Consider the following 129,594-nt stretch of genomic DNA (forward strand, 5'->3'; position numbering starts at 1 on the left):
CAATAGTGGGATTTCTGAGTCATATGGTAGCTCTATTTTTAGTTTTTTAAGGAACCTCCATACCATTTTCCATAGTGGCTGTATCCATTTACATTCCCACCAACAGTGCAAGAGGGTTCCCTTTTCTCCACGTCCTCTCCAGCATTTATTGTTTGTAGATTTTTTTGATGATGGCCATTCTGACGGGTGTGAGGTGATATCTAATTGTAGTTTTGATTTTCATTTCTCTAATGATTAGTGATGTTGAGCATCCTTCCATGTGTTTGTTGGCTGCCTGGTTTTGATACACTAATTGCCAGTAATACTATGGAAAGTATGATGTTCATGCTGGCACCTAGGGGGCAATTTTTATTTTTTTATTTTTTATTTTTTTGCAGTACGCGGGCCTCTCACTGTTGTGGCCTCTCCCGTTGCGGAGCACAGGCACCGGACGCGCAGGCTCAGCGGCCATGGCTCACGGGCCCAGTCACTCCGCGGCATGTGGGATCTTCCCGGACCGGGGCACGAACCCATGTCCCCTGCATCGGCAGGCGGACTCTCAACCACCGCGCCACCAGGGAAGCCCATGGGGGTCAATTTTTTAAGCGTGAAATTATCGCATCACACTGCATTTGAAAGAAAATTAGTTCCTGCTTCATTTTCGATGCCCCTATTCACTCAATGTATTAAGGCCAACAGCCTTCACCGTTTTCGTATTTAAATGGCATATGCGGAATGTCACTTACCCGTATGGTTCCTGGGCTCACATTTCAATGACCTAATGCAGTTTGGAATGCTAGCTTCTTAAAATCTCCATAACACATTACCCTTAACTATAGGTATGATATTATTCAAAGTCATACTACTAAGAAGTCTTCCATTCAACCCAAACTTTATAGAACACTATTGGCAGCAATCTGCCTTGTGAAGGATTTGCAGGTGCCTAAAAGTGAATTATAATGCTCTGCAACTTGCCATTTCTTAGGAATATGGCAGGTGGAGGACACAGCTGCGGTAATTGGAAGTATTAGCTGGATCTCTGGGCCCCTCCCCCCACACTCATTTTATGGTTGATGATGATCTTAGGATTACAGTTTCAGTAGATACTTGTAAAAAGACTGAGTAATTCACCTGTGGATGACATAACTGAGTTACATTCTTTTGTGAAGTTCACCATATTTCTCCCATTGTCTTGCATAACTTTCTTATATATAGGTATTTGCCCCCCAAATTAATTCTTCAATTGATATGTGGCACTCTCTCTTTTAAATTTGCCTTACTGGCTGTATTTTTTTTTTCTTTCTTCCATCATATATGCTCTCTATGACAGGAAAAACACAAAGGAATGCAACTGGACATGACATTAAGCTCCAGGAGAGCCCGAACCGTGTCCATCACCACATCCCTAGCAGTACATACTGTATCTATCACACGGGAGGTGCTCAATGAACTTGTGAATGTATGAATGAATGAATGAATGTCTAGCACACAGGAAGTGCTCATTGAACTTGTGAATGTATGAATGAATGAATGAAGGAACAAACCAATAAACAAAAGAACTGATGCTATAGGCCATGGAGGAACAAAAGAAAACAGGAGAGAATATTATTCTGAAATAAAAAGGCTTGGAAGAAGACCACATGGTGTATTGGAGGAACAGGTTCCTAACCTATTTTACACTGAAGACAACCTGGATTTCTCGTGCGGAGAAACTGAAATAATGTACATAAAAACAGTATAGAACTCCTCAGAGAGTGTCTTGAATATGAAGACAATGAATTGTGAATAAAATAACCTGAATCTGATAATTAAGCTGCAGCACGGAATCACAGCATCATGGAGTCAACCCCAGAGCAGAAGCACCATTGATATTTATTGAGGGAATTTGTGGCCCTGGTTCAGACCTCAGAAAATGGAGATGGGTGAAGGGAATCTGCAAGGAAAGCAGTTCATTGCAAAGAACCTACAAGTACAGAAGCACTTTTTTTCTTGACTTCATGATTAGATGTTAAACTGATAATACAAAAACTAACATGTATCCAGGTTACAAAGAGTTTATCACTTGTCAAAGTCACCAAGGTTAAGGTGTACACCCTGACGAAATGAGTAGAGGTCAGCCTCCCTTTGTTTTGTGGATCCTTTCCAAGAATTAGTCTAGACTAACTGCCATGTCCCGTGCAATTACGGATCAAATCAGAGACTTGAGAAATGGCAAGTGGCCAGACAGGGTACAAAGCAAATAAACGGAGTACATGTGACCTTTTTCCCAATCAGATGCATTCCCATATTTCACTCTTAAAAAATTCTGATATGTAGGCATTCTCATTATTTAGTGAGATTTTAGAAAAGACCTTTTAACATATAACACATTCTATGGTTTTAATATACACCAGCTTCTCCAGGAATGCATTTACTATGTAAATTAAGGCACAGCTGTAAGTTTTTGTTCAAAACTTTACCAAGAGTTTTTCACCATTTCAGAAAACCCATGACATTAGTGTTTATGATACTGCCAGTACAACGCACATTGATCTGCACTTGTAGCTAGTAATTCTACATAAAGGCGTAAGCATCTGATGACTTTATCTTCCGGGATAGTCATACCCAAGCTTTTTTGGTGAAATACATTCTATTTTATTAAAAACTGCTTTCCTTTTTTCCTATTTATATTACAGTTCAAGTACTATATTCGTTGTTTAAAAGTATATATGCCTATAAATCATATTAACTTTGAACATCATTTCAGAATAGCCAAAATAAAATATTTGTTATGAAAGAGGGCGTGAGTCCGGGAGGGTTGAGAGAACCACTGGTCCCATCCACCCTCGCTATGCAGTGAAACTGAGGCTCAGAGAGATGCAGTAACTTGCTTAAGGCCACCAAGCAAGCTCTTGACCAAGTCAGAACTGGAGTTACCTGGGCACTGGGTTCTCCTTCCAGCACGCGGCCCTGCCTCAAAGTGATGATTACATAAACGCAGAGGGAGAATTAAGTTCACGCGTCAGAATGCGTTGGTGACCATTAGACCCAAAGGGTGGAGACTGGGGAGGTCTCTCCCCGTCCCTGTGTCCCAGCACAAGAGGCAAGATGCTTTAGAGAAGACTTTTTTTGTTTTTTTTTGTGGGGTTTTTGGTTTGTTTGTTTTCACCTAAAAAGCCCCAGGTGCTGGTCCTGGTGCTGAAATTACACAAACTGAGCTGTGACCAGTTCAGCGCTTCTCTCTAAAAGGCACACAGCAAAAGCTGTCATTTGCAAAGCTTGTGTTTAAAACCAGCATTAAAGTGAAAAGAATTTTTAAAAAAAACCAAAAACAGAAAGAACAGTATTCATCTTGAGAAAGCAACATTCCATTATAATCTTGAATGTGAACTTTTTCAACAGTACTTCACAGTGAAGAAATCAAGGGATAGACATTCAATTTAAAATCCATAAATGGTACCCTTAGCTTCTAGCCTTGAGTTTAAGTGTTTTTAGTCAGATGGAGTTCTTACGCGGTCTGAGTTTGTAAACAACCAGGTGGAATAGGTAAAGGGTGTGTCCCAGGAAGCTTTTATGTTTCACATGTACATTAAAACTGCCCGAAATATTCCCGGGAGATAAACACAAGGTAATTAACATTTATCTCCAAACTGGCTTCTATCCAAATCACAGCTCAGCATTTATGAAGCAAGAGAATTCTCTCAAGTAAGTAGCTTCAACAAACAGTGCTCAACTCAGCCACACTGGGCACTTCACAGTAAGAAAAGAGAAGCAGGCCAATGAACTATATTCTCCTAAATCATCATCACCTACCTTTAGCCTGAAGTCACTGCTATGCTATAAGTTCCCCAACCTGAGACTAGGGTTGTCTTCCAAACACCCAAAGAAAATTAAAACACCCCAGATTGTTTTCCAGTTAAAGCTAAAACCAGCAATTATAATATTTATGATCAGTTTATAAAATGAAATGACTCTTCTTGTCTTTTGGACTCAGCACGGTAAAGATTTTCCACTTTAGTTCTTGTAGTTGCCATAAAAGAGCCTCGTATTTCAGGATGAGAATCCTGAACCTGTGTAATGGACTTTGCTTCAAATGAATATGATCCTAAATACCTAGGCAATTGTGTTTTTTTGTTGTTTTTTTGTTTTTTGCTGTACGTGGGCCTCTCACTGTTGTGGCCTCTCCCATTGCGGAGCACAGGCTCCGGACGCATAGGCCCAGCGGCCATGGTTCACGGGCCCAGCCGCTCCGCGGCATGTGGGATCCTCCCGGACCGGGGCACAAACCCGTGTCCCCCGCATCAGCAGGAGGACTCTCAACCACTGTGCCACCAGGGAAGCCCTAGGCAATTGTTTTTTATCAAATTAATGGAATCTGTATCTATAAAATAAAATAAAATGCTATATATCTGTACAAATGCGCTAAGCCAAAACATTTAACTCTCTGTGTGAAGTGATACACAGAATTGCCTTTTCACATTATTTTAGTGAGGTCTGAGGCAGACAGCAGGCAGGTGGAGGCACTGGGTAAGTTGGCCATTGCAGACATCCTGGGCAGAGGAACATGGCTGGTGGTTTTAAAACCCTAGGGAGAAAAGTAAACGGTTCATTATTATGGTCCATTTCTTTTGGGAAGACCTAAAAGAAAGGTGGATGGTTAATCTAAGTTTACATCAATCAAATCTCTCCATGAGAGCCTTTTCCGGTGTCACCCACGGCACCTGCTGTGGTACCATCCGCGAGAAGGCCCAGAAATAAAAGGTGTGAAGTGGAGGTGAGAAATGTTCTCCAAGGAGCAAAATATTCACTTTGCTGCACGATGCTGAGCTCTAAAAGCAACAATAAAAAGCAGAAACTTTGTTCCATCTAGACCATCCGACTTACTTGGCAATCCACACCTTATTGGAGAAGGACTCCGGCTTCGAGATATCTGGAAAATATAAAAGTGTAGTGCGAATTACACAGTAGATGGAGCTCAAAGAAAGAATCCTTTTGATGTTTTTTTCCTAAAACCAGCTAAAGAGTTTATCTGAAGCAGCTTAGAACTATGATGGTTTCCCCCTAAGGCTGAGCGCTGTGATTCCTTTTATACTTCCTGAAGTAAATGGACACTCAACTTAGCTTAAATTATATTATTAACTAAAAGCTGAGCTCCGTGGCCTAGTTGTTTATTGGTTTTCGTTGCTGTGGCTGTTTTTAGTGGTTTCTAAACACTTTGAGACTGGATGCTCACTGGCCATACTGAAGTCTATGCTTTCCAGAAAATACTTATTATTATTATTAATTAAAGCTAAAATGATCCAATACTCTCTGGCACATCCTTTATATGAATTATGTCATGTGTCCAAAATGCTGTCCTATTAAGGAGGGTCACTGGGAAGCCAGAAAAGAGCCATTTTTCAAACCTCACCTTTGCTTTCACTGAGGAAAACCTACCCCCATACCTACAAGCCTGTGATGGCTCGGAAATAACTGACCACAATTATCATTCTTGCTGTGAGCTTTCAAGCACTTTAGATAAATAGACATTAACAAAGATGGAAGCTGTTCTGGATATGAGGTCTCAAACAAGTCAACCAGATTAACCAAAAATGTTTGTACCGGGGGCTTCCCTGGTGGCTTAGTGGTTGAGAGTCCGCCTGCCGATGCAGGGGACACGGGTTCGTGCCCCGGTCCGGGAGGATCCCGCGTGCCGCGGAGCGGCTAGGACCGTGAGCCATGGCCGCTGAGTCTGCGCGTCCGGAGCCTGTGCTCCGCAACGGGAGAGGCCACAACAGTGAGAGGCCCGCGTACCGGAAAAAAAAAAAAAAGTTTGTACCGAGCTCGTCGTAAAGAGATGATGCTGGAAAGGGACAGGATTTGGGCAGCAGCTTCACCTTTGAGCATCTACTTTAGTCTATCAAAAGCTTAAGTTTGCTCTCCCTGGGCACAAAGTAGGAAAAAGAGAGGATGGGTTCAAACATATTCAGGTACTTATTCCAGAGGGACATTGCCCATTGCTAAGCTTTCCAGTGATGGTCCAGAGTTAAAACTTGCCACGGCTGTGAGTGCAACAGGTGTCTAATATGGCTCTTTCTTCTGACAGAACACTTCCTCTTAGAATGAGCATTGTGATTCTTCCAGGATAAAACTCATAATATGTCTTTTTCATTTATCAGCCCATTAAATGTACTGTCCTTTCGCTTTTTCCTACTGTGAATACCTATTTGGCAATAAGGATAATTAAGTTATATTAAAATCAGCAAGAGCTAAAGAACTGTGTCTGACACATGGCTTTCCATTCTCAGGCCATTTCTTTCATGGGGATAGTCGTCCCCAGTTTCCCAGCCCACAAAAATTCTGCCAGATCACATAACAACTCCACCGTGAACTAAAGCCAGAGGGAATCTCTACCTCCTCCGACAGCTGTAACATTCAGTTACTTTGTTGAAATCATACTGATCTTCCTATATTGAAACACATTCAGGGAGGAAACCATGTTTTAGTCATTTCTGTATCGCCCACACACACATACACACTAGCATCCATCCGATAACGGAAAAAATGTTTGATAAGAACGTTATCAGGCTTCCCTGGTGGCACAGTGGTTAAGAATCCGCCTGCCAATGCAGGGGACACGGATTCGAGCCCTGGTCCAGGAAGATCCCACATGCTACAGAGCAACTAAGCCCGTGTGCTACAACTACTGAGCCTGCACTCTAGAGTCCATGAGCCACAACTACTGAGCCCGTGTGCTACAACTACTGAAGCCCGCATGCCTAGAGCCCGTGCTCCACAACAAGGGAAGCCACTGCAATGAGAAGCCTGTGCACTGCAACGAAGAGTAGCCCCTGCTTGTCCCAACTAGAGAAAGCCCGCATGCAGCAACGAAGACACAATGCAGCCAAAAATAAATAAATTTATAAAAAAAAAATGTTATCAAACATAATGTTTTGTTGAGAGGGGTTTAGAAGTCTAGGGCTAGAGTTGCATCGCTAGAGATAATTTCAGAGAAGTTGCCTTCTCTACCACTCTCCCTAAAACAAGTTTGAACAAATATTTAAAGAATTTTTATTTGGAGGAGCAGCAAATTGTTAGCCTATCTGGTATCTTAACATGTCTTGGTCTAGATCTCTATTCAAAAGGCATTGACTAAATATTATGTGTTGAATGAATGAACAGTGGTGAATCATAATAATGTTAGTTTTTAGGGATATTATAACCACAGTTTTCAGAGATGTTTTTGCTGTTATTTTTTTCTTTGATATATGTGTTAGTAATCCTAAGAATGAATACACAGAGACTAATCTTAATTCTTCCTACTTTGAAGTTTGGAGGAAAATTAAGACCTGCAATGTCCTTTATACAGTATTAAAATCCAGACCATTTGAGCAATTTCTCCAAACTCATACAAGAAGTTCTAGAGATACCAGAGACTGATGTGTGCAGAGATCAGTTGACTAAGATGTCCTAGTCTCTGCTCAGGACACTCATAGCTAATAGCCCATTTTCATTTAAAGATAAAAATAAAACACGAAATAACTAAAGTCTATTATTCTTTCAACTAATGGAAAAAAACTACTTCTACTTCCTTCTTTCTAGACTGATAAATTCCTTAGCCAAGGTAGTATAAAAATCCATCTGGGGTGATTGTAGTAGGTTCTCTTTCTACCTACAAACTTATCCTCGCCTCTTTTATAGGTGACTGTGGACAAAAAAACCCGTCAACCATAAGATGATTTTGTGTAAAAATGATTAGACAGATACATACCGTGCTTAAACTAACACGGCTACGAGGGCAGATGGGACTTAAACTCCTGCTTCGACATCGACTTAGAGATCGCACTGAATTCCACTAGAAAAAGAGAAAGAGAAAAATAGTCAATAGTTTGTGAAAGCCCAGGTGGCTTAAAACAATACTCATATCCCATAGAACGAACAAGAGGTTTTCCTGATATGATTACACTTGCCCGTTACTGGTCGCCAGTATAAGTACACTCATTTGCTATAGCTGCCCAATATTTGACAGTAGCTCTAGGGTACTTCTCAAATAAAATCCCATTACAATGAACTTTGGGATATTCAAATTCATGATGCTAGGGGAACTTTGTTTTGATGAGTAAACTGTTAGAAATTACATTCAAGTTTGCAAGTGTTGGAGAACGTAAGCTCCATCTGGTCAGGAATTTGTGTTTGTTTTGTTCGTTGCTGAATCCCCAGCGCCTAAACACAGAGCTTGGGTCATAAATAACTATTGAATAAAATGAATTAATGAATAAGTGAGTGAATGAATCACTACTGTGGCCCACCTACTGTCCAACTAAGTTAATGAACAAAAAGAAAATTTTATTTCCTATAATGAGATTTTACTAGTCAAAGTCTTCTCATCAATTCCTGTCATTCAACCCTTTCCCAGGTTCTTGCTTTTAGGGCATTTTCTTTGTTTTAGGAGTCTAAGCTTGGGTGAATATTGGTGACACACTGGAGGGGAGAGAAGAAGGAAGTTAAAGGCAATTTGCTATTTGATGGAGAACATAAGAATAGTGGCTATTTCCTCTCCCTCCCCTCCAAATTGCACTGCAGACAGTTTACAAGAGTTCCTTAACAGAGGGTAATTGTTGTAAGGGCAAAGAAGCACGTTTTATGAGTTCATTCATTGTAGAGCACGTGCGATTGCCAAGTCAACGCAACCCAGTTTCTATGGGCTCAACTCTTACAGCACAGAATATTTTCATTGAGATACTTTATGCTACAGTGGGATGTTTAAGCTTAAGTTCTTTTAAATACACTACTCCGCTTCTCCACTTCATGTGTGAAAAGCTGCCATGAAGCACTTCCCCTATCCTCCAGGTCAAAGAGAACAGGAACTGAGACCACCCAGATGGTGGCTTTGCTCTGGACCTGGGAGCTCCTCTCCTGAATTCACTTAACTTCTAGGAAAGGCAGGGTAAAACTCCATAATGGGAACACAATATAGACTATCCAAGCACCCGTAGCAACCAGTTCCAACATCCTCTCCCCACCTTAACACACACACTTACACACTTGCATACCTAAGACTCCATTCTGAAGGCTGTCCAATTATTTAACATGTTCAAAACATTCTACAGCCAATGTATATAGGAAGCAACCCTCCAAAACTGATTGGCTCTTCTCTCCCCACCTCCTCCGCCCTCTTTTTCTCCATCCCTCCCCTCCCTACACATCGTACCAAGGAGAGAAAAACAGGACACATTCATCATATCCCAAAATACAGAACTATCAGTAAAAATCGGGCCAATTGTTTTCTGATAGTTAATCGATCACTTTTAAATGCTTAGAACTGTAGAGGGCCTCTAAAAGTTGAGCTCAAGGGGCTTTGCCCTTATAATAGCATAATATTTCTAAGACAGAGGAGGCAAATAGGACCAGTTCTATCTTGTAAATAAAGCAATAAACAAAGAAATGACTGCCAGGAAATGATGAAGAAGAATCAAAGAAAAGAATCTGTTCTTTCCCAGCCAGTCCCTTTCCTCTCCTTTGTACGAAATCTTATCAAATAACCCTTTATGAACTTCTTTTATAGAATCTCTGGGTTTATAAATGTTCTCGAACTTGTGAATCAAACACTTGGGCTGAATTGTCATTATGCAAGGGCACCATACAAAAGCCCCTCTCCTGGTGACAGCTTCTCCCTTCATAATGACACAGTCATTCTCCATGAGAGCAGGCCACACGTGATAGAAGACCAAGGGAGCCGTGAAATCGGAGTCATAGCTTCGACGGTACCTATTTTAAACACGCAAAAGAACAAGAAAGAGAAGATAAGCAGTTATGTAACCTAACTGGGAGGGAAGCGGACATCAGTGTAAATTCTCATCTTTTATTCTGCTCACACTTAGATAAATATGGATCCTGATTCTATTATTAAAGAGATAGTTGTGGGCTCCTAGAATAGGAACCACTGATAACAAGGACCCGACATGGGCTCACTAAAAACAAGTCATGTCATAGAGAACAGACTGGTGGTTGCCGTGGGGGAAGGGTTGTGGGAGGGATGGACTGGAAGGTTGGGGTTAGCGGATGCAAACTAGTATATTTATTTATTTTTTATTTTATTTTATTTATTTATTTATTTTTTGCGGTATGTGGGCCTCTTACTGTTGTGGCCTCTCCCGTTGCGGAGCACAGGCTCCGGACGCGCAGGCTCAGTGGCCATGGCTCACGGGCCCAGCCGCTCCACGGCATGTGGGATCCTCCCGGACCGGGGCACGAACCCGTGTCCCCTGCATCGGCAGGCGGACTCTCAACCACTGTGCCACCAGGGAAGCCCCAAACTAGTATATTTAGATGGATAAACAACAAGGTCCCACTGTAGAGCACAGAGAACTATACACAATATCCTATGATAAACCATAATGAAAAAGAATATTTTAAAAAGAATGTATATAGAGATATGCATATGTGTAACTGAATCACGTTGCTGTAGAGCAGAAATTAACACAGCATTGTAGAAGTGCAACGTGCTATCACTGCACAATGGAGCCACCCCAACACAATACTGTAAATCAATTATACTTCAATTTTTTTAAACTGACAAAAAAAAAAGTCATGTCAGACTAGTCTTGTTCCTTCTCAGGATTACAAGAATTGTAATTCAGGGAAATGCTAGAGACAGAGACCATCTAAGTCCCACAGGCAACCTATAGATTTCTCATGCTGGGGACTTCCCTGATGGCACAGTGGTTAAGAATCCGCCTGCCGGTGCAGGGAACACGGGTTCGAGCCCTGGTCCGGGAAGATCCCACATGCCGCGGAGCAACTAAGCCCGTGCGCCACAACTGCTGAGCCTGCACTCTAGAGTCCGTGAGCCACAATTACTAAGCCCGCGAGCCACAGCTACTGAGCCCGCGAGCCGCAACTACTGAAGCCCGCGTGCCTAGAGCCCATGCTCTGCAACAAGAGAAGCCACCGTAATGAGAAGCCCGTGCACTGCAACAAACATTAGCCCCCGCTCACTGCAACTAGAGAAAGCCCGCCCGCATGCAGCAGCGAAGACCCAAAGCAGGCAAAAATAAATAAATAAATAGATTTATTTTAAAAAGCAATTAAAAACAGAATTACCATATGATCCAGCAATTCCACTTCTAGGTATTTATCCAAAGAAAACTAAACACTAATTTGAAAAGATATATACACCCCCATGTTCATTGCTGCTTTATTTACAATAGCCAAGATGGACATCTAAGTGTTCATTGATGGATTAATGGTTTAAAAAGCTGTGGTATCTATACAATGGGATACTATTTTGCTATTTAAAGAAAAGAGAATGAAATCTTGTCAAGTGAGACAACATGGATGGACCTCGAGGGCATTATGAAATAAGTCAGGCAGAGAAAGACAAATGCCATACAATCTCACTTATATGTGGACTCCAAAGCAAACAAACAAACAAAAACCAAGCTCACAGATACAGAAAACAGATTAGTGATTGCTGGACATGGGGGCAAAACGGGTTAGGGAAGTCAAAAGGTACAAACTTCTGGTTACAAAAGAAATGTTATGCAGACGTATAAGTGTTAACAATATAGTTAATAATACTGTATTGCAAATTTGAAAGTTGCTTAGAGAATAGATCTTAAAAGTTCTCATTGGAAGAAAAAAAAGTTTTGTAACTATATACGGTGACTGATGGTGATAATCATTTCACAATATATACAAATGTAGAATCATTATTGTTGTAGACGTGAAACTAATACAATCTTATATGTCAGTTTTACCTCAATAAAAAAAATTTTAAACAATAAAAAGCAATATATGTCTGTATTTCTATAGCACTTTTTTTTAACATCTTTGTTGGAGTAAAACTGCTTTATAATGGTGTGTTAGTTTCTGCTTTATAACAAAGTGAATCAGCTATACATATATCCCCATACCTCCTCCCTAGCACTTTTATTTTAAAGAGTTCCAAACAGACTCCAGGTACTCATTAGTTCTCCCCAGGACCAATATGTTCAATGGAAATCATAACATCACCTCTGAAGCACATTTGACGTAGAAGGAAAATGACCCCAGAAGAGGGCCCTGCCCTGTAGTACACAGAAGTATATGGCTGGGCCTGAAAATCAGGTAATGTCTGTTGATTTCCCCACCCAGAGCTCTTTTCCCTAAATTGTTCCCAGAGAATACAGACAAGATAATTTATTTATAAAGAATCCCTTAGCTTCTGCTCCTATGTCTCTTACTTGCAATCATTAAAAACTTCTCCATCGGCCCCAACTGCAATGTCGAGGGGTGGGTCTAAAGTCTGCATTGCAAACGCAATGCAACATATCTCCTGGATGAAGTTACTGAGGAGGCGAAAATCAACTTCAGGAGGGAATGAAATCTTGGGATTGACATTCATGGCTCGGATCACATCCTGAAAAACAAAAAGATGGCATCACCTTGTTACCAACCTGTGAAATACACACTGAAAATCCTAAGGACGTTATGACTGCTGGGAGGGGGAAAGAGCATGTGAGTGAAAACAAGGTAAACTAGAAGAGAAGTGCATGTGCTGAAACAGAGAAGGAGGAAAGATGACAGAGAACAAATGACATACTAAAGGCCAAGAAAGTCTCCATAAACAAAAAACTAAAGCAAAAACCCTTAGTAGCTTTTATTTATTATTTCCTTATTTTTCTATTCTGAGCAAGTTATATAATCGCCAACACAGGACTCTGACTTGTTCATAAACTATAATAATAATTATAATAGCTTGCTCTTATTGAGAGTTTACTCTGTGCCAACTCTTGTGCTAAGCAAATTACCTGCTTCCTTTCATTTAATCCTCTCAAAAACTCTATGGGGTCATGACCATTGTTGCTCCCATTTTAAGATTAGAAAACTAAAGCACAGAGAGGTTAAATAAATGTGCAAGGTCACACAGCTAGTAAGTGGCAGAACCAGGATGCAAATCCATAGCTATCTTTCCCAAAATCATTGCTCCTAAGCACTATGGTATTCTATCTTCCAATCTTAAGAGCCTGTCTGAAGAATAAAACTAGAAAGCTCAAAATATTTTCCTCATAATATGTCTAAGAAAGAAAGAGCCAATAATGACTGGTTCTACAAAATATATTGGATACTCATTCCCGCTCTTCCATTACATAGATGCGACACTAAGCTGGATGGATTTCTGAGTTATTAGTATTCATTATAAACAGCAGCAGCAGCAAACCAGTCCCAATAAAAGACCCAACACTTACATTAACACTGCTTTGGGAATCATATAGATCAAGATGACAAACGATATAATCCAAGACATCATCCTCAAAGTCATTTGACCCTGCATAAGACGATGTCAGCGATTTCCTCACACGGATCTTAAAGTGTCTGAATGCCGTTTTAGCTACATGGAACGCCTCCTGCACATAAAAGTACAGCAAATTTATCTGGTGGGAGGGGGGAGGTAAAGAGGTCCAAAGCAAGGAATGAAGAAAGAATGCCCAACAAAAATTCAACATCATATTGGACTTCTGGTAACTAAATCCAGCGGTCAAAACTACTTTTAATCTGGGAGAAAATACATATCTAAATCTTGGAAAGTACATAAATACATATAAGACTACCCATATTCACTAATTTCAAGACAGTTGACCACTGTTCTGGTAATCCTGATTGCAAGGAGCAGGACGATGCAGGCATTCAAGGAAATAAAATCACCTGTGGTTACATAAATACTTGAAATATGCTAGTTGATGCTTTGATCCCACAGCAATATCATACTACTGGTCAAGAAATAAGAGAAAATTATCAATCTAGTGGTCACGTCATACATAGACACATATCAAGCGTCTGACATGTTTCCTGGCATATATTAATTCAACAAATATTTATTAAATGCTTGTAATATAGCAGGCACGGGGAAAACTCAGTTATGCATGAAAGATATAGCCTCTACAATTACAGAACTTTAACCAACTCAGTACATGATTCTTATATAAATTATATATAAATTAAATAATTCTTAATGATATAAATTCTTTTTTCTGTAAAAAGCCAGATAGTAAATATTTTAGGCTTTGCCGGTCACATAATTGTCTCTGTCATTTTTTTTTTTTTACAACGCTTTAAAATGTAAAACCATTCGTATATGTTAGCTCTTGGGTGGTATTTCTCTTAGAATTACAGATCAGGGCCAGATATGGCCCAGGGGTCACAGTTTGCTGACTCCCGATATAAATGAATAAATATAGGATAAAGTCCGGCAGATTCTGATAATTCCGCTCTCACACCAATATTTTGTTTTGTTTGTTAATATTTAGCTGTTCTCATTACAGACTCTTAGTATCTCCGTATGGTACCCACAGAATAAATGCATTTGCTTTGGATTTTGAGATTATATATGAGCACTTTTTAATCTTGCCATACTCAAGTAGTTAGCAGTTCTAGTGACTACTCTTAGTTAAATAAACAGAAGAGTGAACACAATCACAGCCTTTTGATTTTTCTAAGAAGAGAAGGTAGATCCAGCGCGAATCAACTTCGTATATACCCATCTGAGATAGTCCTACATTTATGGATGCTTCAACAAATGTCTGGTCAAAATAGATATTAACATATATGAATAGTTATTGAGTGTGAAAAATAATTCATCGCAAATATCTGTAATGGAAGGCAGGCAGGGAGGGAGGGAGGGAGGGAGGAGACAGATGGAAACCCACCCTCCTTCAGTGACCTCAGGCCCTACCAAGTCTTTTTTAAGCCGTCTTGTTCAGTTTACCCAAGCACTGCCTGGCCGCAGCGCCCTTGGACCGCGGAAGTGCAGCGGCGCGCGCGCGAGGCTCACGTACCACTGCCGCGATGTAGATGATCCGCTGCACCGTCTCGGCGTTGTGGATGCAGCGCCGCAGCAGGCACTGCGCATCCAGGCGGGTCTGGGAATAGACGTCGCTGAACCGGGACAGCAGGGCGGCCTTGCGCGCCACGCTGGACAGTTTGGCGCGACTCGGAGACGGGCTCCTGACCTTCGCGACCGCGGTGGAGGGGCTGGTGGACCGTCTGCGGCTGCGGCTGTGACTGCGGCTGCGGCTGTGACTGCGGCTGCGGCCGCGGCTGCGAGGGTCAGGGCTCGGAGACCGGATTCTGGCGGACCTGTTGGTGAACAGGAATCAGGCAGGGAAGCGCTCTGATTCCCTTCACTCTCTTGTTCCTAGACTCGGCTGCTTCTCTCCCCATAAACCAGAAGCCATGGGAACAGGGAGAGCAGCTCCCTGTGAGAGGCACTGTGTCACCATAAGGCCTCAAATAGGACCACAAACAAAAAACAATACTCTATATTTGCCTGGTGCATTAGAATTTATAACACACTTTCACTCACTCAGCACATCAATTTATCCTTCAAGCAGCCAGGTAAGGTTAGCATTGATTGTTGGCCCTTTTACAGATGAAGAAGTTGAGGCTCAGAAATGCTAAGAAGGCTATCCTAGAGTAACACAGCTAGCAAGAGCGAGAGTTAAATAAAAAGTCAGATTTTCAGTATTTCTTACCCCAACCTTGGGCCACTAACACATCACTGAGCTTTCTGGTATAAAATGAGATGAACACTGATTGAACAATGAGAAAGAAATTCTGTGTTCTCCTTCCATAGCAATGGAACCATTTGCAGTCATTTTCTCCTCCGCAGGTTCTCCATTTTCACCTACATAATTTGTGCCCTATTTCGGGATGGTGGGGAGGTTATCAAGTGAGCTAATACATGTGGAAGTACTTGGTGAATCGAAAAGCATTCCATCAGTGAAACGTATATTGCTACCAAGTACAAAGTAAATGATCAGACTAGCTAGTCCAAAGGGAATGGGCCACCAAAAAGAGAAGTTTTGTAGAAGGAACCGTGGGGCAAAAGGCAGTACAAAGCAGACTCTCCGAAGGTGGAAAGGGAAAAAAAGCCCTCATTTATAGTGTTCGCCAGTTTCCATGATGCAACAAATACTCTCACCATAGCCAGTTTCAAACTATCAACGTGACGTCACTGAAACCAGAGTTAGGTAGAAATGCACAAAGTCAGTTCCCAGAGCTAGTACAAGCTGGCACTTGCACAACACTGATGGAGTGACTCCCCAAAATGAAAGCCTAAGGTGACATTTAGGGGAATGGAGAACAGGGTTAGGGGTGGCTTTGATAGCCTGAATCTGGGCACACTGTGGGGCTGGGGGGGGGGGGAAGAGGGGAAGTGTTAGAAAGAACAAGGAAAATGCAGAAACTCCAAAGAGAGAAACAATCTACTTTGTCCTCACTTAACACTGTCTGAATGACCTGTCTTAACATTCTCTCCATCAGTAGAAGGGAATTTCACATTCCCTTACCTACTCATTCCATCAAACAAAGTGAGATGTAAAAAAGGCAATACCCTGTGAAATGACAGTTGGTCATCCTGGCGAGAGAACTCCTAGAACTCAGAGAACAGGACCCTCCCCCTATCATGGAACAGTCTTTCAACATGGGTACCGCCTTTTGCATTATAGGCGCTCAAATCTGGTAACAAGACAAAGAACCTTCCTTTGGCACGTCTTAGTTTCATTCCTTAAGCTTCAATGTCAGTCCGAAATTAGTTAGTGCCCAAGTATTGTCAATCCACGAGGTATTTTCTCTATGGAAGGGTGAAGTTAGAGAAAACAATCCCTCTACGGTTCAAAGTTTTCCATATTATTGGGGTTCACGCTCAGGATATCATTTTTTTTTCTTTTTTCTTTTTCTTTTTTCCTTTTCCAAGCCAGGCTTTTATCACTAACTCAACAAAAGGAGCTTAAATGAAAAGATCTGTGAGAATTTGTCAGACCTTCCTTGGAGTACAGATTTTTCAGCAGACAGAACAGCTATCTCGTCCTTCAGCGTTCGGAGCTGTTTCTCATAATCGCATATCGCTTCTGCCTTCCGCTGGTCTACGCTCCACCTGTCCGCGCCCATCTGCTCCGAGCCCTGGGGCTCCGAGCCCCGCAGCTCCTCTCTCCTACGCTCGGAGCCCCGCTTCTCTGAGCTCCTATGCTCTGAGTGTCTGTGGCGAGATTCCTCCTGGGCTTGAAGAGATGTAAGCCTGAACAGAAAAAAAGGTTTGAAAGAAAAGAGAGAAAGGGAGGGATGGAGGAAAGGTAATAAACGGCAATTGGCCTACTTAAGGAGGCTGCTTTATTTAGTGTGCAGTTATTGCCCTGGGAAACTCGGATGGAAATACATAGGATCAAACACAAATGAACAAAGAGCAGAATTGCCAGGGTCAGGGTGCCACTTCATGTCTGTAGCTTGCATGGAAAAAGGCTCCTGAAGAAAAGATAGGCATGCAAATCCTCTAGCCAAAGCAGAGTGGGCAGAGTCATGAAGTCTTTGCAGAGGCAAAGCAGAGACATACTATTCTACGTTGGACGGCTTCACTGCACAAAACTCTGGAAGCCTGTGATCTCCAAAACCTAGTCCAGAAGCTGGTCAAAGAGATAATCTATTCTCACTAGCTCTTCTATTCTCTGAACAGATGGAATGTGGGGGGAAACTGCAGTGGAAATTGAGTAACATCCACAACACTAAGCAGAAGTGTGGACCTATGAAAATAATGTACTACTATGGAAAGGAGTAAAGCTTTAGAAATAAAACTGGCATCCTCATTAATAAAAAGAAGTATGGCCATCATACAAGGGAGCAAAAGCCATAAGAAGAGAACATGCTGTGATGAAAATAACAATGGTGTAAGAAGAAAAGGGAAGGCGTAAGATTAAGAAGGATGTAGAAAAGCTAAAAACGCAATAGCAGAATTCAAAGCTGCCCTAGAGACAGTAAAGAACAGAACTGGTGCGATAGGGAATTGCTGAGTAATATGATCAAAGAATTTGAGAAGCTATATCAACTAGGAGATGAGATTAGTGCTCCAAGCTAAAATTTATGGATGTTCCTGAAGAAATCAGAACAATTGGAACATGTATGAAGGCAATAGAAAGGTATGTATGTTCGTATGTGTATATATATATGTATATATATATATACATATATATATATATATATATTTTTTTTTTTTTACTGCAACTCCCATTTGCTCTTTTTTGGGGAAAGAAAAATCAAAGTTAAGATTGAAAAAAGTATACCCTTAAAGGATCAGTGTTTATTTTCCCCTTCTAGAAATTTATCTTTAGAGGATAATCTGAAATTTAAACTAAGATTGGCCACAAAAAATTATTTCCAATGTTGAAAATTGGCATCAAAGTAAATATTCCCTGTTAGGGAAATACCCAAATGAGGAAATATGATGTACCTATTTAAGACTAAGCTCTGCTTTATTTTTTCTTAGTAATAGAAAAAAATAATGTTAAATGAAAAACCGGGGTCCACAGTTGTATACTTACATTTTGTTGTCTTAACTTTATTTTTAATGTACTAATTGACAGAAATAGAAAATGGTGACAGTAACTGGCTCTGGAATTATGAGGGCTAAGGTTCCTTTCTACCATGTTGTACTTTGAAGATTTTCTATAGTGGATAAGTACTGTTTTGTAGTAAGAAAAATATATAAAACATTAATAAAAACATTGCTGCCTTTCCTCTTTATGGACAGATTCTTTCGTATTGTAATGGAGCACCAAAAAAAGCTAAATTCAAAGGTTAATCAGCAGCCTGCAATAATCCTGTCATTTTTTTTTTTTTCTTACTGCTTTCTTAGCTGATTTATTTCCCCCTCTGCAGTCAGAAGGGATATGGCCGATCTGTTCTTGGTTTCTTTAAGAGTCTTTTCAGTTTCAGCCATACTGTAAGAGAAATCAGTAACTAAAGACAGATTTTCCAAAATTGGCAGACTTTCTAAATCAAGGCATAGGTTCTCTTGGGAACTTTTGCCGTATGATATAAATTCAATATAAACAACATCGAATTATAAGACATCTGCATTCAATTAGATGATATTACAAATATCATGGCACACTAGTATGCAAAAACATGCTAGCATCTTTCCTCGATGTCAAACACAAAGAAATTACAGAGCTACTACCTCAAAAGGCTAGGTAATAATTACTGTTATTAGAATGTAAAAGACAAACTTGTTCAGTTTCTCCTTCTCACCCTCCTAATTCATCTGCTCTAATTACACCGAATCCCCAGGTTGCCTCTCTATAAAATCTCCATTTTTCTGTAATATACTAATACCTATTCTTATTACTTTGCACTGTAGAGTTGCATTTGACTTAATTTTCCCAGATTTGCTAAATATAGAAAAATTATTTGCCCGCCTATAAAAAAGTCCTCCACAATTACACTCGACTACCAAGTACTTCGTGTCTTCCTGCCTCTGACTTCCACCACTAATTGAGCACAGTTTTCCTGAGTTTTCAACTAGCTTAGTCCTTGTTAGTTTCAAGGACTCTCTTCGTTGTAGACAAATCATAATAAATCGTACTATTTCTTTAGGAAATGAGAATGTGATGGATGCCACTGGATGAAGACCAATGGTTCTCAATGAGGTTGTCCTAGTACAGTGAGAGATTGCGGATTGGCAAAGGTTTTGGGACTTCTCTGACCTTGCATCCCTGGAACACCAAGTATCTTTCATCACAGTAGTTCTGTAGCTAAGAGATTGCAACTGTTATCCAAACTCACACCAGTCTTCCTTCCTACACTTGGATGGAAACATGGAAGGTCAAACACTGGCCTCCCCTATACAGTGAGGCAGACTGAGAAATAATGGGACAGCAGGATCCCTATCAATTCCGCACAGATCCGATGAGGCAATGCAGGAGGTGGTGTGCGTTTCCCCAAATTCCATCTCATCCCCTTCTCCTCTAACAAACGCCCACTCATCCAATGAGTGCCTCTCCAAAGGCCACACCTGACTCTCAAGAAAAGTTTGTCTTCCCATCTCCTGAGCTCCTCCAACACTTGTTCACATCTGTAATCTCATTACAAACACACTGTGAACTACTTGAAGGCAAAGATTTCATTTTATTCATCTCTTTATCCCCAGCTCCTAAAACAGTACCTGTCATATAGATTTTTTAAAAAAACGGAAAAACTGAATGAATGAATGCATGAATGAAATGTCTGAAGTCTAAAATAAAACCAGAGGAGCAATAAATTCATGATAGGGATGCTGACTATTGTAAGGAAATTGCTGTGATTTAATTTCAATGTGAATATGTTATAGATTTTTTAAAGTATATATGGGAAAATGAACATTTTTATCAAGAGAAAACTGTGGAAAATTAAAAGAAGAAAATAGACCAAGAAAGAAACAAGAGTGTGAACAGTAATCAGGTTTTTTTCTCTCGAGACATGGCATACATGTGTGAGCACATATATATACAAGCAAATATATATGCGAACTTTGCCCTCTTGGATGATATACAGAGAGAAGAAAGGAGATACCTTCATGTAACAAGCATTGTTTTAAGCAGGCTAACATATTTATTTTTTGTTATGGATTTATTCATTCATTGAGCAAGTTATAGAGAATTTACGATGCTAGATGCTGGAGATACAAGTGTCAGAATAGCGATACAGGACAGTAACCCTTTGGAGCTTCCAGTCTACTGGATCATAAATATTCACACAAATTTTTCAAAGTTCCAACTTGCAATAAGTGCTATTCTTAGATGATTGTGAAAGAGAATTAGAGGAGAGGGAGAGGAAAGACCATTCAATGTATAGTGGTCGCAGACTCTGAGAAAGTCACATTTAAGCTGAGACCTAAAGGACAAGAAAAAGCCAGCCATGCCAAGAGCCAGCAGACGACTTCCATTTCTCTGAAAAAGCACAGGCAAAGGCCTCGAGGTGAGGAAGTAGACAGAAGACTAGGTGAGGGGAACTTGGCATGAGATGAGGGTGGAGCAAGAGGTAGGGTCAGATCACGCAGGGCTGGGAGAGCCCTGGGAAGGAATTTAGAATTTTTTTCTAAGTACTAAAAGAAGCAACTAACAGCTTTTAAGCCAGGGGGTGACTTGCTACAATAAAAGTATATCTATATTTGCTGTGTGGAAAATGAGTTGTAGTACAGCAAGAATGGACCCAGGGAAGCCAGCTGGAAGGCAACTGGCTGAGGCAAAGGGTAACAGCGACTTGAATGAGGGCAGTGGTAGTAGAATAAAAAGGAGCATGTGTGGGAGACGTTTAGGAGGCAGATTCCACTGGATGTTCTAATAGATTGGATATAGGAAATGAGGACAGGTGCGATTTCTAACCAGAGTCCCAACATAAAATCCAGCAGTCTTCCCTTGTCTAGGGCTCGTCAAACCTGAGCAGACCTGTCCCCATTCAGCACTCTATTGGAATTTGCACCTTTGCAACTGAGTCACAGCTAAACTGGTCTCCACGGGGTTAGACATGGGAACCTCCTGGGGTGGGCCCCTCATTCTACATTAGGTAGCACCCTGGATTTAGAGACAGGTAGGCAGAGTAGTGGAGGAGAGAGCTGGCTACCATAGAATGTGGGGAACAGCCTCCATCATTTCTGATGCCTTAAAAAATGGAACATGAACCACACGTGGGTTAAAAAACAAAAAGAGGGAAAAGCAAAAGGGAAAAGCACCTTCCTGTGTGCAACTTTCAAATGGCGGAGGGCAGTGTGTATACAGATAGGGAAAGTATACATACAAATGATAAAGCAGGGACTTCCGTGATGGTGCAGTGGTTAAGAATCCGCCTGCCAGTGCAGGGGAAACAGGTTCGAGCCCTGGTCCGGGAAGATCGTACGTGCCGCGGAGCAACTAAGCCTGTGTGCCACAACTACTGAGCCCGTGCGCCACTACTGAAGCCCGCATGCCTAGACCCCGTGCTCCTCAACAAGAGAAGCCACCACAATGGAAAGCACGCACAATGCAATGAAGAGTAGCCCCCGCTTGCTGCAACTAGAGAAAGCCTGCATGCAGCAACGAAGACCCAACGCAGCCAAAAATAAATAAATAAATAAATAAATTAAAAAATGATAAAGCAAATAGGACAAGGGGCATGTGAAAGGGTATATGGGTGTTCTTAGTACTATTCTTGCAAATTTTCTGTATTTGAAATTATTTCCAAATAAAAAGCTTTTTTTTAAAAAAGCATGCAGGGCTTCCCTGGTGGCTCAGTGGTTGAGAGTCTGCCTGCCGATGCAGGGGACATGGGTTCGTGCCCCGGTCCGGGGAGATCCCACATGCCACGGAGCGGCTGGGCCCGTGAGCCATGGCCACTGAGCCTGTGCGTCCGGAGGCTGTGCTCCACAACGGGAGAGGTCACAACAGTGAGAGGCCCGCGTACCGCAAAAAAAAAAAAAAAAAAAAAAAAAAGCGTTTAGTCATCATTTTTGGTCCATGATGCCCCTGATGGGTAACTACACAGCCATAGTGACAAGAGAGGCAGGTAGGAATTCCTGGCTCCTACGGATTCTGACCGAAGACAAGAATCAGCAAAGTCGCGAAGCTTTGCCTCACAACCAGAGGCAAATGGAGGCAGCAGCAGGGGCCAGCGAATGCGTGAGGAAACTTAACCAGATGAGCCACAACTCAGCGCCCATCAGCACAAGACTCCAGTGCCCAGGTAGAACCAAGGCAGCAAGAACCCAGAGGGCAGTACAAGACAAAAAGCCCCTCTCCTCCATCACCAGGAGAGCACGGAAACAGCCCTTCACCCCTAGACGCCTGTCTAAGGAAGGAGGAGGACAATGAGACCCCTTGAAAGGGCAAACACAGCCCCAAACAGAGCTTGGAATTAACTGCATATTTACACAAAACGAACTACGATAAACCAGAAAAGAAGTGGCAGATTTAAGGTTCCTTCTTACCCTTCTCCAAATCAGTTGACGTTAGTTGAAATAAGTCATACGAATTCAGAGGAATTAGGCATCTTGCACAGTTCATTTGTAAATTTTGACTGCTGCAGCTGTAAAACTACACACTGACAGTGGTTCCAGTTGGAAAAATGAATGGGAGTGTGTAGAGGTAACCCTGTTACCGTGTGTGTGTGTGAGAAAGGAAAAATGTCTGGAGTAAAATATGCCAAAATGTTAACAGGCATGAACTAACAGTTGATTTTCATCTTTATACTTTTATTTGTTATATGCATTCTGACAAAGGAAATGTGTATTACTTTTATAATCGGACAAAATTAAATCAATCAATAGAGATGTTTTCCTTAGAAGGAAATCTAATCAGAGAACAAGGCAGAATGCCATACCCTATTCCATCACAAGCCTTAACTAGTGACAAAAGAATCCCTTGCCATCCTCTACATGTCAGCCATGGAGCAATGCTGTGGTAGGAGAAACACCTTACTGATGGATTTTTATTAGATATGTTAAAAGCAGCTGCATCACATCTGTCTATCTCCCTCAAGTACAACCCAAAGTTTGCAATTTTCTTTGCAGTGATTCCTTGAACTTGCTACCCTGGCTTTGCACACAGCATACATCTGAGATCTGTTACTGCCAGACATTGCTTAACTTTTTAAAAATACATTTTTATATCTAAAAGTTATTCCAAAATCTTGAATGGTTCTCAGCTAGGCGTGTATAACCTCTAACTGACAGATAGATGAAGGCTGCTTCATCTTACTTTTTCTCTCTTTCTCTTAATTTTTCTCTTTACCTGATCTTTCACTCTCTTTAACCCTTCCTCTTCTGCCTCTTTTCTTATTTTCCTCCCCAAAGTTAGATTTTCATGCAACAATCTTTCTCTTTCATACATATGGACTGATAGTGGGCCTATGGAAAAGGAGGAGCCCCAGGAATGAAGCCAAGGGGACCAGGGTCTTAGGGATCATAAAGTAATATAGGAATCCTGTCCCCAAATTCAAAGACACTGCCTCCCAACTCATACACACACACACACACACACACACACACACACATATACACACATCATATGACTTATTTGCAAATGTCTACATTTTACATGAGCCACTATTCTCCTTTCAAACTTAAAAATTAAGAACAGGCAATTCTTTTTGGAAGAAAATAACTTGCATTCCTCTTACTCGTCTTGAACCTGGTTGAGTTGATTACGAGTTGCATTCAAATCAGCATCTAATTGTTGTATGTCCCGATCCCGAGCGCCAAACTCTTTACGTCCGTCCTTATCAAACGTGTCCTGGAATGGTACACAAATCAAAACAGAGTCTGGATACATGAAATCGCATGGGCAGATTACAAAAACACTACGCTGGAAAAAAGAAGTCAAGTACAAAAGGGACGTAATGTATAGTTCCATCTTCATGAATTTCCCATGCAGGCAAAATTAATGGAGAGTGATAAAAATCAGAAGAGTGGTTGCCCTGAGGGTGGAAGGAGGGGACTGGGAAGTGGCATAAGGGACTGCTCTGAAGTGATGGAAATGTTCTCTATCTCGATAGTGGTGTGACTTACAAGAATATATCCATTTGTCAAAATTCACCAACCTATGGTTTTCACTACCGGTAAATGATACCTCAGATTTTAAAAAAGACAGTGAAATATCATCGTACACCTTTATACCCAAAATAACATCCACAGGGGGTAAAAATCTAAGAGGGATATGAAAATCCCCACATAAAAATTTGTTTAACAACAGCTGATGTCTCCAGAGCCCTTACTACATGTAAGTTGTTTCGCAGGTTTATCACGTTTAACTCTCACAGTGACCCTGTTAGGTCAGCAAAAGCATTGTTTCCATATAACAGATGAGGAAACTGAGACCTAACAGGTTGGACAACCTACACAGGACCATAGAAGATAGACTAGGATTCTGTCCAGTGATCTCTAAGCAGGAGTGCTTTGGCCACTACCTCATAAGGCCCTCTTGCTTAGAACGGCCTGCTCTAAATGGTTCAGTTTTTGAAAGGATTTTATGTAAATCCATATAAACATTTAAAATCAAGGTTACAAATGTTTTGCCTATCCAGACATAGTGATACCAGCGCCTTAAGCAAAGTATGCGTTGTCTTTCCAGTCTGGTCCTCAACTGTTAAAACACTGCCACTGTCGCATGGAAACCACCAATATCAACCACAAATGATGACACTCATGATCGATCTACCAGAATTGAGTTTTTTTCTTATCTTGGAAGTTTCCAAGTAGTTTTGTTTTACTCTTTCAGAATACTGAGCTTTCCCCCATCTAATGATCTCTTTCTCTTCTGACTCCACCCGGTGGTACCCTGTCTGGGTGGCTAACTTGTTGTTTAAAAGTTACTATTTAGTGCCTAATGTGGGCCCAGCAATGTCCCAGATGCAGACCATCACCAGGACCTTTTCACAGCTGAGGAAGCAGGGGCTTATTGAGTTGCCTGAAGCCATACCACCAGTAAGTAGGCAAGGCTGAGATTTTAATGCCGATCTGTCTTAGGAGAAAGCTTAATCCATTATGCCACGTATTACTGTATATAGAAACTCACCTTTTCAACCCATGTCTCAATTCACTAACTAGAGTTGAGCCCCTCACTAGGTAAAAACCATGTCTTACATATGTTTGAGTCCCCAGAGCCTGATCAGGTGCTGAACACCTAGGAGGATCCTTTAGCATCCCTACCTGTAGAGAGGGGACCTTGCTGTCAACAGGTTTTCCTAGGGAAGCGGCAGTAAAGGAGGCCTCCAGCCAAGGCAAAAGGCGCGATTTGATTGTTTCCACACCATCATAACGTCCTCCTAGAAGAATCCACAAATCAGGTCAGCGAGAGAAATCCAACCACAGCAACCCAGTCAGAGAGCACAGAGAAGGGACAAAGAAAAGAAAGCAAAGACGGGGATGCATGGGCCATTCTCACCTTCTTGGGCTGCTGTAGCGAAGATCCCAAAGAGTTGTCCCTGCACTTTGGCGACTTGTTCAATGAGTTCGAGGCAATGATTTAGATTTTGATCACATGAGTTCTTCTGCAAAGCCAGAACAGTAGACATCAGTGCAATTTCCTTATTCTGGGACCCACTGCAGGTGATCAAGCACTTCACTTTACACAGGGCCAGCTGGCTCTGGTGTGCTCCCAGGGCAGAGACTGCTGTGTGCTCACAAAACACACTTCCCTCTCCTCCTGGGCACCCACTAGACTGCTTTCCCCAGCTTCCCTAGCGGTCGGTGCAGCTGTGTAAACCAGTCCCTGTTAGGGATGGGAAGTCATGTGATTGTCCTCAATGATTGTCTTCTTCCTCTCTCCCCACGTCTACTAGCCAAATGCAGAGGACCCCAAGGGCATAAGGGATGGTGGACCACAGGATTTAGAAGGTTGCTAACTGAACACTTGAATTGAACTGTCACATCACTGAGAAAGTTTTTTGGTGGGCAATAAGCCACTGAAACTTGGGGGTTGTTTCTATAGCAATAACCCTGACTCCCTACTCAATGGAACCCTGAAAAAACTTCTTTTAAAAGTAAATAGTCCTTTTGTAACACAATTTAAATCACTGCCTCCTAATTTACCCACTTTACTGGTTCTTACCCTCTACTTAAGTTCAATACGTGCATAAAGGGCACTACTTGCTAACAATAAGAAGGTATTGCTGGTTTGAGGATACAATGGAGAATAAGACCAAAAAGATGGCCCAGGCCATACGGTGAGCCAGACAAGTGGGAGAGAGAGCAGAGTAGACAAGTTACCCTGCAGTGGAATGAAGTCTTACTATAGGGATGAGCACAAGGTCTATTCAAGAGCCCATTGTCTTAGAAAGTCAGGGAAGGCTTCCAAGACAAAGTGAAATCTAGGTGAGAAGAAATTAGGCAGACTTGCGGAAAGTCTGTCCCCAGAAAGAAGAAGCTAAGAGGTAGACCTCTCAGCTCTTTTTCTGCTTTTCTCATCTCCTTGGTGACCTTTCACCAATTCCTCGTTAGCCAAACCTCTCACTGATTCTAACTCCAAAGGAATGAACGCAACTACGAGCAACAAATTGTGTGGGTGTAAAAATGCATAGATTTATGTGTGACCTCAAGCCATAATAAGGCGCTAGCAGAGGGTACCTTCTGGGTACTACGAATCCCGAGGCAGGAAGTGGGAGCTAGAAACTGGAATGAAGGGGAAAGGTTCAGATGACCTCTAGGTAAAAGTTTGCGAGTAAAATGCAGATCTGTGTCAACAAGGGAAATGGTGCAGACAGGCAATAAGCTCTTGTGGACAGAGGATATGCCTGGCCTGTCCACTGTTGCATTCCCAGCCCTGCATTCTATTGTCTGTCTGTATTCAAACTCAATATGTATTGGGTTGATGAATGAAAATGAGGCGATTCACTCACTATGGCTTTATTACATACCCCCCCTAAATGCCAGGCACTGTTACTGCTTTACATACGTAAACTCAGTTAACCCCACTATAGTACCCTAGGAGATTTGGAGGGCCTTTGTCATCATCCCCATTTTCAGATGAGAAAACTGAGACCCAGAGAGGTTAAATAACATGGCCAAGCTTACTTTAGTAAAATGCCGGAACTGAGACAGGGTTTCAGAGCCCATGCTCTTAACTACTAAACTATAGTGACTTTTGGATCATGATTCGTGCCGGGAGGAAGAGGAGAAGGACTGGATGATGTGACAAAGTGTGAATGAGGAGGGCGCTCAGGGAGGCCTCTCTGAGGATGAGACACTGGAGCTAAGTTCCGGATGCAGAACACCAGGGAAAGAGCAGGCCGGGCTGTGGGAACAGCAAGGGCAAAGGCCCAACGGCAGGAAGGAGCCTGGCAAACTTGAACCAGAAGTAGGTACACGTGGCAGAGGACAGGTGGTCAGAGAGGTTGGCAGGACAGATCCTGGAGGGCCCAGGAGGCCTGGTAAGCAGTCCAGGTGGAATGGACTCGTTGTAACTGAGAGGAAGCTGCTGGTTTACCTTCCATGCCTGGTTAACGGTACCTGGGGACTAGCTCTGTTGTAGCATTGATTTCTGTTGTAGCCATTTCTTCTTCTGTCTCATCCTTCTATCCCCTTTTCCTTACAAGACTAAGTATTTTTGTTTGGGTTTGGTTTGGGTTGGGGTTCTTTTGTTTGTTTATTGTTTGGCCTCGCTGCACAGTTTGGGGGATCTTAGTTCCCCGACCAGGGATTGAACCTGGGCCCCCTGTAGTGGAAGTGTGCTGGACTGCCAGGGAATTCCCTGGTTTGGTTTTGACTGAGTTTTTTTTAAAGACTTTGTCTTTCTCATGTTTGTATCAATCATCACTAGTATCCATAGCAAATCGAAGGGCTCAAAATATTAGATGAATGAGTGAGCAAGTGAGTGACTTAGCATAATATTGACATGATCAGAACATATGGAATCCACAGTCTGAACAGCTCTCTCCATTCCTTCCTCATTGAACCAGCAGCTCCTTGCCCTTGCTGTTTTATCCCTGCACTTACCACAGTGAACTTCAATTCCCCACTTACAGCCATTTGCCCTCTGGCTAGATCATGCCATGTGCTAAGTGGACAGAGAAGGGGCTTGGGAGTCAAGCAGACCTGAGTACCTCAGCTCTGCTACCTGCCACAGTCCTGTGTGATCCTGCACAGGTTTTTTAACCTCTCTGATCCCATTTCCTATCCAGGAAAATGGGATAAAGCCTTGCGGAGTGTTAAGAGAATTAAATAAAAAAAAATGCACGTTCCGCACCTTAAAGGCAAAAGTTGTTCAACAGTTGGTACCTGCGAGTCACTACACAGAACTGAGTGGAGCAATGAACTGAGTAATAGGGCAGACCATGGTTCAGATCTAGTTCTCCACTTATTAGCTTTTTCTCCTAGAAAGGACCTTTTAAATATGAACTTCCATTTACTCGTATTTAGAAGGTGGTTGATCTCACCAGCTTACTTAGGTGCAGAGTAGAGGAGGTATGTAATAGTTAGCATTATGGTGGTATTATTACTATATGTTCCTGTGCTATGCCCAATGCCTGATACAAAGCAGGGGTTCAGTGTTTGTCAAATGAGTTTGTACACACGACTTAAATAACAGAAGAGAATATACCACGTCAGACAGTTCCTGATCCCAAGACATGTTACAACATGCTGCTGTTTCTAACACAAAGCATTGCACAAGACACTCAACCTGCAATAGAGTCACAGTATTCTACCAAACAATTACTCCCACAAGATAAATAGAGCAAGGATATGAACTAATTATATTGTCTCCTAATTCCAAAGCTCATTCATTCATAAATCACTGAGTTCCTTTCATTTGTAAGCTTTGGGCTGGCAGCTCAGGAAACAAAACTACATTAAAAAATAAAAAGTTGCCTGCTCTCAATGAGCTCACCAGCTGGTGAAGCCAGGATGGAGAATGGGAAACACACAGAAGATAAATAATTCCCTTAGGGCTTCCCTGGTGGCGCAGTGGTTGAGAGTCCGCCTGCCGATGCAGGGGACGCGGGTTCATGCCCCGGTCTGGGAGAATCCCACGTGCCGCGGAGTGACTGGGCCCGTGGGCCATGGCCGCTGAGCCTGCGTGTCTGGAGCCTGTGCTCCGCAACGGGAGAGGCCACAGCAGTGAGAGGCCCGCGTACCGCAAAAAAAAATAATAATAATTCCCTCAGTGTTTATTAAATGCTCTAGGAAGACAATGAGCTGTAGAGGGAGCAAGATACACTCTGGTGAGGGGTGAGGGTAAGAGGTTAGGACACTTCAAAACGAAAAACAACAGGTACCAAGGCAAGAAACAGTAAGGCATACTATACAGGAGAAGGGAATGCAGGGTCCAGCGACCAGGTAATGAAGGACTTTATTTGCCACATGAAGGGCTTTGGGCTTTACCCCATCACTGAAAAGTTTAATGGAGCAAGTGGAAGATTTGCTTTGATTTTACAAGAATTACTCTGGCAGGAACAGACCAGATAATTTGGATTAGAGAGCGAGTCCTGTGAGACGGTAGTAGCTGTCTGGCTGAGAGATGCTGAGAGCTGTGGCAATGACAAGGGTCCCCTAAGAGTCCTTCCCAGCCCCCAAATTACATCTGTATCAGGCAAGGTCCCACTGATTCTAGCATTACCTGAGGAGGAAGTCAGGATGTTTGGAAACAGGTAAGAGGTATGAGAGGGAAGATACTGTTTTCAGACAGTTTAAAGGGTTTGAAGGAGCTCCAGATAGAGAAGTCCAGTGAGAGTATGTAACCATTACTGAGCACCTACCCTTTGCCAGCCAGGCACTGTGCTAAGAGCTTTAAATACATGTTTAAACGTTTCATTTAATCCTCAAAGCAACCCTACAAATTGGACACCGTCCATCATCTCGAATTCACTAATGAGGAAGACAAAGCTCTTAAGTAATTTGGAAGACATGGTGGTTCAGCTGGAACCTAAACCCATCCTTGCAGCTTCTGGAACTGGAGCCGAGCTCTCTAACACGAAGCTTTACCAGAAGCCGTTGGAAAGTCATCTGGATCTCAGAAAAGAGGTGACGGTTAGAGGTGCGGCTCTGGAAGCCTCCAGCAGAGGAAGAATGGAAGCCACGTGCACAGAGGAGGGCCCATCGAGAGGGGAGAGTGGGGAGGGGGCTGAGGGCGGGGCAGAGGGCAATTTAACTGTTTCAGAAGTGGGCTGAGGAAGAGGGGCCAGTGAATGAAAAACAAAGCAAGAGCAGTAAGAAATAAGAGGACACCCAGAAAGAAGGATGAAGAACGAGGAAGCCAAAGAAGATGGTTTACTCTCTGCTTCACTCATGCATTTACGTTCTCAACAAATCTTTATGGAGGAGGCTACGGTGTGCTGGGTGCTAGGGACCCAAGACAGTCTCGTGCCCCCAAGGAACTTATAGTCTCAGATAAACATGTAAACGAATGCAAAATCGAGTACTGCCTGCTATAATAAAGGTAGGTCCAGAATTCAGAGGTGAGGCTCAAAGGAGGAAGTGGTAAGAAGCCAGGAAGATTCAGGAAAGCCTTCACCCGAGGAGCCTTGTGGGCTCCCACTCTTAAAAATTCTAACTGCTCTAGTGTGGGATCTGGGCATTAGAAAGCTTAAAAAGCTTTCTAGATGATTTGTAGGTGTAACCAAGACCACAACGTTAATGGGAAGTGATATTGATTTAGTGAGTCTCATTCAGCTCTCCCTAAAAAAATTAATGAAAAAGAAAACAGAGTATATCACAATTACTAAAGAGAAGAACTATTTATGAACCTCTACTTCATTTATATAAGGGTGTATGTGTGCTATGTCGTGATGTAAAATGCATTCATCTCTATGGGTAAGTTTTAAAAACACTGTCCCAGGGCATAGGGCTTTGCCTGCGTTGAGAACCACTGGTATGGGGAATGAGGAGCCCCCGCAAAACGATCCCCTGTACAGCTGTATAAAAATTGGACTGGAGGGCTTCCCTGGTGGCGCAGTGGTTGAGAGTCCGCCTGCTGATGCAGGGGACATGGGTTCGTGTCCCGGTCTGGGAAGATCCCACATGCCGCAGAGCGGCTGGGCCTGTGAGCCATGGCCGCTGAGCCTGCGCGTCCAGAGCCTGTGCTCTGCAATGGGAGAGGCCACAACAGTGAGAGGCCCGCGCACCGCAAAAAAAAAAAAAAAAAATTCAGTTCCTCAGTTTGCACTTGCCAGAGTTCAAGTGCCCAATGACCACCATATTGGACAGTGCAGGTATAGGTATAGATATAGATATAGATATAGATACAGAACACGTCTGTCATCATAGAAAGTTCTGTTGGACAGCTTTGCTCTAAGACTGCCAGTATTGCTGGAGTGGTTGAGCAAGGGAGAGGGTAAGAGATGACATCACAGAATTTAAAGGACCACAGTTGTATAGGAGCTTGATGGCCATTGTAGGAACTCTTTTTCTGAGACAGGAAGTTTGGAGAGTTTTACCAGAGGAGTAACCTGATCTGACTTGACATTTAGAAGAATCACTTTGGGTTATTTTTTTAATGATCCAAATAAAAGATGACCAAAGGTGGACAAGGGTGGCAGCAGCAGGGGTGGTGGAAAGTGATCAGGTTCTGCACGAATTTACAACTGGTACCCACCGATTCTGCTGGTGAGAAGAAAGTGGAGTATGTCATGATAAAGACTATTAAGTTAGGAAAGAAGTTGGTGTTTGGGGCATGGGAGAGGCTAGGGTCAGTCTCAGGCTGATTTGACTTTGAGATGACAATAGCACAACTGAAAATGTCCAATGTACAGTTGGAGAAGAGAGAGCTCAGATGAGAATAGGACCTGAATATAGATATGAGATGATCAGCATAGGAGTAAGAGATGAAGCAGGAATGGAGGTAGAAGAGAAGATTTCTAAAGTCTGGCCCTTGAAGAACAGTTACAAGGGGGGAGTGGGTGAGGCAAGGAGACAAATTATTAGAGCCTTAGAAGAATAGGGGTGTTGAGGGTCAAATGTGACAGAGACGCCAAAGAGTTGAGAAGAAATGATGTTGCCCAGGGAGTGGCCACAAAATTTGGAAAGCCATTTATCTCTTAGAGTGCAGTCTCTACTATTCATGTGTGTGTGTGTGTGTGTGTGTGTGTGTGTGTGTTTTAGGGGGCGGGGTGGGACAGGTGAAGAATCTAGATTAAAATGGTCTCAGTGAGAACAGAGGAATGGGATGCACCAGTGTCAGTGAGAAGGGAAAGTGCAATAAACTTTGGTATTTCTCAGTACTTACAGGTATTTTCAAAGCAATCATTTAATTTGGTGCAGCCACTACGAGTATCATTTGTGTTAAATATTGTCTAGTGACAAACTGAATACACTTTTTAATATTCCGAGTTAATTTAGACCACAAGCAAGAAAAACATTTTTTCTTGTAAGAGGGAGTTTTAAGAAGGGTGAATACATGTATAGGACTTGTTATTCTCAACCTTCTGAGACTAGGTAACAAGTAGCCACTTTTAAAGGTAGGTGCTAAGGGGAATCCAAGGCTTTGTGCTAGAGGTGAATTTTAGTTTTCCTGCAATCTCGGTGGAGAAGGAATAATCAGTGCTCGTTCTTTAAATGTGCGCGAAGGGGGTAAACCCTAGGAAGGAAGGCTAAGAAGAAACCTGTAACTGTGCTTTGAGCTCCCCTCCTCCCAGGAGCCCTGGTTACAGGGTGGATAGGAAAGCCCAGGGACTCATGACAGCAACCAGTTGCATTTTTCCTGGTAGAATTTCAGAAACAAGCTGATCTAGACTCAAAAATTTGAGATCTAAAAAGGAACCTTACCTATCATCTAATTCCAGTCTCCCATTTAGCAGGGGAGGTACTGAGACCCAGAGGTTAAATAAGTTGATTCAGCTAGTTCTATGCAGAGCCAGACCTAGAAGCTAGGGGGACTGATTCCGTGTCCCCGGCTCTCTCTGCCTCCCTGTTCTACTTGCTGTGTGAAAATAGGACTCCCCTTTTTAAGACAGACCAACCGAAGCAAAATTCAGCACTGGAGTTCTACTCTCTGGGTGGTGGAGATTAACTGGAACTGGAGTGGGAGTGGGGATTAAGGAGATTTGAAGAACCCTTCTGGGTTTGATGAGAGAATATGGGCTTACACATGCCTTGGCAACAGGCCTTCTGAAATCTGGCCTGGTGTTGAAACTGTGCCTTACTTGCCATGCTGACCAGAACACAAGTGAAACCCGCAACAGTAACAGCTGCCCGTTTCACTGATTTCTGGGTACTAACTCCTGGGTGTATTTTTATAAAAATCCATCCTGATACAACCACAAGTCATCCCCAGAGTGGGAGACTTGAGGAAAGGCAAGAGGAGGGATGTAGTAAAAATAATAATAATAATTCGAGTCGGGGGTATGAGGGTAGACCGCTGGCGGAGGGGATAGGTGGGAGAGTGGCAGTCTTGACCAGACCCCGGCGGCTCGCAGGGCTTTCGCGTTGCTAGGGCCGCCGGCGTCCTTGGCTACTGCTGGGTAAAATGCGTGCTCTCTTCCCAGACTCCGAGTCCCGCGCTCCGCACGGAGAAAGGGGAACCCGCACTTTCCTTCCTTCCCGGCGATGCGGGTCCGATGCTGGGCCCTAGTTAGGCATCACAACCGCGGGACTTGGCAAAGCGGCCACCCGGAGACCAGTGCTAAGAAGTCCCCGCCGAGGGTCGTGCGAGGAACTAGAGGGAGGGGCGAGCCCCGGGGGTCTCCCACCCTGACTCACGTTGTACTGCCTCAGCCAGGACTCTAGCTGGTTCTGCATCGATCTTAAAGATTCGTTGGAGACCAGTTTCCTCAGGTTATCCGCCATTGCTCGTTTTTCCGCTCGGCCCCGCTCTGGGAGATGGACTCGTGGACCGCGAGCCGATGTGGCGGGAAAAGTGTTATCTTCTGGAGGGGCTCAGAGCGCGGCTGGTGTTTCCATCCTCCCTCTCCGGTCGGACGGGGCAGGGTTCGGGAAGCCGGAGGGAGGTGCCCTGGGCCACAGCCGCCGCAGCTCATACGCCGCCCCGCGCGGTCTCCAGGCTCCCCTGCGGCTGCCCGGAGCCCCGGCCAGAACACCCGGGTGATTGTGAAACAAACCTTGACGTGAGCGCGCGGCTGTTAGGTACGCGCACCGCCCAGCCCCAGCCGCGCCCTCCGCCCGCCTGCAGCCCAGGCGCCCTCCCTCCGACCCCGGGGGTCCCGGGCACCCCGCGCGATGCCGCCGTTCCTCCCGATGCTGGTGGTGCTGCTGGTGGTCGAAAGCGAGGGTGCCCAAAGCCAGTGAGACTCCGGGTTGGGCCGGGGGCTGGAAGACGCTAAGACTACGGACGGCGGCTGCCCTACCCGCTGATGGGCTGAGACGCGCCCTTAGTGTAGGATGGGGGTCAGCTGGAGGCCTCTTGTCTAGAAAAGCAAAGGTCGTTTCTCCCTAGACGTCTTTGGTTAGGCTCTGAAGAAAGCACCTGTTTGGGTCCTTCCTTTATTCTTTCATTTCTCAAGGCTTTAATTCTTCATTTGTTAACACCTAGGGTTTTGTGGGTGCCCAGGTAAATAGATGTTAGCTCCAGGATGTTCACAAATTAATCAGGTTTAAACAAAATTTGGTCTATTTTTAGAATCACTAACACTCTAAAGCTTCATTTAATTATGAATTCTCTAATTGAGACTTTGTTCAAGTTCAGGGCCGGTTTGGCGCTATTTCAAAAGGGTGTATTAAGCCACAGTGACAGTTTGAACTACCTAAGAAATGAAACCGTTTCAACCATCATTAAGCACTTTAGAACCCTTATTTTCTATGCCATCAAATGATGTGCAGATTGCAAATCATCCTCATCTATTCATTAAAACAGTGTGGGTGGAGCAGGGCCTCAACTAGCTAGTTTAATTCAGTTCCTTTTCTTCAGGTATATGAGAATATATGAACATTGCACATGTCCACCTACCGTAAAATTCAGAATTTTTGCCCCCCCCTTTTTTCCTCTTAATTACAATGGTTTTAATGTCCTCTAATAAAAATGAAAGGCTCATTTCTGGAGCCTATGTTCTTACTATCTTCTATAGACCACAAAATAAGAACTATAAAAGTTCTCATCACAAGAAAAAAAAAACCAAACTTGTAACTATGTGTGGTGATGGATGTTAATTAGATTTATTGTGGTGATCGTTTCACAGAATATACAAATATTGAATCATACATAATGTATTCTTTTGATTATATCTCTACAAAAAGAAAAACTAAGGAATATAAAAAGAACACATTATTTTATCATGGTGCAATAACCATTACTAAACTAAAAAAAACACTATTCATTAGAGACTTTCTTCCTTTAAAAAATTATAAAGAAGGAGGAAGGGAATGGAGAAGAATCTCATAGATTTCTTAATTTAGGGCCAGTAACTGCACATTTTAATAGGCAATTGGAATCTTTGAACAGTCGGATTTACTTATTAATAAAAACCAAGTTGGAATATTTGCTTATATCAGATTGTGTTAAATCCTCTTCCTTGCTATGGACACTTTAATTAACTGCTAATCCTTGTTTATATCATCTTACAATAGTTCTTACTTCACAGGAATATTACAGACTAAATAAGATCATTCATGTGAAGTATACTTAGCACAGTGCTTGGCATATATTATAGCAAGTGCTTCCTAAATGCTATGATCACTGTTATGACGAATGTAGATCACAGTATTATATTAAACAGAGAAAACTAGGTTGGAAACAATGTAAATCAATGATAGCGTAATGACTGAGCAAACCATTCAATGAAATTTTCACACTAGAAATCTTGTTATTGAAGAATATCTAGTATCTAGGAATTCTTACTACATAATGTTAAGTGAAAAAAGCCAGACACTAAATTATATATATTGTGTTACATTATACAACGTGAAACCAAGGCATGACTACGGATGATTTTAATTTGCTCCTTTATACTTTTCTGATTTTCCAAATTTCTACCATGAACACAAACTGCTTTTATGAAAACTTACTCAGAACCAAAGTTACCCAAAAACTTTACCACCTTCAGAAAAATGTTAGTCAAAATATCAATATTTAAGCCAACTCAAAACAGAATATGCTTTGACCAAATGTTCATATTACTAATTTAATAGACTATTATAGAGTCTTAGGATAAAATGGGTCTTTGAAATCACTTTACAATATGCTACCTGATGTTATTTATCTCTACAGTACTGGAGCCCCATAGCTAGATTCAAGACCCTTCAGGCCTCCAGTCATTTCATACACTTCTTGGTTTCTGTAGAATTCTGGAGCATGGCTGCCCATAGCAGGAACTTGATGCTTACTAACAACAAGCATAGTTCTTAAGGACTCAAAACAAAGGAAATGCATACTTATTCATTATTTATCCCCCCAAAACTTCCAAAAGAGGATCTGAGATGGCTTACAGTAAAAGGCTTGTGGAAAATATCATTGTTAGATTTAGAAATTTGTGTGTGTGTGTGTGGTACGCGGGCCTCTCACTGTTGCGGCCTCTCCCATTGCGGAGCACAGGCTCTGGACGCGCAGGCTCAGTGGCCATGGCTCACGGGCCCAGCCGCTCCGCAGCATGTGGGATCTTCCCAGACCGGGGCACGAACCCGTGTCCCCTGCATAGGCAGGCGGACTCTCAACCACTGCGCCACCAGGGAAGCCCCCTAGAAATTTTTTTAATGGAAAAAATATGCCCCCAATTTAAGCTTATGTACTAAGATTGAGCCTTATTTTACATTTATTTCTGGCCTTTGTAGTAGTCAAGGCAAAAAGGAAAATGGGCGGTATGATTAGTACTATTTGATTTTAAAAGTATACGTACTAATTTTTTGAATGAAAACACATTTTTCTGGTACCAGTTCTAAAATATGTTTATTTTTTTCCAAAGAGTATAGAACAACATAGATGAAGCTGTCCTTAATAACCCCCCCTTTTTTTTAGAAAATATAGAAACAATCTTAATTTGATTGTTTCTTGCAGTCACCTTTGATCAATGCTAAGGGGGTAAAACTAGAACACATGCCATCAAAGAGAGGGCCAAGCAATTGTCACCCCATTTCTTAGCTCTCTGGTGATGTTACTTGATACAAGCTTAGAATTTCCATACGTGTAGGAATAAGGGGATATCCTCATAAGTGCCCTTAATGATGATCCCCTCCTCAGAGCTTTTTATGGGTGTAGGATGGTAATCAATTTAAGAGAGAGCTAGAGTCTGGAATGCAAACAGTCGATGTTGCTGATTAAAGAAGAATCCATATGCTTCAAACTACAAGTATGCACTCAACAAGTTTGAGATTCTGCTTTAAAAGTCTATTTTAGGGCTTCCCTGGTGGCGCAGTGGTTGAGAGTCCGCCTGCCGATGCAGGGGACACAGGTTCGTGCCCCGGTCCGGGAAGATCCCACATGCGGCGGAGTGGCTGGGCCCGTGAGTCATGGCTGCTGAGCCTGCGCGTCCGGAGCCTGTGCTCCGCAACGGGAGAGGCCACAACAGTGAGAAGCCCGCGTACCGCAAAAAAATTTTAAAAAAATAAATAAAAGTCTATTTTATGTGTATATATGAAAGAAAATATTAGTTAAGTAAAGGTACTATTCGGAGAATCTTTTGATGCTCTAAATTTTGTTCCAATTTGATTGTTTTAGGATATTATCAAGTAGGCAATTATTTGGGAAGAAAAGATAAAAATCAAATCTTTCTTTTTGGTACACTATCAGGTAACATGGAGAAGTTGAAAGAACAATGAACTTGGAACATGGATACTCTTGCTTTATCTCACACTCTGCCAGTTAGTGGCTTCTCACGACTTTACATAGGTCTTTAATCATTCCGAACCTCATGTTTTTTCCATTCTATATAATGAAAAACATGGACTAGATGAGCTCTAAGATCTCTTACAGTTCTCACATTCTTTAATGCTATTTTTCCTTTTTTTTTCCTTTTAACATATTGGTTATGGTTCGGATTGAGCAAATCTTGCCCTTTGTTTCAGTTTTTGGTTCACAGTTCAGTTGAGGTCAAGCCTTGATTCTGAGAGCATTAGCCAATAAGCAAAAGTTGAGCCTCTTTCTTGCATACAACTTAATCTGCAGACTTTCTGGAATAACTAATATACCTAACCTCCAGGAAATAAACAAGTGGGTTCACTAGAGCTGCACTTTTTCTGTGTGTGTGTGTGTGTGTGTGTGTGTTGTGGCCTCTCCCGTTGCGGAGCACAGGCTCCGGACGCGCAGGCTCAGCGGCCATGGCTCACGGGCCCAGCCGCTCCGCGGCATGTGGGATCTTCCTGGACCGGGGCACGAACCCGTGTCCCCTGCATCAGCAGGCGGACTCTCAACCACTGCGCCACCAGGGAAGCCCTAGTTGCACTTTTAATTAATTTAAATCCAGCTCAAACTGACAAAATCTTCCTAACTCCTCCAACCCAACAAAGCTCATTACTCTCTTCTTTATACTTTCTCTCTCTAACTTTAGACATGTTGATACTGTTAAAGTTATCATACTATATTAAACTTATTTGTCTGCATCCTATATAAACTTGTGAGCTTCTTAAAGAAAAAGGCAAAGGTTTATTTAGCTTAATATCCTCAGCACAGCAAGTGACACTTTCTAAGCCCTCTATAAATGTTCGTTAAACTGAATTGTTAACAAAAAGATACAGAAGTAAAAGAAAGAAAAGAGGAAAGAAGGTAGGAAGGAGATGATTGGCTGCTTCATATCTGATGTCATAATCCCACTGAGGTAGAAGAAAAGCAAATGTAATAGCAGTTGGTTGTTCTTAGAGCATCATAATTCTACCACCCAGCCAGGAGCCATTTGATCTAGAGAAGTGTAAGAGTCAAACATCTGGGTGGAATAGGCTTTCTGAGAGTCCTTAATTGTGTCTGGTTCATATTCTACCTACATCAGTTAGCTGGAGATATTTTTAATTTGGGATTTTAAGAAGCCAACAAAAGACTGAGAGAACCCACTCTCAGTATAGTGAGAGCTGTGTGTGTTTTTCACGCTTGTATGTAAGAAACCTGTATGCAAGAAGCTACAAGGATATACAGTGGGATCTTCATCATAATTTCCAGTGCTCCCTCACTAGGGACAGTTGCAAACCCTTAGCCAGTGTGGCTAAAGGCATAATCTGTTCTGCTCTGGCCAGGATTCTTTTTCAGGCACCCCAGTCCTCTTCTGTGTGTGCCATGCTATTCTTATCCTACGGCTGTCCGTGTCAGAATCTCAGTCCTTTGGGTCAGGGCCTATATTACCATTTGAAGAAAATCTTTTAGCCTTTGCTGACCCGATTGCATGAAGTGTCTTTTAAATTCAAATTGTATTGGTAGTATTGCCAAAGCACTTTGTCTCTACTCGTAGGTAGAAAACACTAATTTGTCCATTCACTCAGCATTCTGTAACCTGAATGCTCTGTGTTCTCATACTATCAACTTCATTTGGATCTTTTTGTTCTCTGCCACACTGGAAAGAAGCTTCCCCCCGCTGGACAGAAGCAGGGATGCTGTTTTCTGTATAATACCAACAAGCATTCCCTACTCAGTGCAACAGTTCAGAATTTTTCTGTAGAATTATTTCATGCCCACTATTGATTAAACTACAAAAATGAGGAAAATTTTAATATATCACAACTGTATCACCTTAGCATGTAAATAAACTATTGATACTATAGAACATTTGTAGCAAATACAGATTAGAAGAGGGGGGAAAGTAGATTTGGTGTGATTTTTGAGGGTTACAAGATACGCCTCCTATCTCAACCCAGGATTCCATCATTTTAGTTAGTTCAAAAAAGAAGGCATCCTTGCCCTCAAGCTTTTCAGCTTTGCTCGCTAGACTCTTGGCAAATACTTGGCTCTGAGAAAATGGTCATTGCAGGTATGAGCTTAGGACACATTAAGCTGATGCAAAGGTGCAGTGGGTATAATCTACATTATAAGATACCCTTAAACACCTGAGGAGAGGGACGTGGGACAGCATGAGAACAGTCTCTAGGATGAAGGATGTTGAAATAGATCTTTTCGACACATTTGATAAACATTTACTGAATTTCTAGTGTGACAGAAACAACTGCCTTAATCCTAAGGCAAAATTAGACTCAGTCCCTTCTCCCTAGCATCTCACAATCTATTCAGGAGAGAGAGACACAACCATAGTTCATTGTGACAAGTTACAATAGGGTAAATATAAAATTGTATGGAAACACTGACCTTCCTCTACTTCCTCCTCCATCCCCCTGAAGAAAGGAAATTGTAATGCATGTGCACATATCAGCAACACTTAGGTGCCAGTAATATTTTTTACCCAATAGAAAAAAATTAATCCAATAGTCACCCATCAAAGTTACTAAGTACATATGATGTACTTGGTTCCTAATATGTCCAGGATTTGGGGCAACACAGAAGTAGTAACACATTATCCCTATATTTTAATGAGCTTACAGTCTACCCAGGAGCACAATCTATGTGCATGAAAAGTAAAATAACACAAGATAATGTGTTACTAAGTATCAAATGGGTGTCATAGCAAATTGGTGCAATACAGTTAAAAATAGAGAGTAAGGGACCCCTCATGGCACAGTGGTTAAGAATCTGCCTGCCAATGCCGGGGACACGGGTTCGAGCCCTGGTCTGGGAAGATCCCACATGCCACAGAGAAGCTAAGCCCGTGCGTCACAACTACTGAGCCCACGTGCTGCAACTACTGAAGCCCGCACGCCTACAGCCTGTGCTCCGCAGCAAGAGAAGCCACCGCAATGAGAAGCCCGCGCACCGCAACGAAGAGTAGCCCCGCTCGCCGCTACTAAAGAAAGCCAGCGCGCAGCAATGAACACCCAAGGCAGCCAAAAATTAACCAATTAATTATTTTTTAAAAAGAGCATAATAATGATTGGCTGTAATTGTCAGGCAGAGGTGGAACTGAGGTTGGTGCCTAAAGATGACTGGAATTTGGGGAGGTATGAATTCATAGACCAGAAAGATGGCCAAATAAATAAATTTCAGCTTAGTGGAAGAAATGTGACAATAAAGGCATGCTTGAGGATCACAGGCAGGGGCACGGAAATCAGCAGTTCATGATGGGGAGGAAGATTAAAGAAGTCTTCCCAGGGCTTCCCTGGTGGCGCAGTGGTTGAGAGTCCGCCTGCCAATGCAGGGGACGCGGGTTCGTGCCCCGGTCCGGGAAGATCCCACATGCCGCAGAGCGGCTGGGCCCGTGAGCCATGGCCGCTGAGCCTGCGCGTCCGGAGCCTGTGCACCGCAACGGGAGAGGCCACCACAGTGAGAAGCCCACGTACCGCAAAAAAAAAATAATAAGAAGAAGTCTTCCCAAAAGAAATATCCCTTGAGCTGCGTTTTAGTGGACAAGCTGAAGAATATCTAGATAAAAAAGAGAAATATCCACATATGCAAAGGCACAGAGACATGAAGAACTTGATATGTTCAGACAAATACTTGGGAACTGCAGATACTGCACACGGCAGGAGTGAAGGATGAGTTTGTGGAAGGGGCAGGAAAGGAGGCTAAAAAGAGGTAGACAAGAACCAAAAAGTAAAGGACTATATATATATACATATACATATATATATGTATATATATTACCATAAAGAGTTTGATTTTTATCATGCAAGGTATTGGAGGGTTTTAAGCACCAGGGTGAGGAGAGACATGATCAGGTTTGTACTGTAGAAGGATCACACTAGAAATAGTATAGAATGACCTTTGAGGTTTCTGACAGGATGGTGGTGTCATTCACTAAGAGAACACAGGAAAAGTAGATTGAGGGGAAGTTTTTGAGTTTAATTTTTGGATGGTTTCCTAAGCGCTGCCATGACAAATGATCACAAACTTGGTGGCTTCAAACAACAGAAACTGATTCTCTCACAGTTCTGAAAGTTAGAAGTTAGCAGGGTTGGTTCCTTCTGGAGCCTCTAAGGGAGAATCTGTCTCAGGCTGCTCTCCTAGTTTTTGGTGACAAGTCTTGGCATCCCTTGCCTTGTAGACACATGGCTCCAATCTCTGCCTCTGTCTTCACGTCATCTTCTCCCATGTGTGTGTCTCTGTCCTCACCTCTTCTTATAAGGACATCAGGCATTACATTTACAGCCTACTCTAAATCCAGAGTGATCGCATCTTGAGATCCTTAACTTTATTACATCTGCAAAGACCCTATTCCCCAAAAATGTCACATTCGCAGGTACTGGAAATTAGGACTTGGATATATCTTTTGCAGGAGGAACACTATTTAACCCACTGTAATGTGAATGAATGGATAATGGTCTCTATGTTCTGACTAGTACTCTAGCCTTGCGGAGCTCTGCTTTGCACTTCTAAATGCTAATAATATGTAACAGGCAAAAGGAAGCGCAGACTTAAAGGTTATGTGATATGGTAGAAAAAGCAAACACTTTAGTCAAGTGGACTTAGGTTCAATCCTGGCTCTTTTGTAGTTGAAAGCTTGGTTAGGTGTTTAACCTCTATGAGCCTTGATTTCTTCATTTGTAAAATGCGGATAACATGACCTATCTCGTAAGAGTGCTGGGAGAATTGGACTTAAAATATTATTTCAGGAAAAAAAAAGCTTGAAGATAATGCATTTGGGATTGACCTACATCAAAGTTGCGGTCTTATGAGTGAATTTAAAGACTATGCAGGAATTGGCATCAAGGAGAGTAGTGAGGTGTCCTTTCACAGAGCTGGAGATCAGCAAGGAGGAATCCAAGAGAAGGTAATTTTTTTTTCAGATAGCCTAAGGGGAATTTGGCATTAGGAAAATCAGGTATCTCACCACTTAAGTGCGAGAGAGGTTGGCAAAATCAAGGCAGGGCTGTGGTCTTAGAAACTGGGGTATCAGGCATATTTCTAAGACATTTATTAAGTTTCCTTACTGTGTTAGGCATTGGAGATAAAAGAGTGAGTGAGATACGGGCGTTCCAGATAGAGCTCCCTGTTTTTAGATGAAATTAGACAGGTTAACAAAATAGAATTCAATGCAATCTAAAGTGCGTGTAGAAGACCAAGAGCAGAGTTAAGGGACGGACCAGCTAAAACTGCACATACGCCTGGGAAGGCTTTAAAGAGAATGAGACATTTGAATGGATTTTTGGAGGACATATAAGAGTGTGCTTGGGCTTCCCTGGTGGCGCAGTGGTTGAGAGTCCGCCTGCCGATGCAGGGGACGCGGGTTTGTGCCCCGGTCCGGGAAGATCCCACATGCTGCAGAGCGGCTAGGCCCGTGAGCCATGGCCGCTGAGCCTGCGCGTCCGGAGCCTGTGCTCCTCAACGGGAGAGGCCACAGCAGTGAGAGGCCCGCGTACCGCAAAAAAAAAAAAAAAGTGTGCTTGCCAGAAAAAAAGAGAAGGATTTTCCAAGCAGAGGGAAAAAAGGCAAAGCATAGGAAGTAAGGACTACAGGACCAGAATTGGAGACAGGAAATAAGGATCAGTCAAAAGCCCTGTTATCTGAATGGATAATTGGGACCACAGTCAAGACTATTCAAAGAGACTTACTGCTGACTCCCAAAGCACTGGGCTATAACTTATAGTCTTCCTGCCTAAGATGAGGTTTGCCCTAGAGATCCAGGCAGGAGTGAGCCTAGAGATGCAAATCAATTGGTTCCAGCATTTGGGAAAGGATAGGCAGAGACTGATGACCAGGTAGGTACTGACATTAGCCAAAACCAGAGGAGAGAAGGGAAAAGATTATGAGGGACTTACCACGAGAGAGAGTGTCTAACTTAAACTTCACGGCAATCCTCCGAAGTAGGCAGAGAGCGAAACAACGGCTCCAGTCATCGAAAAGCAAAACTGACCTAGTTCCCAGAGAAAGGAAAACTTGGCCAGTAGGTAGGTCTCTTTGGTGCTTCCTGCTGAGTTAGGCAGGCCTAGGGCCCAAAGGTGCTTAGAACTGGTTTCGGCTACCTGAGGAACAGTTCTTGGAACGGTTCTTGCACCTTGAATGCCACTGCCCTCTTTTTTTTTTTTTAAATACGAGGATTATTGGATTATATTGACTCGACTGGGAACAAGGAATGTCTACTCGAGTTACCTGTGTATCTGAGTGGCTTCCTAGTGTGCAGTAAATATCTGTTAAATCGGGTTCCCCAGGAGATACATTGACACTATCTCCAACCCACCTCCAATACTACAGAAAAAAGCATCAGACTTCACAGGCCCTCCAGAGCTAAGAAGCATCCCTGAAGTGATTGTATGTCCTCTTAAGGGGTCTCGGTTTTCAAGATTTTCGCTACCTAATCGGCAACTTGTTAACTTTTGCCACATTATCACCACCTCCTTCCTCGTCCACGCGTACTCTCCTCTCTCCAGGGAGATCCCGGCCCGTTCAGCAAGGAGGACTCGGGATGGCACCAGCCCCTCGTGATGGGGAAGGGAGGGCAAAGGGAGAGGCGTCTTCCGTATTTTGAGGTCGCCCTTTCGGAGGAATCCAGAGGCAGCCCGACGTCGCGAGCAATCCCGGCGCGTGGGAAAATGCGCCCGGAGGCCACCGCCTGGGCGCCGGGCCCCCGCGGCAGCCGCGGGCTCGGAACCTCCCTGCCGGGGCGGGGCGAGGTTGGAGGTGGGGAGGGGCGGTGAGGGGCTGGGGCCCCCCTCCCGCCCCTCCCGCCCCTCCAGGGCGCAGGCGCAGGCGCGCGGGGTGCGGCCGCGGCGGGGAGAGCGGTGGCAGCGGCGGCGGCGGTGGCCAGCGCTGGAAGATGGCGGCATCGGCGGCGGCGGCGGCAGCGGCGGCGGCTGCTGCGGCGGTGGCGGCAGCCGAGCAGGTCTGTGAGCCCCGCCGCGGCCGGGCGCTGGAGGGCCAGCGGAGGCCGGGGTGCTGCCGGCGGGGCCCGCCTAGGGCCGGCGGGGATGACTCCGCGGGGTGGGGCGGGGCGGGAGGAGCTGTCCGCAGTCCGAGATGCTGGCAAAGGCCGGGCGGGACCCCAGGCAGGGGCCCCGGGGCGGAGAAGGGGGAGCCGGCCCCGGCCCTCGGCCTGGCCTGGCTGTCCGTCGGCGAGGTGAGGAGGGGTCGCTGTCCTGAGGGCCCGGGAGGCGGCCGTGGCAGCCGGGAGCCTGGGCCAGGTCGTGCCGGGGACGTGCCCTGCTCGGTGGCCAGCGAAGATGCAGGCAAAAATAACCCCAGCCAGCGATCCAAGAGCCTCCCCTGACACCAGCCAAGAAACACTCAGCTGTTGCCTGGGTGTCAGCTTGCAGCCCCTTCGTGTGTGCCATCCCCATATGCTGACATCCACGTTTCTCCTCCCGCTTTGGTGTTTGGAGACAGTCACCAATATAAAACTGTCTCCTATCCAGTTGGTTTAAAATCATTTTTTAAAATGCTTTATCAAGTATTTCCTGATCTGCATTGTAAACGGGTAACTTAGAATAATAGTTTAAAAGGCTATTTTCTTACAAAAAGCAAGCTATACATAGGCACACATGCACACACACATATATACATACCTGTAGTTACTAGGGTGATTTGTTACAATAAATATAATTTTGATAGCCACTTTTTCCCCTTAACTGTTATTTCCTTCTAAAAAGAAACTGTGGTATGATAGTTTCTTTGGGAAAGTCTCATTCTTCAACACTGCTGAAAAAATACACAAGTCAAGTAGCCAACATTCTGTTTCCAGAACTGGAAAGATTTTCTTAGGCAATTAACAGCTTTTAGAGACATAGTAGATAGATATCACTGGAACAGTCATTCTGAGGGACATAAAAAATAAAAGACATGACATCTGCCTTCAAAGCTTAAAGTCAAACTGACAGATAAATGCAGAAAAATCAGCTAAAGATGGTAGGCAAGCTACAGGTCCTAACAATAAAATAAAATCTAAAGGAATGAGTGAAATTGAAAGGAGACAAAGCTTCTTGAAGTTGTTGAGATTAAAATTGTCCCTTGGCTTTCCTCCTGATTTATCAGTGCCCATTTTAGATGGTTCTTTTTTCATCTGCATCACCTGTTAATGCGCTTGAAGTTCCACTGAACTTCTTTTCTTGCTTTACACCTGCACTGGGCAATCTGATCCATTCCTCAATCTCTGCTTCAGAGTTAGGCGTTTATGTCTCCAGCCTGAACTGAACTGAATTTTCCACAGGCACCCCAAACTCAAAAATGTTGGATTGGATCATATGCACCATTAAAAGGGTTACAGCCATCCATTCAACTTGGTTCACCTCGCCACAAATTTGGGAGCAGGGCGGGCTCAAGGGAACTCAGAAGGGACCCACATTTGGTTTAATGCTCTGCTGTCCCAAGCTTGATATTTGAGCAAAGGACCTCACATTTTCTTTTTGCTCTGGAGCCCACAAATTATGTAGCGGGTCCTACTTGGGAGTCATCTTAGGTGCCTCTAAGTCACACTCACACCCAGTCAATCATCAGGTCCTTTCGGTTCTACCTCTTAAGGCTTCTCCCCAATATTCTCTTCATCTGCAGCGCCAAAGCTCAGTCAAGCCTTCATTCGGACTGTTAGAGAAACCTGTTGTTGAAATCTCCATCTCGAAACTCTTCTATTCCAATTCATCTCTTTTTGGTTTGATTTTGCTATAATGCAGATCTGATTATATCACTGACCTATTTGAAATCTTCAGTAGTTCCCCATTGCCTTCAGGATAAAATTCATCATTCTAGATGTGATACTTACGTCCACTCGTTTTCTAGCCCCTAACCACATCTCATCTCAAGTTTTGTCCCATTCCTATACTCATCCTCTTCACCATCCTCATAAAGCTACCAAAATTAGTTTGCAGAGATGACTTATACTCCAAGTTCCCATGCTGTTCCCTCCGCCTGGGATGCCTTTCTCTGTACTTTGCTTGGCTAACTCCTGTTTGTCCTTCAAGATTCAACTGAAGCCCCAACTTTTCTTAAAAAGCTTCAACTGATGCCCCTGCTCGCTAAGTCGAGTGGCATTCCTCTTACGCACTCTTTCAGTATTGTGTGCATTGCTGTACGACAGCACTTGCCGTGTTGAACTGCAGTTGCTAGTGACCCTGTCCATCTACTCTGCTGGCCTATAGGTAAGTTTGTTGAGGGTAGCCGCTCTACCGTGCTCATCTTGGTAGTCCGGAGCCTCTGACATATAGTAACTCCCATAAATGGTAAGTGCATCAAATGAACAGGAATTGGCAGAGAAAATTAAAGAGTGCATCTCAGGAGGGTAAGTTTTGCCCTGGCTCTCTGTTATGTAGACCTATATTCAAACTCTGGCTAAGATTTTTAAATTGCCCACCTGTCAGCACTGTCATAAACCCATACTGTGTCTGTGAACATGAGAAGCAAGCACGCTTCCCCTAAGATATATTACTGCTTTCGGCTGTCACAATGCATGTGCAACTCTAAAATGTTTGAGTGTCAATGCACCCTCGTAGCTGTTGTACCCCATGCAGATATACAACCTACACAACTGTATTCAGCAGCTTGTTTTGTGTTAAATCTGTTGAGTAGATGGAATTATCCTCTACAGAGCCTTTCTTACCGCTTTGTAGAATTTTAAGATTTTTGTCTGCCGCATTACTCACAATGATTATTCCTGTCTTTTTCCATTTTCCATAAGCCCTCAACCAGCCTGCTACCCGTGCCACCACAATAAGATTCCAGCTGCCCTCTCCACTCTTTCTCGGCAGATGACCTTGTCTAGTACATCCCCAGGGAAAAGAAGAATTTTTTTTTTTTTCTCTTCTTGGTGTGAACCGTTTCAATGAGGTGGGAACGCATCCTTTAAGACTGGTTTCTCCTGTGCTATCACTTTTCTTTCCTATCTCCTGAAAGATCTTATTTCCCTCATTATTCTGCCCTACTCTGAGGTCTTTGACCTTTGCCCTTCTTGGCATCTTTCCCTCTGCCATCAAACATACAAGTCTTCCTGCAAAATGTTGTGAGGAGAGGATGAAGAGATACTAACAACAACAAGAACAAGCACAATTTTCCTCCAACAGTACATAATTCTTTAGTCTTCTGTGTTAACACTTCTGTCTTTCTGGACTCGAAAATAAATGCATACATGCTGGCATCCTTTCAGGACTATCCCTACTTACCAATTTGCTGCTCAGAGTTCATATTTGAAAGTCACAGAGGCACTTCTTGACAAGTTCAGCAGCACTGCACATCCGTAGTTTTCTTGTATGTCTCATTTTCCACTGTTCCTGCACGTTTAAAGTTTTCCACGGGTACATCCTTGGCTTTTTATTCTCTTCCTCTATAGTGTTTTTTACAGCAAACTGATGTGGTCTCATAGATTTAATTTACCTTGAAGATGAAGACTCTCAAATCTGTATTTCTAGTCCTGACCGACCTAATACCCCATCCCATCCTTCCCGTTGCCTTTAAGGCAGGTGGTTATTTCTCAATCAGTTCAAATACAACATGTGTAAAATCTTCTCCCTGCTTCATTCCCCATATTTAAATAGTCACCATTCAGTAAACATGAGGGGCTTTTTTTTTAACCTGCTACAAATTCACTTAACTCTTCTCTTGAAGTATATTTTAAATCTATCCTTTTTCATCCCACCTTAGCTTAGGCCCTCAATACTTCAGGCCTCCATTACCACAGCATCCCAACAGCCTACTTGCTCGTTTTCCTCTTTCCCATGTCTCCTACAAATGCCCACACATTGAGCATCCTGAAACGTATGTCATTCATCTTCAGAGACTTCCAGTGACTCCCAAATCAGCAGACGTAAAGACTAGAGTTTGTACCCAGATGTCCAAAACCTCACAACCTATTCTCCATTTCCAGCTTGATTCTTCTTCATTGCCAGATTTGACCCACCTACTCCTGGTTTCCCTGACAACTCCAAGCCCTCGTGTCTCTTCTCCCATGAACTCCACAGGATGTATTGTCTCAACTATTGATTTTGGCATCTGAACATACAGAGCATTTTATTGCATTGCTAACTGTTTTGTGTACCCAGATCACATTTGTAATATCTGGAGGATAAGGATCTTGTCCTATATTGCTTTTGTATTCCTATTTATAGTATTAGTGTTTAAGCATAAAGTGCTTAATAAATGCCTATTCAATACATTAATTTTCTCAGAGCTCTGAAAAATATGAACATTGGGCAGTATTCCATTCTACTCCTTCCTTTTGTGTTCATGATGTACCAGATTATTACCTAAAATGACTTTCAACCATAGTCGAAAGTCAGAGGTTCTCAAACTCTTTGGTCTCAGGTTCTCTTTATACTCTTTTTTTTTTTTAAGATTTTTTTTTTTTAACATGTGGACCATTTTTTAAGTCTTTATTGAATTTGTTACAATATTGCTTCTGTTTTGGTTTTTTGGCATGAGGCATGTGGGATCTTAGCTTCCCGAACAGGGATCAAATCTGTACCCCCTGCATAGGAAGGCAAAGTCCTGACCACTGGACTGTCAGAGAAGTTCCCATCTTGGTACTCTTAAAAATGACTGAGGGGGCTTCCCTGGTGGCGCAGTGGTTGAGAGTCCGCCTGCCGATGCAGGGGATGCGGGTTCATGCCCCGGTCTGGGAAGATCCCACATGCCGCGGCGCGGCTGGGCCCGTGAGCCATGGCCGCTGAGCCTGCGCGTCCGGAGCCTGTGCTCCGCAACCGGAGAGGCCACAGCAGTGAGAGGCCCGCGTACGCAAAAAAAAAAAAAATGACTGAGAATCCCAAAGAGCTTTTGTTTATGTGGGTTATATCTGTTGATATTTACCATATTAGAAATTTAAATTGGGAAATTTTGTAAACACAGGAGTATACAAACACACATTCCATTAGCTGTTAGAGCAATGGTGTCATCACATATGGTCATGTAGCCTCTGGAAGCTTCACTGTACAGTTGACCCTGGAATGAAGCAAGGGTTAGAGGCGCTGATCCCCACACAGTCAAAAGTTCACGTATAACTTTTGACTCCCCCAAAACCTAAACTAATAGAATGCTGTTGACCGGAAGCCTTACTGGTTACATAAAGTCAATTAACATGTATTTTGTATGTTATATTTGTTATATACTGTATTCTTACAATAAAGTAAGCTAGAGGAAAGAAAATGTTATTAAGAAAATCATAAGGAAGGAGAAAATACATTTACAGTACTGTACTGTCTTTATCGATACCATAAATTTATGTCGTCTGTTTACAAGATGAATCATCTGTCAGCACCTACATCAATATTGTCTTATATGGTACAAAACACTGTAGATGTTATACATATTACTAACACTGGACATCAAAAATGAAAAGATAATGTGGAAAAGAAATTCATATTTATTTACGTGCATAAGGTTTCATGCATTGATAACGAAGAAGCAGCAGTATGGTTGCTTTACAGTAGCCTCGTGTAATCAGTACAATTCCTTCACAGTAGCCTAACCTATACACTAATGAAAGGATCGTAATAAAATTTTTTATGGCATAGAGTATCACAGTCATATTCATAATATCTTTTTTAAAAAACCAGTTACATGGGATGATAGGCTGATACACAATTTCTCCAGTTATGAGAGAGACTGTACAGTAATGTAATTCTTTGAAAGCAAAGTTATAAAACAGTAAGAAAACTAGCATTATTAATTTTATACTAAATATCACTAAACTTATGTATCTACATATATTTTATGCATTCATGACACACCTTTTTCTTAATTTTTTTGATATTTCTAGGCTACACAGTTTATCTGCAAGTTTTTTCAAATTGTTGCAGATCTCCAAATTTTTTTCCAGTATATTTACTGAAAAAAATCCACGTATAGGGCTTCCCTGGTGGCACAGTGGTTGAGAGTCCGCCTGCCAATGCAGGGGACACGGGTTCGTGCCCCGGTCCGGGAAGATCCCACATGCCGCGGAGCGGCCAGGCCCGTGAGCCATGGCCGCTGAGCCTGCGCGTCCAGAGCCTGTGCTCCGCAACGGGAGAGGCCACAGCGGTGACAGGCCCGCATACCACACACACACACACAAAAATCCACGTATAGGTGGACCCATGCAGTTCAAATCCATGTTGTTCAAGTGTCATCTGCATATTCATGGGAGAAGAAGAGTAAAAAAAGAAAATAACATCTTAGTGTTATTTTGAAAATAATTTGCACCCTCCAGACACTTGAAAGAGTTCAGGGGACCCCTCCAGGGCTTCCCAGCCCGTATTTTGAAAACTGCTTGTCTAGGATAATGTTAACTTTAGCCATTTGGAGTGATGAATAAAGTGTATTAGCCTTTCCAAATTATTTTCATATAAATGAAAAACTATATACAATTAAACAAATCGTTATAAATCATTAATTAAAACAAGATTACCCACTGTAGAATGCGTATGTTAACTCTTCCCCCAAATGAGGTAGCTGTTCAGTTTACTGACGGTAGGACTATTCAAAGCAGACAGTAGAAATATGTTATCAGATGGTCACACTGAAGGTTCTTCTCTATGACCCTTCTCAGCATAGTCATGTCCTTACTTGGAGCCTGCAGCTCAACACGACTTGAGGTTTATTGGTGGAAAATATATCACTATCCAATTCAGCTTCCTTTAGTTATGAATTTGCACCTAACAAATAAATGCATCAAAAAGAGAGGGTATAGCTGCTCCATTGTGTTGTATTTTGTTTTTAGCAAAGTTCCAATGGTCCTGTAAAGAAGTCCATGCGTGAGAAGGCTGTTGAAAGAAGGAATGTCAATAAAGAGCACAACAGTAACTTTAAAGCCGGATATATTCCAATTGATGAGGATCGCCTGCATAAAACGGGACTGAGAGGGAGAAAGGGCAATTTAGCCATCTGTGTGATTATCCTCCTGTTTATTCTGGCTGTCATCAATTTAATTGTGAGTATTTAGTACAGAATATTCTTAATTACCATGGGGAATTTTTCTTCTGTCTTTTAGTCAAATCATGGACTCTCTTCCTATCGTTTTTCTCAGGACCCTCTTTCTGCTTTCTATACAGGCATACCGTGTTTTATCACACTTAGCGTTATTGCACTTTGCAGATACTGCGTTGTTTACAAATTGAAGGTTGTGGCAACCCTGCATCAAGCACATCTGTCGGTGCCATTTTCCCAACTGCATTCGCTCACTTCAGTCTCCATGTCACAGTTTGGTAATTCTCACAATATTTAAAGCTTTTTCAATATTAGTATATTTGTTATGGTGATCTGTGATCCGTGATCTTTAAAGTTACTATTGTAATGTTTTTGGGTTGCCACTAACCACATCCAGGTAAGATGGTGGATTTAATTGATAAATGTTGTGTACGTTCTGACTACTCCATTGACTGGCCGCTCCCCGTTTCTCTCCCTCTTCTCGGACCTCCCTATTCCCTGAGATAACCCTACAACGGCCTCTAAGTGTTCAAGTGAAAGGAGGAGTTGCAGGTGTCCCTCACTTTAAACAAAAGTTGGAAATGGTTAAGCTTAGTGAGGAAGGCATGTGAAAAGCTGAGATCAGCTGAAAGCTAGGCCTCTTACGCCAAATACTTAGCCAACTTGTGAATGCAAAGGAAAGGTTCTTGAAGGAAATAAAAGTCCTACTCTAGGGAACATATGAATGATAAGAAAGCAAAACTGTCTTATTGCTGATATGGAGAAAGGTTTACTGGTCTGGGTAGAAGATCAAACCAACTACAACATTCCCTTAAGTCAAAGACAAATCCAGAGCAACGCCCTAACTCTCTTCAATTCTGTGAAGGCTGAGAGAGGTGAGGAAGTTGCAGAAGAAAAGTCTGAAGCTAGTAGAGGCTGGTTCATGAGGTTTAAGGTTTCATGCTATGAAGCCGTCTCCATAATATCAAAGTACAAGGCGAAGCAGCAAGTGCTGATGTAGAAGCTGCAGCAGCTCATCCAGAAGATCTTGCTAAGATAAGTGATGAAGGTTGCTACACTAAACAACAAATTTTCCATGCAAACAAAACAGCCTTCTATTAGAAGAAGATGCCATCTTGGACTTCCATAGCTAGAGAGGAGAAGTCAGTGCCTGGCTTCAAAGCTTCAAAGGACAGGGTGACTCTCCGTTAGGGGCTAAGGCAGCCAGTGACTTTAAGTTGAATCCAGTGCTCATTTGCCATTTGGAAAATCCTAGGGCCCATAAGAATTATGCTAAATCTACTTCTGCCTGTGCTCTATAAACGGAACAACGAAATCTGGATAACTGCACACCTGTTTACAACATAGTTTACTGAATATTTTAAGCTCACTGTTAAGATCTACTGCTCAGAAAAAAAAGATTTCTTTCAAAATATTACACCTCATGGACAATGCATTGGTCACCCAAGAGCTCTGATGGAGATTAGTGTTGTTTTCATGCTTACTAACACAACATCCATTCTGCAGCCCACGGATCAAGCAATAATTTTGACTTTCAGGTCTTATTATTTAAGAAATACATTTTTTAAAGCTATAGCTGCCATAGATTATGATTCCTCTGATGGACCTAGGTGAGGTAAGTTGAAAAGCCTCTGGAAAGGATTCATCATTCTAGATGCCATTAAGAACATTAGCAGTTCTTGAGAAGAGGTCAAAATATCAAAGTTAACAGGGGTTTGGAAGAAGTTGATTCCAGCCCTATGGATGACTTTGAGGGGTTTAAGCCTTCAGTGGAGCAAGTAACTGCAGATGTGATAGAAATAGCAAGATAATTAGAATTAGAAGTGGAGCCTGAAGATGTGACTAAATTGCTACAATCGCATGAAAAAACTTTAAAGGATAAGGAGTTGCTTCTTACGGATGAGCAAAGAAAGTGTTTTCTTGAAATGGAATCTACTCCTGGTGGAGATGCTGTGAAGATTATTGAAATGACAATAAAGAATTTAGACTATTACATAAACTTAGTCGATAAGGCAGTGGCAGGGGCTGCCTGAGCTGCTTCCAAGCCTTAAGAATGTTTGCATCTCCGTGAAGCCCTGCTGTACCTAAGTTTACCAGGAGATTTGGGTCGGAGTGGGGCTGACGGGCTTCATCGTTTATAAAATCAGGAGTGCTGATAAAAGCAGTAAAGCCTTGAAAGCTTCCAGTCCTACGCCTGCTCATGGTCATCATTAACCAGCTTTACTTGGATGGGACATCGGTCTGGCTGTACTGTGGGAATGTGGGACATCATGCACACTTGTAGCAGTGCCGCTGTCCTCGAGCACGAATAGACATACCTGTGAGATACCCCCTACAAAAAGAAAGAGATTAAATAAAGCAGTGGCAGGATTTGAGAGGATTGACTCCAATTTTGAGAGAAGTTCTACTGTGGCTGAAACGCTATCAAACGGCATCACATGCTACAGAGAAACCGTTCGTGGAAGGAAGAGTCACTGCAGCAGACTTCATTGTGGTCTCACTTTAAGAAATGGCCCCAGCCACCCCAGCCATCAGTGACCACCACCCTGGTCAGTCAGCAGCCGTCAGCGTCAAGGGAAGACCCTCCACCAGCAAAGAGATTACAACTTGCTAAACGCTCAGGTGATGGTTCGCATTTTTTAGCAAAAAAGTATTTTCTAATTAAGGTATGTACATTGGTTTTTTGGGGTTTTGGTTTTTTGGTTTTTTCAGCCACATCGCATGGCTTGTACAGGACCTTAGTTCCCGAACCAGGGATTGAACCCCGGGACCCCGGCAGTGAGAGCGCTGAGTCCTAACCACTGGACTGCCAGGGAATTCCCTATACATAGTTTTTTTAGACATAATCCTGTTGCACACGTAATAGACTACAGTATAGTGTAGCCATAAGTTTTATATGCGCTTGGAAACCAAAAAAGTTTGTGTGGACTTGCTTTATTGCAATATTCGCTTTATTGTTGTTATCTGGAACCAAACCCACAATTTCTCTAAAGTATGCCTGTATATGTTTTATCTCTTATTGAATTTTAATGAATATTTTCTATATGAAAACTTAGTATGTTAATATTGCCATGCACTAATTTTATTTAGAAAAAAATGTTCATAGACTCTTTCCTTTAAAAGACTTAAATTTTAGGGCTTCCCACAATGCAGGAGACACGGGTTCAAGCCCTGGTCCGGGAAGATCCCACATGCCACAGAGCAACTAAGCCCATGCGCCACAACTACTGAGCCTGTGTTCTAGAGCCCGTGCTCCACAACAAGAGAAGCCACCGCAATGAGAAACCCGCACACCGCAACGAAGAGTAGCCCCCACTCGCCGGCAACAAAGACCCAATGCAACCAAAAATAATTGATTAATTAATTAATTAATTTTAAAAAATAAAATAAAAATAAAAGACAACTTTTAAAAGGTTAGAGTCAACTCAATAGAAGAGACCTTTGCCAAGATGATTTTACTGCCTTCATCTCTCCTAAAAATATACTCCTTCCTGTTTTCATTCAACTTTTCCAAAATTTGCTCTTGCCTCCTCAGCTAGATTTTAAAATTGTAAACCTTGGATGGCAGTAAAGCGTTATATTTTGTAGTCCTAAATCTCTGTTATAAAAGAATGAAAGGATATGAGGTAGACTGGTTTACACTAAGGTGTGAGGAACTGGTGTGTTGCCTTTTCCAAAGATATTTGCTTTCTTAAAGAAAGGGGTTAAATTTGAACCCCTCTGGCATGTGTGTGGATAGATATTTTCAGAGAGTGATTATTGGTATCCCTGAGACCAATCATGAACATGGATGCAGCAGTTCTAACGTAATTTCACTTACTACTGTATTTTTTTACTTCTAATACTCTCAAACCAGTCCATTGTATTTTATGTACATCCAAAACATTTGTGTCTAATTCTTCACTTAAATCAAAAAGAGCTGATACTGTAAATAGCTTTACTAGGAGCACATGTTCTGAATTTATTTTATTTTAGAAATTTATTTTTTTGGAAAGTTATGGTTAAGATGGCAAAAAAAAAAAAAGACATTTTCATCCCCTTCTGCTTTAAATGCTGATCCTTAGGTGACAATGTCAAGAATCAGAAATACCTTGGAAGAAAGTGGGAGGCAACCGAAATCCTGAACCGTAATATATGAAGACAAAAAGGAGGAGGAGTGGCAAATAACTTACTAGAGAAGAGAAACTGCATGTTGGGGGAGAGGGTTGCAGGGGGCATTGGTGGAAGTGTCTTGCAGAATCCTGAAAAGCCTCAGGAACTGGAAGTACAAGTGCCTTGAAAAGTAGGAGTGAAGGGGGAACTGAAAACAGAGAGCTTGTTTGAAAAGTCCATAGAAGAAGGCATGCAATCCCCAGCCTCCCTCTCCTTCCAGGCAGCAGTTAGGCAGCCAGCCCTCCTAACCCCACACTGAACCAGAGGGGATTCTTTCTGCCTGAGGATATTGCCAAGAGGAGGATAGGGATGGGTTTCCACACTGAAGGCAGGAAAGTCTGTATCCTGAGCACTGAGGCTCCCGTATCCTCATCCTCCAGCTCCAGCTCCCTGTACCAGGCTTACATCCCCCAGCAAGAGATAAAATAGCCTGCTCTGGAGAAACCGAAGAACATAGAGAAAAATCCTGAAGATACACGTGGCAGGTCCCTGTGAAAAAGCCACCTAATCTCCCTACTGTGAAGCCTGTCAGTCACAAGTGCCACCCCACCCAGAGAACTTTCCCTGAACTTTTTATAACCGCTCTGTTAACTATGAACACAGAGCCACCAGGGATCAGTAGATTTTTATGGAAAGCTCCCAGAATTGAGAAATGATTGAGACCAAAAGCACCCAAACCATGGGGAAAGTGGGCATTCAGGGAAATGGAGAAAGTGCAACAAATGACAGGAAACTTAAAAGAATTAAAGCACACAATCAATAGCTTCAGAGAAGTCAGAGGATATTGCATCCATTAAACAAGGATACTGTGCCATTAAAAAGAAGCAGTTAAAGAATATGGAAGAACTCATAGAAATACACATACATGGATGGATGGATGGATAGATAGATAGACATTGGAAGATAAAAGAAAATCTTCCACAAAGTTCAACTAAATTAAAGAATGAATCCAGGAACATTCTGTTAATTGGAGTTTTAGAAACAGAGAAGAAAAAACACAATGGGAAGAAAGTTATCAAATAAATAAATCAAGAAAGAGTCCTAGGACAGGTTGAAAACTACCATTCTGGATCCAGCATAGATATAAAAAAAAAAGACTCACACCAAGGCTATTACTGTGAAATTTAAGAAGACCAGGAATAAAGAGATGATCCTAAACTCTTCCAGAGAATTAAAAAAAAACGGGTTTTGTATAAAGAACACAAAATCAGAGTGGCATCGGACCCTGTCAAAAGCAGTGCTGGAAACTAGAAGGCAAGAAAGCAAGGACCTTCAAGATTCAGAGAGAAAATAATTTCAAATCTAGAAATGCATACCAAGCTAAACTCTCAGTCAAACGTGAGGAATTACAGAGACATTGTTTTAGCCACGCACACTCTCAAAAAATATTTCACATACATTCTTTTTAAAGAAGCCCCGGGACAATGTGCTCTACCAAAAGAAGGTACTAAACCGAGAATGTTGAAGACAAGGATACCGGAAACTGGGTATCCTGCATGGGAGAAAGACGAAAGGAAGTTCCAGCATGAAAGTGAATGGAAAGCTCGTGGTTATAGCCGTGCGACAGACCCAGAGGGCAGGAGCTCAGACTGGAGCAAGAAGATGAGGGTTCGTTCCGGAAAGATTTCTTGGGAGAGGCAAATAGAGCTAATACATTTTCTGGGAGGTTTGGACTTTTAGAACATTTTATTGAGAGACATTTTACAGAAATGTTGGAGAGTTTGAAAAAACTTAGTCTGATTTTCAAAGAAACTAAGCAAATGAAAGAAGGACAAATATTAAACTCTGAAAGACACAAAGTACAAGAAGGGAACTGCCATCATAGTGCAGTATTTGCCTTAGCAGTGAACAATATTTACATTGTTGTAATACTGAAAATACTGAACATGGATTTAACCAAAACTTGAGATTGGAGTTGGAGGAGAAGAAATATAAATGAGCTAAAATTCTCATCTGCTAAAATAGGAAATTGATAGATACAACCTAAAATTGATCAGTGAAGAAATAACATATACTTATTATTTAGAAATATGGAGATAAATTCTAGACGAAACGGCTAAGATTGTTGAAAGTGGTTGTTCTGGGACGAGGTATAGGGGAGGTAGAAGAAATAAACTAATCTTTTTTTTTAAATTATAGAACCTTTAGCACTTTTTTTTTTTTTTTTTTGGCGGTATGTGGACCTCTCACTGTTGTGGCCTCTCCCGTTGCGGAGCACAGGCTCCGGACGCACAGGCTCAGTGGCCATGGCTCATGGGCCTAGCCGCTCCACGGCACGTGGGATCTTCCCGGACCGGGGCACAAACCCGTGTCCCCTGCAACGGCAGGCGGACTCTCAACCACTGCGCCACCAGGGAAGCCCACCTTTAGCACTTTTTGACTTTTAGTTATTGGTATGTAATACCTTGATAAAAATAAAATTGGTTTTGTTTGTAAGTGGAAACCCAATTGATGTGTTCATCTCACTGATGAAACATTTTAGGAAGTTTAATCCTTTAGCAACTACCTTTCCTATTTGTTTACTGATTATGTTAAATGTATGCTACCTATTATCAGTGGGCTTGATTTCTTTTTTAGGTAACACTTGTTATCTGGGCTGTGATTCGCATTGGACCAAATGGCTGTGACAGCATGGAGTTTCATGAAAGTGGCCTGCTTCGATTTAAGCAAGTGTCTGACATGGGAGTTATACACCCTCTTTATAAGAGCACAGTAGGAGGAAGGCGAAATGAAAATTTAGTCATCACTGGCAACAACCAACCTGTAAGTAACCACATTAATTGAGGAACATTAGAGAAAAATTCTTCGTAAAAACCTAGAGTTGATTACTGGAAATGGATATTTTCCTTTAAAGAAAATTCATAATATATTTAATAATATTGTTGGTCTTCTCATCCATCTATTACTGTTAGATACTTTCTTAATATTCTAGATTTTGTCCCATGGTAGCATTTTCTGGGATAGATATAATTACTGTAAGAATAGTTTACTCTTTTCTCCTCCATATGAGGAAACCATTTAAAAAAGCACCTTCCCAGGTTAGAATACCCTCTACTCTCTGGGAGTCTGGAAGAGAATATGCCAGTCTAGTCAGTGGCAACCCCTGTCAAGTGGCTACTATAACGTAGGTTTTCAACTGACCAGAACCTCAAGGAGGCATCCTTACCGCCCCGCCCGTCTTAGCTCTGGGTCCCTGTGCTCTGCGACCATCTGTGTCTGCCAAGCATTACAGCAAATAAGCATGTTAAGCCCTCGTTTTAAAGGACTCTTCTCCCAAGTGGGTGGAAGGAGTCAGAGAGAGGCAGTTAAAATCATTAGGAGTTAAGCCTGCTATTGTAGAGTTTTTTTAGAATGTTCTTGATGAATTTTGGATGCAGTCTTGTTCGAAAACATATTCATGATAAAGTGTTTTTCTGAAGATTGTTTTTCAGCAAGGGACGACAAAGCTCAGTGTAGAAAAGAACAAAACTTCTATCATAAGTGACATTGGTGTGCAGTTTTTCGACCCAAGGACTCAAAATATCTTATTCAGCACAGACTATGAAACTCATGAGTTTCGTTTGCCAAGTGGAGTGAAAAGTTTGAATGTTCAAAAAGCATCTACTGAAAGGGTATGATTTATTTTCCTTGCTTTTATTAACGGAAGAGAATTATTATCTAAAGTTACAAAGTGTGTGAGGTGGGGGGCAGGGGCAGGTTTACTGATAAAATGCTATGAATGAAGTGACTCCAGAGCAGCGGAAAGGATTAGTTCTAGATTTGTCATCAACTAGTTTATGTGACCATTATCAAATCATCTCTCTTTATCTCTACATGTGTGAAATGTGAATTAAAACACTTGCTTTCATATTTTGTCGTTGAAACGCCTCCTCCTCTATCTCTAATAATAATCCTCACTTTAATTTAGAAACTCTTCATCACTACTTTTTTTTTTTAATCTTCAGATTACCAGCAATGCTACTAGTGATTTAAATATAAAAGTTGATGGGCGTGCTATTGTGCGTGGAAATGAAGGAGTATTCATTATGGGCAAAACCATTGAATTTCGCATGGGTGGTAATATGGAGTTAAAGGCTGTGAGTATTTTTTGATTTTAAGAGAATTATTAGATTCTTGGGTACATAAGTCCTTATGTGGAAAAAGAGTTACGAAAAATGATAATGTAGTTGTATTTTTTGGACATGAAAAGATGTTCAAAGTGGATTATGAAGTGAAAGAAAGTTATAGAACAATCTGAAATATCTCATCTTTATTTTTCAGATTATGTGTATGTTTATAGAAACCTAGAAGGGTATGCCAAAATGTCAACAATGGTTAGTTATGGGTAGCAGGGTAACAGATGATTTTCATTTTATTTCTGTTTGCCTGTTATTTTCTGAATTTTTTTTTTTTTTGCATAATGATGCCTGTGTTATTTTAAAAGGCAAACAAACAAACAAGCAAAAAGCTTCCAAAAGAGAATTCTCAGTATGCATGCCCTGAAGTTGATAGGGTTTTTTTCAGTTAAAGATTTTTCACATCTCTTCATGGGTTTTGTGTCTAGTGATGTGAAAATCAATTAGCAAATATATTAAATGTATTTTTAATTATACATCTATTATTAATTGTAAAGGAAAAAGATTTTGCCTTTATTATACCTGTTGAAAAGTAAACTTTTCTTTGTGCCTCACAGATTATATCTGAACTTTAATAAGTAACATATTTCATTTAAGGGGGCCATAAGTTCGAAAACATTTTCCCTGCTCACAATTCTGATCAAAGTATATTTATTCAAAATGTCTTTGGGCATCTGCTCTATGCTACCTAATTAAAGCTAATTAAATTTGTGCTACTAAGCATTAAATGACAAAAGTTAAACCTAAGGACTTATAAAATAGTTCTTTCCTTTTAAAAAATTTAATCATAGTTCTTGAAGGAAAAAACTTTAAAAAATTAAGTTCTTTCACTTTCATAAATATCTTTTCCCCCTGAAGAATATGTTCCAATCTCTAAATAATAAACATGAACATAAAATGTGATTCTTGCCAGAAACTCAATAGCAGTGCTGAGTATTGTTTGCATACATTGTAGAAAGAAGCCATTCCTCTGAGAGAATAACAGTGTTGAAGAATGGTCACAGTGGGGCTGTTGTTCTCTGCATCAGAAACTCAAAGCAGCAAGAGATGTGATTGATTTGTTTATAACCATTAGCAAGTCACCTAAATCTTTTAAGTTTTTCTACCTGAAAATTCTACCTGTTGTTAATATGACATACTTTGAAATACATATACACACATATCAGTTTCTCCACAGTTAAAAAAAAATAAACCAGTATGGAAAAGATAATTAGCTTTATAATTCAGCTAATATCAGAGGTTAGTTTTTAAGTGTATGGCTAGTCATTAGAAAGAATTTTATCAATCAAACTGCTTTTTAAAAAAAACTGCTAAGACAAATATTATATCACTTATATGTGGACTCTAAGAAACAGTACAAATGAATCTATATACAAAATAGAAACAGACTCACAGACATTAAAAACAAATTTATGGTTACCAAAGGGGAAAGGAAGGCAGGGAGGGATAAATTAGGAGAATGGGATTAACAGATACAAACTACTATATATAAAACAGATAAGCAACAAGAATTTAATAACCTATAATGGAAAATAACCTGAAAAAATATATATATGACTGAATCACCTTGATGTACACCTGAAACTAACACAATATTGTAAATTAACTATACTTCAATTTAAAAAAAAAAACCTACTTTAGCAGTTTAAAGAAAGTAAAATTACATAACCACAAGATGGCAGCGTTAGAACAAAATTTGAAAATTCCATATACTATCACTACATAGTCAGTTAGCCGTTTCCATTACTTCATAATCAACTTTCGTTGCTTTAAATACCCTCTATAAGCTGATGACTCTCAACTTTGGAACTCCTTCTTTCTCCTCTGAACTAAGTAAGATTCACATATCCAGCTGCCTTCTTACCTGTCCACTTCAATATCTAATAGGCATCTCAAACTCAACAAGTCTAAAGTCTTCATATCCTCCTTCCCTTCCCAAACATGCATTTCTTTCAGTGTTCCCATCTTGTTAAATGGTACCCATTATTTCGTCAGCAAAGCCTCTGGGCTCTACCTTCAGAAGATGTACAGAGTCTGGCTGATTCTCACCACCACCACCACACCATGGTGTAAACCAGCATCGTTTCCTGCCTGCACTGCTAGAATAGCCTCCAAAGTGGTCTCCCTGTTTCGTCTTTCACCCCTGTATTCAGTTCTCTGTACAGCAGCCAGAGCGATCCTTTTGAAAAGATCGTCACTTCTCTGTTCAGAACCTTCCAAATGGCTTCCCGTCTGATTCAGAATAAAAGCCAAAGTCCATACCCTGGCCTTATATGTCTGGCCCCTAGTTATTTCTTTGACTCATCTCCTACCTACCAGTCGACTCCCTCTCTCTGTCCTTCAACCACTCTGGCCTCCTCTCTGTTCCTAGAACACAAGGCACATCCTCACCTTGGGGCCTTTGCGTATGTGCTTCCCTCTGCCCAGTTACCCACATGCCCTAGTCCCTCATGTCATCCAGTTTCCATCAGACTGTGACCTTATCAGAGAGGCCTTCCCTGACCATCCTCTGGTCACTCTCTCTCCACTCACCCTGACTTGCTTTTCTCAGATGATGTCCTGTTTGTTTTACCTCTTCAGGTGTTTGTTGTCTGCCCCTCCCCAGTAAATGGGGATTTGGACTTTGCCTGTCTGTTGACTACTGCATTCCCAGCACCTAGAATAGTATCTGACACATAGGAGACCTTTAATAATTATTTGTTGAATGAATAAAAAGAAGAAAAGGGAAGAAGGGAGAGAGAGGGTTAGGAGTTCCAAAAAAGAGAGGGTCTGCAATACAAGAATGTTCCTGGGATAGTGGGCTTGAAGAAGAGAACTTCCAGGCAGTTTTCTTTGAGTGCCTGGGCTTCAAAATTGTATGGTTTGAATCTTCATTTATGGTGTCACACAAAAACATTGGAAATTCAAATTACTTTTCTCTAGGAGAAAAACAGTCTTTTTCTTCTTAGCGTCAGAAATGTATCAATCAGCAACTTGGTTAAAACTCTCTTAGGAAATAATAAATGAAAATGATCTGAGACTTTATCAGTATTTGTCTTATTGTGCACTTAGGAATTTTGATATAATTTTTAACTAATTGAGAAATAAATTGTGTTAACAAGTGTACTAATATACATTGTGAACAATTACTAAGAGGTCACTAGGTGAATTTTGATTGGTTTGGGGTTTTTGTTGTTGTTGTTTCGGTCATGACTTTTTCTTGCTGCCTTCTATTCTTGCTAATATTTCAGTGAGTGTTGTTTATTAATCTTGTTCTCGCCCTACTTGTGGATGCAAACAAGCCATATATGAGTTTTCTCCTGATAGGAAAACAGCATCATCCTGAATGGAACTGTGGTGGTCAGCACAACTCGCCTCCCTAGTTCCTCCAGCGGAGACCAGTTTGGTGGTGGTGACTGGGTGCGCTACAAGCTCTGTATGTGCGCTGACGGAACCCTCTTCAAAGTACAGGTGACGGGCCAGAACATGGGCTGCCAGACCTCAGACAACCCCTGTGGAGACACTCACTAGAAGAACCCGAGAGGGCGTCAGTAGGTTCAGATCGTGACTTGACTTTTTTTTTTTCAGAGTAGGCATGCAAATCATGTTTTTACAGAGTTTGTGATAACTCGTAATTATTTTATCTGCAGAGCACTGCTGTATCTATTATATAGTCTCCATGTTTAAAATAGTCTCAGAGAGCCTAAATTCTAATACATTTCATTAAGTTGCACTGATCTTCAATTTACAGTTCTCTAAAACAATTAAGAGAAGTGAATACAATCAATATTAATCTTTAAAGAAGTGTTTTTAAAATGCCACTTTTCCTTGTCTAAAGGCTAAAGGTCTGAAGCAACTGTTTAGACTCACTGTAAGTAAGCTTTTGGTAACTAATGGGGATAGACCCACTTAAGACGTTTAAAGGTACACCATCAGTAAATGTTACATGCTCTGTCTTTTGGCTTCTAAGAGGAAAGACAGACTTTTTTTTTTTTTTTTCTTTGCGGTACGCGGGCCTCTCACCGATGCGGCCTCTCCCGCTGCGGAGCACAGGCTCTGGACACGCAGACTCAGCGGCCATGGCTCACGGGCCCAGCCGCTCCGCGGCACGTGGGATCCTTCCGGACCGGGCAGGAACCCACATCCCCTGCATCAGCAGGCGGACTCTCAACCACTGCGCCACCAGGGAAGCCCGGAAAGACAGATTTTTAGTGCATTGACTTTCAGCCGTATTCTCACATGCAAGTGAGGTCGTTAAAGAACTTCGCATATGGGAGTTAATAAGAAACTATGGTTCCTTAGTTTTGCACTAGGAAGAAAATACTCTAATAGAATGTATACTCATTAAATATTGGTAAATATTGTGCTCGCAGTGTGGTAGAAATTAAAGCACCATCTCAGCTTTAACTGTTAAATGATGATAGCTGTCATGTATCGAGCATCTTACAGTGCTAGGCATTGTCCTAGGCATGGCACATGGAATGTCTCTAATTCACACCACAACTCTATAAGCAGGTGTTGTTATCCCAGTTTACCCATTAGGAAACTGAGGTTCAGAGAAGTTAAGAAACTTGCCTAATGTTACAGAGGAAATAGCAGAGTTGGGATTGGAATTCAGGTCTGACTCAAACCTAGGTGAACCTGTTTCTAAATACCGCATTCTTTTCACTATCTGCGCTGGAGTTTTAATTATTTAAAACTCTGCAAAGATGAACAAAGACTAATTCAGACTTACCTAGGCAGATAAGAAACAAAAAAACAGGTATGCTTACTCTAATTAAAAGGAAATAAATCAATCTCAGTGAAAAAAACTGACCAATCACTGTCAGATTTTAAATTTTCTTAAGCCAATTCTAAAATATATTATAGAGAGATCAAATTGGCCTAGTTGTGGGTTACCCCCATTTCCCAACTGGGGTACCTGAATGGGTAAAACGGTTGCCAAGATATGTATACCCTCAGCCCTCGGGGCAGCACAGTGGGACATGGGGAGGCCATGCCCCAGACGAGTCCTGCTGGCCCAGAATGGCTGGTGGATTTACCCCAGCAAGCCAGACAAATATTACCCTTTTTAATATGTGCCGTACCTTGAAAAAAGTCAGGAAGTACTGGACTAAAGGGTACTAATGCAGGAGATAATATAAGTAATTTTCACGTAAGTATGAGATTGACCTCTGCTTCTAACATCACCACCCGTTATAATGTTTTACAACCCTCAAGCCAGTTGATTTTTAAGGTGTTTTATATTTGACCTGAAAGGAACTCGCTGGTATTATTAAGATACACACGACATCAGGAAGAGAGACCTCAAAGTAGTGTGCTGTAAAATAGGCAGAAGAGATAACCCCATTCTGCATTCAAGTATAACATTCTGTCCTTGCCAGTTTGAATGATATAGATAGGAAAATCGACACAAAAAAAATTTGCATTCAATATTGTCAAAGTTCTCTCTGATAGAAAAACCAAATACTTTAGAGATTATGAGTAGTCATTAAAGTATACTAAAGTAGAGATTGACTTACTACCTACTACTGAGTGAAGTTATTTTTTAAGTGAAGAAAAAAAGAGAGTGAAATTTATGACCTTTGGGTGTTATTTGTTGTAGTGATATTCAGAGCCCATATGAATATATTCAGTATCATTTAATATCTGACTAATGTTCAGAAAAAATCCATTGGAATATTCGTTCAGATGCTCAGTGTATTTGTAAATTTTACATTCATTACTTGTCTGCTCTATTTAGATTTGTTTTGAAAGTTTGTTTAGATAAATATTTTTTACAAAAACCACAGAACACTATGTTACAAAGTATTATTTATTGAATGTAATTCATGAAATAATCTATTTTTACTCCTCTTTGAGAAATACTTGTTTTTGATACATCTCCATTAAGTGCTTTGGACATGAGAGAATATTTTGATGTTTTTACAGAACTGATTGTTAAGGTAACAGGTATAGTAATTTAGGACACTTCACAGGTAGCGTTTGCTTTTTCATTGAAATGTAGACCTGGGAAATTCCCTGGGAAGCAGAACAAGAACAAACTGTCCATTTTACCTGTGACCTGTTTAGCATAACAGTAAAGCCTCAGCTACTCATTCTCACCATCAGATGCTATTTTTCTATAAACTGAATTGTTAACCTTGCCTCTTCTGCTGTCATTCCTCCCCTCCATCAAGCGCTGATATGACAAGCAACAGACTTGGGGGAGGTAGAGGACAAAGACAGGATCCCCGGAGATGGGGCAGACACATGCTTGTTTAAATAACTACAGTCCTTCAGAGGTGGATTATAATGACATGGGGGACAAATGAAATGAAAGCAAGGTATCTTAGGGGCTCTCTAATGGGCAGGTAGGAAGAATGCAAAAACTATACACAGTAGGGACTGTATGTGTGCTGTGTAATATTTAAAAATATACTTATTTGTATCCTTTTTGCATTGAAAAAACAAATTGTGTGTGATAGTTTTGAATGAAAAGTGGAAGTTCTACGTGATAGTTTTGAATGAAAAGTGGAAGTTCTACCTAGTTTTGGAGTGAGTTTTTTTTAAAGATCATGAGAATGTTACGGTGCTAAACTTGACAAAAAAAAAAGAGAACATTGAAATGCTGATAATTTTAGTAATCTTTTTTTAAAGCGCTGAGGGGGCAAAGATTACAAATTATGCCATAGAAAAATAAACCTATAAATGTGTCGAGTTACCAATTTGACTTTCAGTTGATTCAGTTTGTAATAACTATTAATGACCTCTGTTTACAATAAAGATTCTGTAAAATTGTTTGCTGTTAATTTTTTAATTGTTAAAATAGTAGCAGGTTTCTACTTACTCATATAAACGTGCTGAATGTAAATACAGCTTGAGAATTGGACGCCGCCAGTATTTATGTAATCTCTCTGGAATCCTGGAGCTCAAAGTTAGAAGTTGTACAGACCCAGTCTGGAAACTCCTACCCTCTGCATTGCAGAAGGCCTCTCTCTGTTGGCTTTTCCCCCAGTATCCCAGGGGAATGTGCACCGCTGTCTGTTGCTGTCACCTCTGCAAGAGGCCAGAGCTTGGAGATGAAAGGGTTGAAGGTTTGCCACAGGGCAGGCTCCAGGGCAGATGGGTGGAGCCTCAAAGGCTCAAGTCTAAAATCCCCACCTGGCTTGATTCAGAGAGAGATCCATTTGAAAACTCCCTAAGGACCAAAGGTATGCCTTAGAAACAGTGTTACTGTTGTGTTCTTTCTACATCTTAGCAAAACTAGCCTCTCCTGCTTTTTTTCTTCTAACTATTGTAACTTCTCTTTCTTTTATATAGGAATGAACTCTTCATTTCCTTTCTACTTTGTTTTTTCTACTGCCTTCTCCCTGTCTCACTGTCTGACACACCCAGTATTTCTACTTCCTCATACTTCAGCTTGAATATGTCCATTTAAAGATATACATTCCACGTAATTGTCTCCAATATCCTCAGAAAATTTTTCTAGAGTTCTCAGGTGTTCCTAACCTAATACATATAAGTTTGTTTTGTATATATATAATATTTTTTAAAACTTACAAACGAATACCTTTCACTTTATGCCATAAGATTATCCTTATCTAGCTGTTTTGAACTCAAAACTGTTAGTTACAGATAAATCTCTTCAACTTAGAAAGAATCAGGTCAATGAAAGTCTTACTTAAGTCCCCTTAAGAAGTTTTTTCCAACCACATGTTTCTCTTCAGTATTGTAGTGTGCCTATGAATGATGAATCTTTTTTTTGTTGCTGACGTTGTTACATTAGCTTGCTGTATAATTACATATGTAATGATTGCAGCTTTGAATATGGTAACAAATATCTTTCTGACTCTACAAATTAATTGAATTTCTGGTATTGCATAAGAGGCACACTTTAAAAATAAATCACTCCTCCGTGCTGTAGGGCACCTTTGCAGTTCATAGCCACGTGTACCCGAACTTAGATGCCCTTCAAAATATGGCAGATTTGACCTTGTATGAAACCAGAGTTTAAAAAGTTACATGGTAAATTGAATTTCTGGTATTGCACAAGAGGCACACTTTAAAAATAAATCTCTCCTCCATGCTGTAGGGCACCTTTGCAGTTCATAGCCACGTGTACCGGAACTTAGATGCCTTTCAACATATGGCAGATTTGACTTTGTATGAAACCAAAGTTTAAAAAGTTACATGGTAAATTTCATCCATTGCATGCATTCATTTATCCAAGCAGAGCATAACCCTATGACAGACTACAGACTATTAAAAATATAAAACATGGGGGAAAATATATAGATACATAGATGAGATAAATAGATGATACGTAGATAATACAGATATAGCCCTATATATAGATATATAGATAGCATAGTCCTATGACAGACTAAAGACTATTAAAAATATAAAACATGGGGGGAAGTTATATATATATGTATGTATGTATGAAAACATGGCCCTTACCATCTGGGAGCTTATAGTCTTTTGGGCTGTTTAAAACAGACACAATGCAAAGCGATAGCCATATAGGACAGTACTGATATTCTGTCAAACTGAATGTTACTAGCATGCATTCATTCATTCAATAAACATTTACTGAAAGATTTCTGAACAAAATAGAGGCCAAAGCAGGAAGAAGGGTCTTCAGGTCATAGGGTTAGTGATGGATCTGGAAGGACATATGTAGGATTTGGACTGAGGAGAGGAAAAGGCATTGGGCTTGGAATTGGAGTGAAGTAAAAGCTAATTTTTGCATGAGATCTACATGTATACCGAGGTGCACAAGCCCCATCTTGTAGTTGCTCCACATGTACTTTTAAAACTAGTTCATGAACTTAGGTAAATAATAGAAAGCCTGGGATGCCAACCTGAGGGATTTGGACTGTAGGCACTGCAGAGCCCTTTAAGGCTTCTGAATGAGGATATGATATGGGAAAACAGTACTATGGGGAAGTAACCCTTTGGAATTTCATTGGATGAAGCAAGAAGGAAAATTGAAAGGCAGTGACAGGAAAACCAGTTAAGCCCATGCTAGTATTGCAGATTAGTGATGAGAACTAGAATGGTGCCATTTGCCATTGGAACAGAACGGAAGGGACAATTTGCTGCAAACCTACGTGCCGAGTAATGGGGTTATTAGTACACACACTGAGTTTTTAATGGAATTTAGTAATTAAATCATTAAATTTAGTAATTAATTTAGTAATTAAATCACAAAAAAGTTATTCATCTACTCTTTTGTTGTTTTTTATTGGAGTATAATTGCTTTACAGTGGTGTGTTCGTTTCTGCTTTATAACAAAGTGAATCAGCTATACATATACATATGTTCCCACATCTCTTCCCTCTTGCGTCTCCCTCCCTCCCACCCTCCCTATCCCACCCCTCCTCATCTACTCTTAAAATTGTTTTTTGTGCATACATTCAGGCATTGTGATTTGTAGATACTTGTTTTAAAGCTTTCAATTGCTTCTCAAGAATCTTTGGTGAGAAAGATACTTGAGTTTCTGTATCTAATTATATCTTCATGGGTCCTAGGGAGAGCATCCTTTTTATAACCGATTTTTTTTTAACGTAGGTATCTAAATGGTTTCAAGTGGATTTGAAAAGCCACAAAAGCCGCAAAGACAAAGCTTGTAGCTCTTCTAGTCATTAAAAAATATCGAGTCTCTTTCATGAGTTGAACTTTCCACCGATACAGTTCCACGGTTTGGTGTAACGATATGGCTTGTCACTCATGTGATAAAGCACATGGCTGATTACCGTGCTGTAAAATAAGGATAATAGACTTTGCTCGGTACTGAAGACCAGGAAGGAAGCAGAGAAGTTTTTCATCTTGGTAGGTTTCCCTCATTCCAAAGCAGACTGCAGGGTGAGTAATCCTGGAAAAGCAGACACAGGTGAGGCCCAAGTGAGTACACATTTTCTGACAAATCAGGAGGGGTTCTTTCTTTAAAACTGTGGCATAAATGTAATTTTACACTATAGCTGTTTACCATTTTGGTAGCTACATTTTGCCCCACTGTCTAAGAAATCAAACATCCGTGTAACTTGGCAGTCAAGGCAAGATAACTTTCCTGAATCTTAAATTGAAAATTAAAATTTCTGCTTATTTGCTATTAGTTTTTACATAAGTTATTTTGAATAAGTCAATTTTTCTTTCTCCAGGCATTATGAAAAACCTACGTCTCAGAGTCGTTACCATGGTTATAGGTCTTTATTTTACTGACACAATGACAAACCCATCAAGAAAAAGCAGTATTTTATTCAATTCCGAGTGCCAATGGAACAGATATCTTCTGACAAATTGTTCTTTTGCTGGAAAGCATGAAATACCTGTGGACATATCACAGATAGCAGCCATAGTGGACGTAAGTTCCAGTTTCTTTAGGGTTCTCTTACAGACTCACATGAAAAAAGAAGAATGGAATATAAGACACCTGGACCTCAGTAACAATCTCCTATCGAAAATAACCTTAAGCTCTCTTGCACATTTTCGTGCTTTGGAAATATTAAACCTCAGCAACAACGCCATTCGCTCCGTGTCATTGGATCTACTCAGTTTCAAGTCGTTGTGGGTGAAACGCCAGAGAGGCAGCTTGAGAAATGGGCTTCCATTTCTAAAGTTGCTCATTCTTCAAAGAAATAAACTCAGTGACATTCCCAAGGGTAAGTACAACTTTAAAAGATGGACTAGACCAAGAAACCATGAGTATGTGGAGAGCTAATGTTTTATGTCAATAAGAATTCCAGGTTTGTTTTCAGTTTCAAGGAAAGAGCTGAAAGTAAAGCAGTTGGATCAGAGCAAATATAATAAAAGGAGTTTCTTAGTGGAATTTTAAGTTATAATATGTGGAATTTAAAGTCAATGTAATTTAATCTCCCATTGCTATAACTTACATTAATCTTATATGGATTTGTCAAGAGATACTAGGAAGTATTTAAGTACTAAATAATAATGTGTGATTTTAAATTACCTACTTTGATTTATGTATTTTTTTTTACTAATTACAGAAAAGCACTGAGAAATAAGTAGTTCAGATACTTTTAATATGTAACAATGCAAATTAAGTGTTGCCATATTTATAATTTTTATTTTTACAGAATACATTTTACATCTTCTTATCTGGTTTTCCTCCAAATGTAGACTACATATATGCTAATATTATATATAAACTTCCTTATTATCAAATCAAAGTAGGACTCCTTATCAGAACTCCACATACCCTCCTATAAATATAAATTCTCATCCATTCCAACACTCAATAATCTACATTTTGGAGTTCCTTAACTAATCCACCAATGTTTTATTTAGAAAATGTATCAGATTCATAAGCCAGAGCTTCCTTTTTATATTCAGGAGTGCTAGACAGTTTCCTTTCCCCGTCTATTTTCAGTCTTGGTCACTCTTTGCTAAGTACTTACTTTATATAAGATCTTATGCTAAAAAAAGAAAGTGTAAGGATTTTCTCATTTTTCTCCATCTCCAATTATGCATATTTAGTTTTTCTCATTTTCAGTTCTTTCATTTCATGCTTTTATTTTTTTGTTTTTTCATTTATTTTTTGCTCTTTCTCCAGTATCTTGTTTTAAGCATAATTTTGACTATAATAGCCTGGCAGGTGAAGGGACTACTATTTCAGTCACCACAGCAGCAGAATTGTGTGAGAAGGACAGGAGTCTTCTCTCCCTGAACTTTCCCATAAAAGCAGTGTATAGTATTTTCAGTGCAAAGTGTAAACTAATTGCGTTTTATTTTATGATTTTTATCATATTGTTCTTATTACAAAAGGAATGCCTGTTTTTTGTAAAATATTAGGAATTAAAGAAAAATTTAAAGGGAAACATTAAAGTCCCTCATGTAATATGTATTCTTCAAGTTTATTCTTTATGCCTACATATATATTTTTCTTTCAAAATTGGATTTACTGTCCATAATATTTCATAACATAATTTTATATCACAGAATATTTTGAACATCTTTACATAATTAAGCAATCTCATAAATAATATTTTAAATAGTTGAATAATTTTAATATATTATAATCTGTTCAAACAACATTTAGATTATTTCCATTTTGTTTGCTATAACTCTGATGAACATCATTAAAGCTACACATATCCACATGATATAACTGTGTTTTCTAACTAGTATGGTAGATGTGAATCTCAACCCACAAATTCAAGTGTACTAGAGATATAACCTTCTACTGTTTATAACTCAGCACAGTTTCTGATTCTGAGCCCCCATTTTGCTAGCGTCAGTTGTGGTGGGATGTACGGGTACTTAAACTTAACATCAGTTTTTCATGGGCTTTCCTTTATCTTTTCCTAGATTTATACCGCAGCTCTAGAATCTTATACCCTGACAAGGCATCAAAGTGTGTGTGTGTGTGTGTGTGTGTGTGTGTGTGTGTGTGTGTGTGTGTGTGTGTGTGTGTGTGGTGTGTGTGTATGTCCCTTACCCCCTCTAGCCAGAGAATGTTTCTTTTCAGTCTTTCAGTTTGTAGAAAATTCTTACGTGCTTTTGTTTCTTCAAAACTCTCTATCTAGATCTAGAAATTCCTTTCCTCTAAAGATTCAGGCCTTTGGAAAACAAAAGCCAAAAAGACTTGTAGTCGCCTCTGCTCACCTCTGCTTTCTGCCTTGCCATGTGCCTCCCCTGGAACAATTAACACAGAGCTTTTACTTACTGCTTGAACAGAGAGAAAGGACACAAGGAAAATAGAGACAGGTAAAAGCTTAATATGTCAAGATATTATCCCACCATAACAGTAGATAGAGAAACGCTGACTATATCTCCTTAAGGCAGATGAATTCTCCAGAGCTAACTGGAGGTTAGGATGAATACATTTCATGTAAGGACCAAATATCCCTATAAAATGCAGATGCAGTCCCATCCTCCTTTCCCAAGCTAAACTTCTACCTCCCAGAATATCAGGAAATATGTTAAGCTTGCAAAGGAGGGGATAAAAAGATGTGAAATGAGTAAATCCTTTATCTGAAATTCTAATGGAATTCTAGCAAATAAAACCATGGAGAGATGAATGAAACAGATTGATGATGGAGGGCCACTGTAAGCCCTGAATCTAATTGGATGTAATTCAGAGTTCTTTTCTCCATAGCATTTTGGGGTTTGTTTTCCTGTAATCATCATACACTTTCAGTTCTTATTAGGGACTAGAGTCCCCTCTGGCGTCCTGTCCCATTTTATGATTCTGTGACTATGGCTGGGTAACTCTGACGTTGAAATCCCATTTTCGAGGGAAAAAGCTGGTAAGAGAGGTGCTCCCTGAGGTGCCATCCTACTCCTGACCTTTGTTCTTTTTTGATTCCTTTATCCTACGCCTTTTTAAAGGAAATGTCTAGATAATGTAATATTTACTCAGAACTGTGAGGATTAAAGGAAAGACGTATCTTAAGAACCTAACTTAACACAGTATTTGGCATCATAAACAGTAGCTATTAATATGTGAAAAGTACTTCATAAACTTCTAAAGTACTTTGCAAATATTAGTTCTTATTACTCTTGGCACAAATTGAGAATAACAGTCTTTTAGAAACAAATGATAAATTTGTTTTTGTCCGAATCTCAAGTTATCTTTTAAAATGTTAAATAATTATTGCAGCAGATGTGACTCCTAGCCCACTATAATTCATAAGCAGAGAATCATTTTTATCTATTTACATAGGTATTTGCACTCATCTAAAGATAATGATTAATTAGAGATTTCTCAGAAAGCAGCAGTCAAGCAATTGGCCTATAGCACCTTTATAAATCATGTTTCACATATCTTAATATGGTGACAGTTTATAGAGCCAGTGAAAAGTTGCTTTGACTGTGGAAAGCCCATTTTTGTAAGGGTGAAAGATCACATTGACTAACCAGCTCAGTGTCAGCTGATTTCCTTTCTTGATGCTGATCATCTGTGATGTTACCAATAAGCTTCATGTTGGGAAAACACCCAGAGGAGGTACTGGCCAATGCAATTCACAAAACAGAAGCCAGCCATGAATTTAACCTTCATGACCATATTCCTCCCATATTCTTGGAGTACAGCATTAATAATGGAAAAATCAGTTTAAAAAAATTGAAAACAAGGGGATTGGTCTCCAGTTAAACTATCCCACTTTCATCAAACAGTATTTCTGGAGTGCCCACAAAGTGCCTGAAAATGTATCAGCACCAACATCTTACTGAGTTTCCAGTTAGGTTGAAAGACCAGATGTGACAGCCTCACATTAACATACTAAATTCCAGAATCCAAGAGATAAATATGTTGTCAATGAGATGAAATAATACCTGATTTTTGAAACTGGTGGAGGAGAAAAAAACATAACCAGCGTATTGTTGAAAAAAAACTATATTGTACTCTTCATTTGTAGGGAATTAAACCTTTCATCCTGATTACTGTTTGAATTATGGAAATACCAATAACCAATGTTCTCAAAACCAATTCAGGTTCTAAAGTAACAAAATGAATGTATATCATTAAGCTAAGAGGTCAAGGTCTTTGGCTCACCTATATAAATTTGACCACATTAAGGGGCTGATTTTATGACTCAAGTATCTTATCCAGGATCATTCCAGACTCCATTCCAATTCCTAATACTCTTTGAACTTGAAGCCATAACCCTTGAATATCATCATTTTATGTTATCAGATTATCACATTTGGGAGACCACTTAAGAAATTCAGCGTCCAAAGGAATGTTTCTAAGATGGTGTAATGTCTGGGCATGCCCTCTGTGGCCTTTTTTTCTCATAGACACTGAGATAATTTCTTGGAAATAATGAAACTGCCTCTGGCGTTCTAAATGCAAAGGCTTATCAAATTCCTGCCTATGTGATCATCAGAAAGCAGTTCAATAAATAATCCCATCTCCACAAAAGCGCCTCCATATGCCTCTCCCAACATTTGACTCTCTCAAAACATAAAATGTACTCTCTGATGTCCAAGCCCCAGCTCTTAATGCGCCTCACAACCTCCTTCACTCACCTGAATACTCCTCAACATTGATTCGCCATGCAAAATATGTAAAAGAACATATTCTCTTATTGAGAAACACAGCCAAGTGTCATAGAAGAGTTTACCCAAATTTTCCAACTCCATCTTGAGAGACGGCCAAACAAAAAGGTCATTTGCAGGACTCCACTAGTTCTCTTAATAACATTGCACCTTAATTCCCTAAAATTGGAAGTAAAAGGAAAATCTTCACATGGGAGGAGTAACTGAACTTCACAGTCTTAATTCCCATGTGCAGAAGTTTCCCTTCTTCTTGGGGATCTTAGCTTGATATTAAGAAGGGAATCAAATAAGAGGATATTCTTATAACTCTCCATGTTCAAAATCCCCCCCATGCTTGGGCATGTTCTGGTCCCACTCTTCCTAGTTACTCTTTTACTTTATCTTTTATACGCCTTGTATTACTCTATTTGCTTGTTTATTGACCTTAAGCAAGTCACTTAACCTATAAAAGCTTCCTGGTCCTTATCTTTAACTGGAGATAGTGATATATACAGGGTTGATGTGAGGGTTAGAGATAGCATTTGTAAAAACTATAACACACAGAGTGATGACATATATAAAACATCTCTCATTGTACCTCGTACATAACAGGTGCTCAAAAAGTGTTAGTTCTCCTTTAGGGCCATTTGATCAGGCTGAGTATCTAATTCTGTTTCCCATCCTAGTCTTTGCTATAATAGTCATCACCTCCTTGATTTCTGGTACAATGAGTAACCGAAGGTGATTTTCATTCTCTTTCTACAACTGTTCAGAGTTTGTATAAAGTTTAGAGTGCTCACCAACAATCTTGCACTACAGTTCATACTTCTGTAGGCCTGTATAATGTTGGAGACCCCTGATTCTCCATGTTCTGAGTGCTCTGGTCTGTCCTCTGGCTCTCTGAACCACACTGACTTGTGAGACCATCACCACTACCAAGATAACTGTCCATCACCCCCCAGAATTTCCTCATGCCTCTCTGCAGTCGAACTTTCCCACCCATCATCTCTCCCCTGCCCAAGTAGCCACTGATCTTTCTGTCACTATCAATTCATTTGCATTTTCTATAATTTTATATAAATGCAATCGTTCAACACATTCTTTTATTTTTGATGTATCTTCTTTCATTCAGTATAATTATTTTGAGATTCATCCATGTCGTTGTATGTATTAAAAGTGCATTCCTTTTTATTTCTGAGTAGAATTTCATCGTGTGGATACTCTCATTTACCTGTCAGCAGACACTTGGGCTGTCTTTTTTGGTATTACAAATAAAACTGCTAGCTAAAGGGATGGAGAAAGATTCGCCATTAGAGAAACACTAATCTAAGGAAAGGTGGAGTGGCCATATTAATTTCAGACAAAGGAGACTTCAGGGATAAAGAAAGCACTACTTAATGATAAAGGGATCAGTTCTTGAAGGGGATATAATAATTCTAATGTGAATACACCTAACAATAGATTGTCAAAATATGTGAGGAAAAACCTGACAGAACTGTACAGAGAAGTGAGCAAATCTGTTAGCAAACCTAACTTGTGTCTGCTGGCCTGATGTGCAACAAAGCCCATCTACTGACACCGGGTTGTGGTGAAGGAAAGCACAGACAGCATTTACCTCAGGGCGCCGAGGAAGGAGAACAGGCAACTCATGCTCACATGGCCTGAACTCCTCGATGGTTTTCAGAGAAGAGTTTTTAAAGACAGGGTGAGGGAGAGGGTCACAGGGTGTGTGATCTGCTCATGCATAATTCTCTGATTGGTTGATGGCAAAGAAACAGGGTGATGTTTCAGGAATCATCAACCTTCTGGTTCCAACCATGGGGTCTATGTGCTCATGGGGTCAGCATGCAGTTAACTTCCTCCACCTGGTGGGGTCTTAGTATCTGCAAAACAGCTCAAGGCTATGACTCAGGATATTATCTATACCCTTGAGGAGGAACTAAAGGTCTTTTTGACTTTTTTTTATAGATAAACTATTATTTTTCTTAATTGAAGTATAGTCGATTCACAATGTTGTTCCAATCTCTGCTGTACAGCAAAGGGACTCAGTCATACACTTATATACATTCTTTTCTTATATTCTTTTCCATTATGGTTTATCACAGGATACTGAATATAGTTCCCTGTGCGATACTGTAGGACCTTGTTGTTTATCCATTCTAAACGTAATAGCTTGCATCTACCAACCCCAAACTCCCCCAGTCTGTCCCTCTCCCTCCCCCACTCTCCCTTGGCAACTACGAGTCTGTTTCTGTTTTGTAGATAGGTTCACTTGTGCCATATTTTAGATTCCACATATAAGTGATATCACGTATTTGTCTTTCTCTTTCTGACTTACTTCACTTAGTATGATAAACTCTAGTTGCATCATGTTGCTGCAAATGGCATTATTTCGTTCTTTTTTATGGCTGAGTAGTATTCCATTGTATATATGTACCACATCTTCTTTATCCATTCCTCTGTCAATGGACATTTAGGTTGCTTCCATGTTTTGGCTGTTGTGAACAGTGCTGCTATGAACACGGGGGGGCATGTATCTTTTTGAATTATAGTTTTGTCCGCGTATATTCTCAGGAGTTGGATTGCTGGACCATGTGGTCCTTCTATTTTTATAAACTATTATTATTTTGTCTTGCTTGACTGTTTTCCTTTGTTTCTACATTTTGTCACTTCTGTGATTGAATTTGCTCTTTGGAACTTGGGGAAGCCCTAGGAGGCTAAAGCTTTTCTACAAATGAGAGGCCAGGGACACAAGGGTCTGTCCCTGAGAAGGCCCTGCAAGGTCCAGCTCCATTTCAAATCCTCTGTTACAGTTGGAGATTTCAACACCCCCCTGTCCATTGATAGAGACCAAACTAGACATGGTCTCCCTCTCCACTGAATGCCTGGGGTACTTATTCAATTCAATTAAGTACTAGATATGATAGGGACCATGAGCTCACATCCCTGTACAGGTCAGGCAATTATCATAAAAATGTTGAGACACTTCTTTCATATCAGCTTCTGTGTTGCATTTTTTTCTCAAGACCCATACATTTGCGTATTAAAACACGTAGGAATATTCTTCAGTCCAGAAAGAAATGTATTTTCTCCAGAGCTTATATTCAAAATATTTAACAAGAGGCCTTTAGCCTGGGTTCCCAAGTTGGATGCCTTCTGGCTGTAATGATGAAGCAGAATCCTGCTGGGGGTGGGAGGTGGAAGGGAGAATAGACTGCAGTGCCTAGCACAGCGGGGCAACACACAGTGGCTCAGCAGCAGCTATTTATGAACCAATATGGAAGTATTTCTCACCAGCATATGCCGGCTGAATCTCAGCCTTGGCTCTCTCTCTCTTTTTTTTTTTTTTTTTTTTTTTTGCGGTACGCGGGCCTCTCACTGTTGTGGCCTCTCCTGTTGCAGAGCACAGGCTCCGGACGCGCAGGCTCAGTGGCCATGGCTCACGGGCCCAGCCGCTCCGCGGCATGTGGGATCTTCCCGGACCGGGGCACGAACCCGCGTTCCCTGCATCGGCAGGCGGACTCTCAACCACTGCGCCACCAGGGAAGCCCTCTCTCACTTTTTTAAACATGCAGGCTTCTTGGCCTATCCTTTGTCTTCCTATTTTTGATAGAGACATCATATTCTTCTATAAGTGCATGCCCCATCCGTAGCAGGCAGCCCTCATTCAGCTCCAGCCAAATATCTTGTGCCGGTTGAGACTTATTTTTCAAGAAAAGCTAGAAATGTACATGTTCGTACTGAATCTTTGATGTTGGCTCAACAACTTTCAAATCTCTGTGCAGGTCAAACACCGTGACTTCTAGCCTATTGAATGTATATTATATATTGGGCATTACAAGTGTTCACAAAAGTGTGAATTCTGCCCTGAAAGGACTAATCATCTGATGGAAAGGCTGACGAACAACAATTATTTTACAGTCAATAGTGGGGGTAAAACTGCTTTATATAACTAACAACTTTTTCTTGTGTGTGTGTCTTATCACGCAACCAGACACAAAGTTTCTCCGCTGTCTTTGTCCTCAGCACTAAGTACCATGCTCATAATATTTCGACTTAGTTGTCGTCCTTGTGGTCTCTTGCTTAGTCTGTACAGCTGAAATGAGCAAATGAGAACATAGATGTGCAGCCATTTCATTTAGGTCATCATGTCTCTGCATAATTAGTCTTACAGTAAGTACTGATAGTTTGCAGACAGTAGACAAGGAATAAACCCTTCTGGAATTGAACCAACCTGATCTGCTATGTAGTAGTTTGTTAAAGACGCAGACTATGTGTGAGAACAGAGCAGAAGGAAATGTAAAAATGCAGGGCTTCCATGTGAGACTTACATGGGAACTCAGATTTGGAAGACTGCTACGGCTGGTACATCATTCTCAACCTTTACCTTCAGTGCCAGATGGGCCTCATGGTTACTTCTGGAATCAAGTGAAATACAAAGGCAGAGACCAAAACTCAATTCTGTTATTTTGCCGGAAACTAAAACCTCTAGCTCTAACATATTACCTTTGAAAAATATAAAAAATAGTTATAATATCAACGATAAGTAACGGATACAGCTACAAAATAGAATGAGGACATCTTAAAAGGGGAAGAATTCATCCATGTAAATAAAGCATCAAAACAACTTTTTCCTCTATAACCATAACAAGGTCATCCAGTTTTACCCATAGTTCAAGTAAGCAAGTATCATATTTACCGTTTCATTCAATCAAGGTTAGATTTTTGATTGATGCTTTTATTATAAAATTAGTACATGTTCATTCAAAGGAAGAATTCAAAAGTGTATAAAATCGAAGCATAGTTTCACCTCCCTCCGCCATCCTACTTCTTTTTTTTTTTAGAAGTTGTTGGGGGTAGGAGTTTATTAATTAATTTATTTATTTTTGCTGTGTTGGGTCTTCGTGTCTGTGGGAGGGCTTTCTCTAGTTGTGGCAAGCGAGGGCCACTCTTCATCACGGTGCGCGGGCCTCTCACTGCCGCGGCCTCTCTCGTTGCGGAGCACAGGCTCCAGACGCGCAGGCTCAGTAGTTGTGGCTCACGGGCCTAGTTGCTCCGCGGCATGTGAGATCCTCCCAGACCAGGGCTCGAACCCGTGTCCCCTGCATTAGCAGGCAGATTCTCAACCACTGCGCCACCAGGGAAGCCCCACCATCCTACTTCTAAGTGTAGCTACCACTGGTAGCTTAGTTCACCTCCTTCCAGGCCTTCTTCTCTGCTCGCTTGAAACATGTGTGTATGTTTGCATGTGGCCTTTTTTTCCCAAGAACGTTGGAATTATACTCTACTTTCCTGCAACTTAACTTTTCCTTCCTGTTCAGTTATTTCAGGTTGATCTATCCCATTCTCTTTTAAGACTACACAGTATTTTGTAGTATTGATATAGCCATCCTTTGCCCATTTCTCTGTCGTGAGCCATTTAAGTTGTGTCCAGTTTTCCACCATTACAAACAATGCTGCAGTAAGTACCACCAATTTATATTTCAAGTTGCTTTTTAATTTTAACAGGGCTGTGGAAACTGAAGTCATTACAGAGTTTGGATCTGTCATTCAATGGGATAACGCAAATTGGTTTGTCTGATTTTCATAACTGCCTGCAACTAGAAAGCCTCCATTTAAAGAGCAACAAGATATTCAGAATTCATCCAGAAGCCTTCAAGGACCTAAAAAAATTACAGGTTAGAAAATAGTGTTTATAATATTTCTAATATGCAGAACTATAGGCAATTCTATTAGAAGAATACTTCCATTGAAGAGTTTCTTCATGCCCAGTAGTACTGGCTACCAATCAAAAAATATAAGTCTATTTTAAGATGCCCCTAAAAGAGCTGAAGTCTCGCTCTTGCCTCAAAAATCCAAGGCCTCAGTAGTGGACATGAATGTGGACATTTTATTTGAACATGTAGGCTCAGCAGCAAGGATTGGTTCATTATTTTTCCTAAATCTAATTAAACCCAACTCCAAGCTTCCACTTACCAGTTGGCAAGAAATTAAATCGGTTACTAGCAAGGCTCCCTCCCTGAACTACAAGGTCAGTCAAAGGTCCCTGGGGTTTTATGCAATTTGGGACTATATGGGCCTAAATGGGCTCTACACCCCATAGAGCCCAGGACCACATGGACCTCTGAAGGCCAGTGACCCTGATGCTTCCACACCAAAATTGGGCACAGAATGATACAAATCATAATGATATCAACTCATCTTTGCCTCCCACTTACCACGTGCCACACGCAGTTCTAAACATCAGAGCCAGGTTGGGGGTATCGACGTCATGTTTTGGAGGCATGGTGCCTGTCTCTCAGGCACCTTGCAGTGAATCTCACCGAGGTCCTGACAGCTGGGAGTGTGAGTAACCCCTAGAGCCCTGCTCCAGCTTTGGCAGCTTCAGCCCCGTCTCCTCCTAGCCCCTTCCTCCTCTCTCCTCCTCTATGGGGAGATATTGTAGAATCTCCCCTCAGTGCTCCTTTAGAAACACCAGGACCTAGAGATGGCTTAGGCGAAGCTTGAATCCCCTGTCCCCGTAACCTGCACCACACACCCCCATTCTTTATATAGGCCAGTATCATCCAATAAAGCGTAATGTGGGCCACATACGTAACTTTAGATGTTCTCGGTAACTAGATTTAAGAAGTAAAAATAAGCAGGTGAATTTAATTTTACTAATATATTTTGTAACCCAATATATCCACATATATTATCTTTTACACATGTAGTCAATGTAAAAATTATTAATGAGATATTTTCCATTCTCTTTTTTCATACTAAGTCTTCAAAGCCCTGTGTGTATAGCTGATGCTTGGTATCCAAGGGGATTGGTTCCAGGACCCCCATGGGTACCAAAATCTGTGGATCCTCAAGTCCCTTATGTAAAATGGCATAGTACTTGCGTATAACCTAAACACATCCTCCCATATACTTTAAATCATCTCTAGATTACTTATAATAATACAATGTAAATGCTATGTAAATACAATGTAAGTGCTATGTAAATAGTTGCCCGTGCAGGACAAATTCAAGTTTTGCTTTTTGGAACACTCAGCATTTTTTTTTTTTTAAACTATTTTCTGTCCATGGTTGGTTGAATCTGAGAATGCAGAAACCACAGATACGGAGGGCAGACTGTATCTTACCCTTACTGCACATCCCAGTTTGGACTAGCCATAGCATAGCTGCAAGACAAATGCCCAACCTCGCCCCTGCCCCTTTCAACCGGAATGGCCCTCCAAGCCCGTCCTCTCTCGGAGACTAGTGACGCAGTGGTGAGGGAGGTCGACTCTGCAGCCAGCTGCCTGAGTTTAAACCTAGGCTCTGTCCCTCGCCAGCCACACGATCTTGGGTAAGTTACCGAATCACTCTGTGCCTCAGTTTTCTCATCTGTAAAAGGGAGGTAAGTTGCTTCCTTCTTCATAGAGTTTTGTGAGAATTAAATGTTTTAATCCATAGACTGTGCTTTGAACAGTAGTTGGAATACAGTAAGCCCTTTATAAATGTAGACTACGTATAGAAATTCTAAAGTGGTTGCGACGCCCTACTCTTTTTTTTTTTTTTTTTTTGCGGTACGCGGGCCTCTCACTGTTGTGGCCTCTCCCGTTGCGGAGCACAGGCTCCGGACGCGCAGGCTCAGCGGCCATGGCTCACGGGCCCAGCCGCTCTGCGGCACGTGGGATCCTCCCAGACCGGGGCACGAACCCGTGTCCCCTGCATCGGCAGGCAGACTCTCAACCACTGCGCCACCAGGGAAGCCCAGCTCTACTATTTTAACATACAAATCTGATTGTAAGCTTTCACGACAAGGGCCTGGCCCCTGCTTGCCCCTGCAGCCTCATTTCAAGCCACCCTCCCCTTGCTGACTGCATTCCTGCCTAGTTTTCACCCCAAGCCCTCCCCTATTGCTGATCCTTTTGCCTGGGTCTCCAGATTGAATTAGTTTCCCTTTATACACAGGTATAGTAGACTATGCTTTTTCCGTATTGCACGTATGGAAACTGAAATTATTTCATTCTAGGTATGGTTTAGCCATTAATGCCTATATCCCCATAACCCTTCTACAAGACGGTGAGCTCTTTGAGGACATACATCATGTCTGTTTTGTTTTCTGATGCTTAACATATGTCCGGTACATACCATGTATTTACAAACACTTGTTGAATAAACAAAGGAACGAACGGCTAGATAATGACCATGGATAGGTGTATTAGTTATCTATTGCTGAGGTCAGCAATCCAGGCAAGGCTTGCCTGGGGCCTCTGCTGAAGGTGTCCCAAGAGGCTGCAGTCAAACCACGGAGGGCAGGTGGGCGACGAGCAGGCCCAGGGGCCGGGAGGCTGTGGGCAGTGGTGCTGTGCCCGGCGCAGCCAGAGAGGCCCCGAGACGCCGAGCAAGAGGAGGTACAACGTGTGGCTCCCACCGGCCCGGATCAAGAAGATCGTGTAGACGGATGAAGAGATTGGGAAGGTGGCGGCGGCTGTGCCTGTCATCCTCTGTCAGGCGCTCGAGCTTTTCCTGGAGTCACCGTGGAAGAAAGCCTGCCGGTGACCCAGTCCTGAAACGCCAAGACCGTGACCACATCCCACCGGAAGCAGTGCATTGAGCTGGAGCCGCAGTTTGACTTCTTGAAGGATCTGGTGGCATCCGTGCCTAACATGTAGGGGGATGGGGAAGACAACCACATGGGTGGGAACAAGGGTCCCCGCAGGGGCCGGAAGCCAGGAGGCAGCAGCCGGAAGAATGGTGGGATGCGAAGCAGAGGCAAAGACAAGAAGCTGTCAGGGACAGGCTCACAGCAGGAGGATGTCTGAGGATACAGATACTGACGGGGAAGAAGAGACACCACTGCCCCCATCCCAGGCCAGCCACCTCCCTGCCCACTTCCAGAGCCCCCCTGACACCCTTCATGCCCTTCACCTCGACTCTGCCTCTGCCCCCAGCACCCCACCCCCTGGGCCCCTCAGCACCTGAGGCAGAGGATGAAGAGGATTACGACTCCTAGCGCCCTCTGCCCCCCAGGCCACACCCGCTTTTAGCTGGGTTTAGTTGCTTTGGGGGAGACAGAGAAGTTAGAGCTGTTCTTAAGTTTATTACCGGATGAATGGATAAAGAAGATGTGGCACATATATACAATGGAATATTACTCAGCCATAAAAAGAAACGAAATTGAGCTATTTGTAGTGAGGTGGATAGACCTAGAGTCTGTCATACAGAGTGAAGTAAGTCAGAAAGAGAAAGATAAATACCATATGCTAATACATATATATGGAATTTAAGAAAAAAAAATGTCATGAAGAACGTAGGGGTAAGACGGGAATAAAGACACAGACCTACTAGAGAATGGACTTGAGGATATGGGGAGGGGGAAGGGTAAGCTGTGACAAAGTGAGAGAGTGGCATGGACATATATACACTACCAAACGTAAGGTAGATAGCTAGTGGGAAGCAGCCGCATAGCACAGGGAGATCAGCTCGGTGCTTTGTGACCACCTAGAGGGGTGGGATAGGGAGGGTGGGAGGGAGACGCAAGAGGGAGGAGATACGGGGATATATGTATATGTATAGCTGATTCACTTTGTTATAAAGCAGAAACTAACACACCATTGTAAAGCAGTGATACTCCAATAAAGATGTAAAAAAATAAATAAAAATTTTTAAAAAGTTTATTAATAAAATAATAATAAAAGGGGGGAAAGAAGGCTGCAATCAAGGTGTTGGCCAGGGCTGGAGTCTCACCTGAAGGCCCAGCTGAAGAAGGATCCACTTCCAAGCTCATGTGGTTGTTGGCAGGATTCAGTTCCACGTGGGCTACTGGGCTTCGGGCGCCATTCCTTACTGGCTATCAGCCTAAGCCTGCCCTCAGTTCTGTGCCGTGTGGACCTCCCCACAGGGCAGTTCACAGCATGGCAGCTCGCTTCAGAGCCCGAAGGAGAGAGCCTGCTAGCAAGAACATCACAGTCTTATGGAATGTAATCGTGGAAGGGACATCCATTGCTTTTGCCATGGTCTGTCGGTTAGAAGAGAGGCACAGGTCTTGCCTATACTCAAGGGGAGGAGATGACCCAGATGGTGTGAATATGGGGGCAGGTTATTGGGGACCTGTCTGCCGTCGTAGTTATCAGAGCAGACGAGAAAGTCCACTTAACTTGGCAGTGCTCTCGGTTCACCACAAACAGGCCGTCAGATTGCCTGGGAACCTCATTTAGCATATTGTATACTGATTATATTTGTATGTGCAATTTCCCTATGCCTGTTTTATTTCCTGTGCATTTGCATTGTGCTTTATAAGTCTTCTGCAGCTCACAGGTCATAGATGCTACAGGCAAACTAAAAAACAAGCCCAAGAATGTTCTGAATCATCTGTAATCCTAAATTACCTGAGCCGCCCAGAATCATACAATTTCTCCTTCTCTATTAACCCTTCTGCCTGTTCAGCAATAACTCTAAAAACTTCTTTGGGAACATGATGAGCATATTTGGTACCAGAAAGTCGAATATTAACATGGACGTAGTTGGGTTTTTTTCCAGGAGACGTATTTAATACTTGCATTTTATATTACATGTCTTTCCACGTGGAAATCTTTTCAGAAACCAGATAGATTTCTCAAAGCATAAATTCATCATCATGTGGAGGTAGAATGAAATGTTTCACTGGCATTTCAAATAAGCATTCCTTCTCCTCTGCCATTCTTCTTAGAGCAGTGATCGTTAGCAACATTATATGCTTCTCCCAATCTTTCTATAACGTACACTCCTTTCAAATGACAGTGGATGGCCACTTCTTTAGCCAAATTGGACTATTCTGTTTTAATCTTTTCTCAGAAATGATTCCTCCTGCATCATTTGATTAGCTCTCTGTCCTCTCTTCTGTGTTGCTTTTAGTTTTGTGATTTATAATATAACAGGGGCTAGGATGGAAAAAAAAAATGCAGACATGCACTAAGAAGAAAAGACCCCAAAAAACATTAGAATATTTCACCCTTTTGTTGAGGGGGGGGTACATAGAAAACTATTGATCCTAGTCAAGGCCAGGCCAAAGCAAAGTTTTGTGGGGGTTTCTTTTTCCTTCCTGGTCCCAGTCTCCTACTTCCTATTTTTGACAGCCTTCCCTTGGGAGTCAAGAGTGCTTGGTTACTCAACAGCGCAAAGGTCCCCCTCACTACTGAGTCTTGGTTATGGTGCTGTTTGAGTGTTTGTCTGAGTAAAAGCTCTTCTCAGGAGTTTATATAACCCAAGATACCAGTGCTGCTTTTTCCCTGATGTTTATTAAACAATTGACCTGAATTACATTCAGCCTCCATGGATTTCATCCATGGCCCTCTTTTTTACTTTTCAGCAAGGTTTGCATTTATGATTTTCTCCCAAACCCCATGACCCCACTCTGGTGGCTCATGCTCCGGCCCTCCTCTGTGCATCCCTTCACTCCAGTGCAGTGGGAGCTCAGGCTCCGAGAGGCTGTGTTCTGGAGTGGAAGGCACGCAGCTACAGAGCCAGGTCAGATCTCAGCTCTGCCATTCACTCATTCATTCATTCATTCGTTCATTCCACCATTATTTTCTGCGCACCTGGTACCAAGCCTTAGGAGTAGGGATTATATGGGATATACTGTGACCTAGCCCCGTTTCCTCCTCTGTAAAAAGGGGGAAATGACAAAGTTGTTGGGAGGAATAGACATAATGCATGTAAAGCACCCAGGAGGATGCCTGGTACACAGCAACGCTCTGCAAATGGTAGCTAGAGCTACACCTAACTATGCTGTCCTGGCCACATCACACCACCGCCGTATCCAGCTTCACAGATCCTACTCTGTGTTTTTAGAGTCACTGAATCCTTTTTGTTCCCCAGTTTCCCCTTCATTTCTGATGAGACTAGGAAAATTAGTCGTTTTGTTTATACTGAATAGCCATGGATGCAGAGAAATGTACTATTACCTTTAAGATAATACTTGATGCAAAAGAGCTCTCTTTGCCACTTTCAGTCAACCACAGTTCTTCTGGGCTCTCTGTCCTCATCATCCAGTATCTCCTGCCACTTTCAAGATCACAGTGCTTCTAGACATTCGAGACCTGATCTCTAATTCCAGACCTTGATAACACTGGGAGTCTAGGTTATATTGAACAGTACAAATCACAGTTCATAGGAAAGAAGGAAGGGAAAGTGATTGGGCATCTAATACAGGCACCATACTTAAAGTTTTCACATACATTTAATCCTCAGAACAACCCTGGGAGGTAGGCTCCTTGAGAGTCAACAATTTGCCAAGTCTCACAGAGTCCTTAGGGACAGAGCAGAGAATTAAACCCAGTATTCTGACTCTGAAATCAGTGCTAAATTCACATGGCTTCCATAGAGATATAGACAGTACCTGTAACTAGTTTATTTTGTCTCCAAATGTCTTTATTCACAGACTGTCTTAAATTTGTTTCTTCTCAAGCAGGTTGTAGACCTCAGCAACAACGCTCTGACCGCCATTCTGCCGATGATGATCGTGGCTCTGGAACTTCCCCACCTGGAGGCTGACTTGGCTGTTAACCAGTGGCAGTGTGACTATAGCGTGGAAGTCTTCCAAAATGTTATTTCTGAATCCTGGAGAAAAAAGTGGAATGCAATTTGCAACAAGTCTGTTGGTAAGTCAGTAGTGCCTCTTCTCTCAGAAATGGTTCCATTTAAACAGAAAAGAGACATGAAAAATTTAGTCTCATTTGAAACAATGACAGTCCCCCCAGAAGCAAGAGTGCTGATCTATGGCATTAATCATCCTTGGGCTGTATCACAGAAAAATCATTGGTACCTAACTGTTCTCCTCAGTTCATGAACGAGTTTCTTCACGTGGTCAGAGAAACCTAGTTCAGCTAGCTCAGAAATCACTGGCTTTGGTCAAAACCAGAAATTTCACAAAGAGAGAATTTTTCCGTAAAGCCCAAAAATGTCATATTTTTATCCCAAATATTAATAAAATAACTGATCAAAGAAAGGACTTCTAAAACCTGAAACATAATTATTTAAAATGCTGGCTAACCCTCTGAAAGTATAATTCTACACATACACAAAACACACATATTTCAAAAGTATATTTTTCTTTGATTTGTTCCCTGCCAGTCTCCCAAACTGCTAGAATATGTTACTGCAACTGAATATTTTGGAAAGCTTCCCCCCCACACGCACACTATTAACTATCTTGGCTAATTCTCAAACTCTTAACTGGGGGAAAAAAAAAAAAAAGAGTCATTTTTTAAAAAGTGAGTCCTGGCCTCTGTTCTATTCAGGACTGCTATTCAGTAGAGACATGGCCATGCTTACCAGGTTTAGGAGAAACCCATGAAGATTAGAGAGAAGTCTTAATGGTGTCAGCCACACTTGGTTCATCGCCCTGTGAGACCCACACGGGCATTCCGAGTGTGGAGGGCAGAATGTCAGGAGCCAGCAGAGAAACCCGAATATTTTTGCCGTTTGCCAGCACCGAGGAATGGTGAGGAAGTGATATAGCAAACACAGGTGTGGCCAAGGCCGATTTTTGCAGAGGGTTGATGGAATGTTCTCGTAAATGTGCGTAAGGGAAGGCTGTGGAGAAAGGAGGAGCAATGTGGCTGTCCCTACAGACTGGCTTCCTTTCTCCTGTGGGCAGTAGTCAGTCAGGAAGCCTAAGAAACACAGTCTCCCGGGCCTGGGAGCAGCAGACCCGAGCCTGAGAGCCTCACATAAGCGTGCACAGAGCCTGCCACATGCTGTTGGCATCGACAACCGATCAAGCAATCAGTCAGTAAAGCTGCTAATCGTGTAATACCCACTTTAAATCTAGCTAGACGAGGACTGAGGACTCACAGATTATTTTTATTTATTTATTTATGTTTTTTTTTTAATTTATGTTTTTTTTTTTTTGCGGTACGCGGGCCTCTCACTTTTGTGGCCTCTCCCGTTGCGGAGCACAGGCTCCGGACGCGCAGGCTCAGCGGCCATGGCTCACGGGCCCAGCCGTTCCGCGGCATGTGGGATCTTCCCGGACCGGGGCACGAACCCTTGTCCCCTGCATCGGCAGGCGGACTCTCAACCACTGCACCACCAGGGAAGCCCACAGATGCTTTTTAAACTACTGGAATCTCATTCCCGTGTCGACTCAGCGTGTGCTTTTACCCCCACTCTCAGGGAAGGAGGAGGCATACTGGTGGACGCCCACAAGGCGCGTGTCCAGAGAGACCCACCTTCCTCGCACTAATCTGAATCATACGAGAAGCCTCGCGACGAGCACAGCTGAGAGGCCCTGGGAAGTGCGCTTTTCCACTCTGCGCAAGAAGGACCCTGCGGGCTCTGACACCAGTGACAGGGAGAGGCGGCTGCCAGGAAGGGTTAGGAGCACCGGGGATGTGCAAGCTGCTGGCAGAAGGGAGGACGCTTCCCAGGACCTGGTCCTGGCCGTCTGTCTGTCAGTGTCCATCACGTTCTTCGTGGCTTTCTGCCTGGGGGCTTTTGCGCGGCCTTATGTGGACAGACTGTGGCAACAGAGATGCCGGAAAAAAAGTCCAGGTTCAGGGAACGTGTATTCAAACCAGGGCTTCTACGATGAGATCAAAGCTGTAGGGAACATGGAGCAGCCAAGGATGGATCTGCGCCAAACTTTCCACGATCCAAACCTCTGTGAGAACCAAGCCCCACCCGCGGCTGTCACTCCTGCGAGAACGCTGGCGCCGAGCAGAAAGGAGGCTGGCGGCGGGCAGGGCGGAGCACGATGCGGGGACCACACCGGGGCAGGAAGCGGGAAGGATAACGCGCTTCCAAATCACGGTGCGGCCCGGCCCGTTCTCCGCGGATGGCCGAATGCTGATGACACCCAACTCATGCCGGCGGGACAGGACTGCATCTACAGGTATGATATTCCTGGACAAGTAAATTATGACACTGTGGCCGGGGAAGGTTCCCTCGGTGAGCGATCAGTGGGCATCCCTGCCGTGGCTGCCAGGTTACAGACAAGCCCTGGCTCAATCTGTAAGGATTCCAACGAATTAGGCCCACCCATCCCCAGGGAAATGACCACGCCTCTCTCCCAAATGGTGGCTCGTACGAAAGCTCTGAGGACTGGAGAGAAGGAGGGGAGAGGGGGCAGTCCACACTTCCCTTCGGAGTTTTCTAAGGACAATGTGCTAAGCGCACAGCAGCAAAGGCTCGAGGGCGCCGGTGACGAGGAAGAGCCCCTTGCCCACTACGGAGCGGCCACGCTCAGTGACCCAGGAGCCACGGACCCGTCCCCACCCGTCTCCACTCCGGGGTGGGGTCATGACCTGCATGTGACTCCTGCTAGCAAGGAACTAGCACAAAAGGACACGTCTGACGCTCAGTACGAGCTGGACACAGATTCTGACGAAGGGTCTTTATTTACTCTAAGTTCAACAAGTTCAGAAGACTGGAGAAGTGTGGCTGAAGCAGAGGCACATGGTGAGGAGAACTGCAGAGCCAACGAGCCCCTGGGGGATGAGGACTCGGGGGAGAGGAGGGACAATGTCGTGTCATTAGAGAGTCTTGAGGACAGCATCGCCTTCCAGAAGATTCTGGGGCAATGTGAGAATCAGGAACATCATTCTGGAAAAACTCTCACTTCTGATCCAGACTACGGTTTGGACGCGACTCATCCGGAAAGTGGCTCTAACACCAATATATTTGAGGATCCGTTGACCTTGCCCAGGTCACCGGGCAACAGTCCTTGCAGTGATGAGATCCCAGGCATGTCCATTGACGACTATGTCACAGCTCTTCAATCCAAGGCAGCAGAGTGGAAATGCTCGCTTAGAGACTTGGAGTTTTCAAATGTAGATGTTTTACCACAAACGCCAACATGTTCTGCTGAAGTCCCCTCAGATCCTGATGAGAGTGCCTGTGGTGAAGGAGATGCAGGCATTTGTAAATATGAACCTTACGTTCAGGGAGTAGACACAGCTCAAAGCAAGATTCCTTCCAAGATCGCTGTGGGGAAAAACTTAAGACCCTCACGACAAGTTTCTGAAGAGGACAACGTGAATGGGCACTGATGAGGGGTTCGTGTGTCCTCGTGAGGACAGTGATTCCAGAAAGGTTATAAGCCAAACACAGTTATTACACCCCTCTGGTGACGAACCAGATCTTCAGTGTGAAAGGGGGTGGGGTGGTGGGAGGGGTATTTTGAAGATGGTGTCAAGAGCCAGGTACCACTATTACAGATGCTTCCAAATGAAACCAGTTCACTAAGAACACGGGAGCACTTCAGTGACAGAGACTGGGTTCAACATTCAGAGCCGAATCAGTGAATTTGATTCTCTAAATTCTTCCCTATGTTTAGTTAATTCTAATATAAAACTACCATTCACAAGACATAGATCATTTAGGTAGGAAAGCACTGAGATATTTGAACATCAAAGGTTCCAATTAATAAATTTTACATTAAAACTTAACACTGATGATGTTGCAGTTAGGAAAAGATGATTCTAATTTTTATACTCAAATGCAGACCCAGAGAAACCTGATGGTTGTTGGCCGTCTATAAGCATGTTCAAGTCCCTTCAACATTCACATTGAAGAACGGAAACACCACCCTGCTGCTCCCTCAGAATACCACCTTCTTTTCTCCTTTATAGCTAGGCTTCTCCAAGGAATAGTCAGCAACTGTCTGTTGACACACCAGCACACCGTGGTCAGGTTTCAGCTCACCGTTCCTTTAACCCATGCCAGTAGAGGTCACCAACAACCTCCCATGGGACATGCATGGACTCTTCGGTCTCATCAGGTAAAACCTCTGCAGCTTTGGACACTGTCGGCCACTCCCAACTTGACATTCTTTCTCCGTAGTTTTGTGACACAACTCTGTAAAGGTGAGGATCCCAGCAGGACCCAGACGGCAAGAAACAGGGATGACTAGAGAGAGTTTAGTGAAAGAACCATTTGGAAAGAACCGGACAGGATGAAGGGAAATTAGTAAGGGAAGGTGAAGGACCTAAAGGCTAGTAATAAACAGGGGGAAGCCTTTCCCACACTTAGGCCTGAAGAGACAAGGGGAATTGCAGCTACGGGTGCACAGCAGGAGCTGTGGCCTCTTGTAGAGGAACACAGCCACCAGGAATCCATTGTCCAGTAGGAGGAAGCCACGAGAATCACCACCTGAACTCTCTCCTCACCCTCCAGCCTCCCAGGGGCTGACCTCTGCAAGCCAGAGGTATTAGCATACGGTATTTGTTTTTCTCTTTCTGACTTACTTCCCTCTGTATGACAGACTCTAGGTCCATCCACTTCACTACAGATAACTCAGTTTTGTTTCTCTTTATGGCTGAGTAATATTCCATTGTATGTATGTGCTACATCTTCTTTATCCATTCATCTGTCGATGGACACTTAGGTGATGCTTCAGTTTTAATGAAAAGTAATCTGGTGTAGCTCATAAACAAGGAGAATTAGCAAGGCCTTGACCAATTCTGGGTGGAGGATTGTAACCCATTCATTCAATAGCAGATGTACCTAGAAGGAGTGAACCCGTGGGTTCCTGCAATTTTTGCCTAAGATGTGATATAGAAATTAGCAATGTTTTCAAATCAAATGTAAAGTTACAAAATGAACAAAAATGAAAAATAAGACTAGATATTTCCCATAAATTCTTTTTTTTTAATAAATGTATTCATTTATTTTTTATTTATTTATTTTTGGCTGTGTTGGGTCTTTGTTGCTGCGCGCGGGCTTTCTCTAGTTGCTGTGAGCAGGGGCTACTCTTCGTTGCCGTGCCCTGGCTTCTCATTGCGGTGGCTTCTCTTTTTGCAGAGCACGGGCTCTAGAGCGCAGGCTCAGTAGTTGTGGTGCACGGGCTTAGTTGCTCCCTGGCATTTGTGATCTTCCTGGACCAGGGCTGGAACCCGTGTCCCTTGCATTGTCAGGAGGATTCTTAACCATTGCACCACCAGGGAAGTCCCTTCCATAAATTCTTTACATTCATGTAAAGTCGTCTTTCTATATACTTAATGCCCTTAATAACTAATGTAAATATTGCAGTCATTTCTTAGATCTCATTGATTTAAAAGCTCGTTTTCCATTCAAATGCAATGTTTTGACTGGTTAAATAGTAGTTACCTGAATACACCTGGGAAAAACCTAGAGTTACATACACATTCATTGACTACTTCTAGATTCACTAATTATTAACATTTGCCATATTTGCTTTTTCTCTCACATGCATGCACACGCACACACACACTAAATACATACATACATATATATACATTCCAGAAACATGGGTGAATAATATCACAGATATCTTCAATCTGCCAAATATTGTTAACGTACAACAGTATTATCTATGATTCCAGACTCTATGGACATCCTTAGGTACCAAAATCACTATAACTATAGTTTTGTTTTGCCTCAGCACCGAATTATTAATGTTGCTCACGTTCAGAATGCCATCCCTCAGCAAGGGGAATAAACTTCTGATGCTGGATGATAAGAAATAATGTTGATAATTATGCAGGAAATAACAAATCCGCTTCCCCTCTTTTTTTTTTTTTTTTTTTCCCAGCTTTGTTATTCTCTCCTTTCTAATAGCTGGCGTAGGTAACTGACTGACCTGACTTTGGGAAAGCACTGTTCCAGTTTGGAGCCGTTTCCCGGTGAATAACGGATCAGCGCTGGCCGAGTCCACCATTGATTCCAACCTTGCGCTGTAGAGGAGAAAACTGAAGCACAGATTCGTCAATTGATGTGCCCAAGGTCACCCAGCTAGTCCTTGTTTCCAACCAGAACTCACTTTGGATGTCCCGCACCACTGAGGACAATCCTTAACCTTGCCTCCCCCGCTGGCTGGGTTGCTTGACCGGGGGCTCTGCCACCCAGAAGATTTAGAAAACATTCTTTTCAGGATGTCACAACATCTTCCAGACGCTCCTTCCCAAGAAGACCGGCCGCCTGCTGCAGCAGACGCCACGCCTGTTGTGCTCGCTGCTCCGGGCACGGGGACAGGGGGTGGCACCCGGCAGCTGGGTGTAGCCCTGGGCTTTCCACAGTTCCAGCCCCGAACTTCACCTTCCTACGTTCTGCAGATGAGCAGACGAGGGTCAAGGCTTCCTCGTCCCCCCGTTCCATCGCTCCCTCCGGATCCAGGGGAGCCGTGCGGTTCTCCCTCTCTGGATGGTTCTCCCTCCTGATGGATCCCTTCTCGCCCCGCTCCTTCCCTCAGGTGGGCTGGGCGCACTCAGCTTTGGGGCAACCGGGACACTCTGCAACCCCAAAAGCGGTAAAATCTAAAACAGCCCTAGGTTGCTAAACCGCTCCCCACCCTCCTTTTTGGGTTTTTTTTTAAACTCAAGCAGTTGAGTGTGTTTGTGTGTTCTGGAGTTATTCCTGCTACAGACAGCCGCGACCCGGCTGGCAGAGGCCTTCTGCTCTGAGAGCAGCCTCCCTGCCTCCTGCCAGCCCCAGGCGTGGCTGCCTACGCGGCCTCGCTCCCGGCACGGAGGGACCCGGTGCCGCAGGACATCTTGACGTGAGATCAACTCACCACTCAGCGCCTCGCTTACAGAGGGAGCACGTCCGCCCGCAGAGCTGGCTGGGACTGTGATTTTTTTTTATTCTCCTTTTTAAAATTGAAGTAAAGTTGATTTACAACGTTGTGCTAATTTCTGCTGTACAGAAAAGTGACTCACTTATACACACACATATATATATTCTTTTCCAATATTCTTTTCCATTGTGGTTTATCCCAGGAGATTGGATATAGTTCCCTGGCTCTACAGTAGGACCTTGTGTAAATAGTTTATATCCACTAATCCCAAACTCCCCAGTCCATCCCTCTCCCTCCCCAATGCCCCTTGGCAATCACAAGTCTGTTCTCTATGTCTGTGAGTCTGTTTCTGATTTGTAGATAGGTTCACTTGTGCCATATTTTAGATTCCACATATAAGTGATGTCATATGATATTTGTCTTTCTCTTTAATTAGGGCTGCCATGTTTAGCAAATAAAAATACAGAACGCCCAGCTGAGTTTGCCTTTCAAGTATAAAACAAATACTCTCTTCCTATGTAGGTGTGTCTCATGCAATATTTGGGACTTATTTTACTAAAATATTCTTCGTTGTTTAGCTGAAATTCAGATCCAACCGGGTGACCTGTGTTTTACCTGGCAACACTAGTTTAACATTCAAATAAAAAGGAGCTGAAATACCTTCCACGCAAGGTCCTGAGAGAGTCTGCAACTCCAGCAAGGGTGTGAGACAGTGAACATTACGTTTGCTGCCTCCAAGGCAGTGATCAGATGTCTGGTATGTCCTGCATGAGGCATTTAAGCACACGCCACGCATGCCAGCAAAAGTGTCTCGTCAAAGCCTAGACAATGATTTACAAGCAGTAAAAATGGAAATTCACTCACACCCAAATCCAGGGAGCAGAAAACCTAGAACAAGTCCTGCCCGCTGTTGCCAAGGCTGGGGGGTGGGGGGAAACCGTGATAAAACCAAATAGATGCAAAAGCATTTCCTTGCACAGAAGCAAAGAGTTACTTGTAGGGAGAGTGGGTTATGTAAAAGCTTGCAGTTTCCGTAGGAGAAGCTCCTAAGATCCTTCCGTTCGGTAAATCCTACCAACAGCGGTAGGTCACAGCGCGCACGTAACTCCACCAACTCCCCGACCTCATGGCTTCAAAATGTACCAGGTTTTACTTTGGCTGACTCAGCAGCCTGGGATGAATTACTTTCTGTTAACTCGGTGGCACATTTTTAAACCCCTAAGTATTTATGGCAGGCCGACTTTGGCTCGCTAAATTGTACACGAATAGGCACGGAAACGCGCTTGGATTTACCCCTCCATTCAGCGTAAAGCCTCTCGTGTGCAAAATGCAGTAAGGGCCACCGGGTGAGGATGGGGTGCGGCGTATGAGGGAGGTTGGGGGCCGGGGCTGGACCCACAGCGACGCCGTCCTGCCCTCAGACCGCTTAGAATTCAGAAGGCAAGACTCAGGAAGACAAGCTTCCTTCACCAGCAGTACAAACGCCTGCCACGAGGGTGGGAGGGTGACGCATGAGGAAGGAGATGTGGGGATATATGTATATGTATAGCTGATTCACTTTGTTATAAAGCAGAAACTAACACACCATTGTAAAGCAATTATACTCCAATAAAGACGTTAAAAAAAAAAAAATTCGCCTGCCACTACAGGGGACACAGCTTTGAGCGCTGGTCTGGGAAGATCCCACATGCCGCAGAGCAACTAAGCCCCGTGCACCACAACTGCTGAGCCTGCGCTCTAGAGCCCACGAGCCACAACTACTGAAGCCCACGTGCCTGGAGCCCGTGCTGTGCAACAAGAGAAGCCACTGCAATGAGAAGCCTGCGCACTTGAACAAAGAGTTGCCCCCGCTCCTCCGCAACTAGAGAAAGGCCACGCAGCAATGAAGACCCAACGCCACCAAAAATAAATAAATAAATTTATAAAAGAAAATAAAAATAAAGTAGCACATCCCACCCAAAGCATTCTTTATCACATTCATACCTCCTAAAATTATCTATAAAATTATTGTTTATTTAAATACTTCCTTGTGTTATTGCCTATATTCCCAGTAAGAGCAAAAATTGGATTTGTTTTGGTCACTAGAGCATTCCCTGGGCTGGGGACAGTGCCTGGCACAGAGTAAGTGTTCTACAAACATTTTTTTTTAATTGGGGTATGGTTGTTGTGTTAGTTTGTGTTAGTTTGTGTTAGTTTCTACTGTACAGTGAAGTGGAGTACCTTATGCTATACAGCAGGTTCTCATTAGTTATCTATTTTATACATATTAGTTAGTGTATATATCAATCCCAATCTCCCAATTCATCCCACCTCCCCTTTCCCCCCTTGGTGTCTCAATAAACATTTTTGATTGAACAAATAAATTTCAACTGAAGCCAGAAAAAGTGATTTTTGACATACTTCTATGAGAAAGGACACACATGTTAGTGATGGGAAGGAGGTCTTAGAATGTTCACTTTGCAGAAATCACTAAAGAAGAATGCAATCTCCTCTAATAATAACTTTTTGTGATCTCTTGGGAAGCATCCTCATGTTCTAAAAATTTTTGTAATTAGATGAACGTTAACTATTCCTGACTTTCAGTCTAACTTTCTCTTCGCTGAAAACGTTTTCATAAAATTTCAATAGATAGAGTGACCAAGTACTATCTCTCTGACAATTTTCACCATTGGAAGAGGGCTGCTTGGACCCAACTCTTCTATGCTTTGGTAAAGGGAAAGCCACTTGTGAGTGTATTTTGAAAGGGCTTGGTAAAGATTCCTGGGATTTCTAGGTCCCCGGTGGTATCTACCCTCGTCTCTTGAGTCTGACATACCTTCCTCGGCCCCTTTCAGTGCTTTAACCAAAGCCCTGAACTTGCCCTGGCTTCCCACCCATACTGGGCCCCCACCTTGATTTCGACATGACCCATGTGCCTAAATGCAGTCATGCCCCAGTAGGAGCCTTTTATTATACATCTCCGTCATTCCCATCAGGGAGGATGTGTTGAATTCCTCCTCAAGGGCCAGGAGCAGGTTTCTATAATCCTCCATGGGTCTCAGCACCTCAGTCTACAAACCCGGGACAGTGAGGACAGCCAGCAATCCAGGGCCTCCCTGCATCTAACTGTGAGATTTTTCATCTGTCTTCTCACTTTGAAAAATCTTTTCAAGGAAGGATGTACAACCCTGGCATAAAAAATTATCTTAAAAACTTTAAAAGTAAGGATAGCTAACAATTCAGCCTCCTCCCACTGCTCTGTTGGAGATTTTATGAAATCACAAATCAGTTTACCTGGAGCCAGGAAGCCAACAAATAGCTGACTGTTTCTAGAAACACTTAGCCACTTGGCTCTGATTCAAGTTGCCTAAAATGAGAAAAGAGGTAAAGGCTCCAAATCAGTACCTCCCCCCCAAATCCTTCACTGGAGCTCACCAGGTGCTCACAGAAAGGCTGCGGACAGGACGGTGATGACGGTTTGGGTCACGGCCAGGAACACTGAGTTTAGGGAGTCACCTCCTTCAGAGCAAGCCTGCTCTTTGTCTTCGAGGAGGCGTCGCCTCATTCCTTGAGCTGCTCCCAGCAGACACAACCCTGAGAAGTGCCCTGGGAAGGGGGCTGAGAGCTTGCATTCCTGGTACACGCAGTAGGAACTTGCAGGCACCCACATGGCCGAGCACCTCTCCCGACAAGGTCAAGAACCAGTCTCAGAGGACCCGGCCCAGAGAGTTCTTCCGTGGAATAGGGAAGATCCCTTTCCTGCCCACCGGGCCTGGGCCACGGGCTTACTGTTTGAACGGGAGGATGTGAAATAGCAGAAATGAAAGGTCAGAACCTGCCCCTCTGGCCTTGAAGGATTGTAGGAGGGGATAAGAGACGAAGGAGGAGAAAAGAGAGGTGAGAAGGGAGGGACTTGGGTTACACGAGACCAGGGGATGCTGAGGGGATCAGGTGGGATTCTGGGAGGGGGTTGCCTCAGACACTACTTCCTCCCACCGACCTGGGGCCACCAGAGCCAAACTGCCTCAGCCAGGCCAGGAGGAGGGAGCTGGAAGGTAGCTTTCCAGAGCTGCTCTCTGTACCACTGTGCTGGGGCTCAGACCATGCAATCCTGCAACGACCCAGAAGGGGGTGCACTGGACCTAATTTACGTGCCTCCCCGGATTGCTTTGGCCACGTGCTCCTGGGCCCAGCCATGGGGCTGCTGCCAGCTGTGCTGGACCCTTTCCACCCTCTGCCAAAAGCTAGCAGCACATCCCCACCTGTATGCCTTAGTGTCTTCATCCATGGAATAGGGATAAGAATAGCACCTACCCCATAGGCTGACATAACCACTTTGTGCCTTGGTTTCCTATCTGCAAAATGAAGATAATAATATTATCTATTTCAAATGACCGATGTAAGAATTAAATGATTCAACATTTATAAAGCGTTTCAACCATGTCTGGCACTAATAAGGACCAAGCAAAAGTTTATTGTTACTGTTATTCTACTTGCAAGTTAGATTTGCTTCATCAAAGTTTCTGTGTGAAACTTAGGAAAGTTTCATTTCACTTAGGAAATGAAAATATTTGTGTCACAGAATCATAGCCTTTTAGAGCTGGAATGAATTTTTTAAAATTAGTCAAGCCCAACACTTTTGTGTTTCAAATGACAAAAGTCAGCTCAGAGTAGCACAGCCAAGGTCGGCCAGCCCTTAACTCAGGGCTGGGACCAGAATGAAGTTCAGAAGTTCAGAGTTCTCTCCCACATGCCACACCGCATCCGTGCTTATCAAACAAAGCACCATGTGCCAGGGACCCTGAGCAAGCCAGAGCCTTTACTGCAACAATCAAGCTTGGGTCCAGAAAGCAACACAGAAGCAGAGAGGAAGAATTTGGAAATCACCCCCAACACCACCACCATCCCACTGTCTTTGGCTTGAGATACCTCTAGAAACCTGATCGCCTAATCCCAGAACCTCCGGAGCTATTGCTGAGTCCCCCTCTGGGCTGCCCCAACCACCGCAGCTTTCAGTGGAATTCTAGGGATTAAACAGGAAAGTTCTTCCGGTTCTTCCCAAATGAGCTGTGTTTATGCTACCTCTTAATTCTCCCTAAGAAGTCTCTTGCCCTGAGGAGAGTTTATGTAACTTTCTGCTAAGGTCAAAGCACTGTTTTCTTTCAGCAGCTGGATACTAATTGGTCATTGATCTTTGAACTATGCTTTTTCAGACTGCTGGGCTGAGAAAAATGAATAACATTTGTCTTTTGGAGTGCTTTCTGCAAAAATCTCTCTCACCCATCCTTTCCTCTCCTTTGTCCCAAACCCTCATTCCAGGTGGACACTTTTTACCCTCTGGGTGATATATCACAGTGTGCTCTGGTGCACTGGTGAGGAGGACATCTCTGGGGTGAGATCTCGGTTTGAGCCCTGGCTCTGCTGTTAGTGCCCAGGGAACTGCTTTGGGGGAAGTGGCCTAACTCCTCTAAGCAGACGTGCTAGTGCTGGCTCCAGTGGCGAAGGGGAGCAAATTTTGTGCCTCTCTTCCCAACTGGGGGCTCACCACCACCCCTAGTGTGGGAGGATTCTCAGGTTTAAACTGTGATGGTCGAGCTTCTCCGATGGAAGGTGCTGCCTGCCACTCAGTCTTCACGGATGCTCTCCAGGCCTTTTGCTGCTATTTCTATTTCCTGTTTGGCTTTCAGCTTTCCTCGTCTGTCAGTATCATCCCCTCCGGATGGAAGAAGAGAAAGCAGGTTACGCTGAGATGTGCCCATGAGATGCCAAAAAGCTATTGAGCCTGACTGTGTACGAAAGCTAACTTTTCCCTGAACTAACCAGCCATTTATCTAGTTTGCTGGCTTCAGAAAATCTGCTTTGTGATTTGCTCTGAGCTCTAGCAGAGTGGTGGAAGGAAGATAGACCATTAACTGTCCTTACTTTTATTAGAGTTTGCAAGGTTAATCATGTATGCCAAGGCTCTGCACACTCCCTTGAAAAGAGGGAAGGGAGAGGTGTTTGGCCACTTATTCTTTCCAACTTAACCTTTCTGCCCACATCCTTACCACAGCTTACCTAGCTCTTCCATGATTTTCCAGTTGGCCAGCTGCTCACCATCCCCCCTCCCTGACTCCCCACTAAGCCCATACACCTTATCTAAGCCACTTTGTTTTCCTTAGCTAACTTGTTCCAGATACAAACAAATCTCCTCCCTCCGCAGTTCAGTGCAGCAGAGTTTCATAATTTTTTGAAAGACCTTTATTAAGAACCTAATGGACAAGCTAGTATTGAACTGGTATTCACCAGTGTGATCCTCCTGGTTATAAAGACATTGAAATATTGCAAATGACATGATCTTATATATAGAAATCCCTAAAGACTCCACTAAAAAACAATTAGAAGTGATAAACAAATTCAGCAGAATTGCAGGATTCAAAATCAACATACAAAAAGCAGTAGCATTTGTATACACTAACAGCAAACTATCTGAGAAATAACCTTTTAAAAAATCCCATTTACAATAGCGTCAAAATCAAAAAATATTCAGAAATAAATTGAACCAAGGAGATGAAATATCTATATACCGAAAACTATAAAACATTGATGAAAGAAATTGAAGAAGACACAGGTAAATGGAAATATATCTCATGTTCATGGATTGGAAGAATTAATATTATTATTATTTTTATTTTTTTGTGGTATGCGGGCCTCTCACTGTTGTGGCTGCTCCCGTTGCGGGAGTCAGAGAAGAAAAAGAAATAAAAAGAATACAAATTGGAAAAGAAGAAGTAAAACTGTCACTGTTTGCAGATGACATGATACTATACATAGAGATGCCACCAGAAAACTACTAGAGCTAATCAATGAATTTGGTAAAGTTGTAGGATAAAAAATTAATGCACAGAAATCTCTTGCAATCCTATATACTAATGATGAAAAATCTGAAAGAGAAATTAAAGAAACACTCCCATTTACCATTGTAACAAAAAGAATAAAATACCTAGGAATAAACCTACCTAGGGAGACAAAAGACCTGTATGCAGAAAACTATAAGACACTGATGAAAGAAATTAAAGACGATACAAACAGATGGAGAGATATACCATGTTCTTGGATTGGAAGAATCAATATTGTGAAAATGACTCTACTACCCAAAGCAATCTACAGATTCAATGCAATCCCTATCAAATTACCAATGGCATTTTTTACAGAACTAGAACAAAAAGTCTTAAAATTTGTATGGAGACACAAAAGACTCCAAATACCCAAAGTGGTCTTGTGGGAACAAAACGGAGCTGGAGGAATCAGACTCCCTGACTTCAGACTATACTACAGACCTCAGTAACCAAGACTATATGGTACTGGCACAGAAACAGAAATACAGATCAATGGAACAGGATAGAAAGCCCGGAGATAAACCCACGCACCTGTGGTCAACTAATCTATGGCAAAGGAGGCAAGGATATACAATGGAGAAAAGACAGTCTCTTCAATAAGTGGTGCTGGGAAAACTGGACAGCTACATGTAAAGGAATGAAATTAGAACACTCCGTAACACTATACACAAAAATAAACTCAAAATGGATTAGAGACCTAAATGTAAGACTGGACACTATAAAACTCTTAGAGGAAAACATAGGAAGACACTCTTTGACATAAATCACAGCAAGATCTTTTTTGATCCACCTCCTAGAGTAGTGGAAATAAAACCAAAAATAAACAAATGGGACCTAATGAAACTTAAAAGCTTTTGCACAGCAAAGGAAACTACAAACAAGATGAAAAGACAACCCTCAGAATGGGAGAAAATATTTGCAAATGAATCAACGGACAAAGGATTAATCTCCAAAATATATAAACAGCTTATGCAGCTCAGTATCAAAAAAACATACAACCCAATCAAAAAATGGGCAGAAGACCTAAGTAGACATTTCTCCAAAGAAGACATACAGATGGCCAAGAAGCACATGAAAAGCTGCTCAACATGACTAATTATTAGAGAAATGCAAATCAAAACTACAATGAGGTATCACCTCACACCAGTTAGAATGGGCATCATCAGAAAATCTACAAACAACAAATGTTGGAGGGGGTGTGGAGAAGAGGGAACCCTCTTGCACTGTTGGTGGGAATGTAAATTGATACAGCCACCGTGAAGAACGGTATGGAGGTTCCTTAAAAAACTAAAAATAGAACTACCATATGACCCAGCAATCCCACTACTGGGCATATACCCAGAGAAAACCATAATTCCAAAAGATACTGCACCCCAGTGTTCATTGCAGCACTATTTACAATAGCCAGGACATGGAAGCAACCTAAATGCCCATCGACAGATGAATGGATAAAGAAGATGTGGTACATATATATAATGGAATTTTACTCGGCCATAAAAAGGAACGAAATTGGGTCATTTGTAGAGACGTGGATGGATCTAGAGACTGTCATACAGAGTGAAGTAAGTCAGGAAGAGAAAAACAAATATTGTATATTAATGCATATATGTGGAACCTAGAACAATGGTACAGATGAACTGGTTTGCAGGGCAGTAATTGAGACACAGATGTAGAGAGCAAACGTATGGACACTAAGGGGGGAAAGTGGCATGGGGTGTGGTGGTGGGATGAATTGGGAGACTGGGGTTGACATGTATACACTAATATGTATAAAATGGATAACTAATAAGAACCTGCTGTATAAATAAATAAATTAAATTAAATTTAGAAAAAAATTCCAAAGGCATTTTTCACTGAAATAGAAAAGACAATCTTAAAATTTATATGGAACCATGAAAGACCCCAAATAGTCAAATCAATCTTAAACAAAAAGATCAAAACTGGAGGCACCACACTTTCTGATTTCAAAATGTTCCACAAAGCTATAGTAATCAAAACAGTATGGTAATGGCATAACAGCAGATAAATAGACCAGTGGAACAGAATAGAGACTCTAGAAATAAATCCATGCATTTTCAGGCAATTGATCTTTGGCAAAGGTCCAAGAACACACAATAGGAAAGGAATAAACTCTTCAATACACGGTGTTGAGAAAACTGGATAGCCACATACAGAAGAATGAAACTAGACCCTTGTCCCATACCATATAAAAAAATTATCTTAAAATGGATTAAAGACATAAATATAAGACCTGAAACTGTAAAACTATTAGAAGAAAACATAGGGGAGAAGCTTCTTGACCTTGGTCTGGACAATTATTTTTTGGATATGACCCCAAAAATCACAGGTAACAAAAACAAAAATAGACAAATGGGATTGAATCAAGCTAAAAAGCTTTTGCATAGCAAAGAAATCAACAGAGTAAATAGACAATCTATGGAACAGGAAAAAATATTTGCAAACTGTACCTCGGGTAAGGAGCTAATATTCAAAATATACAAGGCATCCAAACAACTCAATAGCAAGAAAACAAATAACTCTATTAAAAAATAGGCAAAGGACCTAAAACGTCATAAAGAAGACATATATGAAAAAATACAACATCACTTATCATTAGAAAAATACAAACCAAAACCACAATAAGGTGTCACCTCCATGTGTTAGAATGGCTATTATCAAAAGACAAGTTTTGGGTGTAGAGAAAAGGAACACTTACACACTGTTGATAGGAAAGTAAATTGGTACAGCCATTATGGAAAACAGTATGGAGGTTCCTCAAAAAGTTAAAAATTTAACTATCTGTTGTCGACAGAAAAAAAATGCACAACATGAGTTAATGAGTTAAGTTTATTTGGGGCAAAATGAGAACTATAGCCCAGTAGACAGCATTTCGGATAGCTCTGAGAAACTGCTCCAAAGAGGTAGGGGAGAGGTCAGTATTATATACGATTTTAGTGAAGGGGGTTATATGCAGTCGAGCACACGTTGGCAGAGGCTTGCTAGTAGTCACGAGGAGCAAAGGTCACCACTAATGATTTTAGTGCTTTTCCAGATATGAGGAGATGCAAGAATTGGGCTCATAAAATCATCTCCTGAAAATATCTAACTATCTGAAGGCCTGTTCTGCCAGGTTTTCCCAGAGCAGAGTGCCTCATTGCTGATCTCCACCCTGACCTCCTTTCAGAGTGCATTGAAGGTCGGCTGTACAGCAGTTTGTGACTTAATCCTTGTAGAAGCAGATGCAAATGCCTATTTTTAGTTGGCACTACGATCCAGAAATCCCACTTCTGGGTATATATCCAAAGGAGATGAAATCAGGATCTTGAAGAGATATCTGCATTCCCATGTTCATGGCAGCATTATTCACAATAGCCAAGATATGGCATTAACGAAGTGTCTATGATGGATGAATAAATAAAGCAAATGTAGTGTATATATACAATGGAATATTATTCAGCCTTAAAAAAAATGAAGGAAATCCTGTCATTTGTGATAACATGGATGAACCTAGAGGACATTATGCTAAGGGAAATACGCAAGGCACAGAAAGACAAATGCTGCATGATCTCACCTATATGTGGAATCTAAAAAAGTCATACTCACTAGCAGAGAGTACTGAGTATGGTGGTTGCCAGGGAGTGGGGTGGGGAAGGAAAAATGAGGTGATGTTGGTAAAATGGTACCAGTTATGCAGGATAAGTAAATTGTGGAGATCTAATGTATAGCATGGTGACTATAGGTAACAATATCATATACTTGAAATTTGGTCAGGCAAAATGTTCTCATCACACACACACACACACACACACAAATGGTAACTATGTGAAGTGATGGATATGTTGAGTTGATCATGGTTATCATTTCACAATGTATCCATATATCAAAACATCACACTGTATACTGTAAATACTAGTAATTTTTATTTGTCAATTTTACCTTAATAAAGCTGGGAGGGGCGCGTGTAAGATATTGAAACACTGGTATTCATTCAGCAGTTTCCCCAAGCCTCCTGAAACCCTCCAGCAAAGGCAGAGCACCCGGTAAAGCAGCAGGGGGCGCTCCAGATCCCTGCCCCAACACTCAGCCAGCATCCATTTCACTGATGAATGGTTGTCCTTAAAAGAGTTGACTGTTACCACATGCTGAGGGAAATAAATAAGATTACACATTCCAGAGTCAGATTCCTCAACTGAAATTGAGTGGCCAGAGACTGGCAGACTTCCACTGCCTGGGGGACATAGCCAGGCTCCTCCCACAGAGCTGCCCTGTCCCAGGTAAACTCCCTTGTTGGTTGAGGCAAGGGACATTTCACTGCTCCTTCTCTGTTTCTAGCATAGAACCTTGGCTCCCTCCTAGAAGCATGAGGCCTCTTGGCCCAATGATTCCCAAACAGCCACTGAAGATCAGTGCCCAACTGCGATGAAGTTTTACCAGCCTGCTGAGATATGAGTGATGCAAGAGATACACTCACATAGGGTGGGTTTTGTTCTGTTTTGAAGAGGAGAATGATGGTTTCATTTATTTTATTTTACTTTTTATTTTTAATTGTGATATAAAACATAAAATTTTCCATCTTAACACTTTTAAGTGTGCAGTTCAGTAGTGTTAAACATATTCACATTATTGTGCAACACATCTCCAGAATTTTTCCTCGTGCAAAATTGAAACTCTGTTCCTGTTAAACAATAACTCCCATATCCTCCTCTCCCCAGCCCCTGGCAACCACCATTCTACTTTCTGTCTCTGAGTTTGACTACTCTAGGTCCCTAATATAAGTGGAATCATACAGTATTTGTCTTTTTGTGATTGGCTTATTTTACTTAGCATAATATTCTCAAGTTTCATTTATGTTGTAGCATGTGTCAGAATTTCATTCTCTTTTAATATATTATCTGGTATCTATATACCACATTTTGTTCATCTGTTTACCTGTCAATGGACAATTTGGTTGCTTCCACCTTTTGGCTATTGTGAATAGTGCTGCTATGAACATGGGTGTACAAATCTCTTCAAGACCTTGCTTTCAATTCTTATGGGTATTTACCCAGAAGTAGAATAGTTGGATCATATGAAAATTTTAATTTTTTGAGGAACCACTGTATTGTTTTCTATAGCAGCGGCATCATTTTACATTGCCACCAACAGGGAACATGGGTTACAATATCTCCACATTCCCACCAACGCTTGTTATTTTCTTTTCAAGAATGGGTGTGATCATGTAGGGTGTGAAGAGATAAATCTCTTTCATCATCCTTTATTTTAGGATTGTGTCTTCTTTTACTTTTTTAAAGGTTAAAATCACCTTTCTTTCATCAAATGGTGGCAATCATAGATGGTATTTTTTTTAATATCCTTACGTGGAAAAATTAAAAGTTGACATTGCTATGTCAATCCCTGCCATTAAAAGAAAAATTTCAGGTCATAAAATCCAAGTCTAGAAACTGTTGGGCAGGAAACAGCAATAAATGCACTAATACTTGCTTAGGGTAAGAAGAAGATGGGTTTAAAATACAAAAAGAAAATCCATGGATTCTAGCATAGATGCAATAGAGACAGAATAACACCTCCTAGCTGGAAACCAGTCTTACTCACTCTAATCCAGAAGGGGGAGCAGGTCGGATCTGAGTACGCCCTGCCTCCCCTACCCCACTTCCGGGGAGGCTGTGAGTTGAGAATGGATGCAACAGAAACAGGATGATCTGTCCAACCGGCCACTGCTGCTGTTCCTCTTTATTTCATATTCCTCTGTAGTTTCTTTCCCATTTAAATAACTTATGGAAAACTGCACTCTCTATGCGGCTAGTTACTACACTGGAATTTGTTTCAGATCACAAAACTGCACATAACAGGTGCATTTAGAAATGCTGTGCTGCACAGAGCCACCTCGTACATAGCAAAAAGCCTAGAAAAAGTAAACTAATGCACACTGTTCATCTTTTCAAGATCTCAGATATTATCCTATTGTAGACCTAAACCATTTAAATCTGTACCTTGTCATAATGCTTAGCACCAAAGAGAGAGAGAAAGAGAGATGATTGATTGCGTACGGCAGAATTTACAAGGGATAATATCTTACCATCTCTCCAAATGTCTGACCCAGCTAATATAAATGAGATGAAGCCTGATATTAGTGGCTGGTTTTTTAACCAATAAGAACACGTAGGGATGAATTGGTGTGTCCTTTTAAATGTCGTTATCCTGAAAGCTATAAACTTATTTTAATGATTTTTGAAACACATTCTTCTGAATGATTCCCCTGGCAGTAAGTCGCCATGCACTAGGAATGCATGTGATTTCTGGAAATAACTGAAAGTGGTTCAGAGCCACATCTGGTGAAGATGATTGGACTCACGCAGGGAAGTGCTAATTTCATCAAAAAAGGAGATACGGTTACAAAATAACATAGCTGGTTTATAAACCTTTCTGAAGGCAATTCCAAAAGAAGAATTCCGGAAATGTGTTGAGCAATGAAAGCACTGTTGGTAAGAGTGTGTAGGTGCCCAACGTGACTGCTCTGAAGAGAAACACACAAGTTTAAACACTGCTATGAACATCTGAGGGAAAAACCCAAAAACTTTGCTTTCCAAGGATACTGCCTAACTTACACTCATGGAAGGCCAAACACATGCTGGCGACCCACAGGTCATATCTTGGCCCACACTTTGGTCTTCTTTGGCTTGCAGAGTATTTTTCTTTTTAACTCTGACTATTTAAATTGGGAGATTTAAAATGTTTTATTTTTAATTAAAAAATTTTTTTATTTTATATTGGAGTATAGTTGATTTACAACGTTGTGTTAGTTTCAGGTGTACAGCAAAGTGATTCAGTTATACATATACATGTATCTATTCTTTTTCAGATTCTTTTCCCATGTAGGCTTTTACAGAATACTGAGTGGAGTTCCCTGTGCTATATAGTAGGTCCTCGTTGATGATCTATTTTATATATAATAGTGTGTATCTGTTAATCCCAAACTCCTAATTTATCCATCCCCACCTTTCCCCTTTGGTAACCGTAAGTTTGTTTTCTAAGTGTGTGAGTCTGCCTCTATTCTGTAAATAAGTTCATTTTTAAATATCTGTATCATTTTTGGAATTTTTTTAAAATCTCCATTTCCAAATAATCATGCAAAATCAGCAGAATTGTGTTATCATTACCGGGCATGTTCTGGAGCCCAACTTCTCGAGTCTGAAGCCCAGCTCGGCAACTTTTCTACTTGTTTGGCCTTCAGATTACTTCACCTCTCTGTGCCTCAGGACTCAAAGCAACTCAAGTTATCATCCCCATCCGAAAAACAGGGATATAGTGATAGTAGCTCCTGCATAGGGTTATTGTGAGCTTAAAATGAGAATGAGGTGGATAGACCTAGAGTCTGTCATACAGAGTGAAGTAAGTCAGAAAGAGAAAGACAAATACCGTATGCTAACACCTATATATGGAATCTAAGAAAAAAGAAAATGTCATGAAGAACCTAGGGGTAAGACAGGAATAAAGACACAGACCTACTAGAGAATGAACTTGAGGATATGGGGAGGGGGAAGGGTAAGCTGTGACAAAGTGAGAGAGTGGCATGGACATATATACACTACCAAACGTAAGGTAGATAGCTAGTGGGAAGCAGCCGCATAGCACAGGGAGATCAGCTCGGTGCTTTGTGACCACCTAGAGGGGTGGGATAGGGTGGGAGGGAGGGAGACGCAAGAGGGAGGAGATATGGGGATATATGTATATGTATAACTGATTCACTTTGTTATAAAGCAGAAACTAACAACCATTGTAAAGTAATTATACTCTAATAAAGAAGTAAAAAAAAAAAATGAGATCATCTATTTGCCTCAGTAAATGTAAGCTATTACCTGGGAACACCACACCCTCTTTTCTGTGGGAGTCAAGGAGTGGCTGCCTGTTCATACGGGCCAAACATACTCCAGTTCACACAGTTCCCATCGGGTCCTCTTCACCCATTTCATTACCTGCCTGGCCCCTGTGGGCACCTGCAGTCTGCAACCTCTGCTTTAGAACCACGGATCTGGCCAAACAGCCACATTTCAAGATAAGAAAGAATGACCTCCCAGTCACGAAGTTAGTGAACAGCAGTGCTGGCCAGCTGTCTGCCCATCCAGGGCCACTTCTGGTGTTCCTTAGACCTATAATCTTGGCTCTCACCTAGTACTCCCGTGAATTATAGCAGGGCCACAAAATCACTCAAAAGCCACGCAGACTTGGAGAGTAAATGCGCTTTCTTTCTTTCATCTGTAACTGATATTCTTCTGGGCTAGCAGGAATGACTTAGATTTGCCAATAAAAAAATATTTCTACCTCTTCCAATCTAAATTGTCTTCTTTCTGAATAAAATTTTAGTCTGCTGAAAAGTAATTGAACTCTCTGTCAGGACTGGTTTGAGCAGCCTCGTTAGAATGACTTTCTCTCTCTGATTTTTGTCTCCTCTCTGTTCTCTTCCTCCTGTCAGTGCCTGGGTATATGAGGGACACGCTCTGTCTTTGGGGCTTTTGGGAGAAAGGGTTCTCAAACTGGGCTTTGCAGAAGGTGTCCCTTGACTGCCCAGTGGCTGCACATCTTATTGTCATTCTCTGGCTGTCCCTTCCTTGGCTTTGTCAAGGTCTGTCCCTCACAGGCCGATCCTCACCCAGGCTCTCACAAACACTGAGGTCGGCCTGACTTGCCTGCGCTTCTAGCCCTAAAGCCCTCCACTGAGGGCCACCCAGCCCAACGTCTATGATCTGCTTTGGGGCGAGATCCCCAGGAAAAACCTTAACCAACCTCTACACTTGCTGCCTGAGCCTGGGGTCCCTAAAAACACGGGTATGCAGGAAAACTTAAAAGCCGGTGTATTATTGGCAGGGAGGGATGGGGTTGGAGAACAATCCGCGGGATATACCAGAGTGAGAGGAAAAGGTCACTGAAGCCAGGGACAGGGAATGTAAATATCAGACAATGCTCACGGAAACACAGCTGGCTGCCCAGGCACATGGACATCTCCAGAGAGGCTGCTTAGATCTTGGAGTCATGAACTAGTCAAGAGGTGGGGTGGGGAGGGGGTGGGTTGAGGGGAAAGGAGGAAAGGTAAGGAATGCATCCGCTGGCTCCTTCCGCTTCCTGCCCCTCCCTGTTCAAAATCTACCTCACAAGCCAAGACTCTCCTGCGCTTCTGCGTTGTGTTCCAGGCCCCTCGGTTCAGCACTCAGGGAAGCCAAATCCCTTGTCAAATCATGCTGCATCTGGACTTGAAAATGGTGGGGCCCTGGCTTCAGCCACAATGGCTCCCATGGGGCCCACATTTCAACAGTTACGGGGTGAGGTCAGTAACAGGTCACTAACAATAACAGGCTTGCTGGAGCTGTGCATTACTGGCGCAGGCTGCCTACCACGAGAAAAGAGCAGCAGAGGGTGGAAAGGGTCCAGCACGGCTGGCAGCAGCCCCATGACTGGGCCCAGGAGTACATGGCCAAAGCAATCCGGGGAGGCACGTAAGTTAGGTCCAGTGCACCCCCTTCTGGGTCGTTGCGGGATTGCCTGGTCTGAGCCACGGCACAGTGGTACAGAGAGCAGCTCTGGAAAGCTACCTTCCAGCTCCCTCCTCCTGGCCTGGCTGAGGCAGTTTGGCTCTGGTGGCCCCAAGTCGGTGGGAGGGGGTAGTGTCTGAGGCAACCCCCTCCCAGAATCCTACCTGATGCCCTCAGCGTCCCCTGGTCTCGTGTAACCCAAGTCCCTCCCTCCTCACCTCTCTTTTCTCCTCCTTCTTCGTCTCTTATCCCCTCCTACAATCCTTCAAGGCTAGAGGGGCAGGTTCTGACCTTTCATTTCCACTATTTCACATCCTCCTGTTCAAACAGTAAGCCCGTGGCCCAGGCCCGGTGGGCAGGAAAGGGATCTTCCCTATTCAACAGAAGAACTCTCTGGGCCGGGTCCTCTGAGGCTGGTTCTTGACCTTGTCGGGAGAGGTGCTCGGCCATGTGGGTGCCTGCAAGTTCCTACTGCGTGTACCAGGAATGCAAGCTCTCAGCCCCCTTCCCAGGGCACTTCTCAGGGTTGTGTCTGCTGGGAGCAGCTCAAGGAATGAGGCGACGCCTCCTCGAAGACAAAGAGCAGGCTTGCTCTGAAGGAGGTGACTCCCTAAACTCAGTGTTCCTGGCCGTGACCCAAACCGTCATCACCGTCCTGTCCGCAGCCTTTCTGTGAGCACCTGGTGAGCTCCAGTGAAGAACCTGCAAATCGGTGCAAATTCTGTAGCTCCAAGGAGTTTCATATTTTTATGCTAGTCGCATTCAGCCCTTAGCAATTCATTAAAAATCTTAGTTGGATTCTTCTTACCAACTTGTACTGTATCTAGAAGCATCTGCCCTGGCCAAGCAAGTGCTCGCAGCCCATTCCTCCTTGGAGGTGCCTGTCTTTCCTTAGATTTCTTTTTTTCTTTTTTGGCCGCGCTGCCCAGCTTGCGGGATCTTAGTTCTCCGACCAGGGATTGAACCCAGGCCATGTCAGTGCAAGCGTGGAGTCCTAACCACTGGACCACCAGGGAATTCCCTAGATTTCAAGATAGTTGGTTGACCTGCAACCTCAGCTCTCTGATAGGTTCAAGAAAAGGGAATTTGCAGATTTTCTGCCAGGTCATCACGTATTTGATTAAGGCCCAAAACATTAAAGAGAAAGATAGGATAAACCAACTGAATGACATGACTCAGTAGTAAACAGAGAAATTGCAGAACAAACCATCAAACAGCAAGAGAAAACTCTTGCATATTAACTCTTGAATATTAAGCTGTTAAGCACATTCTTGCATTTGCAAAGTTTCACAGTTTGGCTTGAACTGAGCTGGGAATGAATGAGTGATGCAGGTGACTGTTGGTTTTCATTAGGATCCTCTCTGAATTATATAATTCATAACCATGCTCACTTATTATTTAAAAAAAATTAAATTTAGGTAAGGGACAAGACATTTTATCACTAGGTAATAAGCAAAGCATCCCAGTCGTATGTTCTTGGTTGCTGCTGCAATCTGGGGACGTAACAGGAAAACAACAGAATCCAAATTCTGTTCCACTGAGAACACTGGAATCAGCTCTTCTCCAAGAAACAGAAACTAGAATCTGGGAAGGGCTGGCTCATAGTAAACTTGTCATTCTATGCCTCTTCTTTTTTTTTTCAATAAATTTATTTACTTATTTATTTATTTTTGGCTGCATTGGGTCTTCGTTGCTGCACACGGGTTTTCTCTTGTTGCGGCGAGCGGGGGGCTACTCTTAGTTGCGGTGCGCGCGCTTCTCATTGCGGTGGCATCTCTTGCTGTGGAGCACGGGCGCACGAGCTTCAGTAGTTGTGGTGCACGGGCTTAGTTGCTCCGCGGCACGTGGGATCTTTCTGGACCAGGGATCGAAGCCGTGCCCCCTGCATTGGCCGGTGGATTCTTAACCACTGTGCCCCCAGGGAAGTCCTCTATGCCTCTTCTTTTTTTTTTTTTATGCCTCTTCTTAACCTATTTGATGACATTTGAGTTGTTTGTGGCACCAAGTAGGCACCTAAGAGAATCCATACAATTAGTATTCATATAATGAAGTTGCATGAAATGAGCCAGACTGGCAGGTCTCACATATTGAGATCGCTGCCCAGACAAGCAGAAACACCGCAGCAGTTACAATTCACATTGGCTTCAGTCAGACTTTACCCCGGCAAACACTTTGCCATCTGCTGACACCCAACAGTTACCTGGGCTGGAATCAGACTTCCCAGACAGCCCGGCACCCCTAAACAATCTGAGCTGTGTCAGGGTTGACTTATCTTCTCTTAAGTCACTTTCTTTAATCAACTATTTCCAGAAACACATTTCCAGAAAGAAATGAGTCATAAGGACATGATGCATAATATTTTAGCTATTAGTGTATCCTTGGACACTTACTTGCTTAGAACTTAATTTGAAGTAACTAGCTTTCAGTTACTATAAGATAAAGTCAGATCAAGCCAAAATGTGAAACTTTAGAAATGCAGAATGTTTTTAACAGCTTAAAGGAGGAGGGAAAGTGTCAAAATCTGGATTTCTGGTCCCTACATTGGTCCAGTTGCTCATCAGAGAAACAAAAAACAGATTCACAGAATTTCATGTATCTTCAAATAAAGAGATAAATAAAAACCAAAAAAGCCCAGACCAAAAAACCCAAAAACACTTAAATGGTGTTCCACTGAGGAAAGTCTGATGTTACAAAATGATTCACAGCCTATAATCTCTCTTCTTCCTGAAGAATTAGGGTTTGAACTGGACAGGCGGCTGAGCAGAACAGGGCTTTGTAAAGAGAGGGTTTCTATTGCTTCCAGAAACGGGTAGAGTTACTCACTGTCACAGCCAAGCTCTCCTGAGGTCAGAAGCTTCTAGTGGGTCAGCAGCCTCCCCTAATCGCAAGCCTCCCCCCTCGACTAGGCAGGAAGATGAGTTTTCTATTGTAAAGCTTGCTAAAGCAAGGGCTTTCCATGCAGATGAGTTTCTAACCACAGCCAACAGAGGAAAAAATATATAATATTTTCTTTGGGAGGGAAAAACGTTCTACCAGTGCACACAAAAAATTGTATTCCTTCCATCCCATTACTGAGATGTGTGCAAGAGTAGTTTGTAAAGCTGTTAATTAGCCTGGAGCAGCTACGTGGATAGAAGTTAGGCACAGGGACCCTGTGGCCAGATTGGTGGGTTCAAACCTTGTCTCTTCACCCTGTGGGAATAGCTACACCAGTCTGTGCCTCTGATATTTTCATCCACGTCATGAGAATAATAAGGTTCTAGTGAGGACTAAGGAAGTTATTGCCTGCAAAGTGGGCCTGGACCATAAAGAGAGCTCAGCAGATATTACGTAATTTTGGCAGCAAACTTTTCATGCCTCGATTGCTCATGACCCATGACGACCAGTCAGCAGAGGAGGAGAGTGCCCATAGGATGTTTGTTAACTGAGACTTCTTCGAAGCTCTTGGCCCATAAAGGATTTTCTTAAATCATCTTCTGGTCCTTGAGGTTCCTGGCAGCCCTGTGGCTCTCTTGTGACAGCCTAGGGAATCTATCTGGATGCTTCACATTCCACATACATTGCGCCCACTGCCTTGATTCTTGGGCTATGTTAGGGTTTATATACTCACAGGATGAATTGTTGCTGCCTTTCAGAAAAAGAAGCCAGGATAGGGACTTCCCTGGTGGTGCAGTGGTTAAGAATCCGCCTTCCAATGCAGGGGACACGGTTCAATCCCTGGTCTGGGAAGATACCACACGCCGCGGAGCAACTAAGTCCGTGTGCCACAACTACTGAAGCCCGCGCATCTAGAGCCCGTGCTCTGCAACAAGAAAAGCCACCGCGATGAGAAGCCCGCGCACCGCAACGAAGAGTAGCCCCAGCTCGCCGCAACTAGAGAAAGCCTGCGCGCAGCAACAAAGACCCAACGCAGCCAAAAATGAATTAATTAATTAAAAAAAAAAAGAAACCAAGACAGTATTTGTATGGCAATGCAAAGATTTTACAGCTTCAGTAAAATGGACAATTTCCTATGCTATTATGTTAATATAAATTATTTTATTGAAGCAGAATATAGATACCTAAAAAGGGCACAAATATTGTGTACATCTCCACGAGTTATTCCAAGTGAAAAAAGACAATCATCCTAAGACAAACAAGTCACTACCAGAACCTTAGAACTTCATCCCCGCCCACCACCTATTCTCTCTCCAAATGACGAGTCCTTCCCTCTTCCTCAGAGGTAACGACTGTCCTGACTTCTAACACTACAAATTAGTTTTTCTGGTTTTGAAGGGAATTACAGAGAGTGAGGTGCACCTTGTTTCTTTCACTTGGTAGTAGAATTGTAATAATCACCAATGCTGTTGCACGTAGGGGTGGTTTGCTCTGAACTTGCATTTCAGTATCATTTGGCACAGGTGCGTGAGCATGTCTGGTGAGTTATACCTGGGGGGGAAATGATGAATCACAGGGATTGTGTACGTTCAAGTTTAATTGATAATGACAAATGATTTCCCATGGCATTTGTACCAAGTTTACTCACACCAGCCATGGATAAGAGTTTCAGTTGTTCCATCTCCTCACTAACCTGGGGATGGTCAGTCATTTTATGTTTCATCGTAGCCACTCCAGGGTTTGAATAAAAGCATCTCACTGGGTTCTAATTTGTATTTCTCAGATGATTAGCTGTATGAATCATCAGATACATAATTAATGAACCTCAGATGCTTGAGTGAAATTTTTTTTAACTCTTGAGATTATTACATGATTTTCCCCTTCATGTTGTAAATATAGTAGATTGCATTGATTGATTTTCAAAAGTAACTTCTCACTCTTGGAATAAACCCAACTTTATACTCTTTATCAAATTTGATTTAATATTTTAAGATTTTGCACATATGCCACAAAAGAAGTTGACCTATAGTATTCTTTCTTGGAAAGTTCTTAGATTACACTGATTATAAAACAAGATTCAAAATGTTAGTGTAATCTCTTCCTCAAATGTTGGGAAGAATTCATTGGTGGGGTTATCCAAGCTTGAAGGTTTGCTTCATTTTTTTTCGTAGGAAGGTTTTTCTGTTGTTGACTTCTTATTAAGAAGAACATACAGGGAAGTGCACAAAAGGATACAGTACTTTTTTTTTTTTTGCGGTATGCGGGCCTTTCACTGTTGTGGCCTCTCCCGCTGTGGAGCACAGGCTCCGGACGCGCAGGCTCAGCGGCCATGGCCCACGGGCCCAGCCGCTCCGCGGCATGTGGGATCTTCCTGGACCCCGGGGCACGAACCCGTGTCCCCTGCATCGGCAGGTGGACCCTCAATCACTGCGCCACCAGGGAAGCCCTCAGTTTTGAATTTTTTTAATCCTAGAATTCTCATTTTGTTGTATTTACAAGATATTCTAATTTCTCTGTTGCGATTTCCTATCCTTTCCCTTATTATGACCACATTTTCTTCTATGTTGAGCTAGTTATAATATCCACTTTAAAATTCTTGTCTACTGTAGAATTCTAATATCTGGATCATCTCAGGACCAGTCTCTGCTGATAGTCATCTTTTGAGATTCCGTTATATTTTCTGGGTTCTTCATAAGTAATTTTAGACTGTATCCTGGATATTGTGACTGTTTTGTTGTGGAAACTCTGGGTTCTGTTAAGTTCCTCCATAGAGTGTTAACTTGCTTCCATTCAAATGGCAAACTCTATTGTGTGGCAACTCAAAATTCATTTCAGCAGTTTTATCTTGAGCTGGGCTCCTTGCCAACTGCACTGCACATGCATGGTTCAGGGATTAGGTGAAGATTTGGGCCGAGTTTATACTCAGAATTTGGGCTTTCTCCTTTTGGCTCTGTTTCTGGGATTCCCCTCTTACTTTCTAGGGGCTATGGTTGCCCTGAAATCTTTCCTCTGGTTATTTGAAAGATTGCAGGATTTCTAACAAAGTTTTACTCATCCCACGTGGTACAGACTTTGGCATGCCCTAGACTAAACGCTATAAAAAATGGCATCAACTTCCCTTCAGACTCTGCTTTTGCTTACTCTCCAGTGCCTCTGGTTGTTGTTTGTTTTTAATTTGTCTATAATATTTTACAGTTGCTACCTACAGGTGTGGCTACTTTTTAAGATTTTCTTTGTTTTTTCAGAAGTTTTCCTTGTATGTACTTAAGTCTGGTTCCTTCATATTTGTCCTGCTTGGGTGTTTGTAGGACTCTTTAATTGGGGCTTGTCATCTTTCATTAGTTTTGGGAAATTATTGAACATTATTTCTTTAAATATTGCTTCTGCTTTCTCTCTCCTCTTTTTCTAGGACTCAAATCATGTGTATTTTAGAGCTTTTCACTGTGCCATAAATCTCTTGACTTGTCTCTATATTTTCTACATTTTTTTAAGTTTCTCTGTGCTTTCATCTAGATTTTTTCTGACATCATCTTCTAGTCACTAATTCTGTCTACGTCATGTTTAATCTTCTGTTAAATCCGATCCACTGAGTTGTTAGTTTCATCGAATTAAGTTTTCCAGTTTTAGAATTTCCATTTGATTCTTTTTTAGAGTTTCCGGTTCTCTGCTGAAATTGTCTTATAAATATTCATTTACAGTTATTTAAATTCCATGTCAGATAACTCTAATATCTGAATCTCTGATGGATCTTTTTTCTATGGATTTTTCCCCCTTAAAAAAATCCTTGTCCTTTTTGTAGGCCTGGTTATTTTTTACTGATTGCTAACATTGTGTACAAGAAATTGTAGACATAGCATGAGGTTCTGTATGATATTTTTTTAACTAATAAAAGACAGTTTATTTCAAGTCTTCAGTAGTCTTATGGATATTAAAAAGACATTGAAAAGCAGAACAAAGAGCTGGGGAACTGGGTTATGGACCTGGAACTGTGGGCACAAAGCTGCCCCATCCGTCTCTCAGGCAACTGTACATCCCATACCTGCTTCTTACTGTTGCTCTTTGCTAAACGGCTTTTACTTCTGACTTATTGACATGTAAACAGTGTAAAATGTCAAGCTACCCCAAATCTTCATGATATTATAGATCTCATACTCACCTATTTCCTCCTGACTGATTCAGTAGATCTTAGTTCAAATTCCTGAGGAAAAGAATAGGAAAGACTCAGCCAAGGTGGTGGACTGGTACCTGTCGGGACAGGTTTGTACCCGAGGTCCAGTCACCGTAGCTGGAGAGGTGTGAACTCACATGTTCGAAAAAGGCAGCAAGATCAAGCTTAGAAGTAAGTCTCAGCAGAAACCAAAGATACTCATATCTAGTATGAAAACACCAATGTCAGCATCACTAGATTTTGTGTTATTTTCTTCGTCTGTTAGCGTTCCTGAAGATAAATTACATCTCTTTGCTTTCCGTTTTAATTCTCTTTTCATGAGTGAATAGAATTTTACTTCATTTATGTATCACTGTGGATGACGTATTTTTTCCAGAGAAAATTTACTTCTGGTTCTGTCAGGCAGTTAGACTGAGGCAATTAACCTAATCCCATGAGGGACTGAATTGATTTGGAACTGAGCTCTAGTCCTGTGAGTACTGGTCTATTTCTAGCTCATCCTTACTCGTAGACCTCACCATGCCCCCAGCTTCTCAGGGTCCTAACCATAAGTCTGGTTACCAGAGCCCATCCTCCCTGGGACACTCCGAACTCTAGTTTTGTCCCCCTTGTCCCTGTGAAACCCCAAAAAGGTCTTCTGAGCCCCTCAGCCTCTGCTTTCGCTTTCAGAATTGACATCTGTCTGAAATGAAAAAGATGAGCCTCGGATACTAGGCTCATTTCTCTTGGCTTCTTTCTTCCTCTAGATCTTACCTAACAAATGTTCACTTCCTTAGTAGCTTTTCAATCCCTTCAAACAGATTTTTATTATTTTGCCTAACTTTTCTAGTTATTCTTAGCAGGAGGTTGTCCAAAACAACTTAGCCACCGCAGGAAGCCAAACTTCATATGATATCCACATACTTCCCAAGAGTGTTATCATTTTAGAATAAGAATTGGTCTTATTTCCCAGGGTCTTTGGTCCCTCCGTATTAGGAAAGGTCTTAGAGCTAACTTTTACATTAATTGTTGCACCTGATGGTTTTTCTCAAGAGCCTTCTGAAAACATAGGCCAATACGGTACATTCTCTGCTCTTTTCCCATTGTCTCAAAGAGAGACCCCAAGTGCAGGCAGTGTTATCTAGTGTGAACACTTGAATGAATGTGAAATATGGAATATGAATAAGAATGAAGGAATATGGAAGTGTTATCTAGTGTGATATATACGTCCTCCTCTACACAACCACCACTTTTGTTTTTGATGAGGGCTGTGATTTCCTCCACTCTGCCTGCTGTATAGGTAATGACAAAGTGTTAAACTGATGGGACAGTTGAGGTAAGGTGAGAAGTTTTGAGTGGACCTGACCCACCATTATGACATGGATTTTCATGTAAGAGAAGAAACTGTCACTCCCCCACTTGTTCCCTAATAGGGTCCACAATGCATGCTGGCTGGTCTCCCACAATCACAACCACCAGATAATGGGTTCTAGACAATCTGGCTCTTATGCAATGTGTCCTTCCAGCTTCTCATCAAATAGGAGACACATTTTGAAAATGACAGGGGTTATTCAGCTATCATTTGACTTCTCGTATTGAAAAAAACCCCAGAATATGTTTTCCAACCCCTCCACTTTACTAACACCTTGAAAGAGGTACAGTCTCCTGTCTTCTGATGGGCCTGATATTAGGACCACCTGGGTCCATGGAGCTCATCCAGCTAGTCTCATCCAGCTTGGATTTGGGGAGTACAGGATGGGATAATGATGGAGAAGGTCAAGCTTTGCTTCTTCTTTCTATATTTCTTAAATGTGTTGTCATGCTTATGACGATGTCATAGTCCTGGGGTCAGGCCACCAGACCCATTCTTCTGTTTCCTCCCACTGACCGTCAGTTCCATTTCTAGATTGCTCCCCACCAGACTGACTGTCTCCTACCTAGTTAGAGTCTTGGTCTCCTACACTTCCTTCCTCCAGAACATCCTTCAAGATCTCCTAGATGTCAGGCAGGAATCTAGCCCTGGAGATGGCCCACTGGAGCACCACTGGATGAGTCCTCTTTACCTAAGCGGTCCTTAATTGTCCTTCTACCTTAGTATCTCACTCTGTGCCTTGGAAAAATGTGACCTCCTCTGATGTTTGTTCCAAATTAGTAAGGAGTAGTCTGGTATTCCTGGAATTGTAATTCTGAGGCACAGCATGCCCCTTGTCCCACTTTTCCTTTTTAATCCACCAGCTGATCCCCTCCAGTGCCCCCAAATAATCACACAGATGCCATCTTCCAACGTGCCTGCAGCTCAAAAGCCACAGAAAGCCCTGGCTGGATTACAGCACTCCAGGAACTTAGGAAGTTTCTCATGCCTGCCTCAGTCTTTCCCTGCTAACTTCTTACACTTGAGGTCATTCTGCCCCAGTCTTTTGGCCATTCCACAGGAACAGGGATGACCACAGGGCTGGTCTGGATTTGAAGACTGGTAGGAATGGCAACCCAGCTATGGAAACTTCTACTTTGTTTCGCCGTCCCTTCACCTAGAAAACAATGCAAAGTATATGCAAGCCTTCAAGGATGTCAGGGGCCATGGCTTCACTGGGTCTCCCTTATTTCTCAAAAGGCATGTCCAGAGGTGGGTAGTCTCAGCAGTCTGCAAAGAGACAGGAGCTTCCCAGGTCAGAGGAGCCCAACGTCCAAATCCTGCCGCCTTTTATATCAATTCCAGCTGGGGGCTGGAGCCTGCTGGCCATGCCACCTGGACCTAATGTCCTGGACCCTTCACTTCTTCCTGTGCCACAGTTACAGAGCCTAGTCTTATTTTTACTTGTTATTTCTCTCAGGGCAATGAGGCCTCTTCCTTAATCATCTGTTCTCATTCTCCCCAGAGGCTCTTCCAAACTTTCATCTCTTTCCTTGAAACTCCTACCTCTTCTTTCTCCCTCTCAGCAGAAATCTTTGAGTCAGTCTCTGAGAAAATCAAGGCCGTAAGGCGAGAACTCTTTACTACGTCCTACCCATTTACAAACATCTGCTGTCTCGGGGAAAACTGGTCCCTCTCCTAAACCTCCACCTGTGCTTTGGGGTCCTTCCTCCTTCTTCCTTCAGTCCTTCACTCCATCACCATCTCTTTTCTCCTCTTTGTCTTGAAAATACTCCGAATTCGAAACAGGAGGGAAAAGCGGATTGTTCATTGGCCATAGAATGTGTAACTGCTAGAACTCATTTTAAACTTGTCTCTCTTGATCAGTGACAGCCTTGTATCAGGATCCACGTAAGATATTGGGATTTATAAGAAACACCTATTTGGTCTTCATCCCAGTTCCTGACACAGAGCTCCTAACATCCTTCGAATTTCTCTAGGTGACTAGAAACTATGGTGTCTTTTGCTATGTTAATGAGATGGGTTTTAGAAAGCCCCTAGGTAACTTAAGGAGGGGCTGGTTGCCAAGGGAACCAGCCCTGTGATTAGAGGGTTGGAACTTTCAGACTTACCCCCTCATCTTCAGAGAGGGTCTGGAGATGGAGTTCAATCACCAATAGCCAATTATTTAACTAATCAGGCCTATTATTATGAAGCCTCCTTAAAAACCCAAAAGGACAGAGTTCAGAGAGCTTTCAGGTTGATGGACACGTGAAGATTTGGGGACGGTGGTGCTCAGGAAGCATGGAAGCTCCCCGTGCCCCACATACCTTGTCCTAAGCATCTCTTCCATTGGCTGTTCCTGAGTTATATTCTTTTACACTAAACTGGTAATGGAAGTAAGTGTTTCTCTAAGTTCTATGAGCCACTCTAGCAAATTAATCGAACCTGAGGAAGCGGTGTGGGAAATTTAGCAAATTTATAGCCAGTTAACTAGAAGCCCAGGTGATAACCTGGATTTGGGATTAGCATCTGAAGTGCGGGTGCAGTCCTGTGGGACTGAGCCCTTAACCTGTGGGATCGGATGCTGTCTCTGGATAGACAATGTCAGAATTAATTGCTTGGTGCTGTTGGCCAACAGCCACACATCCCACCATGCCTCTGGAAGGCAGCCCCAAACTTCTGAAATCGGTCAATCGGCAACAGCCTCGCTCCAGTGACTTCAATTCCGTGGCTGACGCTCACCCAATCCCTAAACAACCCCACCTCTGAAAAATTGGCCAAAACTCTCTATAAAGGTAGCAGGAGAGGGGCAACAGTAAGTCCATCAGAGAAACAAGCAGCACACGTAGGGCTTACACGCTTCCATCCGCCTCCTGGCCAACTTTCTCCATACCACGTGGGCACCCCAGCAAATTGCTGGGTGGAGACGTCCACCTGGGCTCAAACCTCAGCTCCCCCACCTTCCAGCTATGTCACTTAGGACAAGTTACTCAGAGACTAACTGATCTCCTGGAAGATCAGTTAGTAGATCTTCAGTGTAGATCAGTGTAGAGCACATTGCCTGGCTGGCCGCCTTATCTTCTGAAAGGAGCTCCACGATGTTATTAAGCCAACAACTGGCCTTCTTCACTGCACCCCTCGAATCCATTACAGCCTGCTGGCAACCAACTCTCAAGACAAAATCCACGTGTCTGCACGTGGTATCAGTGTGCTAAAGTCACGACGGTGACCGCGATGAACCAGAAAGACGAAAAGTCTCATTTTCTCTTGTTCAGGATCCTGCAATGTCATCTCATGTGGCCAGAATTTTAAAAATACTCTGCCTAAAAAGACCCATGGAAGTCTGCTCCCTTATCTCTGAATCTCCACCTCTGGAGCAAGAGATGGTTACAGGTGCCTTCAGCAACCTATTCTTTTATAATAGCAGGGAGGGTGGGGCTGGGGGGCAGGGGGAGTTCTCAGCAATGCAGCTGCCTAGCTGCAAAGATTTTGACACTCATTGCACAGAAAAACATATGCTGTATGAAAATTATGCCCTTTCTGATGAAGAGGGAAGAGCACAGGATCTCCGCTAGCCTGCATGCCCTCTCTGTAACTGAATGCGGGCAGTCAATGCCTCTGTGGGAGGTTTGACCCAAACACAATACAAGCTCCGGGTCTCAGGTGAACTTGCTGCTCGCCCAGCACTGGCCTCCCATTGCTCCCCACCTCTCCCCACGGAGGTGCCCTCCACTAAGCTGTGCTGTCTGACCCTTCTCACCTCCCAGCACCTCGGCTCCCCACTCCCCTTCCAGAACCTTTGGGGTCTTCCTCTCATGTGTGTCTTCCCCTCTATGAAATGCCTAGCAGCTGGGCCTGGGGAGGGTGCTCCTGGAGAACTGGCCTTCCACCCCCTTCTGCAGGGACCGTGCTGGGGTGTCCTGCATCAACTCCTCCCATCAGGTGGGTGGGCAGGCTTATGGCCAAAGGCTCCAGAGGACAGCAGACGGTTATGCACCCCCTGCCTCCCGTGAGAGGGCAAAGAGAGCATCTCGTGCCTGCTGGAATCCTTGCACTCAACTAGAGCTGGACATCCCCATGGTGAACTCTGGGGATCTGGGAAGCAGATCCTCCACCAGGGACCACCAGGGAACATGCTTTATTGTCTCTTGCTTTAGGCGGCTGCCTCAGTACATTCCATATGCTTTACCATTAAAGGAGATTTCTTCTGTCGGCATCTTTTCATCAATTATATTGCTATCTCTTGGTGACAACCACAAACTCTTCAGTCAACCTCTCTGCCACCTCCATCGCTATCTTTGTGTGCACTGCTGCACCTCCCTAGGGACAGTCCTTGGATGAGTCCCCATCTGTCCCTATAATGCTCAACTCTCCAAAAGGAACTCTCAGCTCCAACTGAGTCAGTGTCTTTCTGGTCTACCATTTATAAGTGGTTGATGCCACTTATGCCCAATTAGCAGAAGACCACCCATCCAGAGGTCCTTCCTAATTCTTCAGTCTGTTGATTTTCTATTTACCCTGGTCCTCTCTCTGCACGCTTATACATTTTAATGCTTATGGTCCCAATTTCACATAGGAATTCTGCCTAAACATACAATTAAAGTTAATAAAGATGATTATATTGAGAATCTGAAAATCAACCTTGATGGAGGAGGAATAAGGTTTGGAAGGATTTACAAGCACTTTAAGACATGCATAATAGGTTGTTAAAAGGTACCTATTATTTTATGCGGTGACTCTGGGAGTACATGCGAAGGATAACCCTTGTCCAAGTCCTACTCTTGAGACGGAACATGTAGGAGCCACGACAGGTTATGAAGCCAAAATAAATAATAAGCAATTAGAGACAAAATGCAGCGGCTTTCAATATACTATTAAAAGTTGGTCCAAAACTCTTTGGTGAGTTAGTTCATTGGTAACGACTACAGCTGCAGCTCTCTTTAATCACCATACATTTATCCTAAGACTTCTAGAGAACAGTAGTTTGAATTTCAGATATTCAAATTTAGGCAATTCTGAGATGTCTCTGCTGGAAAGTGTCAGAGGAAAAACCAAACTTCCTCAGCTTACCTTCTCATGGCCAGGGTTCTTCACAATCCACATTCTTCAGAGTGATTACAAAAGAATTTCCTTCAATGGACTGAATACATTTCTTTGGGAAAAGAGATTTACATTTTAAACGGTGTTTTAAAAAAATTTCCATTTAATTACTAGAGTCACTTTTTTTCAGTTTCCCATTATTATTCTCAGCACATCCTACTTACTCACCATAATTTCTAAGCAAGTACTTCTATACTTGGGATGATTTTTCCTTAAGGCAATCGAAGATAAATGTTAGGAACAAATTCAGGGGGAAAAAAACCAAACTATTTTCTGCTGAATGTGCCAAAAGTGGCGAACGTGCCTTACTTTGGATAATCTTCTGCCCTGCAAGCTTAGCTAAGTAGACAGGGCCAGAAAGCTTGATGTATTATTTCCTCACGTGATAGTTTTTTTTTTCCCTTCTAGCTATAGCAAAGTTCCACAGGCAATTCTTTTCTAAAGGAATCACAAAAGCTTTTCTCTAAGCTTCTGCCTAAAAGCTATTTTTCACATCAGAATTTGGGGATAACATTCAAATGAGTCATTTCAGTATGATGTAACCCACCTTACAGCATCATGGAAAACAGGTCCTGCCTTCCTGTACGTTCAGACATATGAAGAAAGTCCAGAAGTAGCTATTTTCCTCCTCACTTTTATAGCCCTGGAGCCGACTCAATGATCTTCCCTTTTTTTTGGGGGGGGGGCAGGGGGTTATGTGGTTCATCTTTTGGTTCTCTTTCCTCTTTGTTCCATCATTTCAAAAAGCTATCTTTAAAAACACCTTTCCTTTAGAATGACCTCCTTGTAAATTTTTCCCTTATAGGTCTGTCTGCAATGCACTTCAGCTGGGTTTTTCATCTGGAGCAGGCATTAGTGACTTAATCTCTCTACAGTCTACCTTGTTCCAAACACCTTGCTGGAGAACTTTATTTCAATTCCTGTTAATTTTTAGGTGGACCACTAGTATTGCCTGGAGAATACACCTCGTGTTCTTATTTTCTATTAGTGGATAATTGCCTCATGACTTCCTACTGTTTGCTGTAGCCCAGGTTAAGAATTCCCTGTCTTAAGATTTGTTACCTCCCACTACTTTCCATCAATTTAGGGTCAGAATTTTCCTTTATCTACATCTACCACCCATCCCCAATCTTTGTGGATGTCTGGAAGACCAGAGATTTTCCTGGTCTGACCCATAGCTTTTGGCCCAAGCTATAGTTGAACGAACCAGCTACATCACCAATTAAAAGAGTGAGGACTTCCGGTCACGCCATCACTGTGTCGCGGCGTTTCTTCATCAAGCCGTGTGGCTGACAGTGACTTGGTGCTCTGGCCGGGTGTCAGGCCTAAGGCTCTGAGGTGGGAGAGCCGAGTTCAGGACACTGGACCACCAGAGACCTCCTGGCCCCACATAATATCAATCGGCAACAGCTCTCCCAGAGATCTCCATCTCAACGCTAAGACCCAGCTCCACTCAACGACCAGAGAGCTCCAGTGCTGGACACCCTATGCCAAACAACTAGCAAGACAGTAACACAACCCCACCCATTAGCAGAGAGGCTGCCTAAAATCATAAGTTCACAGACACCCCAAAACACACCACCGGACACGGTCCTGTCCACCAGAAAGCCAAGATCCAGCCTCATCCACCAGACCACAGGCACCAGTCCCCTCCACCAGGAAGCCTACACAACCCACTGAGCCAAGCTTACCCACTGGGGGCAGACACCAAAACAACAGGAATTACAAACCTGCAGCCTGAGAAAAGGAGACCTCAAATGCAGTAAGTTAAACAAAATGAGAAGACATAGAAATATGTGGCAGATGAAGGAGCAAGATGAAAACCCACCAGACCAAACAAACGAAGAGGAAATAGGCAGTCTACCTGAAAAAGAATTCAGAGTAATGACAGTAAAGATGATCCAAAATCATGGAAATAGAATGGAGAAAATACAAGAAACGTTTAACAACCACCTAGAAGAACTAAAGAGCAAACAAACAATGATGAACAACACAATAAATGAAATTAAAAATTCTCTAGAAGGCATCAATAGCAGAATAACTGAGGCAGAAGAAAGGATAAGTGACCTGGAAGATAAAATAGTGGAAATAATTACCATACCACAGAGCAGAATAAAGAAAAAAGAATGAAAAGAATTGAGGACAGTCTCAGAGACTTCTGGGACAACATTAAACACACCAACATTCAAATTATATGGGTCCCAGAAGAAGAAGAGAAAAAGAAAGGACTGAGAAAATGTTTGAAGAGATTATAGTTGAAAACTTCCCTAATATGGGAAAGGAAACGCAGCAAGTCCCATACAGGAAAATCCAGAAGAAACATGCCAAGACACATATTAATCAAGTGATCAAAAATTAAACACAAAGAAAAAATATTAAAAACAGCAAGTTGGAAAAGCAACAAATATCATACAAGGGAATTCCCATAAGGTTAACAGCTGATCTTTCAGCAGAAACTCTGCAAGCCAGAAGGGACTGGCAGGACATATTTAAAGTGATGAAAGGGAAAAACCTACAACCAAGATTACTCTACCCAGCAAGGATCTCATTCAGATTTGACAGAGAAATTAAAACCTTTACAGAAAAGCAAAAGCTAAGAGAATTCAGCACCACCAAACCAGCTTTACAACAAATGCTAAAGGAACTTCTCTAGGCAGGAAACACAAGAGAAGGAAAAGACCTACAATAAAAAACCCAAAACAATTAAGAAAATGGTAAAAGGAACATACATAATTACCTTAAATGTAAATGGATTAAATGCTCCAACCAAAAGACATAGACTGGCTGAATGGATACAAAAACAAGACCCACATATATGCTGTCTACAAGACACCCACTTCAGACCTAGGGACACATACAGACTGAAAGTGAGGGGATGGAAAAAGATATTCCATGCAAATGGAAGTCAAAAGAAAGCTGGAGTAGCATTCTCATATCAGACAAAATAGACTTTAAAATAAAGACTATTAAAAGAGACAAAGAAGGACACTACATAATGATCAAGGGATCAATCCAAGAAGAAGATACAACAATTGTAAATATTTATGCACCCAACATAGGAGCACCTCAATACATAAGGCAGATGCTAACAGCCATAAAAGGGGAAATTGAGAGTAACACAATCATAGTGGGGGACTTTAACACCCCACTTTCACCAATGCACAGATCATCCAAAATGAAAATAAATAAGGAAACACAAGCTTTAAATGATACATTAAACAAGATGGACTTAATTGATATTTATAGGACATTCCATCCAAAAACAACAGAATACACTTTCTTTTCAAGTGCTCATGGAACATTCTCCAGGATAGATCATGTCTTGGGTCACAAATCAAGCCTTGGTATATTTAAGAAAACTGAAATCATATCAAGTATCTTTTCCAACCACAACGCTATGAGACTAGGTATCAATTACAGGAAAAAAAAATGTAAAAAGTACAAACACATGGAGGCTAAACAATACACTACTTAATAACCAAGAGATCACTGAAGAAATCAAAGAGGAAAACAAAAAATACCTAGAAACAAATGACAATGAAAACACGATGACCGAAAACCTATGGGATGCAGCAAAAGCAGCTCTAAGAGGGAAGTTTATAGCAATACAATCCTACCTCAAGGAACAAGAAACATCTCAAATAAACAGCCTAACCTTACACCTAAAGCAATTAAAGAAACAAGAACAAAAAAACCGCAAAGTTAGCAGAAGGAAAGAAATCATAAAGATCAGATCAGAAATAAATGAAAAAGAAATGAAGGAAACAAGAGCAAAGATCAATAAAACTACAAGCTGGTTATTTGAGAAGATAAACAAAATTGATAAACCATTAGCCAGACTCATCAAAGAAAAAAAGGAAGAAGACTCAAATCAACAGAATTAGAAATGAAAAAGGAAAAGTAATAACTGACACTGAAGAAATACAAAGGATCATGAGAGATTACTACAAGCAACTATATGGCAATAAAATGGACAACCTGGAAGAAATGGACACATTCTCAGAAAAGCACAACCTTCTGAGACTGAACCAGGAAGAAATAGAAAATATAAACAGACCAATCACAAGCACTGTGATTGAAACTGTGATTAAAAATCTCCCAACAAACAAAAGTCCAGGACCAGATGGATTCACAGGCGAATTCTATCAAACATTTAGGGAAGAGCTAACACCTATCCTTCTCCAATTCTTCCAAAATACAGCAGAGGGAGGAACACTCCCAAACACATTCTACGAGGCCACCATCACCCTGATACCAAAACCACACAAAGACGTCACAAAAAAAGAAAACTACAAGCCAGTATCACTGATGAACATAGATGCAAAAACCCTCAAAAAAATACTAGCAAACAGAATCCAGCAGCACATCAAAAGGATCACACACCATGATCAAGTGGGGTTTATCCCAGGAAAGCAAGGATTCTTCATTATACACAAATCAATCAATGTGATACACCATATTAACAAACTGAAGGATAAAAACCATATGGTAATCTCAATAGATGCAGAAAAAGCTTTCAACAAAATTCAACACCCATTTATGATAAAAATTCTCCAGAAAGTAGGCATAGAGGGAACTTACCTCAACATAATAAAGCCATATATGACAAACCCACAGCCAACATCGTTCTCAATGGTGAAAAACTGAAACCATTTCCACTAAGATCAGGAACAAGACAAGGTTACCCACTCTCACCACTATTATTCAACATAGTTTTGGAAGTTTTAGCCACAGCAATCAGAGAAGAAGAAGAAATAAAAGGAATCCAAATCGGAAAAGAAGAAGTAAAACTGTCACTATTTGCAGATGACATGATACTGTACATAGAGAATCCTAAAGATGCTACCAGAAAACTACTAGAGCTAATCAATGAATTTGGTGAAGTAGCAGGATACAAAATTAATGCACAGAATTCTCTTGCATTCCTATACACTAATGATGAAAAATCTGAAAGACAAATTAAGGAAACACTCCCATTTACCACTGCAACAAAAAGATCAAATACCTAGGAATAAACCTACCTAAGGAGACAAAAGATCTGTATGCAGAAAACTATAAGACACTGATGAAAGAAATTAAAGATGATACAAACAGATAGAGAGAT

General features: G+C 42.2%; 3 protein-coding genes and 1 pseudogene across 5 annotated transcripts; 3 read left to right on the forward strand and 1 right to left on the reverse strand.

Annotated features, from left to right (window-relative positions):
- Positions 1-1,797: 1,797 nt before the first annotated feature.
- SPATA18 (spermatogenesis associated 18) lies at positions 1,798-34,178 on the reverse strand. 2 transcript variants are annotated; one of them, XM_082652938.1, is made up of 12 exons: positions 33,884-34,178; positions 25,638-25,743; positions 25,403-25,518; positions 23,875-23,987; positions 16,739-16,993; positions 14,754-15,054; positions 13,167-13,325; positions 12,162-12,337; positions 9,582-9,705; positions 7,709-7,792; positions 4,843-4,888; positions 1,798-4,543 (listed from the first exon to the last, which is right to left on the reverse strand). In XM_082652938.1, the coding sequence occupies exons 1-12, from the start codon at positions 33,968-33,970 to the stop codon at positions 4,536-4,538; spliced, it is 1,575 nt and encodes a 524-aa protein (XP_082509064.1). In that variant the 5' UTR covers positions 33,971-34,178; the 3' UTR covers positions 1,798-4,535. The 2 variants fall into 2 exon arrangements, with proteins under 2 accessions (XP_082509064.1, XP_082509063.1); XM_082652937.1 differs by lacking the exon at positions 16,739-16,993.
- A 10,630-nt stretch (positions 34,179-44,808) lies between these two features.
- Positions 44,809-66,939, forward strand: SGCB (sarcoglycan beta). The gene is made up of 6 exons (XM_082653984.1): positions 44,809-44,916; positions 51,706-51,915; positions 58,641-58,826; positions 59,483-59,674; positions 60,008-60,139; positions 63,485-66,939. The coding sequence occupies exons 1-6, from the start codon at positions 44,851-44,853 to the stop codon at positions 63,686-63,688; spliced, it is 990 nt and encodes a 329-aa protein (XP_082510110.1). The 5' UTR covers positions 44,809-44,850; the 3' UTR covers positions 63,689-66,939.
- A 3,363-nt stretch (positions 66,940-70,302) lies between these two features.
- Positions 70,303-91,413, forward strand: LRRC66 (leucine rich repeat containing 66). Its single transcript, XM_082653378.1, has 4 exons — positions 70,303-70,803; positions 80,651-80,820; positions 87,567-87,756; positions 89,273-91,413. The coding sequence occupies exons 1-4, from the start codon at positions 70,308-70,310 to the stop codon at positions 91,144-91,146; spliced, it is 2,730 nt and encodes a 909-aa protein (XP_082509504.1). The 5' UTR covers positions 70,303-70,307; the 3' UTR covers positions 91,147-91,413.
- Positions 82,357-84,131, forward strand: LOC309821782 (dr1-associated corepressor-like; annotated as a pseudogene). The gene is made up of 2 exons: positions 82,357-82,478; positions 83,398-84,131. The product of its transcript is annotated as a dr1-associated corepressor-like (transcript).
- Positions 91,414-129,594: the final 38,181 nt, after the last annotated feature.

Source organism: Grampus griseus (assembly GCF_964374135.1).
Source record: "Grampus griseus genome assembly, chromosome: 4".
Classification (NCBI taxonomy): Eukaryota; Metazoa; Chordata; class Mammalia; order Artiodactyla; family Delphinidae; genus Grampus; species Grampus griseus.

Bases quoted from the DNA above. Each gene is read 5' to 3' on its own strand.
- SGCB (XM_082653984.1), top strand. From the start codon at position 44,851: ATGGCGGCATCGGCGGCGGCGGCGGCAGCGGCGGCGGCTGCTGCGGCG. The intron at 44,917-51,705 runs GTCTGTGAGCCC...TTTTGTTTTTAG, and splicing joins CGGTGGCGGCAGCCGAGCAG to CAAAGTTCCAATGGTCCTGT. The intron at 60,140-63,484 runs GTGAGTATTTTT...TTCTCCTGATAG, and splicing joins GTAATATGGAGTTAAAGGCT to GAAAACAGCATCATCCTGAA.
- SPATA18 (XM_082652938.1), bottom strand. From the start codon at position 33,970: ATGGCGGATAACCTGAGGAAACTGGTCTCCAACGAATCTTTAAGATCG. The intron at 15,055-16,738 runs GTCTGACAAATT...GTTCACCAACAG, and splicing joins AAATCTGTACTCCAAGGAAG to GTCCGCCAGAATCCGGTCTC. The intron at 13,326-14,753 runs GTACGTGAGCCT...TTTTATGTGCAG, and splicing joins TCATCTACATCGCGGCAGTG to GAGGCGTTCCATGTAGCTAA.
- LRRC66 (XM_082653378.1), top strand. From the start codon at position 70,308: ATGAAAAACCTACGTCTCAGAGTCGTTACCATGGTTATAGGTCTTTAT. The intron at 70,804-80,650 runs GTAAGTACAACT...TAATTTTAACAG, and splicing joins ACTCAGTGACATTCCCAAGG to GGCTGTGGAAACTGAAGTCA. The intron at 80,821-87,566 runs GTTAGAAAATAG...CTTCTCAAGCAG, and splicing joins AGGACCTAAAAAAATTACAG to GTTGTAGACCTCAGCAACAA.